Raw genomic sequence first — 144,179 nt, 5'->3', positions numbered from 1 at the left:
ACACTGGAATCTCCCAATGAGAAACAAAGAAGGATCTGACCCATTCTCCCACACTGAAGGTTCCTCTTCTGTCCAGGATCTGCCACCTCCCTTTCTGTTTTATTTTGTTTCATTCTGCTGTTGTATTATTGACTTGCAGCAACTGAAGGGAAAGGAAGTGAACCCAGAAAGGGTGCAGACTCTAACCAAGGATGGGAAGTGGTGGCATAGACCTGTTTATCAACAACTCCATGAGAATGGGGAGGGTGTACATTAGGGGGTAGGAGAGTCAGATTGGTGGGAGAGAGTAAGTGGGCTGGAGGGTTACAGCTTAGGGGGAAGAAAGGGGTAAACGATATTCCAGAGAAACTAGAATTGTCTGCTCTGAATTTCTAATCTGTACATATTCCTTTATACAGGGTGCTAGATGAAGATTTGCAGACTGAAATCTCAACATCATTTGCCAATCATGATAAAGTTAACCAGAATTTGAAGAACCAAAGATGGAGAATCATTCGGCCAAAATCCTGCAACACTCTCCCTCCCATCATTGTCGGTCTATCTGTGCCAAATGGACTGTGAATGGTTCAAGACAGCAGCTCACGACCATCTTCTCAAGGGTAACGAGAGATGGGGAATAAATGCTGGCTGAGACCGTGATGCCCATATCCTGGAAATGGTTTCTAACTCTCGTTGCTGAAACCCGGTTGATGTTACTGCAGGATGATGAGGGATGCTGAGTGCATCCTCCAGGAGGCAGCACCATCACATTACCCCTGCCTACACCCACACAGTAACACCGCGACGTCACTGGAACAAAAGGCAGTGAAGCCAAAGGAGGACTTAGATATAGTTCTTCGAGGTAAAGTCATGAAAGTGGATTGGAACACAGCAGGAACAGGAGACTGAGCTGGATGGTCAGCTGTTTCCCATTGAATGGTGGAGCAGGATTGAAAGGCTGAATGGCCTCCTGCTGCTATCTACCGGGTAGGAAGAAGTGGGCAGGGATTCTCCAGGAGATTGCATTTCCACAACAGTTTTCAGTTAGAGATGGTTTGATGGATTTTATTTAACATTTGTCTTTAACACAAGGTTTATGAATTTGGTTTTAAAATATTGTAGCTATTTATTCCACAATAAATAAAACTAAAAGAAATGAAGCTATCTGAATATAACAGTTTTTAAAAATATGAAACACCTTGTAAAACAAAATCCTGTCTATTCCCAGACACCATCACTTTCCAGTTACTCAAATTCCAGGGAAATATTCCCTCCCTCTGAAACCTTTGGTTTGATTTAACTGCTTTTCAGTTCTCCTTCTATGAGCTGTGAAGTGTTCTTTTTCCCCCCATTTCTCCTACCCAGACATGTTATCTCACACAGCTGAGCAACCTTCCCACGTTCATCATTACACCATTTTGGGTTTTGTTAATACATAATCACCAGCAGTAAACCACCCGTGTAAACAATTGAATATTTACAAACAAAGTCCATGACAGGCAAAGCAAACTATTACAAATGACAGATTGGGAAGGGACCAAATCAAAGTAGAGTTAGGGGTGAGGGGGCAGCAATGGAGATAAAGCACTGTATCCCCTGCGATGCCCACCTCTATCTAAAGGCATCGAGAGCATTGATACATACCACATGCTCCTTCTCCAAGGACACCCTGCTTTATCCTCAATCCTAGAATAGAATCCCGACATTGTGGCATGAGAGAATTGGCCCATCAAACCCCACCAACCATCCAAAGAGCATCCCACATGGAGCACTCCATCCCTGTAACACTGCATTTCCCATGGCTGATCCACTGAGTCTGCACAATCCTGGACACTCTGGACAATTTCGCACAACTGCTCCACCTAACCCACAAATATTTGAACTGTGCGAGGAAACCAGAGCACCTGGAGGGGGCCCACACAATCATAGGGGAATGTGCAAACTCCAAACAGACTGTTGACCAAGGCTGGACTCCAATCTTGTACCTGGTGCTGTGAAGCAGCAGTGCTATAATCACATTTTAAATCAAAACAGATGATCCCTGCTCATTGTCACGTTGCTGTTTGTGGAGACTTATTGCCCAGAGAGACATCCTGAGATGCAGAAAGAGACAATATAAATTTAGTCAACTCCAGCCGAGTTAATGTGATTAACAATAACATCAATACTCCACAGTGCCATCCGACCTCGTACCTACTCTATCATTTACGATTTTTAACCCATGGGAAGTTTGTTACCAGCTTCGATGACAGCCATAATGCTCTGACCACTTTGACAGAGCCAGTGCAAGTCAGTTCTAATAGTTATCAATAGATTGAATCTAAACAGGATGCCCCACAACAGGAAGTGCTCTGACACTCAATGCCTGTAAGCCAAGGTCATTTTCCTAAAACCACTCACGTCTGGTAATACCATTGAAGATATTTTATACCGTAACCTTTCAGTCTCAATTGCCAGTTCCAGTCCATGAAGCAGCCAGTAACATTCACCAGTGAATTGAATTCTAACAGCAGCATTGTCCTGGCAGGAGAGATTGAGGAGCTTGAAGCTGTCTTCTCTGGAGTATCTAAACATGAAACACTTCAAATGAACAAAAATCTTCAAGAGCTCGAGAGGATAGATACAGGAAGGATGTGCTCCTAGGCTGGTGGGCCTGGAATAAAATAAACACTAACTACGGTATCTTTACCCAGCATCCCCTTTAGCTGGATAAATGTTTAGGATTTATTTGCTGCTCTAATTACACTCCCAGTTTTAACTGCTGTAATGTTGATGACTTTGCAAATGTATAAAATATAATTTATTCCATCCCAAAACCTCTCTGTACCTGTGTCTCACTTGTGTTCACCGAGACCCTCATTCAATCTGACCTCTTTATAAACCCTTCCCTGATATTTCCTTAGAGGGCTCAGAATGAAATATTCACAGAATTGTTACTGCACAATAGGGGGCTGATTGGCTCATCAGCTCTCCAAAGGATCACCTCACTGAATGCTATTCTTCTCCCTTTACCCCATAAACCTTCCCATTCATCCTCTTCCAATAACACCGGCGAGTTCACAAGTAACCACAGCGATTGGATTTGTTTTGTTTGTTCATGGGATCATGGCATCACTTGCTGGGGCAGCATTTGTCATCCATTCTAACGGCCCAAGAGATGGTTCAGAGTCAACCACGTTATTCAGTGTCTAGATTCACATGTAGGCTGGACCAGGTCAGAATTAACAGTTTCTCAGACCCAATGACATGAAGAGTTGACTTCTGGCCTATTATCTTATTTCTGAAATGATAATGAATAATTTTTGCAGTTGAATTAAAAGTGAAAGACCAAAATGTGTTTTATTCTGATTGAGCACGTCCTCCTGTTTTCTTAGTTGTTATTGACCGTCTCATTCCCCTCGCACCAGAACCTGTTCCAGAGAGTGTTACAGAAAAGGCAGAATGGTCAGCTGCAGGTGCTCACCTGACCGGTCACTGGACACGAACGGTTCACTCTCCATAGATGCTGCCAGATCTGCTGATTTTTTTCCAGAAATTTCTGCTTTTGTTCCTGATTTCCCAGCATTTGCAGATGTTTCGTTTTTGAATATTGATCTTGTCTGTTACAGAGGAGTTTATTGATGAGTACAGAGAGTTTTGAACATTGCAACTTAGGCCACAAATCAGCCATGATCTATTGAATGGCAGAGCAGGGTTGAAGGGCTGAATGGCTTCCTCCTGTTCCAATGAAAGTGATCCATCTGCAGCTTGTGGTAACATTTCCCCTCAATGCTCCCTTCACCTTCATGTCTAACACACTGTTACTGACTGAACAAACCTCCTGTGTTTGAACTAAACCTGCTCATGTTCAGTGGCTCCCTCTACTGCCACCCGGATTTAACTCTCATCATGGAATGCTGTCTCGTATTACTGCAGGAATGCCCAGAAGGACTAATCCTGGAGTCTGTATCCCCTGGGATCCAAAAATCCTGTTTATTTCCTTCTTCCTATTTCATTCTGGCATTGAACTCTCGGTTTCAATCCATTCTCCTGTCATGCTCTTCAACATGCCCATGTGGGTGGGCTGGAGGCAGCTGGCACCTGAGATTGTGGGGGGAGGCAGATTCAATCAGGGATTTGGGAAAACACTCAGACAATGACATATCCATCTGATTGTTGACTCAGACAGATAGGCAGAAAGAAAGATGCACATTTAGATAGTACCTTAATGACCTGGGGCAATGAAACATGCTTCCAACCCAATGATTTCAACCTCAAATCTCTGAAAACACAGACACAAATCTTCCTCCTTGTACCAGGTTGTCTCTCAGCCTCCTCTTAAGAAAAGAGTTTTTAGCTATTAAGCTTTTCCTGGTGATTATAACCACTGTGTTTCTGTCAGATTTGTGACTGAACCTTTATTTTCCTGTTGTGAGTGATGCTAGTAGCAGAAACAGTTCCAGAACTGTGCGGGTTTTGGTTGGAGTATTTATATTTACACATTCATTCCCTGCCTCACATACAGTGTGAAATTGATGTAAAGCAGAAGGAAAGGATTGAGTCAGCACCCACAGAAACACAAAAGGCAGCATGTGTACCTGAGTTGAATGAACCTGGACTTAGGAAAATATGACAACAATCACGACTAGTTAGAATTACAGAATCCCTTAGGCGCACAAAGAGACTATTCAGTCCATCGAGTCTGCAATGACTTGCTGTCCCACCCTACCTCCATAACCCCACATTTAGCATGGCTAACCCAACCCACCTTACCTACACACTACAGGCCATGTTAGCACGGCCAATCCATCAAACCTGCACATCTGTGGGAGGGTCACATATTATGTCTAAGTGCTCAGGATTGTAGATGAAGGCTCGTGTTACAAATACTTGACTGACACAAATTCTCTTTTTTTTTTCAAAATAAAATCTGGGGGAAATTTCAGCCAGAAAGATTTCGAATTAGCTCATGAGGAAGAGAATTCAAAACTCGTGCCACTGACCCAGGGTGCGCAGTGAAGTCACAGAGGTCTGGGAACCATCAGAAATGTAACAAGTTGTGAGCAAGGTGGGAGTGAGACAAGGACAAAAAGACAATCTGTCACACGGGGGAAGGCAGGAGAGATTAAATTGCAGAAATGGTAGTCCGTCAAGGCCATGGGGAATGGAGTTAGGGCTGGGAAAGAAACCAGGAAACAAGGTGAGCAGCTGTCAAAGAAATACATTGAAAAAACAGATTATAACAACATAGAGGGCAGAGTACACAGTCTGAAATTGTTGCTCTCATTGGTGAGTACAGAACGCTGTAAAGCCTGGGTCATTCTATTACAGCCAACACATACAGGATAGGCCAAGTGGCCTCGATCTGTGCTGTAATTTTCTGATAAATTTATTCTGACATTTGGAATTCAGGTCGGATGATGTTCATAACTTCTCAAATTGGACTTGAGTTTAATATTCTGGAGAAATGTTAAATAAATCACAATGATCCCATTCTGCAGACTTTAGTCCACAGCCCTGCATGTTCCAGCATCTCAGTTACATCCTTTTATTCTAATGTGATGCTGGTTACTGCCTCTGTCACCCCATCAATGAGTTCCTGCTCCCCACCATCTCTGAGTGAAATGAATTCTCTCCTCCCCTTCTTTCTGGGAATTAGTTTCAATCTAAATCCTCCAGTTTCTGACCTCTCAGTTAATGAATAGCTCCTTCCTATCCACTCGATCTGGATTCCTCAGCATTTTATCACTTCAATTAAATCTCAGCACATCCTCCTCGGAAATCATCCCCAGACTATCCAACCTTTCCTCAGAGCAGAAATTTTCCAATTGTAGAAACATTCTGATCAATCTCCTCTGTACCTTCTCTGGTGTGATCACATCAATCCTGGAATAAGGGGATCAGAACTGTGTGCAGTACTTTAACCGCAGTCAAACGAGTGTTCCTGACATTTCCTTTGTCATCTCCGTGTTCTTGTGGTTGTCACTCACACAAGAAGTGTCCTGGTTTTCCCACATGGAACTGGATGTGCACTCCATGGGGCTGGGATTCCCTACCATGTGTTTATTTGTTAACTAATCCTAAATTAACTTCAGTTTAAAACAAGATTATCAGCTACCCACCAATCAACTTCTTCCATTATATTCAAGTCACCTTACTTTTTAAAATCTCTTTAAAATTATTACTATCTAAACACAACAGGCTTTAATTTGCTGATCAAGTATTCAGATGTCTCCACTGTTACAATCACTTGAAGATTATCTTTACCTTCGGCTACATTTGGTGAATTGAACACTGATTGTAAATATATGAATGACAAACGGACTTGAGTTTTATGATAATTAATCCAGTCTGACATTCTTGTTGGTTAATATCTTGAAGAGAACTGTCCTCAGAACTCCAGCTGTGCTCTGACTTCATTCACAACTGGATGTGGCTGGACTGCAGATCTTAGATCTGTTCTGTTGTTTCCCAGATTGCTTCACTCTGTCTATCAATTGCTGCTTATGCTGTTTGGAACACAAGTAATCCTCTTTGGGAACTTCATCAGGTTAACACCTCATTTTTTGGTATTCATGCTGCTGTTACTGGCATGCCGTCCTGAACTCTCTCATTTGAACGAGGATTGATACTCTGGTTTGATGGTAAGAGGTAAGTTGGGGAAAATGCTTGGCCGTGATTCTGTAAGTTTTGTTGGAGTACATTTCTACTGCTGTTGGTGGAAGGAAAGAGCTAAACTCTTGCACTGTAAGCCGTATATACAAGAAGCTACATGCCGTATCATGAACACTGATCGGCCAAGAAATGAAATGAAGGAGCATCACTGTACAACGATGCAGGATCACAACTGCAGCAAGGGGAGACTAAGAGCCAACATGACATAGGAGTAGGGAAAGAAGCAGCTGATCAGATTGTCTCATTCATAGTCACAAAGAGACTCTGTGAGATTATTGTTGGAGTGTGGATGGAGGAGGTTTGGGAGATGGAGAGCCCTTCAAAAGAAACTAATCTGCCTGAGAGTTATGGGATTGACTTGATTGCCATGCATTTAACAGAAAGCTCATTGAAACTGTTTTTATCCCCAAAAGATAACAAGACAATAGAAACAAACCCCAGAATACATGGTTCAGAGATGGATGTCAATAGCCCAGCAACATCCAACTCCTGCAATTATTCAGCAAACGTATGTGTGATTACCCTGTTCTGATGAACCAGAAAATCACTGTTCACTCTGTGCAGATGGACAGCGATGTGGGGAAGTATTGGCCGAGTTGTATTGTCGTGAGGATAGTTTATCTAAAACCCCAGATAGTGTTCTGGAGACCTGGGTTCAAAGTCTGCTGCAGCAGATGGGGGGGATTTAAAGTAAAAAAAAAATTGGAATTTAAGAATCTAATGATGGCCATTAATCGATTGTCAGAAAAACCCATCTGGTTCAGTAATGCCCTTTCAGGAAGGAAGCTGCCATCCTTCCCTGGTCTGGCCAACATTGTGACTTCAGACCCACAGCAATGTGGTGGACTCTTACCTGCCCTCTGGGCAATTAGGGATGGGCAGTAAATGCTGCCGGGCCAGCGACACCCTCATCCTGTGAATGAATAAAGGAAAATAAAAGTCTCTACCCAGTGTGAATCTGTACATGTTCAACGATGTTGTGAACATTTCCAAAAGTAAGTTCTCTATGTGCAAAACGTTATGAGCTGCCAAAGCCATTGTTCATTACTTGGTGACTTGGTGTGAACAAGAGAAAACAAATCCTTCAACTTGTGGTTATGAGTAAATTCACTGGTGTCTCAGCAGAATGGATGCCTGAGTGAATCCCTCCCCCCCACCCCCCACCCCCCCACCACACACACACACACACACACACACACACACAGTATGTGAACAGCTTCTCCCCAGTCTGACTGGTTTGGCCAGTTTCCAGATGGGATAGGTAAAGAATTCCCTTCTGGCATTCCCCACATTTCCAGAGTCGATCCCTAGTCTGGCTGCACTGGTGTTTTGCCATTTCAGATAAATGCTGGCAGACTGTTACACACACCATTACACCTCCCCCACCCCTATCCCCCACCACCCCCAGAATCCAGTATAACGCAGTAAACATTATCTCTTGCTGTGGAGGGATAGCCTGTATTGATCTGATTTACCTCAATGACAATTTAATCGGTGATCAGAGCAAGTTAAGCAAGTCCAACTAAAATGCATTATAGCACAGAAAGAAGCCCATCAAATCCAAACTGGCTCTCTGTAGCAGAATCCAACATTCTCATTCCCCATCTGTCCCCCAAACTCTGCGATTTTATTTCCCTCAGATCTGATATAATTGTTTTTATCAATCATTCATCTTCTTTGCTTGCACCACTGTAATAGGCAGCATATTCTGCATATTTCCAGCCAATACAGTCAGCAGAAACACTTACTCATCTCCCACTGTCTCAAAATCTCATATCTGATCTTAATTCTTGTGCTATCACCTATCGAATACAGATATTTTTGTCTGCTATATCTAGGTCTGTTATAATCTTATACAGCTTTATCAAAAATATATTGACCTTGTTTATTTCAAAGAAAATAGCAATCTCTTCAAATCAATCCAGTGACTGCATTTTCTTCATCAGTGAACCACTCCAGTAAGTCTGTACTCCACACCCTGAAGATCACTCATATCATTCCTTGTTAATGTCTGTTTTGTTCCACAAATCCAGATGACACAAGTTTTCTGTACAACAGCAGTAGCTTTATTATCGGACAGCTGGCAAGAATTTCAAAGCATCTCTAAAGTAGCCGAGTGTCTATTTGTACAGACTCTTCTTCATGAATCTCTACCTTACCCACAGAGACAGTATATTTAATAAGAATTAGACAAAAGCATATCAGTCACATGGGCGATTGCCATTACCCAGTTTAAAGATGGTAATTATGAATTTAAAAAGCTTGATGAATGCCAATGTCCTGTGATAATGTGTGATGGATGACAGAAACTGATTATCGTATTGTCCATGATTGTGTGTTGATGGGAAGAGATTAAGGCAGAAGGGTTCTTCCTTCAGTAAATGGGGGATTCACTTACCTATGCTCATATGGAGGGGAGGTAAGACAATGGGAGCAGGAGGCAGTTTAACAGGGTTGTGCCCAGGGCTCTCAGTCTTGTCTGGAAAGGGCAAATTGCTCTATCTGGGGTTATGGTGGAATCACATGTGTGGCTCCAAGAGGTTCTGTTTCGAAGATACAGTCTGCCTCACCCCTACTGAGGTGTTCAGTCTGTATTGGAAGAGTACAGGCCTTGTACTCTTACAATACGGCAGGAAGACCTTTGGCAGGAGAATGTTTAACCCTTGAGTCGCCAATGCATCCTGAAAGAGAAGCAAAGTATGGAACAGGGCCCTCTGTGCTATTTTAACTTCCTCATCCTGAACCAGGAATCTGTTGACCACAATTGGATGCAATGATTGACTGTGACCTAACTAGAACTTTGTCAATGGTCAGCATCTTTTCCATGAGTATGTTATCATTCCCTCTATTAATGAAGCCCAGCATCCCATACGTTTACTCAAAACACTTTATGTTCTCTCTCCTTTAAGGATTTGTACACATTGTCCCGCATTCCTGATGTCCTGCTCTCTATGTCTGTGCCATTCAAATATATATTCCCTTTCTACACTGCTTCTCTCAAAATGCATCAACTTACAGTGTGTTCTAAAGAAGAGACATATTATACTCAAAATGTTATCTCTCGCACCACACATTCTCCCCCCTGGAAAACAGAACAGTACAGCACTGGAATAATCGATGTTTCGGGCAAAAGCCCTTCATCAGGAATAAAAGCTTGTAGGGCAGAGTAAATGACTTGGGAGTTGCAGTGGGAGAGGGACTCCCTGAGGTTCTTGTAGAGAGAGGAAGAAAACTTCTTCAAGGCAGGCATCCTTGCAAGAGGATTCGCAGTAGGGTTAAAATCAACGAGGTTAAAACAATGACTGTAGATGCTGGAGACCAGATTCTGGATTAGTGGTGATGGAAGAGCACAGCAGTTCAGACAGCAGCCAAGGAGCTTCGAAATTGACGTTTCGGGCAAAAGCCCTTCTTTTATTCCTGATGAAGGGCTTTTGCCCGAAATGTCGATTTCGAAGCTCCTTGGATGCTGCCTGAACTGCTGTGCTCTTCCAGCACCACTAATTCAGAATCTGGTTTCCACCATCTGCAGTCATTGTTTTTACCACTGGAATAATCGGCCCACCATGTCTGTGTGGATCATGATGCAATTCCAAACTGATTCCATCTGCCTGTATATGATCCATATCCCTGCCAACCCATACCTGCTTATCTGTCTGTCCAAATGCCTCTTAAACATTGTGATTGTTTCTGCTTTTACCATCTCTCGGGCAAGTACATTCTAGTCACTGACCACCTCCTGCATAAGAAACTTGTCTGACACAACTCCCTTTAAACTTACACAGATGTTGTTGGAAATGCTCAGCAGGTCATGCAGCATCTGTGAAGAAAAATCAGTTAATGTTTCGGGTCCGGTCCCCCTTCCTCAGAAATGTTAACTAATTTCTCTTCACAGATACTGCGAGAACTGCTGAGCTTTTTCAGAAACTTCTGTTTTTCTTTCTGGTTTACAACATCTGCTGTTCTTTCGGTTTTCATTTCCTTTAAACTTGCCCCCTCTCCCCTTAAATCTATGGCCTGTGGAATTGGTAATTTCCACTTGGAAAAAGATTCAGATTATTCACTCTGTCTGTGCCTCTCGGATCACTCCACAGCCACTGACTTTCCAAAGACAACAATCCGAGATTTTCCAACCTCTCCCAATCCAGGCAACATCCTGGTAAACCCATTTCCACCCTCTCCAAAGCCTCCACATCCTCCTTATAATGCGGTGCTCAACACAGCCCACAAAACACCAAAGGTGGCCTAATGACAGTTTTATATTCACTCCCCTGACAGAAGAAGGCAAGCCTGCCATCCACCTCCTTCACCACATTCAGGGAGCTGTGAACTTGCACCTGAAGCTCCCTCTGTATATCAATGCTGCTCAGGGCACTTCCTTTTAGTGTATACATTTCTCTTACAATGAGCCGCCCAAAACGCATCACATCACACTTGTCTGAGTTAAAATCTATCTGCAATTTCTCCGCATAACCTTCCAACTGATCTTGTCCTTGATGTTTCCTTTGACAACATTCTTCACGATTCACAACTTCTTCACTTTGTGCCATCTACAAACTTGCTAATTAAATCGTTTACATTTTCAGGCTAATCATTTATATGTATTACAAAGGACAGATGTCCCAGCTCTGACCCTTGTGGAACAGAGGCACTGGTCACAGACCTCCAGCCAGCAACATCCCCCTGCACAACTGTTACTGGGAGAAATATCAAAGAGGAGCCTTGAGTTCTGTGCTGAGCAGCAGGACCAACGTTTATTCAGAGCTCCTTACTAATGCAGGATGGAAGAGTTCCCTCTCTGGAATTCTGTGGCTCCCCCAGCCATGTCCATCATTTGGATGTGTTTCTTTCATATGTTCCACTAATATCTCCCCCCTGACCCGATCTCCTGGGTTCGGGATGTCAGCTCGGATGTTTATGAGCTCCCTTTCCCAGTCTCTGATTCTCTGTCCATCTGCAACTTCCCCTCTCAGCTCATGCAGTTGCTTTGTCAGTTCTTTCACAAATTGTTTCCCCCTATCCTTGCCATTGTACATCTCCTGCCCTCCCACTACCATACCCTCTGGCAGCTGCATAGTCCAAATTCAAAGGGGGATTGCTCAGTTCCCTTTGCTGGGGTTGATGTCAGTTTCATTAGGATTGTGGGGAGTACACTAACCCATCCCGGCCTGTCTCTGTCAGGGCCTTAGTCAGACTAGCTTTCAGTGTCTGCTTCATTCCTTCTACTGTCCCTGAGCTCTGGGGGTGGTATGTAAGATGGGATTTCTGCTCAGTACCAAACAGGCCACAGAGCTGCTTAACTTCATTTCCTGGAACATGTGTCCCTTGGTCAGAATCTGCAGGGGAATGTTTCCACCCACTGAGTAAACCTGTTTATTAAGACCCAGCAGGATTTCCTTCCCTGGGATTGGGATGGGGGTGTATGTAAAATCCATCTGTAATTGTTCCCGTGGGCCCCTGGGTCCCTGCTACTGCCTCCATTTTATCCTGATTGTTTTCCCTGGCTCACACTGTGTACAGACTACACCCCTTCGACAAAACCTTCTTGTTCCAGAACACCCCTGTAGTTGATCATCCGATATTGCATTTTATCCTGCTCAATATGGGCCAGCCCATGATATGTTTTTAATAATGTTTGTCTTATACAGTGGCACTGCTGGATCATCCTATGTCCTATTACTGCCCCACCCTTTTCCCATTCCTGTTTCTCCTGCTATGGGACTGTTTCTGGAAATGTCTTTAAACTTTCCTTTCTCACTTCTGTAGCTACTGCCACTGCATCCTCCTCAAATGTCTGCACTGTTTCAGTAAGTATGCTCACCCATGCTCACCAATTACCCCATTGGTGTGGGGTTTCTACTTTCCTGTGAGCTCTAATCTTCATTATTGCTGCTTCACTGGGAAAGTTAGCTGCTTCCACTAACTCTCTGACCTGTTCTTCATGCTCAATGTGGCCCACAGACAGGGTGATATACCTTCACCAAGCCCAGTCATGAACTATACCAAAGGCATGCTGACTGTGTGCATTTTGCCTCCCTCACCCCTGGTTAATGTCCGCGTTTCTGCCAGGGCTCCTGATGGTTCTCTAATTCTGGATAATTCCTCACAAAATTCCCACAATAATTAAACAATCCTAAAGTTTGCCTGATCCCTTTACGGTGTGTGGGTAGATAGTTTTATAATCATAGTTTTTGTTCCCGCTGGGTCTGTTCCCTCTCCCTTCCTGATTTGATCTCCCCAATATGATGTCCCAGTTCCGTCTCTCCCTACCTTCCCAGTTGCACTCTCTGTGCATTAATTTTCAGCCTGGCCTGGCTAACCTGATCCAATACTCTGTCTAATATCTGGATATGTTCTTTCTCACCACTTCAGGTGATGAGGTGTTGTGGTTCGATCAGTGTGACGAAATCCATCAAACACACATCGGTGTGTAATACTGGAATATTGTGGGATCCCTGAGGTAATAGTATCCTGGTGGACTGTTCTCCTCGGTCAGTAAACACCACTCTCTTCTGCAATTCAATGTCCACAGGTATTGACCCAGACTATTTCCAGCTTCTGTCAATCTATCACTGTCACAATTACTGCCTCTTCAGCCCCAGCTTTGATGAGATCCCGTTTGTGTGGGGAGTGAGAGGGCCCTCGATCTCTACAGAGTCGATAGATAACAACCCACTTTCCTGTTTGAGTTACGCACACCGCTGAGTGGGTCCGAGCTATAACCCACCAGATTCTCTGACTGTCCCATTCTCCCTACAATATAGCTACTCTGGAGAGGTTGCCTCTCCTTTTCTTTCTGTCCCAGTCCTGGCCGGAGCATCCCCATGTTTAAATTCGGGTGTTGATGTCAATAGTTGCCATTTTAGAATAAATAGGAGCAACTCCCAGAATGGTCCCTTCTTGAGTGTCACACCTCCATATCTGAATACGTTTTGTCATACTCCCGGTCTACATCCGGGCAGGTTTGCTTCATCCAGCTTCCTAGGTTCCCTCTCCGACTGCTCTCATTTTAGTAATTGAGGGGGTGAGGGGTAAATCCTTATCGGTAACTGACAAAGATGCTCCGGTGTTAGAATCATGCAAGTGTTGGCCCCTTAACAGCACGTCATGAATATTCATGGGCTATGCATATACCTACATGAACAGAGGCCACTCACAATATGAACACCAATCTCCCACTCTTTGCCTATGTTCCTTGTCTATGTGCCCTTTCCTGCTTCCCTTGTAACATTGTGGGTCTGAATACCCTCCCTGTACTGCAGCTATTCCCCTGTGTTTCTGTGTTTGCCTCAGCTCTCATGGCCCAATTCAGAGTGTGGTTAGAATTATCTCCCACTGAGAGTCCCATGTTTATAATTACAGTTAAATAGGGTCCCATGTCATCTTTTAAATACATCAAACCGATTTCATCATCACAGGTTGGGGTTTGGTAAACCCCCGTGGCCCTTACACACCTCAGGCTTCCTCTCTGTATGATCCCCGATATTACCCTTTTGTCCCTGAGACACCAAGGTTATTTTAGCCTATTCAGCCTGTCCCGTCCCCAGTGTGTCCCTGCAATATCTGTAAATGCCTGGCGCCATAGATCAGCTGTACTCTGGGGGGGATCCGGCTCGCACCCCATCCTCTCATTGCAGGGACAGTTTCTGCTGTACACTTCAGGGCATCTTGGGCCGAGGGAGGGTCCGTACATCATCTTCGGTGAGACTGTGTACCTCTACTAATTCATCCATATTGTCCCAATAAGGCCCATTATTGCCATTTCTCTATCAGGCTGGTGTTCATTCACCAACATCTGTCATTCAGCGGGTGAACGGTTCAAGTTTGGTTTTGTCAGTTCCCTTTGTTGCTCCCTATTGTCTAAGACGAGCTTTGATGCCCAGTGGTGCCATAGACACGGCCTTCTGGACCTTATAGGGCGGTGGGTCATCCCACCCATTGCCGTCCCTCTGTCCATACGTGGGTGCTTTGTCATCTAACCCGTTCCAGTCAGTGTCACCATCTTCACTGCCTTCTGAGGAGAGCGGGGCACTAGGTACCTCCCCCACTGTAACTACCACCTGGCCCTTTGGCTTTAAGGCCTCACGTCAGAGAGCCACCACCTTCACTTGTTCCTGTTTCCCATAATAATTCAACACATCCTGTCATTCCTGGAATAAAACAGAGCAAAATGTAAATTTGGTTTTAATTAAAATAAGAATAATTTGACATTCACTTTACATATCTATAGAGGTGAAAATTCCAGTTTGATTATTTAAGTGAATTTAACGTGATCATACAATGAAAATAACAGATAATCAACGACAATGAATGAACTGAATAATATGTGATATTTTCTACAAGTTCTTGCAATGAAAATTCAATTTTATTTAATGTTTGTCACCCATTACACCATGGGCATTCTTATTAGGGAATAAAGTAATGGAAGGATATCAGAGAAAATAAATAGACTTTAATTTTAGCTTCACTGCAATAATGAACCAAAACAATATTTGGAAATATGGTTGAACTACATAACAAAGTTTCCAGTGTCATTATTGACATGAAAACTAATTTAGTTTGCAAGTTGTTTTGCTCTAAGAATAATTGGAAATGAATTGTGATTTGGAATACACCATTTAAATATATTTTGAAGAGAATAATCAGATACATTTTTTGGAGGAAATTAGGAATGGAAATAAATATATATTCATTGATATTAATAGTTTTAAAATGTTGAGAAGTTGACTGGGATTATTTTAATTGAGAGAGGCTGCATGATTATAAAGACTAATTCACCATTTTCATTGCACTGTTGGTTTCACTAGAATCTGTTGTGGTCTAAGCTCTTGTTGTGTGCAACGGACTGTCACTAATCGCTTAATTAACCTGCGAGTTCCTGATCAGGTTTCCTTTGTCTGTAAGTCAGTCTGTAAGTGAGCAACACACCTCCTTTTGTGAGGAGAAATAAGTGACAGTTCACCCTGAGAATTGTTTCTAGCACACACCATCAGCAGGGAAGGATTTTTTTCTAAAGATTTCCAATCTCTATCTACAAATCTGATTTATCAGTTTGTGGAGGATTCAGCCCCTTTGTTCTGAGCTGTTTTTATACAAGCAGTTGGTTCATTCTGTCTTTGCCAAGAATGTTGTTTACTTTTCCCTTTTACTGTGATTCTGCAGGTTAGAATATTCTGTGAGTCAATGATGGTCAGTAACTGAACATTGAATGGTTTTGTCTCTAACAGAGCAGTGGCCTTGTTTTCAGCTAATTATTCACTTTCCATTTCCTGGTTGTATTGAATGTTCCAGAACCAGACTCTGAGCAATGTTTCCATTCACTTGTGTTGGATTCACTGCCAGCCACATGGTCAGTCAGTTTCAGCAGTTTGAATTCAATAATCATCTAGAATTATGAGTCTATTGATGAAATTATTCTCGATTGTCAGGAAACATCCAACTCGGTCACTGATGTCCTTTAGGGTATGAAGCTGCCATCCTTACCTGATCTAGTCTGCATGTGACCCCTGACCCACAGCAATGTGGTTGACTCTTACCTGCCCTCTGGGTAAGAAATGCTGCCCATAGCCAGTGGCACCTACATCCAGTGAATGAATTTTCCACAAAGCTCTTAGTCCTTTGTCATGTGAGAAAGAAGCAGAAGGTGAAGTTTCAGCCCCTCAAGTCCACTCCATCATTCAATAAGGCCAGGCCTGATCTGTTAGTGATTTGTGTTCCATCTTCCCCCAACGTCCCTTAACAAGAACCTATCAACCTGTATCTTAAAATACTCAGTGAGCCCACCTTCTGGGGCAGAGAGGTCCAAAGTTGCACAGCCCTCTGAGAGGAAATAAATCTCCTCATCTCTGTCCTGAAAGGGTGAATCTAATTTTAAAGCAGTTCTCTCGAGTTTACGTATGATCCACAAGAGGAAACATCCTTTCCACATCCTCCTTAATAAACCATTCAGGATCTTAGACACTTCAGTCATGTCACCCCTCACTCTCCCAAACTCTGGCTGTAACAAATCCAGCCTGTCCAACCGATCCACATTTTATTACTGTCACACCGGGTTGAAATGTTGTGTTGTGTTTATTATGCAGTGAATGTGTTGTTCCACTGTGTGGGGTCTAAGAGTCAACGTGAGCCATACTAGCTTTCCTGTCTCACTGTGTTACATATATCTTACATCACTGTGGTGATCCAATCCCTCCCTACCTCCATATAACCAAAAAGAATGGCAGAGAGAGATCAAGAAAAGTTGTTCGAAAATTTGTTGTCGCCTAAAAGGTACTTGGTCTGTTTGTAGAGATTGCATTGTAATTGAAGTAACCAGTTAATGAAAAGTTACTGACAAAATATTTGAAGCGGAGTTGCTGCTGGTGATGGAAATGCTGCTGGTTGGTATAAGAGAGGGCTGGGGGGAATACTGTACTGAGGAGAAAGTGGAGCAAGGTAACCTTTTATCATTGTCAATAAGAAGAGGCAGAGATTGCAGCTAGGACAGCGTTGGAGCTGTTTTGATCTTGCAGACATTATTTTAATGTTTATTTGATGTGATGTGGGTGTCACTGGCTGGGCCCAGCATTTATTGCCCTCCCTAGTTACCCTTGAGAAATTGGTGCTGAGCTGTCTTCTTGAACCACTGCAGTCTACCTGCTGTGGGTTGCCCCACAATACCATGGGCGTGGGGATTTCCAGGACATTCACCCACCGACAGTGAAGGAATGGCAATATATTCCAAAGTCAGGGTGGGTTAGTACCTTGGAGGGGAACTTGAAGGTAGTTGTATTTCCATCTAGTTGCTGCCTTTGTCCTTCGAGATGGAAGTGGCCATGGGTTCCTTGAGTGTTGTTAGGGCGGCACTAATCCAGGCAAGTGGGGAGTATTCCATCACACTCCTGACTTGTGCCTGGTAGCTATTGGGCAGGCTTTCAGGAGCCAGGAGTTGAATTACTCTTGTAGCCACTGTGTTTATGTGGTGAGACCAATTCAGTTTCTGATCAATGCTTATTCCCAGGATAATGTTGATAGTGGGTGTTCAGTGATGGTAACAGCATTGAATGTCAAGTGATGGTGGTTAGGTCATTTCTTATACGTGATGGTCGCAGCCTGCATTTGTGTGGGATGTATGTTACTTGCCCCTTGTCAGCCCAAACCTGGAGATTGTCCAGATCTTGTTCTTGGGGTTGGACTGCTTCAGTACCTGAGGAGTTAATTGGTTATCAATGTTCAATAATTACAAAATTATGCAAATTCCTTTTTCTATCAAATGTCATGGACTGTATCTTGTGGCCACTCTGATATTAAATTTCGTTATCTCCTTATTTTCTTCCTAATTCAGACACAAACATTTGAACATCGATCAGGATAAAATTAAATAATTTAAAAACATACGTTTCTACATGTAAACTAATTGAATGAAATACATTCCTTCTGTATTGTCTGCATTTTGAGCAAAAGTCATTTCTTTTCAATAATTACCGAATGACTCATTTATTGTCCTCAATCCATCAATCCAGCTGTTAGATATTAGTCTTTAATTTACCGAGCTTACTGATGTCTAATCAACATCAGAGCAAAGTGCTTTTAAAATGTTGAGTCAACTTATTTGTTCTGATTACAACATTTATTATGAATTCATTATCTTTATAATAATTACAGAATAATTTGTTTGTCTTTCTAACATGTATAGTCAGATCCATATTTTAATTTAATGCATTGTAACAATACTGTTGTTTTCAGGTCAAGTATCCCACAATGGAACCAATGATTTTGCACCCAACATGCTTTGAAAACTGACTTTTGCTCGTTTGAATAATCACAGTAATCTCAGCCTTATAAATTCAGAGAACTGTAATTACTTTTCACTGCAATGATTGCTGTTCATGTCTACACATTGCACAGTCACATAGCAACATTAAATATCTCCTTCTTTGAAGTGCACTGATATATTTTCAAAAATCTATGTGTTGCTAATGTGTAACTATTGTTCAGTTCAGTAAGGGGTATAAATGTGTAATAATAGCTCAGTACATGAACTGATGTGAATATATTGCAGTGTACAAACTCACAATCATTGTGAAAATCAATTTTTATTTTAACCATGGAAACACAGTTGAATTAATTCAATTCTATTTCACTTTAATGCTCGCATTCATTGTATTTCTAATCACAATAAGAGTGAACTATTTCATGTGACACAATTATTTAAAATTCATGTCACTTTTTTATGGAGACAAAACAGAATTAATACCCGTTTTTGCTTTCCTTTACCTATCACAGTCAAGTTTGAATTGTAGAAAGTTAGACTGATACAGCACAGAAACAGGCCATTCAGCCCAACTTGGCATTCCGGCCAGGTTTCTGAAACTAAACTAGTCCCATTTTCCTGTGTTTGTCCCATATCCCTCTGGATGTTTTCTATCCATGTAACTGTCCAAAAGTCTTTTAGATGTTGTAATCGTACCAGCCGCTGCCTTTCCTGTCACATCTCATCTCAGTATGCCAAACACGCATTGTGAAAAGAGTTGCCCCTCAGATGCCTTTTAAAACTTTCCCCCTTACCTTAATAACATTCATACTTTAATCAGTGACCTGAAGCAAATAAATTCAATATATTGTGAGCATTATAATCAACAACAGATACAAGTTGAGAAAATGTTGGATTGAAAAGTAATTCAATTGACACTTAGATATTTTCTAATCAACTCTGAGGTGCTTTGACACATCTCTGTTTAAGGTAGGAATTGAATGCCTACCTCATGGTCTATTAGTACAGACTTTACCAGAACCCTCCATAATGTTCCCATGCAGAAAGGGCAGGACTATAATCATATACTTACTGTGGTTACTCACAGGGAAAACTGCTCAGATATTTATCGTGATAATTGGACTAGGATTGTATTAGACAGCTCCAGTGTGTAATGGATAAAAAGAATTCCTAATTTCTAATAATGATGGAACGAAGCGGCAATGATCTTAAATAAATATAATTCTCATGATAATCAAATAATTCAATGTGTTTGAAGCAGTTATTCATATACATAAATTAACATTGACCTGCTTTGTAACGCACATGAATTGGAAATAAAGCATTCGCCATTCAACGTGACTACTCAGCGAAAGACAACTTTCCTCAGTTTCACAAAATTGTGATTTCTAAGAATTCAAGATTTATTGTAAAAGAATAGATCAAACATTTGTTAATCAGGTTTGTGTACACAAGAAACATGAAATTTAAATAATGTTTAATGTGAAAAATAGTTAGCTCTTTTGTATTAATCAGAAATATAGAAATGTTAGCATTGAAGTGAAATACAATCAGTACAAGAACGCAAAAAACTGTGGATGCTGGAACTCAGAAACAAAATCAGTAATTGCTGGAAAACAACACAACAGGTCTGGCAGCATCTGTGGGAAGCATTCAGTGTTTATACTTTGGGTCCAGTGACCTTTCTTCAGAATGTATTTTTGCTCACAGCCAATTCAATCCAACTAAGCTTCCATACTGAAAATTATTTTGCAAAGATTAAGAGATTGTAGAGTGCAATATTGTTTGTCAGTTGATGTATTGAGCCATTGTTCCACATCGACAGCTGGATATATTGCATTTAAACAATGATTACCAGTTAGACATTAGCAATAATTAGTTTTAAAGTGGCTGAAACCAAATTTAAGGTTGATAAGAAAATCCTTATTGCAATGTAATTGTGCAGTATATCTGAAAAAAAATGAAATATTGAAGTGAAAAATAATTAGCCATCTCTTAATTGATAAGGCTGATTAATAATCCTTCCATTAATATGAGAATTCAAATGTAAGAGAATGAGATAGTTACTATGAGTGTTGGGTGAGAAAACTCTGGTTGATTGCAGGTGCGTTGACCTGAAAAGAATGTTAACATTTCATTGTGATACTGAAATAATGGATTCAACTAAAATGTGAATCTCATGATGGTGTGAGAATTGAAATGACAATCAAATAATAATTAATGTTAGAACTCAACACTTCAAATGATTCAATATATTAAAAGCAGTTTGTACTGGATATTCATTAAGATCAGTAAACTGAGAATTAAAATATTGGGTTAATTTAAAACAAAAATCACAACTTCAGAGATTATTCATCAGAATTGTTTTGTCATTGAAAAAAACACATTTATTCAAGAAATTTCCCTCATTTTCTGTCTTTTTTCCACAGGGATCTGTACTGGAACCCTTCTGGTTACGATACAAATATATAGAAGTGACATGAATTAAAACCTAATTGGGTGAGTTAATAAGCTTGCAGATGATACAAAGTTCAGTGCAGTTGTGAATAATGTAGAAGGTTGTCAAAGAATGCAGCAGGAAAAAGATAAACTGCAGCTATGGCCAGAGAAATAAAGGTAAAGCTTAATCCATACAAGTATGAGGTGTCACACTTTGGAAGCTCAAATGTTAAGGGAAAGTAGATAGTTAATGGCAGGACCCTGAACAGCTTTGTTGTTCAAAGGGATGTTGGCGTTCAAGACCATGGCTCCCTGAAAGTGTCCATGCAAGTAGATAGGGTGGTAAGGAAGGCAAATAGCATGCTTGCCTTTATTCGTCAGGGAACTGGTTACAAGAGTCAGGATATCATTTTGCAACTTTGTAAGACTTTGGTTAAGGCATACTTAAAGTATTGTATTCACTTCTGTTCGCCACATTTCAGGAAGGGTATGGAGGCTTTGGAGATGGCACAGAGGGCGTTTACCAGGATGTTGCCTGGATTTGGAGAGGCTGCTTTTTTGTGGAGTGGCGGTGGCTGAGGGGAAGAATTGATTGAAGTCTATACAATCATGAGATACATAGGTAGGGTTGGCAGTCAGGACGTTTCTTCCCAGAGTTGAAACGTCAAAACTATGAGGCACGCATTTAAGGTTGGGGGGGTAGGGAGGGGAAGTTCAAGGGGCATGTGAGGGGCATTTACTTTTTACACAGGAAGTGGTAGGTCTCTGGAATGAACTTCAAGGGTTTGTGGTGGAGGCAGATACATTAAGGCTATTTAATGTTCATTTAGATAATTTGGACGGATATGGACCAAGGATAGGCAGAAGGGATGAGTTTCTTTTGGATTATATTCAGCACAACGTTACGGGCCAAACGACCCATTCCTGTGCTGCACACATCTTTCAGAGAAAACTAATACCTCACTCATATGACATTTAATCTAATCAATATTTAGCCACTGGTGTCAGAAATAGGAAGAAAATAAGTAGAGAACAAACTTGACTATAATCTAAAGATAGAGTCAATGACATTTACAGAGGTAATTTTTTGATTTTTTAAAAATTATAAGATTAATAACTTTGGAGATGTGTTGAAAATGTTTGCAGTTACTGATGTGCTGAGCCAAAATTACCCTTTTTAAATTGAAGATTGGACTAGAAACCTGTTAGAAAACTTGAAAATATTCAGTAAGGTGTGATGCACATCATACTTTAATCCATTGATTATTACTGCCAATACTACAATAAAAAAAATTCAGCTCTACACCAAAAAGTATCAATTTTCCATCCAATGCTCATTGGAAATATTGGAATACTACTCATTTCATCAATCAAAGTAATCACAGCCTCATCGATTAAGAGATATCTAATGATATTTCACCAATAATTGCTGTTTATTTTGACACATTGCTCGTTCAAACAGCAATGTGAAGTTTCTCATTAATATTCAGTTCACTGACAGCATATTAATAATTTACTTATTGCTCATATCTAACCATTGACCAATCCAGTCAGGGATAGAAAAGTGGAAATATGGCTCAGTACATCAACTAATGGAAAGATATTGCAGTGTTCACTCTGCCAATTATTGTGAATATCGATGTATATTTTGATTTGATTTGATTATATTTTTCTTCAACACAAAGATTTATTGTAATTCTGATCACAGTAAGATTATTTAAATTTGTGACTTTTTCGTAACCAAAAAAATAGAATTTACAGGTGTTTGCTCTTTCCTTTATCAATTAGAATACATTTGGAATTGTTGCAAGTTATACATTTGTGGAAGGAAGAGAAGATGTCTGCAGCTGAATAGTCACAGTGAATGACCTTTTCTGCTGATTCCGTCCGACTGCTAAACATTCTCATTATCTTTTTCTTTATAAGAAAAACTGCTTTAAACGTATTCAGCAGTTGTATTTTTTATGAATTTACAATAAGCTCATGATATGTCGATTTATCTTTCTTCCAATTAATCTGATGTTAATTTGTAAGTAAGAGCATATGTGCTTAGTACCATTATTATAGTGAAATACTATTTCATTCTCAGTCCATTACACAGAAACAGTCTAATTAATTCTCAGCCCAATTATTGGAATGAACACTGGTTAGTTTTCATTTGAGTAATCCCAACCTTCCTTGTTGGGACGATAATGAAAGGCACTTGTGTATCTCTAGTAGTGTCTCTCCTAAGAGACCAGATCACCTGATACAGAGCCATAGCCTTGAAAGCTCGTGCTTATAAATAAACCTGTTGGACTATAACCTGGTGTCATGTGATTTTTAACTTTGTCCACCCTAGTCCAATACCGAGATCTCCAAATTATTGTTGCACAAAGGAATTCTCGTAATTTTTAAAAGAAAATATGACTTTAATTAAGATCTTTAACACACGATTATTAATCCCTTCCTATATTCTTAAAATATAGTTGTAATTGAAAAAAAATGCTCACTGAACACGGCACACACAACCACACAATTATCTTCCTGGTCATCTAATTACTGCTCAGAGAAAAACCTGAGTAAGTATCTTATTGTTTCTGAGAACAAGAACCACAATAAACATTTGGTGAGCTGTTCCATCCAATAAATGCACTTGATTTCTTACATTTCACTTCAGTAATTGCACACGAAATATTTCGCTAAAACCAATAACAATGCTTTATTACAAATGAGCGAGGATGCTAACGTCACCATACATAGCAGATTTCCAATCCAGTTGAAGTATCGCAAAATAAAATGATGTATTTTGGTTTAGTACAACCAGTAGGTGAAAACACTTTGAGCTTGCACCTTAAAAATCTTTGCAAGAACGACATGAAGATGTTCAAGGTCCTCGAATTCCTGTTGAGTCGAATCCCCTTCATAAGGGTCTTATTGTCTCGCGCTGATGTTTTTTTGTGACTGGTGACTGATGCGTTTTCAAATCATGTGCACTGCAGAAGGATTTTTTTAATTTTCAATTTGTTATGAGCAAAAAAACTGCTTTGAACATGTTGATTTACTTTTTTTTACTCCAAAGTTATTTATAATGTACAATCATCACAAAATTATGGAAGTTCCCTGTATCTTACGTTCACTGTCATACGCACTTTCACTATCTACTTATTAACTTCCTACTTCTGACAGGAATGTCGAAACATTGGTCATGATCAAAAGTATATAAATTAAAAGTACGTCTCAAGAAGCAAACCAATGGATGGTAACATGTCATTCTTGTAATTCTGCATGTTTGACCCGAAAACAATTCTGCTGAATAATAACTGGCTCATTTTTGTGAATCCATAAAGCTAGCCATTATATTGTATTCCTCAGTTTATCGACCTTAATGAATATCCAATAATCATCACAGCAAAGTGCTTTTAGAATATTAAATCAATTTATTTTTTCAGATTATAATGTTATTTTTCCAGTCACTGCCATTACAATAATTGCACAATTATTGGAGTTAATCTTTCTAACAAATATAGTGAGAATCGCATTTTAATTGCATCAATTGTTTCTGAGTACGAACCCTACAATATAAAAATCAATTTACTGTTCAGGTGAATGATCCCATAATGGAACCAATGACTTCCCATTCAATGCCTCATTGTAAATATTTGATGATTGCTCATTTGAATGATCACGCTAATCTCAGCCTGAAGCGTTCAGAGAACTGTAATTACTTTTCATTTGAATAATTCCTGGGCATTTCTCCAAATTGTTCAGTGAAATAATCAACTAAGATTTCTCCGTATTCTTAAATTAACTGATAGAATTTGGACAATCCAATTGCTGCTATTATCTAATCATTGTTCAATATAGTTCAGGGTATATCTGTGGAATTATGGCTCATGCATGAAATATTGTAAAGATTTGCTGTGTGTGTTGTAAATATCATTTTTTATTTTAACCCTAGCAAAAGTTGAATTGATTTAATTATGTTTCGCTTACATGCTAACATTTACTGTATTTATAAACACTATAAAGTTAATAATTTTTCATGGAACAAAATCATTTAAAATTCTTGTGACGTTTTGAAGTACAACAAAAGGAACTAACATCTCTATTGTTACATGAAATAGTCACAGTACATTTTGAACTTTGGGAATTTGAACATTTTGGGTAAGAAGGGAAGATGTCTTCAGATGAATAGTCATATTGTTTGACTAATTCATTTATTTTCCTATTCATTTATGTTGCAAAAGCATTTTAATTTTCTTTTTATTCTGTGAAAACTTGCTTTGAACATATGGAACTATTTTATTGATTTTTGTTCATCAGTGTACAATGATCAAATGATTAGGCTTTTTTTCCTATCATGGATTATCATGAGATTCATATTTAATTAAAGTCATTATTGCTTTGTTACAACTTTACTGTAAATTACTAATTCATTTTGTCAGTTCATTACACACAGAAAATATGTAATTAATTCCCATACAAATTATTACAATAAGCATCTGATTCATTTTCATTTGTGTTGCCACAGTTAGCATGTGACTATGGTCCTACCCTTCTGGGGTGGGGACATTATGAAGGGTCCGTGTGGAGCTCTGACAGTGTCTCTACGACAAGATCAGGAGGAATAATTTCAATTCCCACCTTCAGCAGAGATGTGTCAGAGCAGCTCAAAATATTCATGACAAAATACCTGGCATAGATTGAACTGCTTTTCAAAACAACATGAAATATACTTCAATCTGCTGTGCATTTCAATCATCACCATATCTACTACTTATTTTCTTCAGGTCACTAATAAAACGGATCATATCTGCTAGTTCAACATTCCTTGAAAAAGTAATTGAGAATGTTGCAATCTTAAAGTTGGAAGAGTCTAAGAAATGATACTCATTGATTTTTTTTCTCTGTTTGAAAGAACCTAGTTCAGACATTTCAAGCACATAAATCCTTTTCCTCCAGTATTATAAAGATGAAAAACTAAACAGTCAAAATTCCTCTTCAGCAAAATAACCAAATGCAACTTCATATTATTCATTGGTCAGTTGATCACCTACAATTGTAACTAAATATTGCAATTCATCCAAATATTGTTATGTGCTTTGAACAAATTAAATTTCTTATTACTATTCATTCTTGAATTGTCAGGAATTTGTTTTTATTTTCCATCCACCAATACATAATTCATAAGATTGATATGCTTTCAAAATATCGACGTGTTCATTTGAACATTTAATTTGTCTCTCTCTCTCACTTATCTCACTTCATGCATGACAGCTTCAATGCATTTTGCTCATTAACTCTACGAAACTTAAAAATGTTGTTGACTTTACTTCTTTTGTACGCAAGAAAACAATTTAGGTGCACCCATCTGTTCTTTAGCTCAAATAACACTAAATTTTAAATTATTGAAAAGACTACACTGGGGGAAAAAGAACGATTCTTCATCTCAAATATCATATTAAATGACACTTTTTCAAATCAATACAAAATGATTTGTATTTTAATTTCATTATAAGAAAAAAAAACCTGCTTTGGAAATGTTAAAATCTGCTTCTTTTACTTTCAGCATGAGTTGTCAATGAACAATAATCACATAATTATCAGTCATTTTGTGCAAAATAATTTTCTGTACCAAATGTCATTTATTTGACCTTTTGTTCACAATAGTACTCACTTTCCTGGTCTAATTATTTTCTTCCTTATTCTGACATAGATGTCTAAACATTTATCACGATAAAAATTTAAAAAATAAACACGACTCAACAAAAAAACCCAATGTTGAACGGTGTCAATTGTTGCTGAGTATTTTTTAGAATTATTAAAACGACTTTTTATATATTAATTTTCTGTTTATCAATCTTAATTATGACGCAATCGATGTCAGAGCAAAGTGCTTTCAAAATATTAAGTTAATTTATCTATCAATATTCTAGAAACAATGAACAATTACAATAATTACACAGCACTTTGTGCTTGTTACGAAGTCTAAGTTAATGTGTTATTAATATTTTCTATATTTCTTATTGTGAATGCTACAATATAAAAACCTGTTTGGTCGGGCCAATACACCCAGAAAAGACCAATAACTACCCTTGCGACATCCTTTGTAAATATCTGACTTTTGCTCATTTGAAAGATCACAGTCATCACAGTCATTGATATTCAGAGAACACCAGTTACTTTACACTGCAATATTTCTCTTCATTTCTGCACATTACTCAGTGGAATAGTAAGATGAGATAAATCATTATTCTTAAATTCATTAATAGTAGTTTTAAAATCAATTTGTTGCTCATATCAAATAATTGTTCAATTTGGCAAAGGATGTAAGTGTGGAATTATGGTTCCATGTAATAACTACTGCAAGAACTTAGCAATGTAGAATCTTTCAATCATTGTGAATATTGCTTTTCATTTTAAACTTGGAAACACTCCTGAAATGATTTGGTTTTAATTCACTTCAATGTTAACATTTATTGTGCTTCTAATCACAATAATAGTTGAATATTTTTCTTGTGCAAAATTATTTAAATTCCGATGAATTTTTTTGAAGTACACAAAAAAAGGATTGACATCTTTCTTGTTTCATTAAACACTCACGGGAAATGGTGACTTCTTAGAAACCAGACATTTTCAGAATCAATGAAAGTTGTCTTCAGCTGAATAGTAACATTGACTGACCAAGTCATCATTTTGTTCCAATTTACGTGTAGAACAAACAAAATTTATGTTGCATTTTATAAAATGAGAAACTATTATGAACATGTAGAATGATTGTATTCATTTTTATTTATCAATTTACAGTAATCACACATCTGTCAAGTTGTTATTCCACAAATTATCATAAAAATCATATTTAATTAAGACATCTGTTAACTCCCATCATTATTGTAAATTACTATTTAATTTTAAGTACATTACACACAGGATCCATCCATTTAATTACAATCCAATTATCACAATAAACATCTGATTATTTTTCACTTGAGTAACCACAGTGAGCATGTTATTATAGACCTGCCCAGCCTAGTTGGGAACATTATGAAGGAATGTTGTGCAGCTCTGATAGTGTCTCTGTTACCAGACCAGGAGGTACAGTTTCAATTCCCACCTTGCACAGAGTTGTGCCAGAGCAGCTCTGAATGTTGGTTAGAAAATATCTAAGAATCAAATGAATTGCCTTTCAATTTAATACTAGATATGCTTCCATCTGTTGTTCATTCCAATATTTGCTATTAATTTTCTTCAGGTCACTAATAACAGAATGTATCTAATTCCACTCAATCAATATTCGTTGGAAAATATTTGAGAATGTTGCAGTCATACAGATGAAATATACAAAGTAATGATATTAATTTATTTTCTTTTGTTCTGAAGAGCTGAGTTCAAACAGTACATAGAACTTGATGCTCCAGTGCTATAAAAATGAGGAGAAAAAATACATTTCTTGTTCAGTCAAATAAACAAATGCCAATTCTTTTTATTTATCAATTTTTAATTATTGATGTTTATGAATTGTGTGAAATTTGTTTTTCATTTTCCACTCACCTATTTATATTGAATGTGAGATTGAACTGCTGTGAAAATATCCAAGTGCATTCATTTGAAATTTGACTTTGCATATTTATCACTGTGGGATATATGTAAAGCAGTGTTACTTCTGCAATCATAATTGTGTATTCAAGGTAAATGAACTCGCACCAGTGTATAATTGTTTCAGCCAAGAGCTGAGTTAACAAGAATGAAAACTATGTGAAGGAAATATATTATTGCTTTTGTATTAGCTAAAATGTGCATACAAGATTGAAATGTGTCTGCACATAATAGGAGATGTTATAGACAAATAGTTAAGGTGCTGTGAGGGGAGGGGTGTAGGTTAAGCTAGATATGCCTGTACAAACAGTTACAAGCATCTGTTTCCCGCTTCAGCAGGAACAAAATAACACCATCAAAAGGTCATAAGGCTCGGTGTAAATAAAGAATAAAAAGAAATTATGCTTTGGTTAGCATGGAAATAGATGGCAGTGAAGAAGGATAAATAACAATAAGACCACAGAGGGAGGTGGTCAAACGGCCTTGTGAGGCCAGAGATAAACATTTTGTCAGGGACCAGGCTGGATGAATTCAGAGATAAACAGCCAGTTTAGATTAGAAATAGTTGTAAACAGGGGAGGAGCAATAGGAGGAGGGAAGAGAAACGAATTACATAAATATTGTGTACTCGTTAAATTCAGTGTGTGCGTGTGCCTTGTGGACAGTGGACACCACACCCCTCGTGCAACAGCGTAATAAACGATACTACTGATTCAGGTCTTGTTCCGGACTGAAGTTATTGAAGTGACTGAAATTCGTTTCTCACAATCACTTATCTCATTTATTGCATGATGTCTGAAGTGTGTTTTGCTCAGCAATTCTATCAACTATTTAAAAAGTCTAATCTTAAATAAGATCCTTAACACCCAATTACCAATCTATTCCTAATTCATGTAAATATCTCAATTTTCTTGAAGTCAATGTTCACACAAAACAGTGCACATAAAGCGACACAAAGATATTCATCATCAGCTGATTACTGTTCAGTGGAATAACCTGAGTATCTTATTGTTCCTGAGACTAATGACAACAGTAAGCATTTGTTTACTCGTCCATGCAGTAAGTGCATTTGATATCTTATATTTCAGTTCAGTTGTTAACGACGATTTATGTTGTTTAAAACAATTATTCTAATTTATCATGGATATTGACTGTAATACAAGAACACTGGAAACATTTTTTTAACTATTCTAACAATCTTTAAGCTCCTCTTCTGTTGTGTGTGTGCAAGAGACAATTCAAATTATAACCATTTTTGTTGCAAATTCAACAAACGCTACATTTTGAATTTATGAACTTCTTACAATTTTGCAAAAAGGTTAGTCTTCACTGTATGTCATATTAAAAGACTGCTTTTTCCAAACATGCATGCCAAAAAATGATTATTGCTTTCATTGCATTGTAAGAAAAGAAGTGTTGATTTTTTTTGTTGTTTCAATTCCAACATTATTCATCATTGTACAATAATGACACAATTATTACAATCGCTTTATATACCACCCAGCAGTGACTTCATTGTTTGTTTAGTTTCATGCTCATTTTCATGATCTATTAATTCTCTTCCTAATTCTGACACTTTGATTATAATATTAATCAACGTACCATCTCTACAAGGAATCCAGTGGAAAGAAATTCACAATTTGTATATTGCATATATTTTGGAGTTCAGAAAAGAATTTTGTTCAATAATCACTGAATGTCTCATTTTTTCTTTAATACGTAAAGCTAGCTACTATGTTTTATTCCTTAGTTTACTGATCTTAGTAAATATACAATCGACATCACAGCAATGTGCTTTTGAAATATTGAATCATGTTAATTCTTCATATGTATTGCAGTGTACAATAACTCATTCATTGTAACAACTAATTTTTATTTTACCTGTTGAAACATAGTTGTATTAATGTAAATATATTTCACTTCAATGCTAACACTTAAGACTTAAGCATTTTTCATGCAACAAAATCCAATGAAAAAGCATCAGCATCTCTTTATTGTTTCATTCAACAATGACAATAAATTTTGAATTTTTGGAAGTTGAACATATTTTGAAAGAAGGAATATTGTCTTCAGTTGAATGTTCGCATTGAATGACTTTTTCACAGTATGTGCTGTTTATTCTCTTCTTCGGGTTCCCAAGAAAAGAAATTAAATAGTTCTGCTGGTTCTAAATTCCTGAAAAAATATTTGAGAATGTTGCGGTCTTAAAAGTGAAAAGCTAAGTGATCGTAAGTGATCAGTATTTTGTTCGAAAGAGCTTGATTCAAACATTTCGGACATTCACATTGTTATTCTGCTGTGTTACAAGGGGGGAAACCAAGTCACTTTCTTCGTCTGTAAAGTAAACATATGCCACTTCCAATTATTCATTAGTCAGCTAATTACCTACATTTGTTATTAAAAATTGCAATTCATCTAAATATTGGAATGACCTTTGATCAAATTAAATATCTAATTATTTTTCATTCATGAATTGTTGGAGTTTTTTTGTTTTCCATTCATCTATTCGTATTGAATGTAAATTTTACATGCTTTGACAATAGCGGAGGGTGTTTATTTGAAATTTGTCTTTGCATATACACTGCTGCCTCACAGTGCCAGGGATCTCGGTTTGATCCCATCCTCGGTGACTGTCTTTGTGTACTTTATCCATTCTCTCCAAGTCTATGTGACTTTGCTGTGGTTTCCTGCAACAATCCAAATATGTGCAGGTTAGGTGAGCTGGCCATGTTAAATTGCACATTGTGTTCAGGGATGTGCATGTTAGTCAGCAGTAAATGTAGAGGAATATGGTTGGGAAAGTGTTTGGCTGGGTTACTCTTTGGAGGGTCATTTTTTTCAACGAAATGACCTGTTACCACACTGTGCTAACAGGGATTCTACAATAGTTTAATTGTGTTTCTCTAAGCAATTCTAACTTTTTTAAAGTTGACTTTAGTTAATACCTTGAACACTTGATTATCAGTGTTCCTAAATCTTGTAAAATATCTCAATGTTTTTTTAAATCATTGCTCACACAAAACACTAAACATGAGGCCACACAAAGGTCTTCATGACCATCTAATTACTGTTCAGTGGAATAATGAGAATAACTATCTGATTGTTCCTGAGATCAATCTCCACTGCCACAGTAAGGATCTGGTTATCATTCCCTCCAATAAATGCAGAAGTTGTCCTCTGGTATTTCAGTTCAGTAATTACACACGATACTGGTTGTTCAAAGCAGTGGTTATTCTTTATTATAAATGGCAAAGGATTCTAACAGAAGAGGTGTTCATATGTCCTAATGTGTTGCATGATCACAAACAATTTTCAGTCCAAATATTGCACAAAAAAGTGTAAATTTGGTTTTGTTCAACTGCCGAGGCGATCATTTTCAGTTCATGTCCATTACAAATATTTGGAGAAAGTGAGGAAAGTAGATGCTGGAGATCAGAGTCAAGAATGTGGTGCCGGAATAGCACAGAATGTCAGGCAGCATCTGAGGAGCAGGAGGAACCATATTTCAGGAATAAGCCTTCATCGGGAATCTCCGGCTCCATGGATGCTGCCTGGTCTGCTGTGCTTTTCCACCACCACACTTTCGACATAAAAAATATTTGCTTATTTGAAACAAATACTCTCTGTTTCCTCTGCAATTTAAATTTACTGTGCTTTCTATTCACTCAAGTTCTCATTTTAATAGCTCCTCGTTTTCTTCTTAATCTGATACAAATCTCAAAACTCCGGGCACAATAAAAGCAATATGAATTATAAACTAGCATCTGGACAAGAGAACCAATGAACAGCTACATAGACCTCTTGAACAACAAAGATATTAGAATGAAAAAGCAATGCCTTCCAAAAAAATCTCTGTACGTCTGTATCCTTTTTCAATTCAATAATCCTGCAAATAGCTTATAATTGTCAGTTGATCTCTCTTAATGACTATCTAATCAATGTCATTGTAAACCACTGATAAAATTGAAACATTTTATTTATTAAAATGCAAAGATTCATTCTCAATTCGTTATTACAACAGTAAGTGAACCATATTTTATCTGTCCGCTAAGGTCAAGTGACCAGTGGCCCATAATTGAACATTCTAAATATTCCTACAGCTGGGAAAAGCAGAGCTAAAAAAAAAGGTCAAACTAAAGGAAACAGTAGACAAAGTAACCAGCTCCAGAAAACAGTGGAAAGCCCGGTCAAAGAGCTCACAAAGGTTCGGGAGATGCTGTTACAACCAGCCCAAGAGCTGTGTTTTGGAGAGGTTGAAGCAGACTTCCTGGCACCTTGACTTCCAGCCAGTGCCTGAGCATCAGACACCTCACTTGAGAATGACGACAAGTGAAGGGTGTTTGCACGAAACCCATTGAATGCTTAGAATCCAGAATTTTGGTAAATGTTGTGAAACATTTCCCAGATCATGGAAATCAGCTCAACATTATTGAAATCAAAGTACTTGTAATGGTCTTCAAGACCACCTAATTACTGTTCGGTGAAAAACACTTTGTACGTACCTTATTGTTCTCAGGATGAATAATCATAGCAAACATCACAGTCTCACCAGATCCAAACATATGTAAGAGACACCTTATTATAATTTACACACTACGTCTTTCCCAGATTATTGATAACACCTTATTACTTATGCCTGAGGATACTACGTGCAACATGTATCGAGATGAAGCAAGTCCTGAATATAGGATTTTTTTTCTGATAGATTTCCAATCCAAAAATTATGATAAAAATGATATTGTGGTTGATTACATTGTCAACAGATCCCCATTAAACGTATTTAACTGTTTATTCAGAGACAATATTGAAACAAATACGTTGATAAATGCTGTTGACTGTATGTTTCTGTGAAAATAAATCTTCCTTATTGACTTATTTTCATTATAATTCTGACTCAAATGTCTAAATATTGATGATATGAAAAATTGCATGAATTAAATACAATGCAGAATTTGTTCTTATTATATATTATATTTCTCCAGAAGAAAAGTAGAGAAACCAAGGATAGAAATCTTGAAGATCTGAGAATTGTGAATGACAAACCATTTCTGATCAACGTTCACTGAATGTCTAATGTCTTTCCATGTCATCATGCCAGAATGAAGAAATATCTAGTCAACATCAGAGCAAATCCATTTGGAAATATTGAATCATTTACTTTGCCAAAGTTCTAAAATTAATTATCAATTCATTGCCATTCCAAAAATCACATAGTAATTCAGTTTAGGTTTTGTAACAAACTTCGTCAAATTCACATGTTAATTTTATCCATTATTTCTTAGTGTCAATATTAAAAGAATAATAATAGTTCTCTTATTCCAGGATAACACAAACACAAACTAATTAATGATTCCTTATCCAACACTCACAGATAATATCTGTTCCCTTCTCATTTGAATGTTCACAGAAATCATTGGATTAATATTCGGCCTTACATATTAAGAGACGTCTGATTATTTTACATCCAATAAATGCTGCTCATTTTTACACATGAAGGGCAGCTATATGAGATTTCTAACCATTTTTAAGTGTTGCTATGAAATGTTTTTAAGATTAATTGTTACTTATATCTAATATTTAAGAATTGATCAAATCCAGTATATCTAGCTTTAAGTGTGAAAATAAGGCTCAGTAACGTAAACGTATTGCATTGTACAGAAACCAATGGTAGCGAATGGTGATTTTTATTTCAATACTTGAATCTTAGTTGATTTACTGTTCTGGGCATGGCCTGCCCCACCTGGAATAGAATGGTCCAAATTGGCTCGTACAAAATGCCTGACAATCAAAAACAGGCAGCCTACCTTAGAACTAAAACACAAGGTGTCAGGGGGTGATAAACTAGATTAACATTCTGTTCCAGCCTTAAATTAAAAGAAAGCACACTACCAATGGACCTACTCCAACGCCAGGACGACAGCATTCCTGACATTTCTTGATAAGAGCATGCCGACATACAGACAAATGACCAATCCTGATCTTCATAAATGAAAGGATAATTGTCCCAGTAAATGACTAAACAGCAGCTGTAGGGTGCAGCACAGTTAACTCACTAAGCAGCTATCATGACAACAGAAAAGTTCATTTGTCAGAAATAGTTATTATTTTACAGTTACTCAGAATATTAAACATAGGTTCTAATTACAGATTCTTGAGTATAATAGGGGAAATTTGCAATGTAAGTTTGATATATGTAACCAATGCCGACTAAAAACATTATAGAAAAGCATTTAGAACGAGATTTGAAGTTAGCTAGTTTTAGGAATTAACTTCACGGTATGATGTTGACTGCTCATTAATTATAAAGTCCTGAAAGAACGAGTAGCTGTATAATTTTACACAATATAACGAACTTTATAACACAAGTCATATTGCTAATATTATAGCAAGTAGGCTAAAATTAACTGTCTTTTCGATTTCTTTGTACATATATAACTAAGACAGTGAACAATATGAGGAGTAATTGGTTTTGATAAAATAAAATATAATGAATAGCAGAACTCAAAATGTCCCAGCTGATAAGGTATCCTGAGAGGCCCGAGGGAGTTCAGGAATAGCTTTGGAATCTAAGTCAATAAGATACATGGAAAGATCCCAATAGGAATCTGGGGATGTCCATTAGAATGCCCATCTGCGATTATGTGTTTCAATTGGGTGGCTGGATGAGGAGGGAAGGGCTGTAACCACATTGCATGTGGCCATTGTGATGCAGAAAGTCCATAAAAATGCTGCTTTTTACTGTGCATGTTACAGTGTGTTATGGATCTCCCTTCCGAGATGGGCTTCCGGGGATGATCCCTTCATTAACTGGTTGCTGCATGAGTAAACATCTTCCACATGGCTGAGCTCAGATTGCCTCCTGAGTCCTCATTCCCTGCCAGTGAAAACAATTCTACAGCTATGATGACATTTCAATTCAACACATACATTTATTGTGTTTGAAATGATTACATTCAGAGCGATATAATTTTCATGATAAAATTGCTTTACATTTACTATTTTTTGGTGTACAACAAAACATTTCAATTATATCCGTTTGTTCTTTTGTTCAACCAACACTAAGCTTTAAATTATTGTGAAGACTCCAATGGGGGGAAACGTGAACGAGTCTTCAGCTCAAATTTCATATGAAATGACTGTTTCCTTTTTTCAAACAAATTGCCCTACAAAATTATTTTTATTTTCATTTCATAATAAGAAAAAAATTGCTTGGAAATGTTGACAATTCTCCTTTTCCTCCCATATTAGATGTCAGTGAACAATAATCACACAATTATGAGAATTCCTTTCTGTATCAAATGTCAGTGACCCCTGTGTTTTGTTCACAATAATAGTCACTTTCATGGCCTAATTCTTTTCCTCCTAATTCTGAAATAAATATCAGAACATTTATTGTGGTAAAAATTACACCAACAAAATTGACATGACTCTTCAATAAAACTATTGGAACCATATAAATCTTGCATTGCCTGCATTTTTAAACAAAATCATTTTTTTCAATTGCTGCTGAATGATTTTTTCACACCATCCAGCTAAGTTTTATGCTTTAATTTTCAGTTCCTTAATCTTAATGAATATCCAATCAACTTCAGAGCAAAGTGTTTTCAAAATATTAAGTCAATTTATCTGTCAGGATTCTAAAAGCAATTATCAATTACAATAATTGCACAGCAATTTAACATAGACTTGGTAAAAATGCAGTGTTTTTTTGAAAATGTCATTCATTCTTTCTTATTGTCAATGCTACTATGTTAATACCTATTTGTTCAGGCCCATGCACATACCAAACGATCAATAATATCCCTTGCAAAATTCTTTGTAAATGTCTGATTTTTGCTCAGGTGAAATATAACAATTATCTCAGCCTTTGAAATTCAGAGAACTCCAATTACTTTTCCCTGCGATATTACTCTTCATTTCTACATATTACTCAGTCTAATATCACGATGAGATATCTCATTATTCTCAAATTCACGAATATATATTTTTAAAATCCATTTGTTGCTAATATATCTTATATCTAATAATTGTGCAATCTAGTAAGGGCTAAAAATGTGGAATTATGCTTCTGTACAATAAATACTGCAAGGACATTACAGTGTACAATCTCTCAATCATTGTGAATGTTGTATTTATTTTAAACTTGGAAACATTTTTGAATTGATTTGATTATAATTTACTTTGATTCTGACACTTACTGTATATCCAATCACAATATCAGTAGATTATTTGGAGGTATCATCGTCCATTTCAATAATCACAGTATCTGCTATATACTTTCTTCTAGTCACTCACAGCAAAATGTATCTAATTCCACTCAATCAAGATTCCTGAGAAAATATTTGAGAATGTTGCAGTCATAAAGCTGAAATATGCAGTCATGATAATCATTAACTTTCTCTTGTTCTGTAGATCTTAGTTAAAACAACACAGAATTTTATGCTCCACTGCTATAAATATGAGAAAAGATCAATTACTTCTCAGTAAAATAAACAAATGTCACTTGCTATTATTTATCAATTTTTGGTCAGTTTATGAATTGTGTGAGATTTGTTTTTAGCTTTCCAGTCATCTATTTATACTGAATGTGACATTGAAATGGTGTGAAAATATCAGGGTGTGTTCATTTGAAAGTTAAATTTGCATATCTGTCACTTATCCCATTGATTGCATGATGGTTTAAGAACGTTTCGTTCAGCAATCCTCGTAAATATCAAAAACTGTCTGATTTTAAATCAGATCATTCGCACCCAATTATCACTCTGTTCCTAATTCATGTAAATATCTCAATTTTATCGAACAAATGTTCATACTAAACAATACCCATAAAACAACACAAAGACTTTCATCACCATCTGATTATTGTTCAGTAGATTAACCTGAGTAAGTACCTTATTGCTCCTGAAACCAATGACAACAGTAAGCATTTGTTTACTATTCTATGCAACAAGTGCAACTGTTATCTTCTATTTCAGTTCAGTAGTTAAAGATGATTTATGTTGCTTAAAACAATGCTTCCAATTTATCACGATATTGACTGTAATACAATCATGCAAACAACAAACGTTTTGTGATTCTAAAAATCTTTAAGATGGCTTATTTTAAATTTGTGTGCAAGAGATATTTCAAATTACAACCGTTTTTGTTGTATAATTCAGCAAACCTAAGTTTTGAATTTGGGAAAGTCTCCATTTTTGCAAAATGGAAGTAGTTTTCAGTTTATATAACACAGTAAATGACTGTTTTTTTTTTCCAAATCATGTGCTTTGCAAAATGATTATTGGTTTCATTTAATTGTAAGAAAATAACTGTTTTGAACATGTTAATTCTTTTTGTCTTTTCTATTCCAACATCACTGTACAATAATGAACAATTATTATAATTCTTTTATGTACCAAATGTCACTGACTGTATCATTTGTTCACTTTCATGCTCACTTTCATTATCGATTAACTTTCTTCCAAATTCTGACACAAATGTCTGAACTCTGACCATAATATTAATCATCTCAATTAAAATAACATGTCTCTATGATGAAACCATTTGATAGAAATTCATATTTCTTGTGTTACCTTCATTTTTTAGTAAAGAAAGAAAAAAAATTTCTATAATCACTGAATGGCTCATTTTTTCTTCAATTCACAAAGCTAGTTACTATATTTTATTCCACAATTTACCAATTTTAATAAATATCCAATCAACATAACAGCAAATATTTTGAAATATTGAATCATTTTAATTGCTCGTATAGCAACATTATCAAGTCATTGTCATGATAATAATTGTGCAATTATTTAAGAAAGTCTTTTGAACAAGTAAAGTGAGATTCACATTTTAATTTAACCAATTGTTTCTGAGTACCAACACTGCAATATGAAACTTTATTTTCAGGTCAAGTTTCCCACAATGGATCCAAGGACTTCCCATCCAACATTAATTGTGAATGTCTGATGTTTGCTTATTTGAATGATCTCTGTAATCACAGAATTTAAATTCACAGACCTGCAATTACTTTTCATTGCAATAATTCCTGTTTGTTTGCACATATTCCTCAGTCAAATAGCAAAACGAGATTTCTCATTATTTCTAAATTCATTGATCGAATTTTATAATTCAGTTGTTGCTCATACCTAATAATTATTCAATCCAGTACGTGCTGTGAACATGGAATTACGGCTCTTTACACGAATAACTAATATAGTGTGCAATCTCTCAATCATTGTTAATATTAATTCTTATTTTACCGGCAGAAACATAATTGAATTCATTTAAATATATTTCACTTTGATGCGAACATTTACTGTATTTCTAATCATCATAAGATTTAAGTATTTTTCATGACACAAAATCATGTAAAATTCCTGCGTTTTGTTAAGTCAAATGAAAAAGAATTAACATTTCTGTATTGTTTCATTAAACAATGAGAATGCATTTTGAATTTTTCGAAGTTGAGCATTTTTGCAAAGAAGGGATGTTGTCTTCAGCTGAATAATCACATTGAATGACTAATTCACAGAATCTGCTGTTTATTCTCTTCGAGTTCCCAAGCAACCAAATTAACTAATTCTGCTGGTTCTAAATTCCTGGAAAGTATTTGATGTTGTTGCAGTCTTAAAGATGAAGAAGTCAATGTGATTTTACTGATTTTTTTTTATTGGGAAGAGCTTAATTCAAACATTTCAGGCACATAAATTGCAATTCTGCAGTGTTACAAAGATGAAAAGCAAGTCAATTTCTTCATCAGTGAAGAAAACAAATTTCACTTCCCAAGTTAGCCCTTTCCCAATTTTGTAATTAAACAATGCAATTCATCCGAATATTGTTGTGCCCTTTGATCATATTAATTTTCTAATTATTGTTCATTCATGATTTGCCAGGGATTTCTATTTTTCGTTTTCAATTCACCTATTCGTATTGAATGTAAGATTGATATGCTTTGGCAACATCAGAGAGTGTTCATTTGAAATTTGACTTTGCACGTCTCTCACTTATCTCATTTCTTGCATGGGGGCTGGGCATTGAGAACAGAGGATCAGTGGTTAGCACTCGTGTCTTACAGTGTTATGCACTTGGGTTTGATTCCATCCTCGGCCACATGTTTGCGCGGAGTTTGCATGTTCTGGTTTTCTCCCACAATCCAAAGATATGCAGGTTAGGTAAATTGGCCATGCTAAGCTGCACGTTCTGTTCAGGGATGTATAGGTTAGGTACATTAGTCAGTGATAAATGTCCAGTAATCTGAGAGCAGAATGGTGCTGAGTGGACTATTCTTTGGAACGTCAGTGTAGACTTGTTGGGCCAAATGGCCTGTTTCCATACAGTAGGGATTCCATAAACTTAGAATTGTGTTTTGCTAAACAAAACTGACATTTTTTTTAAATGTTGCATTTAAAACTTATCTTTAACTGTTAATTGTCAATCTTGTAAAATATTTAAATGTCACTGAAATCAATGTTCACACAAAACCCTGCACATTAAGCCACACAAATATCTTCATGACCATCTAATTACTGTTCAGTGGAATAATCACAGTAAAATTTTATTGTTTCTGAGATCAATCACCATTATCACATAAAGGATCTGGTTATCATTCCCTCCAATAAATGCAATCGTTGTCCCTCTGATATTTCAGTTCAGTAGTTATACACCATACTGGTTGTTCAAAGCATGGTTATACTTTATTATGGATGGCCAAGGGTTCTAATGGCAAGAGATGTTGTTTGATCTGATTTGTTGCATGTTCTCAAACAGGTTTTCACTATAGATATTGCAAAGAAATGTGTTAATTTGGTCTTGTTCAACTGCTGATGCGAACATATTCAGTTCGTGTTCATTAAACATATTTGGAGAAAGTGAGGAAAGCTGTAGCATTGGAAAAGGGCAGGCACATCCAAAGAGCAGGTGTATCAACCTGTCGGGCATTAGGCCATCATCAGAAAAGATTCCTGATGAAGGGCTCATGCCCAAAACGTCGATTCTGCTTCTCCTGGAATGCTGCCTGACCTGCTGTGCTTTTCCAGCACCACTCTCTTTTGACATTAGAAATATTTGACTGAATGTTCAGAGATAATATTAAAAGTTGCCTCGATCAATTTAATTTACGGTGCTTTCTATTCACTGAAGATTCCATGTTAATTCTTCCTCTTTTTCTTCTTAAATCTGATGCAAATTTCAAAATACGAACACATTAGAATTCACATGAATTATAAATTTGATTTCTCGACAAGAAAACCAGTGAAAGGCGATATAGAATTCTTGAAAAGCCTACACATTTGAATGAAAAAGCAATTCCTTCCAAAAAATGTTTGCACGTCTGAATCTTTCTTTCAATTCAATAATCCTGCAAATAGTTTATAATTGTCAGTTGATCTCTCTGAATGAGTACCTAATCAATGTCAATGTAACCAGCTGAAACATTAACATCAGATTGATAACTGGGTGTTAAAGACCTTATTTGAAGTGAACAAATGTTTGGAATTTACTTGAATTCCACCAAAAAACATTCTTGAATCATAATACAAGAAATGAGATATGTGAGAGATGTGCAAACCTTATTTTTAAATGAACGAACTCCAATATTTTCAAAGCATTTCAATCTTATGGTCAAAATGAACAGGTGAATGGAAAAATAAAAACAAGTATCTGACAATTCATAAACTGAACAACAATTACAAATTCACTTTGATCAAAGGACAGAGTAATATTTAGATGAATCAACAACATTTAGTTACAAAGTAAGCAATCAGCTGACTGACAAGTAATAGATGGTAGAGTTTGTTAGTTTACTGAAGAAGGTATCAACTTTATTTCAAATTTATAGCATGAGAGAATAATGTTTAATGTGTTTCAATTGTTTGGACTTGCCCCTTTGCAACAAAAAAAAGATCAATCTAATTACTTAGACATCGTAATCTTGAATTCTGCAACATTTTCAAATATTCTCCAGGAACTTATAAGCGACAGAATTAGATACAGGTATCCCCACTATCCGAAAGTAAAGTGTTATTATGAAACCTTACATAATCTGAAAAGGCCTTAGTCGAAGAAGCATTAATTTATATGGGAAACATGTTCTCTTTTTTCGTAAAAGTGAAAATCCTCTTCATATTTCTTTCAGTTAGAGAAAACAGGGACAGATGAAAGTCTTTTGTAAAAGCAAAGTGGCTGAAGCGAATTTTCCAACACATATTTCTTGGTAACCTGGTAATCTGATAAGTATCAGATTTTGTGATGATTGATATAATAGATAAAAGCAGATCTAATGTTATATTGAATAGCAATTCAGTCTGTGCTTAGGTACTCTCTAATCAACATTCAGATAGCTCTTGCTATATTTCTGTTGAAGGTGTGATTTGAAACCTTCCCTCGGGTCTAGTAATAGAGACACTGCCACAGCTCCACAGGCTCCTTTCATAATGTTCCCACTCAGGACGGCAGGACTGCAATATTGTGTTTCATGTGGTTTCTCAAATGAAAACTAATCAGCCGTTTATTGTTGTAATTTGAATGGGAATTAATTAGGTAGTTTCTGTGTGTAATGGACTGGAAATTGAACAATATTTTACAATAACAATAGAATAAATGAATGATACTCTTAAATAAACAGGAATCTCATGACAATTCTTTGAAAGACAAATTGACAAAACTGCGTGATCATTGTACTTTGATTTAAAAATGCATCATTCAATGTGAATATTCAGTTGAAGACAATTTCCCTTCCATTCAACAACGTACAACTTCCACAAATTCAAAACGAACAGTCATTGAAAAAGGAAGGAACAAGCAGATGGTAATTCTATTTTCTGTATATAAACGTGCGATGAATTTTAAGTTTTATATATGTAAAAATGAAACTCTTATTGTGGTTTGAAATACAATAAACATTAGCATGATGTGAAATATAATCAAATCAATTCAACTGTGTTTTCTCAGTTAAAATACAGTTCAATATTCAAAGTAATCGAGTGATTACACTGCAATATCTTTACATTAATTCAGTACTGAGGCGTAATTCCACATTTATATCCCTTATAGTGAAGCAAGCTTGTGCCAGGAGTCTGAGAGGGTAGGGGAGGTCCTTAATGAGTACTTTGCTTCAGTATTTACGAGTGAGTGGGACGTTGTTCTTTGTGAGGACAGCGTGAAACAGGCTGATATGGTCGAACAGGTCGATGTTAAGTCTGAGAATGTGCTGAAAATATTGAAAAGTCATGGGGATAGATCAGTCCCCTGGTCCAGAAAGGATATAACTTAGGTTGTTATGGGAAGGGAGGCAAGAGATTACTGTACTTTGGCAATGATCTTTGCATCCTCACTGTCCACCGGAGTCAGACCAGATGATTGGAGGGTGGCAAACGTTATTCCCTTATTCAAGAAAGGCAATTGAGATAATCCTGGGAATCATCGATGAGTCAGTCTTACATCAATTGTGGGCAAATTATTGGAGAGGATTCTTAGAGATAGGATTCATGATTATTTGAAAAAGCATTGATTGATTAGAGATGGTCAGCATGGCTTTGTGAGCGGCAGGTTATGCCTCACAAGCCTCATTGAAATATATGAGGATGTGACAAGCACATTGGTGAGGACAGAGTAGTGGATGTGGTGTATATGGATTTTAGCAAGGTGTTTGATAAGGTTCCCCATGGTCGGCTCATTTAGAAAGTAATGAGGCATGGGATACAGGGAAACCTGCCGGGTTAGATAATAAATTTGCTGGCCCATAGAAGACAGGGTGAGATTACATCGATAGTTTTCAGCTTGGAGCACGGTGACCAATGGTGTTCTGAAGGGATTATTTCTGGGATCTCTGCTCTTTGTGATTTTTACAAATGACTTGGATGATGAAGTGGAAGGGTGAGCTAGGAGGTTTGCCAATGACATGAGGGTTGGTGGAGTTGTGGGTCGTGTGGAGGGCATTGGTAGGTTGCTAGAGGACATTGACAGTATGCAGAGCTGGGCTGAGAAGTGGCAGATGGAGTTCAACCGGGGAAAAAGTGAAGTTATTCATTTTTGAATTTCAAATTTGAATGCATATTTTCAGATTAAATGCAGGATTCTTGGCAATGTGGAGGAACAGTGGGATTGTGGGGTCCACGTCCATAGATCCCTCATACCTGACATCCAAGATGATAGGGTTATTAAAACGGTGCATGGTGTGTTGGTTTTCATTAGCAGGGAGATTGAGTTTAAGAGTGACGAGGTTATGCTGCAGCTCTATGGATCCCTGGTGAGACTACTCTTGGAATATAGTGGTCGGTTCTGATCAACTCATTACACTTTGGATGCGGATGCTTTAGAGAAGGTGTAGATGAGATTTATCAAGATGTTGCCTGGACTGGAAGGCATGTCTTATGAAGAAAGGTTGAGGGAGCTGGGGCTTTGATCATTGCAGTGAAAGAGGATGAGAGTTTACTTGATAGCTTTGAGTAAGATGATGAGAGGCATAGATGGAATGGATAATGAAAGACGTTTCCCCACAAAATGCATAATTTTAAGGTGAATGGGGGAAGTTGTGGGGAGATGTCAGAGATGTTTTCTTTATAGATAGTGGTGGGTGCGTGGAATGCACTGCCAGTGGTGGTAGTAGATTCAGATCCATCAGGGACATCTAAGCAATTCTTGGATAGGCACATGAATGATAGTAAATGAAGGGCATGTTGGTTAGTTTGATCTTAGAGGAGGATAAAAGGTCGGAACAACATCGTGGCCAAAGGGCCTGTACTGTGCTGTACTGTTCGATATTCTATGGACGGAAATGAACATTTATATATTAGCAACATATAGATTGTCAAAATTGTATTAGCATACTTAAGAATAATGATAAATTTCATCTTGCTATTTGACTGTGCTATATGCAAAAATAAACAAGAATTGTTGCAGGGAAAAGTAATTAGGTTTTTCTAAATTTATAAGGCTGGGATTACACAGATCATTCAAATGAGCAAAAGTCATATTTTTAACAGTGCATGTTGCATCAGAAATAATGGATTCTTTAGTAGGTGTGTTGATTGGAAATAAAATGGATTTTTATATTACTTTATAGGTATGAGGGAAGATTGGATTAAATTCAAATATAAACTTCACTGTAGTTGTTAGCAAGATAAACTAAACCATATAATAATTATTGTCATGCAAATTCTTTAATAATTACTGTTAGAATCCTGAAAAAATGATATACTGTACCATTTTTCAAACAGTCAATAAATTAAATTGTGAACCTCAGTATACTTATTACCCAGACCAATTATTATGCAATTATTGTAATGGCAATGACTTAATAACTAATGCTAAAACCTAAACAGATACATTGGTTCAATACTTTGTAAGCATGTTGCTCTGAAATTGATTGGATATTTATTAAGATCGGTAAACTGAGGGATCAAATAGCTCGCTTGATAGAATTGAAGGGAAAAAAAAAGAGTGTTTATTGAACAGGATTGTTTTTGTTTAAAAATGCAGTTGATGCAAGAATAATATATTTTCCTCCATTGGTTTTCTTGTAGAGACATGTCCTTTTAAAAAAAAATGTCATGAGTCAATGTTGACACTTGTGTCAGAGTCTGCAAAGTGGAGAGTAAGAGAGAAAGGATTTTTTTAAAAGGAGAAAAGAAAGGAACTGGTGAGAAGAGGAGTTCCAACTGTAGTGTCTCACTCTGCTAACATCTTATTGGGTGAACTGGAACGCAGACTAGTCAAGCAACAAGCTGACACAATCATATGCACAGAATCATAGCTTACAATGACTTAGACACCATCGTCACCATCCTTGTATGTCCTGTCCCACCGGCAGGACATGGATGTAACTGAAATGCTGGAACATGCAGGGTAATGGACTGAGATCTGCAGAATGTGATCAATGTGATTTATTTGACACGTCTCCAGAATATTAAACTCCAGTCCAATTTGAAAAGTTACGAGCGTCATCAGACTTTAACGACAAATGTCAGAAAAAGAAATTATCAGAAAGGTACAGCACAGTTTGAGCCCATTTGGCCAATCCTGAGTATGTGTTGGCTGTAAACACCCCAGGCTTTACAGCTTTTTGTACTCACCATTGAGAGCAACAATTTCAGACTGTACTCTGCCCTCTATGCTTTTATAATCTGTTTTTAACATATTTCTTTGACAGCTGCACACCTTGTTTCCTTGTTTCTTTCCCAGCCCTAATTCTATCCCCCATGACCTTGGGGGGGGGGGGTCGACCATTTCTGCTGTTTAATCTCTCCTGCCTTCGGCGGTGTGACAGAGTGTCTTGATGTCCTTGTCTCACCCCCACCTTGCTCACAACCTGTTACATTTCTGATGGTTCCTAGACCTCTGTAACTATCACTGCGCCCCCTGGGTCAATGGCACGAGTTTTGAATTCTCTTCCTCCTGAGATAAATCAGAAATCTTTCCGGTTGCAGTTTCCCCCTGATTTTATTTTGAAAAGCAGAGCATTTGTGTCAGAGTCATTTGTGACCCTCCCACAGATGTGTAACGTTACTGGATTGGCTATGCTAACATGGTCGCAGTGTGCAATTTAGGTGGGTTGGGCTAGCCATGGTTAATGTGGGGATATGGGGGTAGGGTGGGTGAGCAGGTCATTGCAGACACGATGGGCAGAATAGACTCTTTCTGCACCCACTAGATTCTGTGATTCTAACTAGTTGCGAGTGTTGTCCCATTTTCCTCATGCCAGGTTCATTCAACTCACACATATGATTCTGTGGGTGCTCACTCACTCCTTCCCTTCAGTTTTACATCAATTTCACACTGTATGTGAGGGTGGGAATGGATTTGTAAATATAAATACTCCAACCGAAACCCGTCACAGGTCAGGAGCTGTTTCTGCTCCTTTCATCACTCACAAGGAACAGGAAAGTAAAGGTTCAGTCACAAATCCTAAAGGAACATAGCGGTTATAATCACCAGGAAAGGCTGAACAGCTCAAAACGCTTTTCTCAAGAAAAGAGGAGGCTCAGAGACAGCCTGGTACAAGTAGAAAGCTTTGTGTTTGTGTTTTCAGAGATTTGTGGTTGAAGTCATTGGGTTGGAAGCATGCTTCATTGCACTAGATCATCAAAGGTGCTATCTAAATGTGCATCTTTCTATCTATCTATCTGAGTTAACAATCAGATGGACAGGTCATTGTCTGAGTATCTTACCAAATCCCTGATTGAATCTGCCTCCCCCCACAATCTCAGGTGCCTCACCACTCACTGTGTCACGGAGAAACTCTGCCGTTACAATGAGAACTGTCTTTGCTGTCACCTCTCCTCGTGTTTCCGCCTCATCCCCACTTCCCTTCATTAAATCCCAGCTGTCTCGCGTCCACCCACACGGACATGTTGAAGAGCATGACAGGAGAAAGGATTGAAACCGAGAGTTCAATAGCCCGAATGAAAGTGGAAGAAGGAAATAAACGGGGATTGTGGATCCCAGGGGATACAGACTCAGTGATTCATCCTGCCCCCGAGACTCCAGCGGGTTCACGCTGGGTAGGAGCTGTTCACCCCTCTGTGTGACAAGGGATTTGCGGCGTCTTCAACACGATTGAGAGCCCAGTGAGTGCTCACAGGGAAGTGGTCAACCCCCTGATCCGTGTGGACTGCAGGATTCTGATTCTGATGTTACTGTCCATCAGAGTCAGGAGTGGACCTTGTACATGATGACACTGCTGGAGGATTGATGGTGTTGTTGTTAATCACATTAACTGGGCTGGAGGTGACTGAACTTACATTGCCACTTTCTGAACCTCAGGATGTCTCTCTGGGCAGTAAGTCTCCACAAACAGCAAAGTGACAATGAGCAGGGATCATCTGTTTTGATTTAAATTGTGATTGTAGCACGGCTGCTTCACAGCACCAGGCACAAGGTTGGATTCCAGCCTTGTCCAACGGCTTGTGTGAAGTTCCCACATTCTCTCCAGGTGCTCTGGCTTCCTCCCACAGTCCAAAGATGTGCAGGTTAGGTGGATCAGTTGTGCTAAATTGTTCACAGGATCCAGGATTGTGCAGACGAGGTGGATCAGCCATAGGAAATGCAGGGTTACAGTGAGAGTGTGCTCTGGACGTGATGTTCTTTTGATGGTCGCTGGGGTCTGATGGGCCAATGCTCTCCTTCCACACTGTAGGGATTTTATTCTATGATTGAGGATAAAGGCTACACAGCAGGGTGTCCTTGGAGAAGGAGCATGTGGTGTGGATCAATGCCCTCAATGCCTTTAGATAGAGGTGGGCACCGCAGGGGATACAGTACTTTATCTCCACCCCTGCCCCCTCCCCACAACTCTACTTTGATTTAGTCCCTTCTCACTCTGTCACTTGTAATGGTTTGCTTGGCGCGTAATGGAGTTTGAGTAGCTGGAAAGTGACGGTGTCTGGGAATAGACAGGATTTTGTTTTACAGGAGGTTGAAAGCTTTAAAACTGTTATATTCAAACAGTTCAATTTATTTTCTTTAATTTTGCTTGCTGTGCAAAAAGCTCTTACAACGTTTTAAAACCAAAATTTACAAACCTTGTGTTAAAGATAAATGTTAAATAAAATCCATCAAACCATCCCTCACTGAAATCTGTTGTGGAAGTGCAATCTCCTGGAGAATTCCTGCCCCCTTCTTCCTACCCGGGCTCCATGGCTATATACATACCTGGGAGATAGCAGCAGGAGGAGACCATTCAGCCTTTCAATCCTGCTCCACCATTCAATGGGAAACAGCTGACCATCCTGCTCAGTCTCCTGTTCCTGCTGCGTTCCAATCCCTTTTCATGACTTTACCTTGAAGAACTGTATCTAAGTCCTCCTTTGGCTTCACTGCCTTTTGTTCCAGTGACGTTGCTGTGTGGGTGTAGGCAGGGGTAATATGATGGTGCTCTTCCTGGAGGATGCACTCAGCATCCCTCATCATCCTGCAGTAACATCAACTGGGTTTCAGCAATGAGAGATAGAACCCATTTCCAGGATATGGGCATCACTGGCTCAGTCAGCCTGTATTCCCCATCTCTAGTTACCCTTCAGAAGATGGGAACCTCTGCTGTCTTGAACCATTCACAGTCCATTTGGCGCAGATAGACCGACAATGCTGGGAGAGAGTGTTGCAGGATTTTGGCCGAGTGATTCTCCATCTTTGGTTCTTCAAATGCTGGTTAACTTTATCACAATCTGCACATGATTTTGAGATTTCAGTCTGCAAATCTTCACTATCTAGCACCCTGAATAAAGGAATATGTACAGATTAGAAATTCAGAACAGACAATTCTAGTTTCTGTGGAATATCTATTTCCCCTTTCTTCCCCCAAAGCTGTAACCCTCCAGCCCACTTACTCTCTCCCACCATTCTGACTCTGCTACCCCCTAATGTACACCCTCTACATTCTCATGGAGTAACTGATAAACAGATCCACGGCACCACTTCCCGTCCCTAGTTAGACTCTGCACCCTTTCTGGGTTCACTTCCTTTCCCTTCAGTTGCTGCAAGTCAATAATGCAACAGCAGAATGAAACAAAATAAAACAGAAAGGGAGGTGGCAGATCCTGGACAGAAGAGGAACCTTCAGACTGGGAGAATGGGTCAGATTCTTCTTTGTTTCCCATTGGTCAATTCCCAGTGTTATGACAAGTTGCGAATGGAACTTGGTCCCATCTGGGTGTAGTGACACTTTGCACCCCCCCCCCCCCCCCAACTGATCAATACCATCGGCAGATGCATCCCTTCTCCAGCCAATCACAGTGTGAAATGCTTTCCACTAGTTAACCCAAAAAACATGCTCCAAAACCCACCCACATTCTGTACATATACAGAATATACATATATTTCCCCACACACATGTGGTCCCTGCCTCAGGGACTGTGGGAGTTGTAGTCCCCATGAAGCCTCTAGAGACCTGTCTCTGGAAAGTGAAAGAAAGTGTGGGCTGGAGGGTGTTGCGTGTAGGATATCCATTCAGACACACAGGACATGTGGGCTGTCACTGGGATTTACTGAGACATCTGCTTAGACACCCGGACTTCTGACGTAAGGAATATACATTCAGCCAATTGTGGGGTGGGGAGGTTAATAATGGGCAGCAGATTTTAAGCAGAGGTGGCTCAGTGACTAGCACTGCTGCCTCACAGCGTTAGGGACCCGGGTTTGAATCCAGCGTGAGGCAACTGTGTGGAGTATACACATTCTCCCCATGTCTGCATGGTTTTGTTCGATGCTCCAGTTTCCTTCCACAGTCCAAAGATGTGCAGGTTAGGTGGATTGGTCAGGCCAAATTGCTCATAGGGTCCATGCATGTGCTGGTTAGGCAATTAGCCACAGGAGATGCAGGGTTACAGGGAATGAGTGGGTCTGAATGGGATGCTCATCATAGGGTTGGTGTGGACTCGATGGATGAATACCCTGTTTCTGCACTATAGGGATTCTATTCTATTCTCATGAAGAAGAATGTACCTATCTCAATGTGTTGTGAATCTGTGGAATTCCCTATTCAAAATGCGGTGGATGCCAAGACGTGAGCCAATTTAATGAAGAGATACAGATTTTTAATTTGCAATGGGTTGAAGTGTGAGAGAGAGCAGGCGGGAAAATCCAGCTGAGACCGATGTGAGCTCAATCATCACCGAATTAAATGGTGGAGCTGGTTCGAAGGGCTGCATTGCCTCTCCTGTGCCCAGGGCTTATCTTCATACGGTAATAACCAGAAAGATGAATCCAAAACTCACCACCTTCACCAAAGGAGATTTTCAGAAACAGCAGGATAGTCAGGTGGATTAGCGTTCCAAACTTAGGTAGTGAGGAAGTGTGTAGGAGATAATGGTTTTGCAATTTTAAACTGAGGGGAGACAGTGATTTATGGTTTTAGACTGTGTAGTACATTCACACCGTCCAGAATACTCTGTTGTGAATATCTATCCTGGACTTTTTTTACAAAGCCAAGGTCACTGACAATGAAACCAAAACACCCAGGAAACATCACCTCCCCTCGTAATCTGATAAAGACTTGTCATTAATCTGGTTGAATTTAGAACACAGATGGAAAGCGGAAGATTAAATCTAATCCCAAGATCCTGTGCTTAAACAAAGGAGACTACAATAGGATGAGGCAGGAGTTGGCTAATGCAGACTGGAAGCAAAGACTTTACTGTGGGACAGTTCTCAGACAGTGGAGGAATATCAAAGTAATTTTTCAAATTTCTCCGCAAAAATATATATCAGTGAAAAGGAAGGACCAGGAAAAGGAGTAATCTGCCATGTCGAAGGAAATAAGGGAGTCTATGAAATTGAAGTCGAAGGCATACAAATTGGCAAAGACCAAGGATAAATTTGGAGATTGGAAAAACTTCCAAGCTCAACAGAAAAAGTGTGATGGAATTGGGGATAAAAAGTGATGAGTAGCTATCCCCAGGGACAGAATAGCAGTTTACCCTGCTAGAGGGAAACCTATTGTGTGGGGAACATATGGCCTCTGTAATTGTTGAAGCACGTAACTGTTACCATAGAGATAATCCTGATCAAGTTAAAAATCACAGCACACCCCAAAAGCTTGTACTTCCAAATAATCCTGTTGGACTATAACCTGGTGATGTGTGGTTTTTAACTTTGTCCACCCCACCCCAACCCCGGCTCCTCCACATCAGAATCCTGATAGATACCCCACTGAAACTGAAGCGCCTGTCAGGTACTTGAGGGAGCCACGGGGGTGTGGGGGAGGGGTGTGTGGTTTAACCACAGAGTCCTGAACTGAATTAGACTTTTGAACTGCCGTTGCCATGGAGATAATATTGAGAGACAGTCTGTATTCAAAGTCACAAACCACAAAAGGTATAAGAAGGGGAGCTGTACATCGGACAGGCGGGGAGTTACCTGATGCTGCCTGAAGGCATTTTGCATGTACACTATCCATGTACCTGCCATGTTTCATCAATAAAAGACTCAAAGAAGACCTCTCAGATTTCTGTGCCTAGTTATTCCTAGCCAGCAGGGTTCAGGAATATGAGCACACAGCAGTCAGTCTTCACAGTGGAGAACACGAAGAGCATGCCAGTAATTGATAAGGAGACTGAGGAATGTGAAGACCAAGAAACAACCATTATCACGAAAGAGTGAGAGCTGGGCAAGCTAATGGAGATAAAGATAAACAAGTCTCATTGCCCTGATGGAATACATCCCAGGATACCAACAGAGTTAGGGGGAAAATTAGCAAATGCACTTAGAGTTATAACGTCCTGCAGCAGAGACAGGCCCTTTGGCCCAAACTGGCCCATGCCAATCAGATTGTCCATCCACACTAACCCCATTTCCCTGCACTTGGCCCATCTGCTTCTGAAACTTTCCTATCCATGTATTTGTCCAAATGTCTTTTACATGTTGTTAATATACCCACCTCAACCACTTCCACTGGCAGCTCATTCCATATACATACCACCTTTGTGTAGAACAGTTGCCCCTCAGGTTCTCTTGTATTCTTTCTCCTCTACCTTTAACCTGATGCCCTCCAATCCTTGAGTCCCTGTGAAAAAGACCGAGTGCATTCACCTTACCCATGCCTCTCATGGTCTTATACACTTCTATAAAATATTCCCCCGCAGTTTCCTCTGCTAAATAAAAATGTCCTCACTTGTCCAACCTCTCCCTTTTAATCAGACCCCTGAGACCTGGCATCATCCTTGTAAATTTCTTCTTCACCTTTCCAGTTGAATAACTGAAACCTACACTGCACTCATCACATTTCCCGTGTTTCCCCACGGCGCTGGAACCGATGTGACAACGCCAATGGATTACAATCAATGATCGATAATTCACTCCATTACAACAATCCCATTTTCATAGCTTTTTCCATGATGCAGGAATCCTTTTGTCTTTCTGGTTTCATGGCTAATTGTCCTCATACAAAACCAATCTGTGGCTTACCTGTTCCAGGGAAATGTGCCATGATTGTTTAGACTTTCAAAAACCAATGAAATCTCTCTCCATAGTCCCCACACTTACATGGACTTCGCTGTCTCAGTACTTTTTCCAGTCACTCAGACATTTGAAATATTCACCCACGGACAGAATACACCACCTTTCCATCCAGATGAAAAGGTCAATGATATTCAGATCGGCATGGATCCAGTAACATGAAGTTCAATTTGAATTTCTCAACTGCAGATCCCCCCTTTCAATACTCTATAACAGAGAAAACAGAAAGTGCTGGAGATCCTCAGCAGGTCTGGCAGCATCTGAAATTGTGACAGATGCAGGAAACATTGCAGCCTTGAAGAAGTGTTTAGATGATCACACCAGGCACGTGCGCTTGATGACCATTATGGAGAAGATGGGGACAGGGATCCCTTTCTGGAAGGGCCTTGGTGAGACCACACCTGGAGTACTGTATACACCTTTGTTCCCCTTTTCCAAGGAAGGCTCTCCTGCTTATTGAGAGAGTGTAAAGGAGGATAACCAGATGAGTCCTGGGATGTGAAGATAGTTAAGGACTGCAGATGCTGGAAGTCAGAGTCTGTACAATATGGACCTGGGGAGGTGCAGGTCAGGCAACATCAGAGGAGCAGGAAGGTTGATGTTTTGGGTCGGGACCCTTTGTCAGTCTTGATAAATAGCCCTGACTGAAACGTCAACTTTCCAGCCCCATCGTATTCATGCTAGTCCCACGTTCTGGCACTCAGCGTGTAATCGATATTGTCCTGCTTGGTGTGATCATCTAAACACTTCTTCAAGGCTGCAATGTTTCCTGCATCTGTCACCATTTCAGATGCTGACAGATTTGCTGAGGATCTCCAGCACTTTTTGTTTTTATTGCAGATTTCCCCCATTTTGCTGAAGCACAGAGTCATAGACATGTAAACAGCTCCAGATTTTGTTGACTCACCTTCCTGGGATGTCAGGACTGATGGATGAAGAGGGACTCAATCTTCGTTTAATCCTCCTTTCCTTTGGCTTTCTGAGCCGCTAACTACATCACTAATATTCTACCTCCCATTCCCTGTCCTGAATCTGACCCATAAGCCTACACTTTCGTTCCCATCTCCCTGCCAGACTAGTTACAAACTCACCAATCGAACTGGCAAAATCCCCTACCAGATTTGTCTCAGCTCTGCCCAGGGGTAACCGGTCAGGCTGGTACAGGTCCCACCCAGAAACAGTCCCAGTGCCTGAAGAATCATAACCCTTCTGCGGTACACCATTTCCCCAGTCACACATCCAGCAGATCTACCTTCTCATTCCTGCTCTCATTAGCACATGGCACTGGGAGTAAGTCTGACATTATTACATTTCAGGAGCTACATTTTAATGCATCTCTGCTCTCCCTATGTCCAGCTTTCAGGCCCTCAGCCCTCTGTTTAGCAATGTCCTTGGTATCTGTGTGTTGCACCACCATAGACTGTTTACCCTCCAGCTCCAGAATGTCCTGCAGCCACTCCATGATATCATGGATCTTGGCACCAGGGAGATTACATCCCATCCTGGATTCTTGTCTGTGGGCACAGAAGTGCCTGGCTGTACCCCTGATTATTGAATCCCCTGTCACTATAGCCCTGCCACTCTCATTCCTCTTGTTCTGATCAGCAGAGCTCTCTGTGGTGTCATGAACCTGGCTGATGCTGATTTCCCGGGAAGCCACCCCACCCATTCCCGCCCTTACAGAATCCCAAGCGGTATACAGTATCTGTATGAGGAGGGGATAATAACGGGGGACTCCTGTACTCACTTCCTGAGCCTTTTACTTGATCTGATGTTCACCCATTCCCTTTCTGCCTGTGTAACCCTCACCTGCAGTGTGACTAACTCACTAAACGTGCTGTCCATAACATTCTCAGTATTGCAGATGCTCCACAGTGAGTCCACTCTCAGCTCCAGCTCTGAAAGGCAGTTTCCCAGTAGCTGCAGATGGGAACCCTTCCTGCACAAATAGCCGTCAGGGACACTGGAAGCTGCCCTTATTTCCCACATTGTGCAAGAGGAACACACCACGGGTCTGAGGGCTCCTGTCACAACGTCTCTCTACATTCATCTAGTTACTCCCATTAAGAGAATTTAAATGAGTGAGTAACCTTCCTTCACTTCAAACATGTCCATTATAATAACAAAAAAAATCTTTACTTAAGCTGATATGTCATACTTTAAAAACTTAAATACTCCACAGGTATCACTGACAAATTGGCTGTTCCCATTGGGACTGAATTTCTGAAAGGCCTGAATTAAAACTGAGTTTCAGCTTCACCTTCTCCCTGTCTCACCTCACTATTTACACCCAACTCCAAAACACTCTCATTGAGCCAAGCAGCCCTCACAGTGCAGCCCTGTCATTTTCATTATCTGCTCACACCTACACTTCCCTCAGCCTCCTGTACTGTTCTAATGCATCTCAATGGGAGCTCAGACCAGCATTGCATCTTTCAATTCATCCCTTTGTAACCCCAGAGTCAAAATGGACTTTAGCAGTTTCTGAATGAACAGACAGTTGTCAGAATCTGGAACGTTCCACCTGAAATGGTGCTGGAATTTGATTCCACGAGAAATTTGCAGAGAATTGGAAGTAGGGTGTTTACAGATTAACATTATAAAGTGGATGATTGAGACTAAATCTGACAGTTCCTGCAAAAAGGCGAGGTGGAATTTGGTTAAATCTGTGCTCTCTCTCTCACGCCAATACCTCCTTCCACAGCTAGGGGGCCAAGAATTGAACACATACCCCAAGGGTGATCCAACCATGGACTTGAACATCTTTCTGCTTTTGGCTTGACAAAAATATTGAAGATATTTTCCCACAGACAGAACAGACAAACCTTTCTCATTCCACAGTTAAATGCCAATGATATTCAGATCCTGAGGACTCCGCTGACTGTAGAACCTTGTTTTTTTGAGATCCCAGTCTCAATTATTCTCAATTAATATAAAATGAATTCACAAAACAAAGCTCACAGTCAGTGCAAGATGAATAGTGAAGACAAACACTTCTCTCGGTATGTGTTTGATGTGTAAATGCTCCTCTTCAAATCGCCCCGCCCCCACCCAGGAAGAGGACACGTGCATGCTCCTTGCTGTACCTTGCCCCAAATAACGATGGCGGCTATAACCCAGGACCTCTCACTACCTGAGGCCCAAGCCATCTTCCCCTTTGCTGCAAACGTGGGACCAAGAGTTTCTAATTCAGACTAACGACTTGCAGAGTGTAAATAAACCCACCCAGTCTACAATGATAAATTTCATCTGGTTTCTGCTGCCACTCTCCCCTTTCCTCCTCCTGCACACACCATGGGTCATCACGGGTCCAGTGACCCTTCCTCAGAACCGATGACAGCTGGGAAAATTAGAATCCCTTCAGGAAACAGACCCTTTGGCCCAACAATTCCACACCCACCCTCCGAAGTTTATCCCACCCAGACCCATTCTCCTATTCTATTACTCTCCATTTCCCCCGAACTAATGCACATCCCTGAACCCTACAGGAACCTTAGCTGGGCCAATTCACCGAACCTACAGATCTTTGGGCTACAGGAGATAGGGGTTAAAGAGTAAATAATAGGTGGGGACAGAGCCCAAAGAGAGACAGGAACATTTGGAAAGATAAAGGAGTGGGAAGGTGGACAGCTGTTAATGGAGGAGATAGGAACCTTCTCGCATCTCAGTGGCGGTGGTGGAAATGGTGGCTGATGATCTACATTGTGCCTGCAAAAAAGACCCTGAGCTTCCAGTTGCCTGCTCATTAACACACAAGACTGTTCCCTGTCCAACATCTCTGTCTCATGCTTACTGCAGTGTTCCAGTGAAGTTTGATACAAGCTGGAAGAACACTTCAGAACATACCAAATGGCTTCCTATTTCAAGGACTGCAATTTCCCCTCACATGTGGTCAACAATGCCCTCCAGTGTATCGCCTCCACTTCCCACACCACTGCCTTTGAACCCCACCCCTCCAAATGCAACAAAGATGGAATCCCACCATCCTCACCTTCCACCCAGATACAATGCATCATCCTCTGCTATTTCCACCATCAGATCCAACCCCCTGAGATATATTTCCCCTCCCCACCCCTTTCAGCATTCCACAGAGACCATACCTTCTGTGACTTCCACGTTAGATCCACGGTCCCCACCAACCCACCCTCCACTCCAAGCACCTTCGCTTGCCACTGCAAGAGGTGGAAAACCTGTGCCCACACCTTCCCTTTAACTCCATCCAAGGCACCACTGGATCCTCCCACATCCAGCAGAGATTTCCCTGCCCACCCAAACACCTCACCTTTTGTGTCCCTTACTCTCAGGATGCCAAATTGTGGAATATTTCAGGGAACATTTCTGGGACACATGCACCAACCAACCCCACCGCCCTGTGATCGACCATTTCGCCAACCTCCCCCACCCCATCCGCCACCACGCTGACAAGGACATGCAAGTCCTCCATCCCCAAATCCGAGCCACCCGACACCTGGAGGAAGAACACCTCATCTTCCACTTTGGGAACTTTCAAACACATGGCATCAAGGTTTCCTCATCTCCCACTCCGCAACTTATCTCAGATTAAACCCTCCAACTCGGCACTGGCCTCTTGAACAGTCCTACCTGCCCATCTTCCTTCCCAATTATTTATTCCACCCTCTCACCACTACCCTCCATCTACAACCACCTATTGCCTCCGAGCTCGCTTCCCCCCAACCCCAAACACCCCTCCCTATTTATCTCTCAGCCGTATTCCACCACCCACATTTCTGATGAAGTGCTGACATTCCCAATACGTCAATTCTCCTGCTCCTTGGATGCTGCCTGACCTGCTGTGCTTTTCCAGCAGCACACTTTAACACAAGCTGGAAGAACGACACCTCATCTTCCACTTGGGGACCCTGCAACCCTCTGGCTTCAACATCAAATTCAATAATTTTAGGTCCTGAACTCTCCCATGTCCTAGTGTCTTTGCCCCCCTACCCCACATACCAGGCCTTGTTATTACGTAGCCCGCCATTACACACTACCTATGGTTAGCCACTAACAGTCCCCATAAACAGCTATTCACTCTCCCCCCATCAGATCGTTATTCACTCCTTTGTCCAACTGCTCCTATCTCTCTCTTTGGACTCTATCCCCACCTATCATTTACTCCTTAACCCCAACCTTCTGCATAAAAACAGACTTTTTTTCTCAGTAACATCAGTTCCTGAGGAAGTGTCACTGGATCGAAAATGTGAACTGATTTCTTTTCACAGATGCTGCCAGATCTGCTGAGCTTTTCCAGCACCTTCTGGTTGTTGTGTGATTTACAGCATCCGAAGTTCTTTTGATTCTAATTTACCCGGAGTATCTAATTCAGGTCCAGCAGACTGAAACAGTGTTTATCAACCTTCCCAGTCCACACTAACTCCATCTCTCTCCCAGTATCTGCTGTCCCTCCCACTCCTTCACATTCAGTCCCCCCTCACAGTGACACTGCGCCTGCAAAGCTGATTGTCATGTGTTGGCCTGCTGGACCCACCCCTCATTCACTCCCATTGGCTGGAGGATCACACCAACTCTCCTATTGGTCTGAAGCTGTGTCAATCAGCCAAGCCCCATTGTGACCTGAGTGGTGGGATCCTCCCAGGTGCATCAGAGGCTGAGGGGTGACCTCATAGAGGTTTATAAAACCATGAGGGGCCTGGGTAGGATAAATAGACAAGGTCATTTCCCTGGGGTCGGGGAGTCAAGAATGAGAGGGCATAGGTTTAAGATGAGAGGGGAAGAATTTAAAATGGATCTGAGGGGCAATTTTCTTTCCTCACTGAGGTTGGTGCGTGTATGGAATCTTCTGTCAGGAAGTGGAGGATGTTGGTACAATTAAACCATTTGGCATCTGGATGGGTATATGAATAGGAAGGGTGTAGAGTGATATGTGCCAAGTGTTGGCAAATGGGACTAGATTAGGTTGGGATATCTGGTCAGCATGGACCAGTTTAACCAAAGGGTTTATTTTCATGCTGTACATCTCTACGGCTCTGCCCTGTGATGAGCTTCATAATTCACAGTGAATGGGTCAGTATCACAGAACATAGGGGCTGGGGGCTATTCAGCCCATTGGGGCTGTACTCTCTCCCTCTGGAGATGGTGCCAGTCAGTCCCAACTCACCTCCCATTTGGACATACCTCTCAAAATCCTTCCTTAAAAAAGTTAAATTTCAAATTTGTTTTGACAATAACTACCGTGTCTGCATCCAGCTGTCTTTTAAACTGTTCCAGATGCTCAGAACTTAGTGAGTAAAATAATCTTCACATTTTTCCTCGGCATTATTTGCCAGTTACCTGAAAATAGTTACTAAAAATTGTGACGTGAAAAATTTCTCACTCTGTCTCTCTGTAAATGAAATACCCTGGAAACAAATCAACTCCTGGTCGAAATCACTGCTTAACCTTCTCAGCTCCAAGGAGAATTGTCTGGCCTTCTGCTAACTCTCCATAAAAGAGAAACCTATCTTAATTTTAATTTATTAGTGTCATAGAGATGTTACAGCACAGAAACACACCCTTCAGTTCAACTTGTCCATGCCGACCAGATATCCTAAATTAATCTCGTCCCATATGCCAGCCCTTGGCCCATAGCCTTCGAAACCTTTCCCAATCACATATCCAATGAGATGCATTTTAAATGTTGTAACTGTACCAGCCTCCACACTTTCTCTGGCAGCTCATTCCATACACGTGCCACGTTCAGCTTCAAACTTTGCCCCTAATATCCCTTTTTTATCTTTTCCCTCACGCCTGTGCTTTCTAGTTTTGGACTCACCTAAACAGGAATAAGACCCTGGCTGTTTACCCTCTCCATGCCCCTCACGATTTTATCAACCTCTATGGTCACCTCTCAGCATCCGATTCTCCAGTGAAAACAGCCTCAGTCTATTCAGCCTCTCCCTATAGCTCAATCCCTCAAACCTGGCAACATCTTTGCAGCTTTTCTGAATCTTTTCAAGTTTCACAATATCATTCCAATAGCGGGGAGACCAGGACTGAAAGCAGAATTCCAGAAGTGGCTGAATGAGTGTCCTGTACAGCCGCAAAATGATGTCACAACTCCTGTACTCAATGCACAGACCAATAAAGGCAAGTACACCAAACACTTTCTTCACTACCCTGCCTATCTATGATTCCACTTTCAAGGAATTATGAACCTGCACTCCAAGATCTCTTTGTTCAGCAATACTCCCCAGGACCTTCCCATTAAGTGTAGAAGTCCTGCCCTGATTTGCTTTTCCAAAATGCAGAACCTCACATTTATCTAAATTAAACTGCATCTGCCACTCCTCAGCCCATTTGATTGGAGTCTCATTGTACGCTCGGGTAACTTTGCTGTCCATTGCACCTCCAATGTTGGTGTCTATTGTAAACCTACTAACCATAGCTCCTATATTCACATAGAAATCATTTATATAAATGGCCAAAAGCAGTGGACCCAGCACCCAATCTGACAGCATATTGCTCATCACAGGCTTCCAGTACAAAAAGCATCCTGCACTATGACACTGACTGCTCAGCAAGGTTAGAGCTTATGGCATACAGGGAGATCCAACCATTTGGATACAGAACTGGCTCAAAGGCAGAAGACAGAGGGTGGTGATGGAGGGTTGCTTTTCAGACTGGAGGCCTGTGACTAGTGGAGTGTTACAAGGATCACTGCTGGATCCACTACCTTTCGTCATTTATATCAGTGACTTAGATGTGAACATAGGAGGTATAGTTAGTGAGATGACACCAAAACTGGAGGTGTAGTGGACAGTGAAAAAGATTACCTCAGAGTACAATGGGATCTTGATCAGATGGGTGAATGGGCTGAGGAGTGGTATTTTGGGAAAGCAAATCTTAGCAGTACTTACACACTTAATGGTAAGGTCCTAAGGAGTGTAACTGAACAAAGAGACCTTGTAGTGCAGATAGATAGGATAGTGAACGTGGCATCTGGTATGCTTGCCTTTATCAGACAAAGTATTGAGTACAGGAGTTATGAGATCATGTTGCTGCTGTACAGGACATTGGTTAGGCCACTTTTGGAACGTTGCATACAAATCTGGTCTCCCTCCTATTGGAAGGATGTTGTGAAACCTGAAAGGGTTCAGAAAAGATTTACAAGAACGTTGCCAGGGTTGGAGGATTTGAGCTAGGCTGGGGGTTGAATAGATTGGGGCTGTTTTCCCTGCAGCGCCGGAGGCTGAGAGGTGATCTTATCTATGTATATAAAAACCTGAGGTGCATGGATAGGATAAATAGAAAGTCTTTTCCCTGGCGTGGGGGATCCCAGCACAAGAGGGCATAGGTTTATGGTATGAGGGGAAAGACTTTAAAGAGACTTGAGAAGCAACATTTTCATACAGAGGGGGTACGTGTATGGAATGAGCTGCCAGAGGAAGTGGTGGAGGCCATTATGATTGCAACATTTAAAAGGCATCTTCATGTGTATATGAATAGGAAGGATATGGGCCGGGTGCTGACAGGTGGGACTAGATTGCATTGGGATATCTGATCAGCATGTCCTGGTTGGACCGATGGGTCTCTGTTTCTGTGCTGTCCATCTATGACTATTTGACCTTCCAGCCAATTCCGTATCCAAACAGCGAGTTCCACCAGAATTCTATGGTATTGAACCTGCTAACCAGTGTGTTATGTGAAACTTTGTGTCTTTCTCAAGTCCAAGTTACTGATTTCAATGCACAAAGCCATGCTGACTCTCCCGAATCATTTCTTGCTTTTCCAATGACTTGTAAATCCTGTCCCGGAGAATCCCTTCCAACAACTTCTCTGCCACTGACTTCAGGCTCACCTGTTTATAGTTCCCTGGCTTTTCCTGACCACCTTTCTCAAATAATGGCACCAATCCTCCAGCACCTCACCTGAGCGATCGATGACACAAATATCGCAGCGAGAGGCCCAGCAAAAGCTTCCCTAATTACCCACAAAGTTCTGGGATACACCTGATCAGATTCCAGGGATTTATCCACCTTTATGCGTTTTAAGACATCCAGTACCTCCTCCTCTGTAATATGTACACTTGCCAAGTTATCATTATTTATTTCTCCAACTTCTCTAACTTCCATATCCCCTTTCAGTAAAAACTGACATGAAATACTTACAGAATCTCTCCCACCTCCTGCTGTTCCATAGACAGTCTTGTTGATCTTTGAGGGTCGCTATTCTCTGCCTAGTTATTCTTTTGTCTTTAGTGTATTTGTAGAATCTCTTTGGATTCTCCTTAAACCTATTTCCCAAAGCTATTCTCATGTCCCCCTTTCTGCCTCCTGGTTTCCCGCGAGTATACTCCTACTGCCGTTATAGTCCCCTAGGGACTCACTCAAACCCAGGTTCTGTACCTGTCATATTCTCCCTTCATTTTCTTGACCAGAGCCTCAATTTCTCAGGTCATGCAGCATTCTCGACCCCTCCCAGCCTTGGCCTTAACAGGAACATACTGTCTGTGTACTCTCATTGTCGCAGGCCTATGGAGGCAATGGCAGATGAGGACAGAGAAACAATCATCATCAGTAAAGAGGTCGTGTTGGGAAAGGGAACAACTCATCGTTATCTCTATAATTCCTCTCTAGCCTCAGAACTATCACTATCTCTGCATCAAAAACATCTCAATCTCTGCAACATCCTCCAATGTAACCTCTGTCACATTTTCCTCCAAAAAAAACATTAATCAATCATGTACCACCTATTCTAATATCACCTTCTCTGACCTGGTTTCTATTGTGGCTTGTCATATTCCTATATTACGCGTCTGTGGTCTACATGACGGAAAACGGTTTTGTGGTCCATTGGGTTTATGCTGTAAAGAAATCTCCCAGCTAACTATTTTAATCCCATTTTCCAGCACTGAGCCCATAGACCTGTCAGCCTTGGCCTTGCAAGTGTGATCCTAAATAGATTTTAAATGCCTTCGGGATTTCTGTCTCTCACTCTCTTCCATACAGTAAGGTTTAGTGCATCTGTTGCTCTATGCTATCACCCACAGGGTTCAGAGCAGCTGGGTCTGTGCGAACCACAGATCGCCCACACATTAAGAAGGATGGCAGGGTCCCTGAGACGGGGCACAGCAGATTTACCAGGATGGTTCAAGGAATGGGGGATGTTAGTTGCAGAATTTGTGGGGCTTTTTTTAACATTAATTGTTCACGTGACATGTGTGTTGCTAATACACATCAAGAATAACCATCCACAATTAATGGACTCTCCTTTTCAACCTCTCCCCTTGCCTGTGCTGTGGTAATATTCAGGTTAACCACTACCAGATATCTCTCTATAATGAGAGAGCAGTCCTATGGTCGGGTAGGACAATGCTGACTTGATCTTTTACACAGTGATGCCACTGTACCTCGAGGGTCGGGAGAGGGAATGCTGAAGGCGGTGGATGGGAAACCATTCGGGTACAGTACATTACCCTGGAGGATGCTCACTTTCTTTAATATTGTTGGGGGGGGGGGGGGGGGGTGCACTGATGCAGGCAAGTGGAGGATGTTCCAACACAACCCTGATGTGTATCTTACAGGGAGCAAACAGACATTGGGAATCAGCGGTTTGGAAAGAACTGAGATTGTTCTCCTTGTACCAAAGGAAACTTGGGGAGCTGTAACAAAGCGGTTTACAAAAGTTATACGTTATAATAATAAACCTTACACCCATCAGCTCATTATACAAGGGTTACAGGACACATGCTGAAGATTTGGGAAGAACTATTGAGAGGATGGTTTGATTCAAAGGAGAACTTTTATTCAGCAAATGGTATTGATCTGGAACACAATACTCACACAATATGAATATCCAGGTCCTGATGAATGGAGTAATTCTGTCAGAGTTTGGCGTTACAATGACTGAGATTACCATCTGAATATCTGCCTGTAATACAAGTTTATAAAATCCGTCACTGTCAGTTCAAGTTTGAAACTCATACAATCCCTTCCTCCCGGCCTAGGATGACTGTACACATTACCCCTGGTGGAGGTTAGCAGGCACTTCAAGGGCAAATCTATGTGGGTTTCTATGAGTTTCCACCTTGGGACTTCATGTGACTGAACATGGGACAGAATGTTCCAAAATTCAGTGAGATATGGAGAGCAGGATTTGCTTCCTTTTCTTTCCTTCCGTTCTGCCGCTGTGCCTCCACAATAAGACATGGGGTGTGAAAGGCTCATGCAGCTCAATGGGGAAGATGTCTCCATTCTGACCAATGGGCAGCAAGCTCCTCCCAGTCATGAAACAGAGTATCCCTGAAAGATAGCAACTGAGCATGCTTCCCACTGCCCAGTGCTCACAGGACATGTTTAGAATAATTAGGGGGGAAATCTCCTAGAAAAGGCATAACAGGAAAGTTCCAAAAGGATTATAAACAGTTAACAGAGAGATATTCACAGGAAACCTGGGCAACAAGTTGGCAAATAGAGTATAACTTGGGATAAACTGTAGAAAGCTGCACCACAAAGGGACTGGGGGAAAATGAGCAGGAAACACAGAAAGCGAGCACACAGTTACAACATGGAATCAGGAAGGGGAATGGAATGCTGTCCCTTATTTCAAAGAGTTTGCAATATAAGAGTTTGGAATATATACCTTAGGGCAACTAAACAAATGGCAAGTGAGACCACATCTGGAGTAACGTGAACAGATTTGGTCACTTTAGTTCATGAAATAGAGCAGTTTATTGGAGGCATTTCAGAGAAGATCCTTTGGGATGATCCCTGTTTTGAAAGGATTATCCTGTAAGCAAAGGCTGAATAAATTGGGAATCTACTCACTGGACTTTGGAAGAATGAGAGGTGATCTCTTTGAAACATACAGGATTCTGTCAAGATTTGACAGGGTAAATATGGAGAGGATGTGTCCCATTACGGGTGAGTCTTGAACCAGATTCTGGGTCAGTCGCGGAATCAAGGGTTCTGTTTCAGATTTCTCAAGTTAAAGGCAACACCAACACAGGTTAGGGTTTCAGTAGCAATGGAGCTGGGGTGAGAAGGAGACAAGCAACATTTTAGAGATTGGAATTCGTGGTGTTTGTGATTGTGTAGATGTCTGATCAGGAGGTCACCTTGGGGTCAGATATGAGAGTAATATTGTGAATAATGTAGCTCTGCCTCAGACACTTCCCAGTGAGAGGGAGGGACACAGCAGTAAGGGAAATTAATTTGGAATAGCAACTGAAGGCAATGGGTTTAACAATTGCAGTGTTTCATTGGAGTGAATTGCAGCTAATCGAAGCGTGGTAAGCAGTTTGATAACTGAGTAATAGTGGAGTAATGGAGAGGGATGATGGGGAGGGAGAGCTGGACATTGCCAGTGTACATGTGAAACCTAACACTGTGCTTCTGGGCGATGTCACCTCCTGGCAGTATGTAGGTGAGAAACAGGACGGACCAAGGATAGATCCTGGAGGTACACCAAATACAAGGAATTCAGAAAGGAAAGGGAGAGTGGAGACGGAGCAGGATTTTCCAATGATTGTGAGGTCAAATGTTAGGTTTTAGCAGAATGGGAGAGAAGGACATAACCAGAAAAGACAGACAGACAGATCATGGAACAATATCTGTGAATTGGCAATGGTGGGGGGAGGGGGGAAGAGCGGTGACAAGCAGGAGAATGAGACAGAGATTTGGAATGTCCATGATTTAGCTACACTAGAGTAAATGGTCAAGATGACCTTTAATAAGGCTTGACAAGAGACTCGAGGAAATGCAAGTTTAGGACTAAAATGAGGAGCACTCTTGTGAGGCAGTGTGGCTCGGTGGGCTCATGGAGAGGGAGGGAAGAAGCAGAGGCAACTGATCGGATTGTCTCAATGTTATGGACAGAGAAACTCCATGTGCTCCTCACTCTTGTTGTTGGAAGGGAGGATGGAGGAGACAGGATAATGGACAGTGTTTTTATCTCCAAAAAAATAAACAAAACCTGTGATAGTGATTCTAAAAATAAGTGAACAAACCTGTCGTATTTATCATTTATCAAGAATATTAAAATATACAACTGAAGTTCAGGTTTGAATCCCAAATCGGTAGAGGGTGGCTCTGAAGTCAAGAAAAAAATAACTGGAATGAAGAATCTACTGTTTGCCATGGAACCATTGGGGATGTTTTTCTGCCATTGACAATGTCCTTGAGGGAAAGAAACCCGACAGTGGCCCATCAAGTCACTCATTGTATGAATCACTGCACAGTCTCAACAAAGGAATGAAACTGGATGGACCACATTACATCTACCAATGCACTGGAAAATACAACAACACAATCAGCCCTCTTGAACCTGCAACCTCTGTCTCACTGTGGGCCAACAACAGCAGCAGAACTGTACTCCAGCCCAATCTGAAATCTCATGGCCTGATATCCCCCACTCAACCATTAACATCAAGCCAGGGGAATCAACCCTGGTTCAATGGAGAATGCAGGAGGGCATGTCAGGAACAGTACAAGGCATACCTAAAAATGAGGGGCCAACCTGGTGCAGCTACCAAACCTGCATGCCAAACAGCACAAGCAACACTAAATAGAACTAAGTGATCCCATAGCCAATAGATTAGATGTGAGTTCTGCAGTTCTGCCACACCTAGTCAAGAATAGTGATGGACAATTAAACAACTTACTGGAGGAAGCATCACAGATATCCCCACCCTTACCGATGGAGGGGTCTCACACATTCATGCAACAGATAAGAGGACAGCATTAGCAGTGATTTTCAGCCAGTAGTGCCAAGTGGATGAGCCTTCTCCATTGGTCCCTCACATCACAGATATCAATCGACTTGGTTGAAAACTCATTTCAAATCAGATCAAGAAATGGATAAGCAGTGTAAAGGTATGGGCCCTGCCAATATTCTGGCAATTATACTGTTGGCTGTGCTCCAGAACCTGCTGCCCACCAAGGCAAGTACTGTTCCAGCACTGGCACCTACTGACTTTGTGGAACATTGCTCAGGGATGTTCCAACACAAATACACAGGGCAGATCCAACTCAGCCAATTGTCCTCCATCAGTCCACACTCACTCAGCAGTGAAGTGGTGGAAGGTGTCATCAACAGTGCTGTCAAGCACTTGCTCAGCAATAACCTGCTCAGCGATGCCCAGTTTGGGTTCTGCCAGGGCCACTCAGTTCCTGAGCTTGTAACAGACTTGATTCACAAACTGACAAACAGCTAAATGAGGTGAGGATGACAGGCCAAACCCCCTCCAAGACCACTATTTCGACTTCAGTGATATCACCTGACCTCACCACAGTCTCAGCTCATTTGCTGAAACTCTCATTCATTCCTTTTGTTAACTCTAGATTTCATTGTCTAAACCAGCATCCCACATTCACCTTCCCGATAATCTCAAGAATATTGAAAACTCTACTGCCGAAGTGCTCACTTGTACCAGAACTTGCCGATCAATCAAAAGACTCCCATTTATGTTACTTGTATAAAGTAACTAAGTAATTAATTAATTAAGCAGAGATGGCTGGGCAGGTGATGTGCTGTTGCTGTATGATATGGGAGCTGGCTGATCCCATTGTGAATGGCAGTGACCACATCTGCAGCAAGTGTTGGTTGCTGGAAGAACTCCGGATCAGAGTTGATGATCTGGAATCTGAGCTTCAAACACTGCGGCACATCCGGGAGGGGGAAGAGTTACCTGGACACTTTGTTTCAGGAGGCAGTCACACCTGGGAGATTAAGTAATTCACATTCAGCTCGTGATCAGGCTCATCAGAGTGTGACTGTAAGTGAGGCAGGTAGGGGGAACCTGAGTTCAGGAGCCTCAGCCCTTGACACTGTCCAACAGGTACGAGATTCTTGCTCCCTGTTCGGATGAGGAAAAGGGCTCTGGACAGGATGAACCAACTGATCAAGGCACCATGGTGCAGAAGGCCATTCAAGAGGGGGGAGTTAATAGACAAGTAGTGGTTATAGGGGATTCTATAATTCGGGGGGCAGATAGTATCCTTTGCAAGCTGGATCAGGAGTCTCGCATGGTGTTGCCTGCCCGGTGCCAGGGTGCGGGACATCTCCGACCGGCTTGAAAGGATATTGGAGCGGTAGGGGGAGGATCCAGTTGTTGTGGTCCACGTTGGGACTAACAACATAGGCAAGACTAGGGTGGAGTACCTATTTGGGGATTACGAGGCACTAGGCAGGAAATTGAAGCACAGGTCCTCAAGGGTCACAATCTCCGGATTACTGCCCGAGCCACGTGCCAATTGGCATAGGGGCAAGAAAATTAGGCAAGTAAACACGTGGCTAAGGGATTGGTGTGGGAAAGAGGGATTCGACTTCATGGGGCATTGGCATCAGTTTTGGAACGGGGGGGGATCTGTACTGTTGGGACGGTCTCCACCTGAACCGATCAGGTACCAATGTTCTAGCGAAGAGGATAAATAGGGTGGTCAGTAGGACTTTAAACTTCTGAGTTGGGGGGGGGGGGGGGGGGGGGGAGAGAGAGAAGGGAAAGTGAAAGCAACAGGGAGTATGGCGTTAAATGGAAAGACAAGCAGCAGGATAGCATGTCCCCAGGCGGATTTAAAATTGAGGCAGACTTGGAATGCAGAAAAAAGCAAGGATAACTTAGGACATCATATGACTTCCAATATCTCTTATGATAAGAAAGTTAGCATTAAGGTGCTTTACCTGAATGCGTGTAGCATTCATAACAAAGCAAATGAACTAATGGCACAGATAATAGTGAATGATTATGATTTGGTAGGCATCACAGAGACTTGGTTACACGGGGGTCGGGACTGGCAGTTAAACCTCCAAGGATTTTCAACTTATCGAAAAGACAGGGAGGTCGGCAGAGGGGGTGGCGTTGCCTTGTTAGTGAAGAACAATATTAAATGTATGATACTGAATGACATATCGTCAGATGATGTGGAGTCTGTGTGGGTGGAATTGAGGAACCACAAAGGCAAAAAAACCATAATTGGAGTTGTGTACAGACCTCCTCACAGTGGTCAGGAGCAGGCACGCAACATGTACCGGGAAATAGAGAAGGCATGTCAGAAAGGCAAGGTCACGGTCATCATGGGAGACTTCAATATGCAGGTGGACTGGGTAAATAATGTTGCCGGTGGATCCAAAGAAAGGGAATTCATGGAATGCTTACAGGATGGCTTTTTGGAACAGCTTGTCATGGAGCCCACAAGGGAGCAGGCTATTCTGGACCTAGTGCTTTGCAATGAACCAGACTTTATAAAAGATCTTAAAGTAAGGGAACCCTGATGAAGCAGCGATCATAATATGGTAGAGTTCAGTCTGGAGTTTGAAAGAGAAGGCAAAATCGGATGTAATGGTGTTACAGTTAAATAAAGGTAATTATGAGGGCATGAAAGAGGAACTGACAAAAATAGACTGGAAGCAGAGGCTTGCGGGGAAGACAGTAGAGCAAAAATGGCAGGAGTTTGTGGGTATAATTAAGGACACTGTACAGAGGTTCATCCCCAAGAAAAGAAAGATTATCCAGGGAGGGATTAGACAGCCATGGCTGACAAAGGAAGTCAGGAAATGTATTAAAGAAAAAGAGAGATCCTATAAAGTGGCCAAGAGCAGTGGGAAATCGGACGATTGGGAAGGCTACAAGAACAAACAGAGGATAACAAAGAGAGTAATAAGAAAGGAGAGGATCAATTATGAAGGTAGGCTAGCCAGTAATATTAGAAACGACAGTAAAAGTTTCTTTCAATACATAAGAAACAAACGACAGACAAAAGTAGACATTGGGCCACTTCAAACTGATGCTGGAAGCCTAGTGATGGGAGATAAGGAAACAGCAGGAGAACTTAACAAGTACTTTGCGTCAGTTTTCACAGTGGAAGACAGGAGTAGTATCCCAACAATTAAAGGGAGTCAGGAGGCTGAGTTGAGTATGGTTGTCATTACAAAAGAGATAGTGCTAGAAAAGCTAAAAAGTCTTAAAATTGATAAATCTCCTGGCCCCGAAGGGATACATCCTCGAGTTCTGAGAGAGGTGGCTGAGGAAATAGCGGAGGCATTGGTTGAGATCTTTCAAGAGTCAGGGAAAGTCCCGGATGATTGGAAGATGGCGGTTGTAACCCCATTGTTCAAGAAAGGATCAAGACAAAAGATGGAAAATTATAGGCCAATTAGCCTAACCTCGGTTGTTGGTAAAATTCTAGAATCCATCATTAAGGTTGAGGTTTCTAAATTCTTAGAAGAGCAGAGTCTGATTAGAACAAGTCAACATGGATTTACTAAGGGGAGGTCATGCCTGACAAACCTGATGGTATTCTTTGAAGAGGTGACAAGCAGGTTAGGCCAGGGAAACCCAGTGGATGTGGTCTATCTGGACTTCCAAATGGCCTTTGATAAGGTGCCACACGGGAGGCTGCTGAGCAAGGTGAGGGGGCATGGTGTTCGAGGTGAGCTACTGGGATGGATTGAGGATTGGCTGTCTGACAGAAGGCAGAGAGTTGGGATAAAAGGTTCTTTTTCAGAATGGCAGCCGGTGACGAGCGGTGTCCCACAGGGTTCGGTGCTGGGGCCACAGCTGTTCGCATTATACATTAATGATTTGGATGAGGGAACCGGAGGCATTCTAGCGAAGTTTGCCGATGATACGAAGTTAGGTGGACAGGCAGGTAGTACTGAGGAAGTGGGGAGGCTGCAGAAGGATCTAGACAGTTTGGGAGAATGGTCCAGGAAATGGCTGATGGAATTCAACGTGAACAAATGCGAGGTCTTGCACTTTGGCAAAAAGAATAAAAGCACAGACTACTTTCTAAACGGTGAGAGAATTCGTAAAGCCAAAGTACAAAGGGATCTGGGAGTGCTAGTCGAGGATTCTCTAAAGGTCAACATGCAGGTTGAGTCTGTGATTAAGAAAGCGAATGCGATGTTGTCACTTATCTCAAGAGGGTTAGAATATAAAAACACCATTGTGCTACTGAGACTTTATAAAGCTCTGGTTAGGCCCCATTTGGAGTACTGTGTTCAGGTTTGGTCCCCACACCTCAGGAAGGACATACTGGCACTGGAACGTGTCCAGCGGAGATTCACACGGATGATCCCTGGAATGGTAGGTCTAACATATGAGGAACGGCAGAGGATCTTGGGATTGTATTCATTGGAGTTTAGAAGATTAATGGGAGACTTAATAGAGACGTACAAGATAATACATGGCTTGGAAAGGGTGGATGCTAGGAAATTGTTTCCGTTAGGTGAGGAGACTAGGATCCGTGGACACAGCCTTAGAATTAGAGGGGGTCATTTCAGAACAGAAATGCGGAGACATTTCTTCAGCCAGATAGTGGTGGGCCTGTGGAATTCATTGCCGCAGAGTGCAGTGGAGGCCGGGACGCTAAATGTCTTCAAGGCAGAGATTGATAGATTCTTGTTGTCTCGGGGAATTAAGGGCTACGGGGAGAATGCGGGTAAGTGGAGTTGAAGTGCCCAGCAGCCATGATTGAATGGCGGAGTGGACTCGATGGGCCGAATGGCCTTACTTCCACTCCTATGTCTTATGGTCTCAGGACTTTTGCAGTCACATTGAGATTTGAAATATTCGCCCACGGACAGAATACACACCTTTCCTTCCACATGAAAAGGCCAATGATATTCAGATCGGCACGGATCAAGTAACGATCAGATCGGAACATGAAGTTCAATTTGAATTTCTCATCCGCAACTCCACCCTTTCAGTACCATACAACAGAGCACACAAGTTACCACTGTTAACACAGGATGGAAATTCATAAGACAATTGTAGTATTAAACTGTAGTTTTCTTGTTTCCCCCAAAGCTTTAAACCTCAGTCTCACAATTTCTCTCTTCTGTGAACTGAAATCCAAACCAATCCCCCCACTCCTTTCCTCCACACCCAGTTCTCACACACTCTCTCTTCGAATTCAGTTTCCTAGCTCCTGATGAGAACCATCCTGCATACACTGCTTCCTGCACACTCTGGCCAAGACCCATCTGACTAAAATGAGCCAAATTAGAATTCTAATTGCAGGCCCATCCTTGTCCCTTTCCATAACAACCGTGAATCTTCACAAAAGAGTTCTGATAACTTTCTGAAAAACACTGCACCACCGATAGTCTGATCACATGTCAGGGTAGCAAGAGAAGGGCCATTCCTCTGGGTCCTGCTCCCAGAGGGATGAAGCTGCTAATGACAGATTAATCCCTCACACCCACAGCCTCCTTCCCAGGCACTGACCTATACTGCACATACTCCCACAATTAGCCAGCACTGCACCCATGCACTGGTCTCCCCTCCTGCAGCACGAGCTCCCGATCATACAGGAGTCTGGGTGATTGACAGCAGCTGCTGCCCAATATATCAGAATCCCTACAGTATGGAAACAGGCCCTTTGGCCAAACAAGTCCATACTGACCCTCCAAACAGTAACTTACCCAGACCCATTCCCCCTAACTAATGTAACTAATACTATGGGCAATTTAGCATGGCCAATTCACCTGCCCTGCACATCTTTGGATTGTGGGAGGAAACCGGAGCACCCGGAGGAAACCCCCTCAGACACGGGGAGAATGCACAAACTCCACACAGTCGCCCGTGGCCGAAATCGAACCCGGGTACCTGGTGCTGTGAGGCAGCAGTGCTAACCACTGAGCCGTCTCTATAGAGTGGAGGAGGCGGGGCGGGAGGACTGGGACAACGGGATTGTAAACGACAGATGAATGTGGAGGACACTGGGGGATGAACAGGTCAGTGAGAGACAGGAACAGTGCAGCAGCAGGAGGGGATCCTGGACAAACTGAGCAATGGGAGAGAAACTACAGGAAGGTTCTGTTTGGAGACTCAGGCAGGGACAGCTGGGAGACAGTATGGCCTGGTGGCTTGGGCAGGTTTACTAATCAGCCTCTTCAAAGATGCTGTTTCTCAACTCTGTCATTACCTCTGGACTAGGAGGATCAGGCTCACTTACACTATTTCCTGATGGGCAAGGGTATAGGGACTGCCTTTCAAAAGGAACTCCCCTTTGTTGGTGACATGAACAAGACTCAATACAGACTCACTGACAAAATGCTGGTATACTTGAACTTCATCCAGAATATTAACACCTATAACTGGACAACGCAGACCCCAATGTACAGAGTTAAATCCTGGATACTAATAACAGCTTTGTGCATGGGAAATCATATCTCATGAATTTGACTCAGTTTTTTTGAAGAAGTAACAAAGAGGATTGCTGAGGTCAGAGCATGGACATGATCTACATGGACTTCAGTAACATGTTTGACAAGGTTCCTCATGGGAGACTGGTCAGCAAGGTTAGATCGCATGGAGTACAGAACTGGCCCGAAGGTAGAAGGCAGAGGGTGCTTTTCAGACTGGAGGCCTGTGACCAGTGGAGTCTCACAAGGATCGGTGCTGGATCCACTACTTTTCGTCATTTATATCCATGATTTGGATGTGAACAGAAGAGGTATTTGTAAGTAAGTTAGCAGATGACACCAAAATTTGAGGTGGAGTAGACAGTGAAAAAGATTACCTCAGAGTACAAAAGGATCTGGATCAGATGGGTGAATGAGCTGAGGAGTTCAGTTTAGAAAAATGCGAGCTGGTGCATTTTGGAAAAGCAAACTTGAGCAGGACTTATACAGTTAATAGTAAGTTCCTGGGGAGTGCTGCTAAACAAAGAATCCTTGGAGTGCAGGTTCATATTTCCTTGACAGTAGAGTAGCAAGTAGATAGGATAGTGAAGGCAGCAGTTGGTCTGCTTGTCTTTATTGGTCAGAGCATTGAGTATAGGGGTTGGGAGGTCTTAGTGCGGCTGTACAGGACATTGCAAAAGTTGCCGAATCTATATTCCATAGAATTCTGTTCTCCTTCCTATCAGATGGATGTTCTTAAACTTTAAAGAGATCAAAAAGAATTATAGCATGTTGCCAGGGTTGGATAGGCTGTTTTCCCTGGAGCGTCAGAGGCTGAATGGTGACCTGAAACAGATTTTTAAATTCAGGTTGGGCATCGATACGGTAAATAGACAAGATATTTGCCCTGCAGTGGGGGAGTACAGAACTAGGGGACTGGGAGGGAGGGTAGGCAGACAGGGCGTGGGTGGATCGAGGTGGGTGGGACAGAAATGGGTGGGGAAAGAGAGTGGGGGACAGAGAGGGGTGGCACAGAGATGGGTGGGGACAGAAAGTGGGATTAGAGAGGAGGGGAACGTGGGGGGTGTGACTGACAGAAAGGGGGAACAGACCTGGTGGGTAGGGGAGGCAACCAACAAAGGGGGGAAGAGACAGGGGGGGTGAATGGGGGAACAGATGACAGGGGGGGAGGAGGAGGGGAACAGGCTGATGGGGGGGGGGGGGGGGGGGGAGGAGGGACAGACAGAGTGGGGGGAGCAGACAGTGTGGGGGGAGACGGGGAAACAGAGTGGGAAGATGGAGAGCTATTTTATAGATCTACAACTCCATCCTGTTCCTGTTTTCTCCTCCTCACCTTTATCCCCTCTGAAGGGCTCAGAACAACTGCATAGTTCTTGGAAAGTAGAGTTTCACGGAGATCAGGTGCTGAACGTGGCATTTGGGACACTAACATTGAATGCAATGCGCTGATTCGATTCGATTCCACTGTCTGTGTGGTGCTTGCACATTCTCCCTGTCTGTCTGCGTGGGCTTCCTCTGGGTGCTCTTAATTTCCTCCCACAAATCCAAAGACATGCAGGTTAGCTGGATGAGCTTTGGGTAATGGTAGGTTACAGAGTTAGGGTGGAATGCTGTTCCGATGGTTGGTATGGTCTCATGGGCCGAAAGGCCTGCTTCCACACTGTAGGGATTCTGTCACTGAGTATAGGGATTAGGAGGGCACGTTGTGGCTGAGCAGGGCATTGGTGAGGTCAATTTTAGAATACTGTATTCAATTCTGGTCTCCCTGATTTCAGAAAGATGTTACCAGAATAGGACTTAACCTCTTAATGACAAGTTCCTGGGAAGTGTTGACAGACAAACAGACTGTGCAGTGTGGGTTGATAGGTCATTGAAAGTGTGGTTGAAGGGAGACAGGTCGGTGAAGGTGGTGTGCGGTATGCTAGCTGTTATTGGGCAGTGCATTGAGGATAGGAGTTGGGAGATCATGGTTCGGTTGTACGGTTTATTGGCTCGGCCACTTTTGGAAACCCCAGCCTGCTTTCAATTCCAGTCTCCCTGCTACACGAAAGATGTTGGAAAACTTGCAAGAGTTCAGAAAAGTTTTACTAGGGTGTTTCCAGTATTGGAACATTTGAACCATAGGGAGAGGCTGAATAGGCTGAGGCTATTTCCCTGCAGCACTGGACACTTTAGGTGGCTTTATTGAACTTTATAAAATTATGAGGAGCAATGATAGGGTGACTAGTCATGGTTTCTTTTTTTCCTCAGGGTAGGGGAGTCCAAACAAATGTGAATCTTTTTTCCAAGGAGGAAATGACAAATTCTAGAAGAGAGATGGGAAGTTTAAAGGATATGAAAACCGAACCAACTGAAGATGCTGTAAACCAGGAAGAGAATCAGAAGTTTCTGGTAAAGCTCAGCAGGTCTAGCAGCATCTGTGAAAAGAAATTAGAGTTAACGTATCTGAGGAAGGGTGACCAGACCCGAAACTTTAACTGATTTTTCTTCACAGATGCTGCATGACCGACTGAGCATTTCCAACAACATCTGTGCAAGTTTACGGGGAGTTGTTTGGAGTATATACCCGAGAGGAACTTTATAAAGTGCGAGTCAGACCACATCTGGAGTAATGACAGAAGTTTTGGTCCCTTTATTTAAGGAAATACATCATTCCATCAGAGGCATTTCACAGAACAGTGACTGGGATGATCCCTGGTTTACAGGGATTATCTTTTAAGAAAAGGCTGAAGAAGTTGGGACTTTACTCATTGGATTTGGGAAGAATGAGAGGGGATCTCATTGTAACATGTAGGATTCTTAAAGAGTTTGACAGGGTAAATACGGAGAGGATGTTTCCCATCATGAGGGAGTCTGGAACCAGATTCTGGGATAGTCGCGGAATCACGGGTTCTGTTTTTGATTCGTCAAGTTTAAGGCAACACCGACACGGGTCAGGGGTTTCAGTAGCAATGGAGCTGGGGTGAGGTGGAGACAAGCAACATTTAAGAGATTGGAATTCCTGGTGTTTGGGATTGTGTAGATGTCTGATCAGAAGGTCACCTTGGGGTCAGATATGAGAGCAATATTGTGAAGAGTGTGGTTCTGCCTCAGACAGTTCCCAGGGAGAGGGAGGGGCTCAGCAGTAAGGGAAAGTAATTTGTAATAGCAACTGAGGGCAATGGGTTTAACCATTGCAACGTTCCGTTGCAGGAAATTGCAGCCAATCGCTTGGTGGGAGTGTGATGAGCAGTTTGATAACTGAGTAATGGAGAGGGATGATGGGGAGGGGGAGCTGGGCATTGACAGTGTACATGTGAAACCGAACACGGTGCTTTTGGACAATGTCACCTCCTGGCAGTATGTAGGTGAGAAACAGGAGGGACCAAGGAGAGATCCTTAAGGGACACCAAATACAAGGAATTCAGAAAGGAAAGGGAGAGTCAGGATGGAGTAGGTTTTTGCAACGACGGTTGGGTTAAATATTAGTTTGTAGCAGAATGGGAGAGAAGGACATAACCAGCAAAGACAGACAGGTCGAACAAGGAACAATATCTGTGAATTGGGGAGGGGGAGTGATGAGGAGGAGGAGCAGCCCAACTCCAAAAGCACTATTCCTACATCAGTGACATCACCCAACTCCACCCTAGTCTCAGCTCATTTACTGAAATACTCGTCCATCCCTGTGTTATCTCCAGACTTCATTATCCAAACACACTCCTGGCCAGCCTCCCACATTCAACTTACATGTAATCTCAAGAGTATCTAAAACCCTCCTGCCCGAGTGCTCACTTGTACCAAAACTTGTTGATTCATCAAAAGGCTCCTATTAACAAGCAACAATTTAAAATTCTCACCCTTGATATAATTCCTGGCTGTGAACATCCCTGTCTCCCTGCACCACACAACCTGCGAGACCCCGACAACTCATTTTCTTTCAGACTCCCAACGATGAGTTTATTCATTGCTTCACTGGTCTGGCTGTTTCTACTGTTGCCAAGGCAACGCGGTCTGGAATTCCCACCTGAACCCCCTCAGACCTGCTTTCCTCCTTTAAGGTATTCCTGAAAACCTGCTTATTTGGCAATTCTTTTGATCACCTGACCTAATATCCCCATCTATGGCCTTATGTCAGAAGTTCTCAATAGTATTTCTGTGGAATTAAGAACATGATAAAAAAAAACTGCTGTTGATTTGCACATATATTGTCAACTCTTCAATGTTACTGAGTGAATAATCTATAACAGCTCTTACCCAAACACATTGTGGGAGCACCTTCACCACACGAACTGCAGCTGTACAAGGAAGTCAAACATCACCTTCTCCACAGGCAGTGGGGCTTTGGCACTGATCACTGGTATCTGTGAAGGGAGAAACACACAGTTGATATTTCAGGGAGAGCAAAATGGATTATAGGGAGGGAAAACGGTGCAGAATTTGGGATTTTTAAATTTGTGTTTTACAACGCGCACTAAGTTCTGTAAAACCTCTCATCCCATACCATGAAAATTTCCTTCTCTTCCTGGTCAATATGTCTTTCCTTTCCCCTGCCCTTCACCTTCACACATTTCCAATGCCTTGGCCACAACAAAACTGTGCTGCCAATGAAGTTTATGACATGTTTGAGTATTGCCCTGCCCCTCATTCACTCCGATTGGTTGAAGGACCAACTAGCACCTCTAGCCCCGTTCCCCAACTCTTAATGGTCCTGCGCTGACATCAATAATCCGAGGCCCATTGTGGGCTGGAGCATGCTCAGTGCTTCCTGCTTTTGCTGTTGTTCATCAGGGAAAAGAGAGAGAGAGAGAGGGCTCATATCTGTTTCTCCTGATATCAGACAATAACAACAACTACCTGCATTGTATGGAGCCTTTCACATTGACAAATCTCCTAAAATGCTTCACGAATGATGGAAACGTTGATTAAAGAGAACGATTTTTAGGTACATCTTTAAGGCGGACAGAGGGAGTAAGGGAGGATATTCCAAAGGGTTGTGTCCTCGGCAGCTCCAATTGTGGAGTGATACAGAACATAGAAAAATACAGCACAGTACAGGCCCTTTGGCCCTTGATGTTGTGCCAATCCAAGCCCACCTAACCTACACTAGCCCACTATCCTCCATATGCCTATCCAATGCTCGTTTAAATGCCCATAAAGAGGGAGAGTCCACCACTGCTACTGGCAGGGCATTCCATGAACTCACGACTCGCTGAGTAAAGAATCTACCCCTAACATCTGTCTTATACCTACCACCCTTTAATTTAAAGCTATGCCCCCTCATAATAGCTGACTCCATACGTGGAAAAAGGTTCTCATGGTCAACCCTATCTAAACCCCTAATCATCTTGTAAAAGGTGGGCAACAGCTTACAATGGAGACAGTTAGTGGCTAACCATAAGTTAACAACCTCATGTCGTAGCCCCCCTACCCCACACACCAGGCCTCGTTCTCACAGCCTGCCATTACACACTACCTATGGTTAGCCACTAACACCTAATGACCCTCCTCCAGCCAGATCTTTATCCCCTCCTTTATCCAACCGTTCTTCTCACTCTATCCCCACCTATCCTTTACTCCTTTTATTCTCCCCCCACACTAACTTCTGCACATAAACTGACTTTTTTTCTCAGGAACATCTGTCCTGAGGAAGGGACACTGAGTCTGAAACTTTAACTCGGATTTCTCTTCACAGATGCTGCCAGACCTGCTGAACTTTTCCAGAACCTCCTGGTTGTTGTTTCTGATTTACATCTTCCACAGTTCTTTTGGTTTTAATTTAACGGGAGTTTGTAATTCAGGTCCAACAGCCTCTGTCCCAGTCTCTGCTGTCTCTCCCAACACCAAACAGTGACACTGCACCTGCACAGCTCATCGACAGGTGTTGTCTTGCTGGCCACACCCCTCATTCAATTGCTTTGGCTGCAGGACCACACAGCCTCTCCTCCCATTGGTCTGGAGCTGCCATCAATCAGCCGGACCCCATTGTGATGAGAGTGGAGGGCTAATCCCTCTCTCTGCCCTGTGATGAGCTTCATCATTCACAGTGAATGGGACAGTATCACAGAGCACAGGGCCTGGGGACTATTCAGCCCATTGGGGCTGTACTCACTCCCTCTGGAGATGCTGCAAGTCTGTCCCAAGTTCCCTCCCATGTGCCCATAGCCCCCCAAATCTTTCCTGAAAAAGTAAAACTCTAAGTCTGTTTCAGAACACCTGCTGAATCTGTGTCATTCAGATTGTTCCAGATGCTCAGAACTTACTGATTTCACATTTTCACTTTATATTATTTGCCAATTACTTGAAAGTAGTTACTAAAAATTGTGACAGTGTTAACAATTCCTCTCTCTCTCTGTAAATTCAAGACCTTGGAACCAAATCTGCACCAGATCGAAATCACTGATTCACCTTCTCAGCTCCAAGGATAATTATCTGTGCTTCAGCGAGCTCTCCACAAAATAGAGGAATGCATCTTTTTTTATTAATATCAAAGAAACAGACCTTCAGTCCAATTCGTCCGTGCCAACAAGGAATCCTAATCTAATGGATTCCCATTTACCAGCTATTGGCCTGTATCCATCAAAACCCTTCCTATTCATGTACCCAATTGGAAGCCTTTTAGATGTTGTGATTTTTCAGCCTCCACTACTTCATCTGGTAGCCCCTCCCATACACACACCACACTCAGCTTGAAAACGTTGCCATTTAGATCCCTATTAAATGTTTCCCCTCTCAACTTAAACCCAGGTGCTCTAGTTTTGGACCCACCTAACCTGAGGAAATAGGACCCCCGCTGCTCACCTTACCCACGCCCCTTGTGATTTTATAAATCTCCATGAAGTCGCCTCTCAGTCTTTTACTCTCCAGAGAAAATAGCCACAGCCTATTCAGCCTCTCCCTGTAGCCCAAATCCTCCAATCCTGGCAACGTTTTTGTAAATCTTGTCCAAACAAGTTTCACAACATCCTTCCCAGAACAGAGTAATTCAAACTGAAAACAGAATTCCAGAAGTGGCTTAATCAACGTCCTGTCCAGCTTCTGTATTCAATGCATTGACCAATAACGGAGAGCATTAATGGAATCCCATTTGCCAGCGGTTCACCCTTATCCCTCTAAAACCATTTCTCTTCATGTACCCAATCAAATGCCTTTTAAATGCTGCAATTGTACTAGCCTCCACCCCTTCTCTGGCAATTCATTCCATAAATGCAATGCCCTCAACATGAACAAGATGCCCCTTAGATCCCTTTTCAATCTTTTCCCTCTCACCTTATGCCTGTACCCTCTAGTTCTGGACCCACCGAACTTGGGAAAAAGTCCCTGACTGCTCACTTTATCCATGCCCTTCATGATTTTATGAGATCACCTCTCAGCCTCCAACTCTCCAGGGAAAATAGTCCCAGCCTATTGAGCCTTTCCCAATAGCTCAAACCATCCAACCCTGGCAAAATCCTTGCAAATATTTTCTGAACCCTTTCAAGTTTCTCAAAGTTATTCCGAGAACAGGGAGATTGGAACTGAAAACAGAATTCCAGAAGAGCTGTAATCAGTGCCCTGTCCAGCCACAATATGACATCACAACAGCTGCATTCAGTGCATTGACCAATAACGGGGAGCGTACCAAATGCTGCATTCACTACCCTGCCTACCTGTGACTCTACTTTCAAGGAACTAGGAACCTGCACTCCAAGGTCCCTTTGTTCAGCAATGTTCCCCAGGACTTTACCATTAAGTGTATAAGTCCTGCCCTGATTTGCCTTTCCAAAATACAACAGCTCGCATTTATCTAAATTGAACTCCGTCTGCCATTCCTTGCTCCAATGGCTCATCTGATCAAGATCCTGTTGTATTCTGAACTAACCTTCTTCATTCTAAAACTCCAATTTTGGTGTCTTCTGTAAACCTACTGACCATAACTCATATATTCACATCCAAGTCATTTATTTAAGGGCCCAATATCCATCCTTGCAGCACATTGCTGCTCACAGGCCTCCAGTCCGCAAAGCAACCCTCCATCATCATCCTCTGTCTCCTACCTTCAAGGCAGTTTTGTAATGGCTTGCTCTCCCTGCATTCCATGTCATCTAACCCTGCTAACCAGTCTGCTTTGTGGAACCTTGTTGAATGTCCATATAAACAATGTTCACCGCCTGGCTTAATCAATTTTCTTTGTCATTTCAAAACACTCACTCAAGTTAGTGAGACACAATTGTGCACGTACAAAGCCACATTGACTCTCCCTGATCATTCCTTACCTTTCCAAATAGATGGATATCCTGTCTCTCAGAATCCCTTCCAACAACTTGCCTGCCACTGACTTCAGACTCACTATTCTCTTGTTCCATGGCCTCTCCTTACCACCTTTTAAAAATAATGGCACCTCACCTGTCGCTATCAATGATACAAATACCTCAGGAGAGCCCCAACAATCACTTCCCTAGATTTCCAGAAAGTTCCAGGATACACCTGATCAGGTTCCAGGGCTTTATCCACCTTGATGCGATTTAAGACATCCAGTCCCACCTCCTCTGTAACATGGACACTTTTCAATTTATCACTGTTTATTTCTCCAAACTCTCGAGCTTCCATATACTTCTCCAGTAAAAATGACGTGAAATATTTGCATATCTTTCGCACCCCCTGTGGTTCCATAGACAGCCTTGTTGACCTTTAAGGGGTCCTATTCTCTGGTCCAGTTAATCTTTTGTCTGTGATATATTTGTTTAATCTCTTTGGATCCTACTCCAGGACATCCCAGAAAGGCCTACTTCAAGGACCATAATTTTCCTCTGACTTGATCAACAATGCCCTCCAACACATACCCTCCACTTCCCTCACCTCCGCCTTTACCCCACCCCTCCAGCCACAATAAAGAATATAATCCTGCGGTCTTCACCTTCCACCCCACTAATCTCCAGAAACAGCCCATTAACCTCTGTTATTTCTGCTACCTAAAGCCAGACCCCACCACCAGACACATATTTCCCTCTCCACCCCTATCTGTGTTCCGCAGAGACCATTCCCGCTGCGCCTCCCTTGTTTGGTCCACACCCTCCCACCAACCCACGCTCCACACCCTTGACCCTCCCCTTGCCGCCGTGGGAGATGTAAAAAGTACAGCCACACCTCCCTCTGACCTCTGTCCAAGACCACAAAAGGATCTTTTCACATCAGGCAGAGATTTGCCTGCACATCCCAATACTTCATCTACTGCATCTGGATACTATAGGAAATTTAACATGGTTCATCCAACTAACCTACACATCTTTGGACTGTGGGAGCAAACTGGAACATCCAAAGGAAACCCTCACAGATACTGGGGAGAATGTGCGAACTTGAACACAGGCAGTCACCTGAGGCTGGAATCAAACCCAGGTCCCTGGTGCTGAGGCAGCAGAGCTCACCACTGAGCCACAATACTGTGGGATCTTTGGTGCTGATGTGATGCCCCACTGATACCTCAGTCACTCACCCTGCCTCATGTCCTGATGACGGAGTGAAATTATCCTTAGACAGTTAATCCAGAGACCCAGATAACGATCTGGGTTTGAATCCCATCACGGCAGATGGTGGAACGTGAATTCAATAAATATCTGGAAAAAATAATTTAGTGACAACAAGGAATCCATTGTCAATTGTTGGAAAACTCATCTGGTTCACTCATGACGTTTAGGGAAGGAAAATGCCATCCTTACTTGGTCTGGTCTGCATGGGACTCCAGATCTACAGCAATGTGGTTGTCTCTTAACTGCCCTCTGGGTAAACGCAGCAATAAATGCTGGCCGAGCCAGTGACAGCCTGTGAATCCTGTGAATGAAAGAAGAAAACAGGTCAGGTTTTGTTCCTTCTCTAGTAGGTACATCCTACAAGCTGAATCTGAAATGTTCTCGTACACACTGAACAAATACCTTTCCATCCAAGCCCTTAACACTACAGCACTCCGAGGCCATGTTGGTAAAGTTAAAACCCATTATCATTGCAACTACATTATTCTTACAGATAACTGAGATCTCTCGGTAAAATTTTGTCTCAATTCCCTGCTGACTATTGGGAGAGGGTCTATAATACAATCCCAATAAGATGATCATCCCTTTCTTATTTCTCAGTACCACCCAAACAACTGCCTGGATGTACTCCAAGGAATATCCTCCGGAAGCCCAGCCGTAACATTATCCCTAAACAAAGATGCCACTACCCCTGCTCGGTTGCCCCCTTCTAACCTTGCTATAGCATCTATACCCTGGAAAATTAAGCTGTTAGTCCTATCCATCTCTGAGTATTGCCTCTGTAATTGCTGTAATATTCCAGTGCCATGTTGTTCAAAACCATACCCTGAGCCCACCTGCCTGACCTGTCAGGTCTCTTGCACTGAAATAAATGCAGTGTAACTGGTCCGTCCCACCTCATTCTGTGACTTGCTCTTGCCTGCCTTGACAGTCTGACTGGTGAACAGTACCAGTCTCAGACTCACCTCTTTTCTCACTATCTCTTTAGGATTACCCCGACTCCCTCACTGGTTTAATGCCTGCCGAGTGGCACTAGCAAATCTCCCTGCTCGTCAGGACCCCATGCTTTCCCCTTCCTATGCCACTGGTACCAATGTACAATGTCTTCCCACTGGTTATCCTCCCCTTTGAGAAGATTCTGAACCATCTCGGAGTCATCCTTGACCCAGGCACCACCCCATTCTGATGTCTCACTGTCAGCTGCAGAAACAGCAGACTGTGCCCCTGACTAGAGAGTCCCCTATCACCATTGATCACGTGGAACTGGATATATCTCACATTACAGTCGAGCCAGTCTCAGTCACAGTAACTTGACTGTCAGTGTTACATTCCCCTGAAAGTCTATTACCAACTACATTTTCCAAAACAGTATACTTGTCTGAGAGGGGGGATAGCCATAGAAGACTGCTGTACTACCTGCCTACCCCCTCCTACCTTTCCTGGAGGCAAACCATCTACCTGACTGTATCTGCAGTATCCTGCAATCCTGAGACTGCCCCTTAATCACACCCCCAGGCTCCTGTCAATTCCTCACTGCCTTTAATCACTCTTCCACCAATACATGCGATCCAATAGGATTTACAATCACACTTCCTGCAGACATAATCACAGGATCATGGAGACTCTCCCTAATCTCCAACATCCGACATGAACAGCACGCCACTCTACAACAGGCCATCTCTCCGCCTTAAGAATCTACAGACCAAGAAAAAGGCACAGTCTTACTGCTGGAAAAATACTGCCCGAGAATAACAATGCTTATGTTTTATATTTTAAACATTTAATCAAGAGACTGTAAGACATTAAAAAGAAACCCTCACCTTACTCACTATTGTAGATTTAATAAAATAGAACAGACTAAGATTGATGTTTGAAGAGACTGAAACCCACTGAGCTGATCCCCCGGCTCTGAGTACTTCCAAGGGTGAGGACTCTCGGAGGGCAGCTGTGAAATGTCACTGTTTCTCTTCTCTGTCCACTCCATTTCCAGAGATGTTTATAACTTCACAGCCAGTCAGCTCAGAGAGGGCACTGCTTGGTTTTATTCACTGGAGGTTGACTTTGCTGCCCAGACCAGTATTGATTGGCCACCTTTGTGTTGGAGAAAGTGGTGGTAGACTGTCTTCCTGAAATACTGCAGTCCATGTACACCACAGTGATGTTTGGACAACAATCACCCTCTAGCCCCACAACCCTCCCTGTCTCGGTAATCCCCCTCCAGCCTCACCACCCTCCCTGTCTCGGTAATCCCCCTCCAGCCTCACCACCCTCCCTGTCTCGGTAATCCCCCTCCAGCCTCACCACCCTCCCTGTCTCTGTAATCCCCCTCCAGCCTCACCACCCTCCCTGTCTCTGTAATCCCCCTCCAGCCTCACTGCCCTCCCTGTCTCGGTAATCCCCCTCCAGCCTCACCGCCCTCCCTGTCTCGGTAATCCCCCTCCAGCCTCACCACCCTCCCTGTCTCTGTAATCCCCCTCCAGCCTCACCACCCTCCCTGTCTCTGTAATCCCCCTCCAGCCTCACCACCCTCCCTGTCTCTGTAATCCCCCTCCAGCCTCACTGCCCTCCCGGTCTCTGTAATCCCCCTCCAGCCTCACCACCCTCAGCGTCTCTGTAATCCCCCTCCAGCTTCAGAAATTACATGTCCGTGATGTAAGATTTTTATTTGGATTCATTTTTGTTTCTTTTACCTCAAAAATGAAAAATAAAAAACCCCAAAAAAAAGAGTGAAGTATTTTCCCCCCAAACAGATTTCTGTTGAGTGAACTTTTGGAGAGGCCGACACATGGACATTTGAGTATTTTATCACAAATTGTATATGTAGAATGAGGGAACATTTTTTAAAAAACTCTGCTAAAAAGGGAGGTAATGGCCAGATGGTATTCTTGATAGACGAGTAATATATGTAATGTTCCGAGGATTAGGGTTAGAATCCCAACATGGCTGATGGTGGCATCGGAATTCAATACAATCGCGAATGAAAAGGCGAATGATGACCATGAAACTATTGTCGATTGTTAGAAAACCCCCATCTGGTTCATTAATGTCCTTTTGGGAAAGAAACTGTCATCCTCACCTGGTCTGGCCGACAAGTGACTCCAGACCCACAGCAATGGAGTTAACTCTCAACTGCCCTCAGGGTAAACACCCACATCAACTGAGTGAATAAACAAAAAGAGATGTATTTTCAAATCGCGGAGGAGAGCTTTTTAAAAATAAAATTGTGTTTTCAAAATTTAAAAAATGATCACCTTGGTCGGATGGCACTATAGACGCCGCAATAATCAGAGTGAACTAAAGGAACATACAGAGGGATCTCAGATATAAAGTCAGAATAATAAGGTGGTAATAGTAGATGATTTAATTTTGCAAACATTGACTGGGACTACCATAGTGTGAGTGGTTTGGTTGGGAAAGAATTTGTTAAACGAGTCCAAGAAAATGTTCTTTATCAATTTGTAAATGTTCCTATCAGAAAGCAAGCAACACCTGAGCTTTTCTTGGCTGATCAGACAGGGCAAGTGACTGAAGTGATCGGATGGGAACAGTTTGGGTGGGAGGAAATTGTGGGCACCATGGAGAAATATTTGGATAATCGATAACTACGGGTGAGCTACCTGATGACTGGAGAGTGGCTAATGTTGTACCTTTGTTTGTGAAGGGATAGAAGGAGAAGCCTAGGAACTGTAGACCTCGGAGTCTGACTTCAGTGGTGGGTGACCTGTAGGAGCTCATTCAGAAGGATAGGGTTTACATGTATTTGGAGAGTTAAGGAATGATTAGGAACAGTCAACATGGTTACACAAGAGGGTGTCTCACAGACTTGATTGAGCTTTTTAAGGTAGTAACCAAGAAGATCGACGAGGGCAGAGCGTTAGACATTGTTTATTTGGACTTTAGTAAAGCCTTTCACAAGGTTCTGCATGGGAGACTAATTTGTAAAGTTTGATCACATGGGATTCAGGAAGAGCTTGCCAATTGGATACAAAACGAGCTTAACGGTAGGAAACAGAGTGTAGTAGTGGAGGGTTGCTTTTCAGACTGGAGGCCCGTGACCAGTAGTGTTCTACAGGAATCGGTGCTGGGTCCATTTTTGCTTGCCATGCGTGTAGATGTTTTGGGTAAGAATATACAAAGTATGGTTTGTTTGTGGGTGACATCAAAACTGTTAAAGTGGACAGTAACAAAGGTTATTTATGATTACAAAGGGATCTTGATCAATTGGGTGAATGGGCTGAAGAGGGGCAGACGGAGTTTAATTTGAATAAATGTAAGCTATTACATTTTGATAAAACAGACATCCCCTTTAGCCTCATTAATTAATTTCACTAATTAAAAGTAAGGACTTGAGTCGTGACATAGAACAAACAGACCGAGGGGTTCAGGTCTTGTGTCATATGTAGACAGGGTGGTTCAGAAGGTGTTTAGCACACCTACCTTCATTGCTCAGACCTTTAGGTAGAGGAGTTGGGACGTAATGTTGAGGCTGTACAGGATGCTGGTGAGGCCTTTTCTGCAATACTGCATCTAGTTCTGGTTCCCTGTTATAGGAAGGATGTTATTAGAGAAGGTTCAGAAGATATTTCCCAGGATGTTGCCATGAATGGAGGGGTGGTGTTGAAGGAGTGGCTGGATAGGCTGAGATTTCTGTCACTGGAGTATAGGAGGTTGAGGGGTGAACGTATTAGAGGTTTATAAAATCACGGAGAGTGTAGATAAGATGAATGCCCGGGGGGTCGCAGGGGGATTGAAGACTCGGGTGCACACATTTTGAAGAGAGAGATGAGAAAGGTTTTAAATAGATTTTAGGATGTTTTATCGATATTTTATAGATATCCTATCAGATATGAGGATATTTTTACATTTGTGGAATGAACTGCATGGGGAAATGGGAGCTGTGAATACAATTACAATCTTTAAAAGACATCGGCTAAAGTTCATCAATAGGAAATATTTGGAGGCAGGTGCAGTCAGTTTCGCTTGGAATTATAGTCGACATGGATTGGTTAGACCACAGGGTCTGTTTCCATGCTGAATAACTTTAAGACTCTAACTCTCGGTGTCTCTGTAAATTGCTCCATGCTCACAACTCTCTATCACTGTCACTTCATCAGCTTCACAACTCTTCCTTATCTCTGTAATTCCTCTCCAGCCTCAGAACCCTCACTATCTCTGGTATCACAAAACATCTGTCTCTGTAACATCATCCATTCTCACAATCCTCCTTGTATTTGTAATCTCCTCGAGCCCCACAAATCTCTGTGCTAAGTGCTTTTCTCTAATTCCAGCCTTGAGGATAGCCCATTTTTAATTCAGATTCATGCACCCTGAGCTTCAGAAATTACTACTAAACCTCTCTGCTCATTTTCCTCATCAAAACATTAACTAATCATGTATCATCTATTCTAATATCAAAAAGGTATTAGATGATCACACCGGGTATGTGTGCTTGATGACCAATATGGATAAGATGGGGGCACTGTGTTAAACAGTTTTATACCAGAGACTCTGACCCCATTTTATTCCGTGTTTCTCTGTGATTCTCTCTTTTCGAAGCAAATAGGAGTGGGAAGCAGTGGAGTATGTAAATGATCCATGGTCTTCATAGTGAGAAGATTCCACCACCATGGGCTGTTTACCCACCAGCTCCACAATGTCCGATAGCCTATCCAAGCTATTGCGGATCCTGGCACCAGGGAGGTAACATACCATCCTGGATTCATGTCTGTGGCCATAGAAGTGCCTGTCTGTGTACCGACTATTGAATCCCCTGTCACTTTAGCCCTGCCACTCTCTTTCCTCCCGCTCTGTACAGCAGACCTTTCTGTGGTGTGTCATGAACCTGACTGTTGCTGATTTCCCGAGAGGCTACCCCACCCGTAACCTCCCAACAGAATCCCAAGTGGTATATCTGGACCTGTTTGAGAAGGGGATAACCACTGGGGATTCCTGCACTCCCTTCCTGTCTATTTTCTTGATCTGATGGTCACCCATTCCCTTTGTGCCTGTGTAACCCTCACCTGCAGTGTGACTAACTCACTAAACGTGCTGTCCATAACATTCTCAGTATTGCAGATGCTCCACTCACAGCTCCAGGTCTGAAAAACAGTTTCCCAGTAGCTGCAGGTGGGTCCACTTCCTGCATACATAGCCGTCAGGGATACTGGAAGCTTCCCTTATTTCCCACATTCTGCAAGAGTAGCACACCACGGGTCTGAGGGCTCCTATCTCAATATCTCTCTTTATTCATTTAGTTACTCCCATTAAGAGAATTTAAATGAACTAGCAACCTTCCTTCACACAAACAGTTCTATTAAAATCACAAGCACCAATCTTTACTTAACCTGTTATGTTATACTTTAAAAACTGTTAAGAAATACTCCGCAGGTACCACATAAAAACTGACTGTTCCCATTGGGATCATGTGCGTTTCTGAAAGGCCTGAACCAAAACTGAGTTTCAGCTTCACCGTCTCCCTGTCTCACCTCACTCTGTTTACACCCAACTCCAGAACACTCTCATTGAGCCAAGCAGCCCTCACAGTGCAGCCCTGTCATTTTCATTGTCTGCTCACACCTACACTGCCCTCAGTCTCCTGTACTGTTCCAATGTATCTCAATGGGAGCTCAGGGACAGCACCTCATCTTTCAATTCAGCCCTTTGTAACCCCAGAGTCAACATGGACCTCAGCAGTTTCGGAATGAACAGACAGTTGTCAGAAGCTGGAACATTCCAAATGAAAGGTACTGGAATTTGAGTCCAAAAGGACTTTTAATGGGAAGTTTGCAAGTAATTGAAAATAAAAAAGTTTACAGGTTAACATCATGAAGTGGGTGATTGGGTCTAAATCTGAGAGTTCTTACAAAGAGACGAGGTGTAATCTGGATGAATCTGTGCTCCCTCTCAGGCCAATATCTCCTTCCTCTGCTGCAGGGCCCAGAAGGCAGCACATACCCAAAGGGTGATCCAACCACGAATTTGTACATCTTTCTGCTTAACAAAAATATTGGAGATATCTTCCCACAAACAGATCAGACAAACCTTTCTCCTTCCACAGTTAAATGCCAATGATATTCAGATCCTGATGACTCCATTGACTGTAAAAACTTGCTTTTGAGATCCCAGCCTCAATTATTCTGATTTAATATCCTATGAAATGAATTCACAAAACAAAACTCACAGTCAGTGCAGGAAGAATACAAAGACATACTTTTCTCTTGGTATGTGCTTGATGTGTAAATGCCTCTTTTCAAACCTTCTCCCCCCACAATCCTAGGAAGGGGACATGCACATGTGCCTCACTGTACCTTGCTCCCAATAAAGATGGCAGCCATATCCCAGGAACTGTCAATGCCTGATGTCCGCAGCCATCTTCCCATCTGCTGCAAATGCGGGATTAAGAGTTTCTAATTCAGACTAACGACCCGCACAGAGTGTAATTAAAACTTCCCAGTCTAAAGTGACTCATTATCTCCCTGTCTCTGAAGCCACTCTCCCCTTCCCTGTTTGCGTCTCCCACATTCACCAACGGCCAACTCACGTGGCACTGCATTGGCTGAGTTACTGGTGACGCGTCATCCCACTGGCCACGCCCCTCATTCACTCCCATTGTTTGGATGACCAGCTGGTTCCACTTGGTCCACTAGTCCCACCACCTTTTCCTATTGGTCCGAAGCTTCCACCAATCAGCTGGACCCCATTGTGAGGTCAGTGGTGGGATCCTCCCCCTGTCTGAATCAAACCCAGAAGGTGTATGGATGGTGTCAATCAGGAACAACAAGCAGATGGTGCTGGGAAAGCTCAGCAGGTCTGGCAGCATCTGGGAACAAAAATCTGTCCAGTGGCCCTTCCTCAGATCCGATGGGAGCTGGGAAAATTAGAATCCTGACAGTGTGGAAACAGGCCATTCAGCCCAAAAGGTCCACAGCATCCCTCCGAAGGGTATCCCAACAGACCCATTCCCCTACCCTATTACTGTATATTTCTCCTGACTAATGCACCTAACCTATACATCCCTGAGCATTATGGGAAATTTAGCTTGGCCAATTCAACTAATCTGCAGATCTTTGTACTGCAGGAGATAGGGGTTAAAGAGTAAATAATAGGCAGGGACAGAACCAAAGAGAGACCAGAACATTTGGAAAGACAAAGGAGTGGATTACCATCTGGCTGGGAGGGTGCATAGCTGTTAATGGAGGGGACAGGAACCTGTGTCTGGCAGCATCTCAGTGGAGGTGGCAGAAATGGCGACTGATGATCTACATTCTGCTGCAAAAACAGACACCGAGCTTCCAGCTGCCTGCCACTTTAACACACGAGCCTGTTCCCTGGCCAACATCTCTGTCTCATGCTTACTGCAGTGTTCCAGTGAAGCCAGAACATACCAAATGGCACCATATTTCAAGGACTGCAATTTCCCCTCCCATGTGGTCAATACAATCCACTATATCTCCTCCACTTCCCACACCTCTGCCTTTGAAACCCACACCTCCAACTTCAACAAGGATAGAACACACCCCTAAGTCCTTACCTTCCACCCAGATACAACACATCATCCTCTGTCATTTCCATCATCTACAATCAGACCGCACCACCAGATTCTTAAGGGGTTTGACAGAATAAATACTGATGTGTCTGAAGGTAATTACTGAGGAGGGAGTTTGAAACCAGATTCTGAATCAGTCACAGAATCAAGGGTTCTGTTTCGGATTCGTCACATTTAAGGCAACACAGACACGGGTAAGGGGTTTCAGTAGCAATGGAGCTGGGGTGAGGAGGAGATAAGCAAAGTTTAAGAGATTGGAATTCTTGGTGTTTGGGATTGTGTAGATGTCTGATCAGAAGGTCAGCTTCGCATCAGATATAACTGCAATACTGTGAAGAGTGTAGTTCTGCTGCATAGTTCCCAGTGAGAGGGAGAGGCTCGGCAGTTAGGGAAAGGAATTTGTGAGGCAATGAGTTTACCCACTACAATGCTTCATTGGAGGAAACGGCACCTGATCGAGTAGTGGGAATGTGGTAAGCAGTTTGATAACTGAGTAACAGTGGAGTAATGGAGAGGGATGATGGGGAGGGAGAGCTGGGCATCGTCAGTGTACATGTGCTTTTGTACAATGTCACCTCCTGGCAGTATGTACGTGAGATACAGAAGGGACCAAGGACACCAAATGCAAGGAATTCAGAAAGGAAAGGGAGAGTGGAGATGGAGCAGGATTTTGAGAGAGAAGGACATAAGCAGAAAAGACAGAACAAGGAACAATGTCTGTGAATCGGTGAGGGGGACTGATGAGGAGGAGGAGGAAAGAGAGTTGGAAAGTCTGTAGTTTAGTGAGATTAGGGGAAAGGGTCAAGATGAGCTCTGATAAGGCTTGACAAGAGACTGGAGGAAGATGTAAGTTTAGGACAAAACCGGGAACACCACGTGAGGCAGTTTGGCTCGGCGGGCGAGTGGGAGGGAGTGAAGCTACAGATCATATTATCTCAGTCTTAGTGACAGAGAAACTCCATGTGCTCCAAACTCTTGTTGTTGAAGGGGAGGATGGAGGAGACAGGACGATGAACAGTGTTTCACAAAGAAACAAAACCTGGGTAAGTGATATTTAAAGTGAGTGAACAAACATAATGTATTTAACTTTTTCCAAAATATTACAACAAATGACTGAAGTCCTGGTTCGAATCCCATCTTGGCAGATGGTGGAATCGGAATTCAAGAAAAAATAACTGGAATTAGGAATCTCCTGATCTCCATGAAACCATTGTCAATGGCGAAAAAAATCCTGCCAACCTGACAGCGGCCCAGCCAGCTACTCACTGTATTAATCACTGCAAAGTCTCAACACAGGAATGAAACTGGATGGACCACTTGGCATTTAAGAAGGCACCAGAAATTACAACCACAGAATCAGCCCTCTCGATGGTGCAATGTCCTCCTCACTAACATCTGGATTTTGGTGCCAAAATGTGCCGAGCAGTCTCACAGACCAATCAAGGAACAGCCTGACAGAGTCATACTCATGAAATCAACCCTTACAGACAATGACCAGACACCACCATCACCATCCCAAGATATTGAGATTGTGGTGATGGAAAAGCACAACAGGTCAGGCAGCATCCGAGGAGAAGGAGAATCGACGTTTTGAGCCTAAGCCCTTCATCAGCCTGACCTGCTGTGCTTTTCCAGCACCAGACTCTTGACTCTGATCTCCAGTCTTCACTTTCTCCTGAAATCTCTGGATATGTCCTGCCCCACCAGCAGGACAGACCAGGCAGAGGTGGTGGCACAGTGGTGTACAGACAGGGAGGATTTGCCCTGGGAGTACACAGCATTGACTCCGGAGACCAGTAGGTCTCATGGCTCCTGCTGATTACCACGTCCCGTCCTCCCTTGGCTGACGGATCAGTTCTCCTTCATGTTGAACAACATTTGGAGGAAGCACTGAGGCAATAAAATGGTGTCAAATGTACTCTGGACACAGGATTTCAATGTCCACAATCGAGACTAGCTCTGCAACAGAATTACTGACGGAGCTGGCCAGGTCCTAAAGGATATAGCTGCTCAACTGAGTCTGCAGCGGGTGGTGAGGGAACCAACAAGTGTGTAAAACATACTTGATCTCATTGTTATGAATTGACTAGCTGCAGATACATCTGGCCATGACAGTATCGGTAAGAGCGACCATCACACATTCCTTTTGGCGACACAAGACTTGCCTTAAAGTTGAGAAAAACCTCCATTGTGTTGAGTGACACTATCACCGTTCTAATTGGGACAGACTTTGAAAGATGTAGGATCTCAAACTGGGTATCTCTGAGGCACTGTGGGACATCAACAGCAGCAGACTGTACTCCAGCACAATCTGTAATCTCATGGGTTTGTAAATCCTGATCTCACCCATCACAATGGACAGGAAAGGAGGGCATGCCATGAGCAGCACCAGGCAGACTTAAAAATGATGTTCCAACCTGGTGAAGCTACCAAACAGGACCATCTGCATTTCAAACAGCATCAGCAGCAAGCAACAGAGCTAAACAATCCCACAACCAATGGAACAGATCGGAGCTCTGCAGTTCTGCCACACCCAGTTGTGAACGGTGATGGACAATTAAACAACTCACTGGAGGAAGTATCACAGATATCCCCACCCTTACTGATTGAGGGGCCTCACACACCCATGCACCAGATAAGAGAACAGCATTTACAGCAATCTTCAGCCAGAAGGGCAAAGTGGGATGATCCATCTTAGTCTTCTCCAGTGGTTTCTAACATCACAGATGTGAGTTTTAAGCCAGTTCAATTCAGTTTGAATAACATCAAGAAATGGTTAAGTAGTGCAAAGGCTATGGGCTCTGCCAACATTCTGGCAATAATACTGATGGTTTGTGCTCCAGAACTTGCCACCCACCAAGTCACGTACCGCTCCAGCACTGGCATCTACCGACAATGTGAAACATTGCCCAGGGATGTTCAACACAAAAAAACAGGGCAATCCAACCCAGCCAATTTCCATCTATCAGTCCACACTCGACCAGCAGTAAAGTGATGGAAGATGTCATCAACAGGACTACCAAGCAGCAGCTGCTCAGCAACAGCCAGCTGAGTGACACTCATTTTAGGCACCACCAGGGCCACTCAGCTCCCGATTGTGTTACCGCCCTGATTCACAACCTGACAACCAGCTGAATCCCAGAGGTGAGGTGAGTGTGACAGCCCAGTCCCACTCCAAGACCACTAATTCTAGCTGATTCCACCCTTGTCTCAGCTCATATACTCTCATCCATCTTGTGTTATCTCCAGACTTCAGTATCCAAACACACTCCTGGCCAGCTTCCCACATTCAACCTGTAATCTCAAGAAAAACTAAATCTCTAGAAAAACTAAATCTCTGCTGCCCAAGTACTCCCTCTACCAAAACTTGTTGATCCATCAAAAGGCCCCGATTCATAATCAACAACAGAGCCACAGAGATGTACAGCATGGAAAAAGACCCTTCAATCTAACCCGTCCATGCCGACCAGATATCCAATCTAGTCTCACCTGCCAGCATCTGGCCCACATCCCTCAATTTAAAATTCTCACTCTTGATTTAATTCCTGGTTGTGATCATCCCTAGCTCACTGCGTCACACACCCTTTCAGACCTCGACAACCCATTCTGTTTGAGACTCCCAATGACTTGTTAATTCATTACTTCACCTATGAGACTGCTTTTACAGTTGCCAAAGCAACAAGGGCTGAAATTTGCAGCCAAAACCTCACAGGTCTGCATTCCCCCTTTAAGACATTTCTCAAAACCTGCTTATTTGGCAATGGTTTTGGTCATTCTTCTCTGGCCTTATGTCTGAAGTTCCCAATAATATTTTTGTGAAATTATAAGCAGAATAATAAAACTACAAACTGTTCTTGATTTGGACATTACCTTCAAATCATCACTGTTGCTGAATGAATACTCTGTAATGTCTCTTACCCAACCACATTGTGGGAGCACCTTCACCACACAAACTGCAGCTGTACAAGAAAGTCAAACATCACCCTCTCCACAGGCAACAGGGCTTTGGCATTAATCACTGGTTTCTGTGGAAGGAGAAACACAGTTGATGTTTCAGGGAGTGCAAAATGGATTACAGGGAATGAAAATGGTGCATTATTTGATAGTTAGAAATGGAAGGAAAATGCACTTCCTTATTGGGGAAAAAAAATTCTTGACGGTCAAAGATTTTCCAGAAAAAATTTAATAAGCAGCACATGGTCAGGGGCTGGCGGCAGTGAAAAATTACCTTACAAAAATGTCTGTAAAAGTAATAGTAAAATACTAAACAGACCAAATATACACCCATTGTTCGAGACTGAGGAAGCTAGATATTGACAGTGGTCATGAGGGAGCCCAGGGATGAAGCAGAACAGTATAAGCTGTTATGATCCCACAGTCATAGAGATGTACAGCACCGACACAGACCCTTCAGTCTAACTCATCCTTGCCAACCAGGGATCCAAACCTAGTCTATTCCCATTTGCCAGCACTTGGCCCATATCCCCGTAGATGATTCCTAATCATATCATGTGTCTATATAGATGCCTTTAACATGTTTTAATTGTACTAGCCTCCATCACTTCCTCTGGCAGCTCATCCCACCTACTGCCTGAAAGAGTTGTCCTTTAGGCCCCTTTGAAATTTTATCCGTTCACCCGAAAGCAATGCCCTCTACTTCTGGACACCACTACTCCAGGGAAAACACCTTGTTCATCTACCCTATCCATGCCCCTCATGATTGTATAAACCTCCATAACATCACCACTCAGCCTATGGCACTCCAGGCAAAACAGCCCCAGCCTTTTATGCCTCACCCTGTAGCTCAAATCCTCCAACCCTAACAACATCCTTGAAAGTCTTTTTTGAAACCTTTCAAGTTTCACAGCACCCTTCTGATAGGAGGCAGGCTAAAAGTGGCCTAACGAATGTCCTGTACAGCAACATCACCTCCCACATCCTATACTCAATGCTCGAACCAATAAAGGAAAATATACTGAACACCTTCTTCATCATCCTATCTGCCTGCAACTTGACTTGCAAGGACTATGAACCTGCAGTCCAAGGTCACTTTGTTCTGCAAGACTCTCCAGAGACTTGCCATTCAGTGTACAAGTTCTGCCCTGATTTGCTTTTCCAAAATGCAGCACCTCACATTTATCTAAATTAAACCCCATCTGATCAATATCTCATTGTAATCTGAGGTCACCTTCTTCATTATCCACAACACCTCCAATTTTGTATGACCTGCAAACTCATTTACGATACCAAATCATTTAAATAAATGATAAAACAAATCCCGAAATAAACATCCATTTCTCGGAGTTTGAATGTGCTCTGTGTAAATCCTGTCCAATGACTCTGTACTAGAGAAAGGCTGCACATGCGCCTGGCTGCACCTTGCCCCCTACAAACCTGGCGGCTCCACACGTGTCCAGTGAATTCTTGCCCCGAATAAAGATGGCGGCGCGCACCCATTCCTGCAGCCACACTGAGGCAATTCCCCGTTTACTGAAAACACAAGACTGGGACGTTCAAATTTGTGTTTTCCGACGTGCACATTTTGTTTGTAAAACCTCTCCGCTCATACAGAATCTCTCTCACCTCCTGCGGTTCCACAGACAGCCTTGATGATTTTTGCAGGTACCTATTCTCTGCCTGGTTACTCATTTCTCCTTAGTGTATTTGTACAATCACTTTGGATTCTCCTTAAACCTATTTCCTGAAGCAATCTCATGTCCCCTTTTTGCCCTCCTGGTTTACCTCGAGTATACTCCTACTGTCCCTATACTCCTATGGGATTCACACAAACACAGCTCTCTATACCTGCCATATACCGCCTTCATTTTCTTGACCAGGCCCACAATATCTTTCGTCAGGCAGCATTCTTTACACCTCCCAGCCTTGCCCTTAACAGGAACATACTGTCCATATACTCTCATTGTCGCAGGCCTATGGAGGCAATGGCAGATGAGGATACAGAAGCAATCATTCTCAGTAAAGAGGTAATGTTGGGAAAGATAACAGCCTAAAGGTAGATGGGTCTCCTGGCTCTGATGGAATGCATCCCAGGGACTAAAAGAGATGGTGGGGAGGTGGGGAGGGAAATAACAAACAGACCTCGTGATAATTCAATAAAATTTGTTGGATTCTGGGATGGTATTAACAGACTGGAAGCTGCAAATGTGGTGCCACTATTTTTCAAGAAGGACCAGTTAGCTTAACTTCTGTAGTGGGGAAAATGCTTGAACCTCTCAAGGAAGTAGTGGTGAGATATCTGGGTAGAAATGGTCTCACTGAGCAGACAAAGCATGGATTTATGAAAGGCAGGTCAAGTTTAACGCATTTACTGGAATTATTTGAGGATACGACGAGTGCGTTGGACAAGGTGGACTCGGTGGATGTGGTGTACCTGGATTTCCAGAAGGCATTCGATAAGTTGCCACATAAAAGGCTGCTGTATGAGGTAAAGATGCATAGCACTATGGGTAATTATCATTGATACAGGATTGGTTAACCAACAAAAAATAAAGAATGGGGATAAAGGGGTGTTTGGATTAGTGTTGGCACTACAACTGTTTGCAATTTACACAAATGTTTTGGAGTTGAGGACCAAGTGTACAGTGTCAGAGTTCACATTTGATACAAAGATGAGGTAGAGCAATGTGTGCAGAGACCACTAAGTCTGCACAGGGATACAGATCAGTTACGTGAGTGGATCAGGGTCTGGCAGATGGAGTTCAATGTTGGGAAATGTGAGGTCATCTATTTTGGTCGGACTAACAGCAAACTGGATGATGAAATGGTGAAAATGTGCACCATGCTGCTGTGCAGAGGGAGCTGGGTGTCCTTGTGCATGATTCACAGGAAGTTGGTTTGCAGGTGCAGCAGGTAATTAAGGCAGTGAAGGGAATATTGTCCTTCCTTGCTAGAGGGATGGTTATGCTGCAGCTGTACAGGGTGCTGGGGAGGCCACACCTGGAGTACTGTGTACAGGTTCGGTCTCCTTACTTCAGGAAGGATGTACTGGCACTGGAAGGAGTACAGAGGAGGGTCACTAGTTTGAGTTGGGAGTTGAGAGGGTTTGCGTATGTGGAGAGATTGAAAAAATTGGTTCTATAGTCATTGTAATTCAGAAGAATGGGAAGTTGGATAGGAAACAATAAAATTATGAAGGGAGTAGATAAGACAGAAGCAGGGAGGCTATTTCCACTGAGGGCAGGTCAAACTACAGAGCATTACCTCAAAATAAGGGGGAGCAGATTTAGGACTGAGTCCAGGAGGAGCTTCTTCAGCTAAAGGGTTGTGAATCTGTAGAATTCCCTGCCGAGTGCAGCAGTTGATGTTATCAACTTGAATACCTTTAAGGCAAAAGGTAGATTTGTGAACAGGAAAGGAATTAAGGGTTATGGTGAGAGAGCAGGAATGTGGAGCTGAGGCCATGGAAAGCTCAGCCCTGATCTTATTGAATGGCAGAGCAGGCTTGATGGGCCAGATGAAAGTTCTTGCCTTGGGCCATCAAAATTGGCCTTTGTCCAATTCAGAACCTTAACTTTTAGATCTGGTATATTATTTTCTGTAACTATTTTAAAACTAGTAGAATTATCAGAGACTCCCAACAGTGTGGAAGCAGGTCATTCGGCCCATCACATTGATACTGACCTGGAGAGCCTCCTAACCTCCCCCTGTAACATTGCATTTCCCAGGGCCAGCCAACCTGTACATCCCTGAACACTGTGGGCAATTCAGCCTGGACAATCCACCCAACCTGCACATCTTTGGACTGTGGGAGGAAACCAGAGCCCCAGGATGAAATCCATGCAGAAAACCCCAATAAGGTGATCATCCCTGAGTGATGCCTCTGTAATTGCTATAATATCCCAGTGCCATGTTCAAAACCATACCCTGAGCTCATCTGCCTTCCCTGTCAGGCCTCTTCTATTGAAGTAAATGCAGTGCAACTGCTCAGTCCGACTTCATTCTGTGCCTTGCCCTTGCCTGCCTTGACTATTTGACTTCTGAACTGTACCAGCCTCAGACATATCTCTTTCCTCACTATCTTCTTGGGTTTACACCCACTCCCTCACTGGTTTAATGTCTCCCGAGTATCACTAGCAAGTCTCCCTGCCTAGGTATTAGATATCTTCCAATTCAGTTGCAATCCATCCTTCTTATGCAGGTCAACTCTACTCCAGAGGAGATCACAATGATCCAAAAAACGTGAATCCTTTTCCCCTGCACCAGCTCCTTAGCCACTCATTGAGCACTTTCTCCTCCTCTGTAACAAGGACATTTTTCAAGATGACACCATTTATTTCCCTACATTCTATATCTCCCATGTACTTCTTCACAGTAAACACTAATGCAAAATACTTGTTTCCTATCTCGCCCATCGCCTGCAGCTCCACACAATGGCTGCCTTGCTGATCTTTGAGGGTCTCTATTTTCTCCCTAGTTAGCCTTTTGTTCCTCATGTATTTACAAAAGCCCTTTGGATTATCCTTAACCCTATTTGCCAAAGCTATCTCACGCCCCTTTTTTGCCTCCTGATTTCCCTCTTAATTATACTCCTACTGCCTTTATACTCAAAAATTTTTTGGATTGGAATAAATGCAAAATATAACATCCTGACAAAACAAACGAGGGCAGGACTGACACTCAATAAAAGTAGGGCCTTGAGTAGTGATATGGGAACAAAGAGACCGAGGGCTTCACATCTTTGAAGTGTGTGTTCCATGTGGACAGGGTGGTTAAGGAGGAGCTTAGCACAATTACCTTCATTGTTCAGACCTTTGAGTCCAGGAGTTGGGACGTTATGTTGAGGATGTACAGGGCGTTGGGGAGGCCTCTTCTGGAATACTCTGTCCATTTCAGGTTGTGCTGTTATAGGAAGGATGTTATTAAATTGGAGCAGGTTCAGAAGAGATTTACCAGCATGTTTCCATGAATGGAGGGATTGTGTTCTAAGGAGAGGCTGGATAGGCTGGGAATTTTTTTCACTGGCGTGCACGAGGTTGAGGGGTGACTTTATTAAGTGTAGATAAGGTGAATAGCCGGGGGTGGGGGGTGGGGGGTGGGGGTGGGGGGAACGAGGGGGATTCAAAACTGGGGTTCATTCATTTTGAGAAAAAATTAGAAAGATTTGAGAAAAGACATTAGGGTTTTAAAAAAAAAATTATACGTGTGAAATGAACTTCCAGAGGAAGTGGTAGCTGTGAATACAATTACAATATTTAAAAGACCTTCAGATAAGTACATAAATAGGAAATATTTGGATGGATGTGGACCAAGCAGAGGCAGGTACAATTAGGTCAGTTTGGAATTATGGTCGGCATGGACTGGTTGGACCACAGGGTCTGTTTCCTTGCTGTATAACATTAGGACTCTAATCCTCACTAACTCTAAATTCCTCCATCCTCAACTCTCCCGATCACTGTCACTTCATCCAGCCTCACAACTCTTCTTTATTTATATAATTCCTCACCAGCCACAGAACGCTCCCTATCTCATGTCCTCCAGTTTCTCAGATCTCTGCGATATGTGCCTTTCTTTAGTTCCAGCCTTGAGGATGCCCTCATTCACTCCGATTGGTTAGAGGACAAACTGGTACAACCTGGTCCTCCAGTACTGCCCTCTGCCCCCTATTGGCCTGTGCTGACATCAATCATCGGGGCCCATTGTGAGGTGAGTGGTGGGATCCTCCCTCTCTCTGCCCTGGGATGAGCTTCAGCATTCACAGTCAATGGGGCAGTATCACAGAGCACAGGGGCTGGGGCTATTCAGTCCATTTGGGATGTACCCTCTCCCTCTGGAGATGCTGCAAATCTGTTTATGAATAACTGCTGAGTCTGTTTCCAGCTGCGATTCAGACTGTTCCAGATACTCAGAACTTACTGAATAAAAAAATGTTCACATATTCACATTATTTGCCAATTACCTGAAAACAGTTACTAAAATTGTGACATTGTTAACAATTCCCCTCTCTCTGCAGATTAGATATCCTAGAAACAAATTTGCACCTGGTCAAAATCACTGCTTAACCTTCTCAGCTCCAAGGACAATTATCTGTGCTTCTACTGGCTCTCCACAAAAGAGGAACATATCTTATTTTCATTTATTAGTGTCCTAGGGATGTACAGCACAGAAACAGACTTTTGGTCCAATTTATCCATGACAACTAGGAATCCTCAACAAATGGAGCCCCATTTGCCAGCTATTGGTCCGTATCATTAGAATTCTTCCTATTCATGTACCCAATCGGATGCCTTTCAAATGTTGTAATTGTATCAGCCTCCACTACTTTATCTGGCAGCTCATTCCACACATACACCACACCCAGCATGAAAACTTTGCCCCTTAGATCCATTTTTAATCTTTGCCCTCTCAACTTTAGCCCATGTGATCTTGTTTTGAACCCACCTAACTGGGGGGAAAAGATCCTGGCTGTTCACCTTATCCATGCCCTTCATGACTTTATAAATCTCCATGAAGTCACCTCTCAGTCTTTGACTCTCCAGGGAAATTAACCCTGGCCTATTCACCCTCTCCCTGTGGCCCAAATCCTCCAACCCTAGCAAAGTCTTTGTAAATCTTGTCTGAACTCTTTCAAGATTCACAACATCCTTTCCAGAACAGGGAATTTCGAACTTAAAACATAATTCCTGAAATGGCTTAATCAATGTCCTGTCCAGCCACAATTTGATGTCCCAGCTTCTGTACTCAATGCATTGACCAATAAATATAAGCATACCAAACACCACCTTCACTAGTCTGCCTACCTGCGACTCTACTTTCAAGGAACAATGAACCTGCACTCCATGGTCTCTATGTTCAGCAACATTCCCAAGGACTTTACCATTAAGTGTACAAGTCCTGCTCTGATTTGCCTTTCCAAAATCCAACAGCTTACATTTGTCTAGATTGAGCCCAGTCTGCCATTCCTCACTCCAATGGCCCATCTGGTCAAGATACTGTTGTATTCTGAACTAACCTTCTTCATTGTCCACGACACCTCCAATTTTGGTGTCTTCTGTAAACCCACTGACCATATCTCATATATTCACATCCAACTCATTTATTTAAGGACCCAATATCTATTCCTGCAGGACAATGCTGCTCACAGGCCTCCAGTCCACAAAGAACCCTCCATCACCACCCTCTGTCTCCTACCTTCAAGCCAGTTTTGTATCCAAATGGCTAGTTCTCCCAACATTTCATGTTATCTAACCTTGCTAACGAGTCTGCTTTGTGGAACATCGTTCAGTGTCCATAAAGACAACGCCCACAGTCTGCCTTCATCAATCATCTTTGTCACATCTTCAAAAAAACTCAATCAAGTTAGAGAGAGAGAATTTCCCACACACAAAACCATGTTAACTAGCCCTAATCAATCCTCGTCTTTCCAAATACATGTAAATCCAGTCCCTCAGAATCCCTTCCAACAACTTACCTACCACTGACGTTAGGTTGACTGTTCTCTTGTTCCCTGGCCTTTCCTTACCACCTTTTTTAAATAATGGCACCCATCTTCCAGCACCTCACCTGTCAAAACAATGATATAAATACCTCAGGGAGGGGCACTGCCAACACCTTCCTAGCTTTCCACAAATTTCTGGGATAACCTGATCAGGTCCCAAGGATTTATCCATTTTGCTACTGTTTAAGACATCCAGTACTTCCTCGTCTGTAATATAGACACTTTTCAAATTATCACTATTTATTTCTCCAAACTCTCTCGAATAGAATAGCATAGTATTTCTCCCACCTCCTGTTGTTCCATAGATGGCCTTGTTGATCTTTAAGGGGTCCTATTCTCTGTCTGGTTATTATTTTATCCTTAATGTATTTGTAGAATCTCTTTGGATTCTCGTTAAACTATTTCCTAGAGATATTTCAAGTCCCCCTTTTGCTCTCCTGATTACTCTCGAGGATATTCCTGTAAAAACGTGATCCTGTACTCCCAATTCCTCCACCTCTGCCATATCTGCTCCCAGGAGAAGCAATTCCACTCCAGGACATCCCAGAAAGGTTTCCTCTTTCAAGGACCGGATTTCCCTCTTACTTGATCAACAATGCACTCCAACGCATATCCTCCACTTCCTGTACCTCCCCCTTCCCCCCACCCCTCCAACCACAATAAGAATATAATCCCCCGGTCCTCACCTGCCACCCACTAATCTCCAATAACCTCTGCTATGTCCGCTACCTACAGTCAGACCCCACCACCAGGGATATATCTCCCTCCCCAGCCCTTTCTATCTTCCGCAGAAACCATGGGATCTTTGGTGCTGATGTGCTGCCCCACGGATACCTCAGTCACTCACCCTGCCAAATGGCCCAGTGAGATTATCACTAGATGGATAACCCAGACACCCAGATAACGTTCTGGGGCCCAGGGTTTGGATCCCGTCACGGCACACAGCGGAATGAGAATTCAATAAAAATTTGGAATTAAGAATCTATTAAAGACCACGAATCAATTGTTGATTATTGCGAAAAAAAAAACCTCATCAGATTCGCTAATATCCTTCAGGGAAGGAATCTGCCATCCTTACCTGGTCTGGCCTACATGTGACTCCAGACCCACAGCAATGTAGTGGACTCTTTACTGCCCTTTGGGCTCAGCCAGTGACACCCTCATCCTGTGAATGAATAACAAAGAAGGTCAAGTCTTGTACACAACCATACTATTCTTACAGATAAGCGATCTCTTAGTAAATTTGCTTCTCAACTCCCTGCTGACTATTGGGGAAGTGGGGGGCGGTCAATAGTACCATCCCAATAAGGAGATCATCCCTTTCTTATTTCTCAGTTCCACCTGTATAACCTGCCTGGATGTACTCCCAGGAATACCCTCTTGAAGCCCAGCTGTAATGTTATCCCTAATCAAAAATACCTCTCCCCCTGCTCTGTTGCCCCCTTTCTATCTTTGCTATAGCATCTATACACTGGAACATTAAGCTGCTGGTCCTATCCATCATTAAGTCATGCCTCTGTAATTGCTATAATATCCCAGTGCGATGTTCAAAACCATACCCTGAGCTCCTCTGCCCGACCTATCGGGCCTCCTGCATTGAAATAAATGCAGTGTAACTGCTCATTCTGTGCCTTGCCCTTGTCTGCCTTGACTGTTTGACGTCTGAACTGTACCAGCGTCAGACTTAGCACTTCCCTCACTCTCTCTCTGTGTTTACCCACATTCCTTCACTGGTTTAATGCCTCCTGAATAGCACTAGCAACTGTTCCCTTCCAGTGCCAGTACAATCCATCCTTCTGATGGAGGTCAATTCTACTCCACAAGAGATTCCAATGATCCAATAATGTGAACTCTTCTATTCCTATGTCATTGATACCAATAAAAACAGCCTCCCCTCAAAATGGTTATTCTCCCCTTTAAGAATATTCTGCTTCCTCTCTGAGGTATTCTTATACAAAAATTACACATTCGAATAATAAAACTTACACTCTTCAGGTCAGCATAAAAGGATTAGATGACACACTGAAGGTTTGGGGAGACCTTTTGAGAGAAGGCGATGATTCAAAGGAGAATTTTTAAGCAGCAAATGGGATTGGTCTGGAACACAATACTCACACACACAATGCGAATATCCAGATCCTGATATACCGAGTAATTCAACCAGAGTTTAGCAGAATATTTACTGAGATCACCATCTGAACGTCCACCTGTAATACAAGTTTATAAAATCTGTCACTATCAGTTCAAGTTAGAAACTCACACCATCCCCTCCTCGTGGCCCAGGATTACTGTACATATTACCTTTGAGGACATCAGGAGTCAACTCAGAGGGAAATCTGTGGGTTTCTAGGAGATTCCAACTTGAGATCTTATGTGACTGAACACATTGGAGAAAATGATCCAAGGGTCAGTGAGTTATGGGGAACAAGAATTACTTTCTTTTCTTTCATTCCATGCTGCCGCTCTGCCTCATCAATAAGGCATGGGTGTGAAAGGCTAATGCCTAACGATGGGCAAGTTGTCTCCATCCTGACCAATGGGTAGGAAGATCCTCCCAATCACTCCAAAGCGTATCCCTAAAAAGATAGCAACTCTGCCTGCTTCCCACTGCCCAGTGCTCCCAATAAATGTTTGGAAGAATGGGAAGGGGGGATATCTCCTAGAAAAGGCATAACTGTAAAGGTCTAAGAGGATTATGAAAAGAGAGAGATGCACAGGAGAAGGGGGCAACAAGTTGCCAGATGGGGTGTAACTTGGGAAAATGGGAAGTTGCTCATTTTGGAGGAGATAATAAAAGAACAAAGTACTATTTAAATGGTGGAAACTGTAGAAAGCTGCACAACAAAGGGACCAGGGGTAATTGCTCAGGAAACACAGAAAGCTACCACACAGTTACAAGAGGGAATCAGGAAGGGGAATTGAATTTTTTTGTTTCAAAAGTTTTCAGTATTAGAGTTTGGAGTATATACCTGAGAGCACCGTGTGGCAGTGCTGGTGAGACCACCATATCTACAGTAATGAAAGCAGTTTTGGTCCCTTTAGATAAGGAAATGTGTCACTTTATTGGAGGCATTTCAGGGAAGATTCAATGAGATGATCCCTGGTTTGGAGGGATGATCTTTTAAAGAAAGGGTTAAAAGGTTGGGACTCTACTCACTGGATTTTGGAGAAAGAGAGGTGATCTCATTGAGACAGATGGGATTCTTAAGGGGTTTGACAGGATAAATACAGAGAGGATGTGTCTGAGGGTAAATACTGAGAGGGGAGTCTGAAACCAGATTCTGAGTCACGGAATCAAGGGTTCTGTTTTGGATTCAAGTTTAAGGTGACACAGACGTGGGTAAGGGGTTTCAGTAGCAATGGAGTTGGGGTGAGCAACATTTAAGAGATTGGAGTTCCCGGTGTTGTGATTGTGTGGATGTCTGATCAGAAGGTCACCTTGGGGTCAGATAGAACAGCAATATTGTGAAGAGTGTCGTTCTGCCTCAGAGTTCCCAGTGGGAGGGAGGGGCTCAGCAGAAAGGTAAAGGTAAGGCAATGGGTTTAAACGTGACAATGTTTCATTGGAGGAAATTGCAGCTAATAGAGTAGTGGGAATGTGATAAGCAGTTTGATAACTGAGTAACAGTGGAGTAATGGAGAGGGATGATGGGGAGGGAGAGCTGGGCATCGTCAGTGTACATGTGAAACCTAACACAGTGGTTTTGGATGATATCACCTCCTGGCACTATGTACGTGAGATACAGGAGAGACCAAGGATAGATCGTTGAGGGACACCAAATGCAAGGAATTCAGAAAGGAAAAGGAGAGTGGAGATGGAGCAGGATTTTCAAACAACGGTGAGGTCAAATATTAGTTTTTCACAGAATGGGAGAGAAAGACATAACCAAAAAAGACCAACAGACAGAACAAGGAACAATATCCATGAATTGGCGAAGGGGAGTGATGAGGCGGCAGCGGAGGAAAGAGAGTTGGAAAGTGAGTTTAGCGAGATTAGGGTAAAGGGTCAAGGTGAGCTCTGATAAGGCTTGACAAGAGACTGGAGAAAGATGTAGGTTTAGGACAAAAACCAGGAACACCACGTGAGGCAGTTTGGCTCAGTGGGCTAGTGGGAGGGAGAGAAGGAGCAGATCAGACTATCTCAGTCTTAGTGACAGAGAAACTCCATGTGCTCCTCACTCGTTGCTGGAGGGGAGGATGGAGGAGACAGGACGATGGACAGTGTTTTACAAAGAAACAGAACCAGGGTTTTATCCAGAATATTAAAACAAATGTCTGAAGTCCTGGTTCGAATCCCATCTTGACAGATGGTGGAATCTGAATTCAAGAAAAAAAAAAGTATTAGGAATCTCCTGATCTCCATGAAACCATTGTCATTGGCGAAAAAAAATCCTGCCAACCCGACAGCGGCCCAGCCAGCAACTCACTGTATTAATCACTGCAAAGTCTCAACACAGGAATGAAACTGGATGGACCAGTTGGCAACTAACAAGGCACCAGAAATTACAATCACAGAATCAGCCCTCTCGATGGTGCAACATCCTCCAGACTAACACATGGTTTTTGGTGCCAAAATGTGGAGAACTGTCTCAGACTAGTCAAGGAACAGCCTGACATAGTCATACTCACGGAATCATCCCTTACAAACAATGACCAGAAACCACCATCACCATCCCTAGATAGAGTGTGTGGTGCTGGAAAAGCACAACAGTCAGTCAGCATCCGAGGAGCAGGAGAATCGACGTTTCGAGACTAAGCCCTTCATCACCCTGACCTGTTGTGCTTTTCCAGCACCAGACTCTTGACTCTGATCTCCAGTCTTCACTTTCTCCTGAAATCTCTGGATATGTCCTGTCCCACCGGCAGGACAGACCAGGCAGAGGTGGTGGCACAGTGGTGTACAGACAGGGAGGATTTGCCCTGGGAGTACACAGCAATGGCTCCGGAGACCAGGAAGTCTCATGGCTCCTGCTGATTACCACGTCCCGCCCTCTCTTGGCTGATCAATCACTTCTCCTTCATGTTGAACAACATTTGGAGGAAGCACTGAGGCAATAAAATGGTGTCAAACGTACTCTAGGTACAGGATTTCAATGTCCACAATCGAGACTAGCTCTGCAACAGAATTACTGACTGAGCTGGCCAGGTCCTAAAGGATATAGCTGCTCAACTGAGTCTGCAGCGGGTGGTGAGGGAACCAACAAGTGTGTAAAACATACTTGATCTCATTGTTATGAATTGACTAGCTGCAGATACATCTGGCCATGACAGTATCGGTAAGAGCGACCATCACACATTCCTTTTGGCGACACAAGACTTGCCTTAGAGTTGAGAAAAACCTCCATTGTGTTGAGTGACACTATCACCGTTCTAATTGGGACAGACTTTGAAAAGATGTAGGATCTCAAACTGGGTATCTCTGAGGCACTGTGGGACATCAACAGCAGCAGAACTGTACTCCAGCACAATCCGTAATCTCATGGGTTTGTAAATCCTGATCTCACCCATCACAATGGACAGGAAAGGAGGGCATGCCATGAGCAGCACCAGGCAGACTTAAAACTGAAGAGCCAACCTGGTGAAATTATCAAACAGTACTACCTGCATATCAAACAGCATCAGCAGCAAGCAACAGAGCTAAGTGATCCTACATCCAATGGAACAGATCGGAGCTCTGCAGTTCTGCCGCACCCAGTTGTGAACGGTGATGGACAATTAAACAACTCACTGGAGGAAGTATCACAGATATCCCCACCCTTACTGATGGAGGGGCCTCACACATCCATGCACCAGATAAGAGAACAGCATTTGCAGCAATCTTCAGCCAGAAGTGCAAAGTGGGATGATCCATCTCAGCCTTCTCCAGTGGTTTCCAACATCACAGATGCGAGTTTTAAGCCAGTTCAATTCAGTTTGAATAACATCAAGAAACGGTTAAGTCGTGCAAAGGCTCCGGGCCCTGCAAATATTCTGGCAATAATACTGATGGCTTGTGCTCCAGAACTTGCCACCCACCAAGCCAAGTACCGCTCCAGCACTGGTATCTACCGACAATGTGGAACATTGCCCAGGGATGTTCAACACAAAACACAGGGCAATCCAACCCAGCCAATTTCCCTCTTTCAGTCTCCACACTCGATCAGCAGTAAAGTGATGGAAGATGTCATCAACAGGGCTACCAAGCAGCAGCTGCTCAGCAACAGCCAGCTGAGTGACACTCATTTTAGGCACCACCAGGGCCACTCAGCTCCACATTGCGTTACTGCCCTGATTCACAATCTGGCAACAAGCTGAACCCTAGAGGTGAGGTGAGGTGAGACAGCCCAGTCCCACTCCAAGACCACTATTTCTAGCTGATTCCACCCTTGTCTCAGCTCATATACTTTCATCCACCTTGTGTTATCTCCAGACTTCATTTTCCAAACACACTCAGGGCCAGCTTCACACATTGAACCTCCCTGTAATCGCAAGAAAGTCTAAATCTCTGCTTGTTGATTCATCAAAAGGCTCCTAATTTTAATCAACAGCATACAGCCATAGAGATGTACAGCAAGGAAACAGACCCTTCGGTCCAACCCGTCCATGCCGACCAGATACCCCAACCCAATTTAGTGTCACCTGCCAGCACCTGGCCAATATCCCTCAATTTAAAATTCTCACACTTGATTTAATTACTGGCTGTGATAATCCCTAGCTCCCTGCACCACACACACTTTGAGACCTCGATAACCTACTTTCTTCGAGACTCCCAACCATTTGTTAATTCATTACTTCACCTGTGTGGCTGTTTCTACAGTTGCTGGAGCAGCATGGTCTGAAATTCGCAGCCAAAACCTCACAGGTCTGCTTTCCACCTTTAAGACATCCCTCAAAACCTGCTTTTTGGCAATGCTTTTGGTCACCTGACCTAATATCTCCATCTCTGGCCTTATATCTAAAGTTCTCAATAGTATTTTTGTGAAATTATAAGCATGATAATAAAAATAAAAACTGTTGTTGATTTGGACATTATCTTCAAATCATCACTGTTGCTGAATGAATAATCTATAATGCCACTTACCCAACCACATTGTGGGAGCACCTTCACTACACAAACTGCAGCTGTACAAGAAAGTCAAACATCACCCTCTCCATAAACAACAGGGCTTTGGAAGGAGAAACACAGTTGATGTTTCAGGGAATGCAAAATGGATTACAGGGAATGAAAATGGTGCAGAATTTGATAGTCAGAAATAGAAGGAAAATACACTTGCTTATTGGAAAAAAATAATTCTTGACTATCAAAAACATTCAAGAAAAAAGTAATCTGATAATAGAGCAGTACATGGTCAGGGGCTGGGCCGCAGTGAAAAACTCATTAGCAAAGGGTCTATAAAAGTAATAATACAGTAGTAAACAGACCAAAACTACACCCATGGTTCGAGACTGAGGGAGCTGGATCTTGACAAAGTGGTCATGCGGGAGCCCAGAGGTGAATCAGAGCAGTCTTGGCTGCTATGATCCCAATGACTCTATACTAGAGAAAGGCTGCACATGCGCCTGGCTGCACCTTGCCCCCTACAAAGATGGCGGCAGTGCACGTGTCCAGTGAATCGTTGTCCCGAATAAAGATGGCGGCGCTCACTCAGGCCCGCAGCCGCGCTAAGGCAATTCCCCGTTTACTGTAAACACGGAACTGGGACGTTCAAATTTGTGTTTTCCGACGTGCACAATTTGTTTGTAAAACCTCTCCGCTCATAGCAACACAGTTTTTCTTCCGTTTCCCTGTTTATTTCTTTCCTTACCGTATCCTTTCTCTCCATAACTTCCCGAGCATTCATTACAGCGACTCCGCTCCGCGCGCGAGGGTGATCACATGGTTTAGTTTAGCTCCGCCCTTCATTCACTTTGATTGGTTGGAGGACCAACCTCCGGCCAGGTCATCCAGCTCCGCCCACCGTCCTTTCATTGGTCCGGTGCTGACATCAATCTCCCGGGGTCGTTTCGTTAGCTAGAGCATGCGCAGTGCGTCCTGCTTTAGCTGATATATTGGGTAATGTGATGGGAGATTCTGGATTAGTGGTGCTGGAAGAGCACAGTAGTTCAGGCAGCATTCCTGGTGAAGGGTTTTTGCCCGAAACGTCGATTTCGAAGCTACTTGGATGCTGCCTGAACTGCTGTGGTCTTCCAGCATCTGCAGTTATTGTTTTTACCGATGTGATGGGAGAGTTTACTGAAGATAAGAATTTCCTTATTGTGAGCTCTGCAGTAGATTTCCTTTATTCATGGAGGGAATTGCATTCCTACTCATGTCTGTATAGCTGTGATTGATGAATCAATGCCATCTGAACTAGAACATCTGAGATCTTTAGCACATTGTATCACGCTCTTCTTTGGAAATAAAAAAAAACATGAAATGGAGCCTCAAGGAATCGGAGTAGGCGTAGGGCATTCATTCCCTTCAGCTTGTTCCCCCATTCCATAAGATCATGGCTAGGCCAACCCAGACCTCAACACCTCTTTTATGCTTGATCTGCATAGCCCTCAACTGCTCAATATTTCAAAAATTGATCTGCCCTCTTTTAAAATAATTTGAGATAGAATCACAGATTCCCTACTATGTAGAAACAGGCCCTTCAGCCCAACAAGCCAGAACAACCATGTTACTCCGAAGAGTAACCCAACCATTGCCCTCCCACATTTAACTTTCACAAAAGTTTGGGTGAGAAAATTCTAGCCATTCACAGAGAAAAAAATCTTTACTTTTTCTAAAATGAATGTTCCCTTATGTAATGTCCCCTGGTTTGAGACTTCACTGGTGTGGTCAACATCCACCCTGTCAAGCTCCTCAGAATCTTGTTTCCATAAGATCACCTCTGCTTATCTATTCTTTACACGTCAACCCTTTTGTCCTCGAAGCAGCTAAGTTTCTTTTTTATGGTCTCCGATGTTGGTTTATCCTTTATTAAATATGGGAGCTATCATTGTATACAGCACTGCAAGTGAGGACTCGGCAACAGCCAGTGTGGTTAACCAATCTATGCTAATATATTACCCCGATACCATGACCTCCTAAATTGTGCAATTAACTTTTATGTAGCATCTTATCATTTGCATTTTTAAAATCCAAACACAGGACATCATTGGATTGCCCTTTATCAGCCCTGCTTGTTATCTCCTCAATGAACTGTTGCAAATTTGTCAAATATAGTTTCTCTTTCACAAAACCCAGTCTACCATGTTTAATGATAAGCTTTTTTAAATGTCCTGCAATTTCTTACTTTAATATTCGACTCTGTAGGTTCTTTCAGTAGATTTGCTTAGTATGATTCCCCTCTCTTAAATCCATGCAGACTCTGTCCAATCCTGTCACTATTCAGTAAGAAACTTGATTGTACTCCAATATAGTTAGTAAATGTATCTGTATTTATTTTTAAAAATCGATTACTTATAAATGCTGGATCATGTAATAATCAATGAATTTGTGACTCTGAATTTGGGTTATAATTTTTTTTTGTTAATTCCTTTTCATACTGTGTTATGCAGACAGCACCAAGTGATCACTCTTAATTGTGAGTAACTTTGAAAATAATATATTTTAAAAATGACATCTCAAAATGCTGCCTCATTATTGTGCAAGGAGGATTTTGCATTCAATAATTTGCAGATAAAATTGAACAGCTTTTTGCTGCAATTTGCCCAGACTGAAGATTACACCAAAGTGGCAACTCTGCTCTCAAATTCTTACTTGACACTGCCCAAGGCGATACTGATGGGACCTCACTTTGCCATTCTTGTTCACCAGCTTTATTTCCAGGTTTAATCCTATAATCATTCTAGAGCTTGTAGTTTTAGACAACTTCTCTTTTCGGTACATATGTAAATATCATACTGAAATGTTGCACTGAATGGTACCAAATCTGAAATTAGTCTCTAATCTGATAGTAACATGCTCTGACCCTTCTACATATGTATTGGCATAAGTCTACGCCAGTTATTTTTCTGAAGCCTGTGATTCCTGATGAAGGGCTTATGCCCGAAACATCAACTCTCCTGCTTCTCGGATGCTGCCTGACTTGCTGTGCTTTTCCAGCATGACACTTTTCGACTCTGATATCCAGCTTCTTTGGTCGTCACTTTCTCCTTTGAGTAGATTAAACCAAGAATAATTTTTGTTGATCAAAGTGCAATAGGAACCAATTCATGAAATTCAGATATCTCACATTTACCTTAACTATGTGAAGGCTAAGACATTACTAAATTATTGTCAGTAATTGAAACCGTGCTGACAAACTTGTGCAGTATCAGTGCCTCACCTTTAGAGTGTTTCCAGATATCGCGGAACTGCAGTATTTTGTGTTGCACTCAGGTATATGTTGTTTCTTTGTGAAAGATTACAAAACTAACTTGGGTGAATGATTTCTTTCACCAATGTTGGGAGAGAAAAAATGTCAGTATTTCAAGTGCTGATAAAGTAAAATAAACTGATAATCAGTAGAAAGTGTTTAAGATGGATATGGAGCAAATGCTGGCAAATGGGACTAGATTAATTTTGGATATCTGGTCAGCATGGGCAAGTTGGACTGAAGGGTCTGATTTTGTGTTGTACAACTGTGACTTCATTCTCTCAATTATTCAAGAAGTTGAATACTTCGAGGAGGAAAAGGAGAATTTATGCAGAGAATGCACTTGAAATGATGATTGAGGTATATCAAACTCACATTATTTCATGACCTTTTCCTCTGGGTTCTTCAATGAACAAACTTGTTTTGTTATCTGAATAACTGTATCATGTGATTTGTTTCGCACAAAATATTTTGTTAGGATCTAGTGATCTATTAAGAAGTGTTCATTTTTAAAATTTAGGCAGCTTGATTATTAAGCAAGAAAAGGTTAGCGTTTTACTCCCACTGAATCATTGCTCGAAAAAAGGTAACAAGCTTTTTATCTGTTCTGGGCACTGAATATATGGAAGTCAATGCTGAAGGAAAAAATCCTCATCGGTAATGTTCCCACATATGTGGAGTAATTGCTTCTAGTCACTCTTCAGGCTTTTGAGGCTAGGAAAGAAATTAGTTGGCCAAAGTTAGCAACTTCATTTGGATGGACTATGCTCATTGGGGAAATTTGCAGGATCTGTAGAAGGAACACGTGTTTCAGAGTGTATGTAATAAACCTGACCGTTGTTATTTTTTTTCACAGAGCTTGGGACCCGACTGGAGCAGCAATGAAACTCATATTGTTTTTTAAATTTCCGAGCTTGCCAAATTATTGTTGGTAAATGCAGGTGACTTTATCAAAGCACATTTCACACTTCCCAGCTAGGATTTTGGTCCCAATTCTGCCAGTCCATCCATTCCTATGGATAACGGGTATTTTAAATGTGAGCACTCCATTTAACTAATTGAATAGAATACTTCAGTGGTTACGTCGTCTTGGATTCTTAATTTCAAATTACTCAAATGTGATTTTTTTGTCCCCCCTGAATTTGCCAAGCACTGGGAAGTTCTGGAATATTCCAAATATTTACAATAAATGCATTCACACTATTGAAGGCAACCTGGCAGATTTGAATACCATTCAGGTAGTCAACAACAATACATAAAGTTACTTATGAATTGCTTACTGGACACCAACGCAAGCCAAGTACTATTGAAACCACAGATTGTCTCCCAAGGATTCCCAAAGGTAAACAGTGCATTCCAGATATGCTCACTATCACCATCTGGGAGCAGTCTCCCAAAGTGCTCCAAGAATTTAGAAAGCACACACACTGCCCTCCAAAGCTAAATCTGCTGTCACAGGCTTCACTCGTGTTGCATACAGTGGCATTTACTGTCCAGTTCTTTAACGTGACATGATTTTACAAACAATTTGTAGAAGTGAATGGAAAGTGTGATGTTTGCTTGACCTATGTATCAGACTGAAATGAACCTTTAGCAAGATGTGGGAACTTTCCCACAAACTTTGTTTAAAAAAGCAAAGAATATGCTCTGAGATTTAAATGTTCAATCAGGTTTAATAAAAATCCTTCCAAAAAAATTGAGAGTTTGACTTCAGTTCCTTTAAAGAGACATGCTCTTGGCCTTCAATTTTGTGACATGTGATCATTCTTTGGTAAAGGTGGCTGTGTACAACACTGCACGATGTTGTGCTGAAGTGCCAAATTTGGTGGATGAGATTTATTCCTGGTGTAACTCAGCTAATTTTGAGATGGAATGTTACTTTGAGTTAAATCTTGTTTTTAAACTGAGGCGTGCTTCTGTAACTCAAGTGTGGACACCATGCTCATGTTTACAATGCACTTTTGCAGATTAGTATTTTCCAATCTGTTTTATAAATAAAGTTCAAAATAAAAAGCACAACGTCGGAGAACCGCAGGTCCAGCAGCATCTCTGAGGGGAATAAAATATTGTAAGCTCCAAGTCTCATGACCTTTTGTCCGTTCAGACGAAGAGTCAATGAATTTGAAATGTAACATGTTTTTCACTTCACCAATGCCCTCAGAACTGCTGAGTTTCTCCAGCACTTTGTTTCTGGGGTTTCGATCTCCAGCACCTGCAGTTTATTGTTTTGTTACAGATCCTATGATTTGACTTGAGGAGCGAGAGGCAGCAACTGTGATCAACGAGGATATAACTCCCCAACCATGATAAAAAACACAGTTCTTTATACTTTGCAAAACACTACTGTAAATAAGAAATGCAGTTAAGCTAAGTGCATGATGGCATACCACCTGCCTTGTCTCAAACTTGCTACTCATCTTTGAGGACTACTCTGTCGGAATTGTGTTTGCTCGCTTCCTTTGAGATCACAGTCTACAAATGTCCCAGTTCCAATTCCCGGGCCAGGCCCAGTTACCACATTGCAGTGGGGTGGAGAGCTTTGTGTCAGCCTGAGGTTTTTGTTAAGAGCAACATTGCAGGTTGAAGTCGACTGTTTTGACTAATATTGCGTCATCAAACTTGGAAGAAATCCTTCCGAATGTATTGATTAACTGGACTGAGCCTGTTTACATGCAGTCCTGTTAGTAGTGCTGTAATATTCTAAAGTTAAGAATCACACAACACCAGGTTATAGTCCACCAGGTTTATTTGGAAGCACACTAGCTTTTGGAGCACCGCTCCTTCATCAGGTGATTGTGGAGGGCACAATTCTAAGGTACAGAATTTATAGCAACAATTTACAGTGTGATGTAGCTGAAATTATCCATTGAAAAATACCTTGATTGTCTGTTGAGTCTTTCATCTGTTTGAATACCATGATAGTTTCATTTCTTTCATGTGTAAATCACAAAACCTGCTTTTAAAAGTTGCATTCCTGACAGTGGCCCACCAAATCACTCATTGTATTAATCACTGCACAGTCTCAAGAAAGAAATGAAACTGGATGGACCACATTACATCTACCAATGCACTGGAAAATACAACCACACAATCAGCCCTCTTGACCCTGCAACTTCTGCCTCACTGTGGGCCAACAGCAGTAGCAGAACTGTACTCCAGCCCAATCTGAAATCTCATGGCCTGGTATATCCCCCACTCAACCATTAACATCAAGCCAGGGGAATCAACCCGAGTTCAATGGAGAGTTCCCCAGGGCATGCCAGGAGCAATACCAGGCATACCTAAAAATGTGCCAACCTGGTGAAGCTACCCAACCTGCATGCCAAACAGTGCAAGCAACTCCAAATAGAACTATGTGATCCAACAATCAATGGATCAGATCTGAGCTCTGCAGTTCTGCCACACCTAGTCAGGAATGGTGATGGACAATTAAACTCACTGCAGGAAGCATCACAGATATCCCCACCCTTACTGATGGAGGGTCTCACACATCCATGCAACAGACAAGGCAACAGCATTTGCAGCAATCTTCAGCCAGCAATGCCAAGTGGATGAGCCTTCTACATTGGTCCCTGACATCATAGATGTGAATCAAATTGGTTGAAAACTTATTTCAAATCAGATCAAGAAATGGAGAAGTAGTGTAAAGGCTGTCAGCCCTACCAACATTGTGGCAATACTGATGGTTGTGTTCCAGAAATTGCTGCCCACCAAGACAAGTACTGTTCCAGCACTGGCACCTACTGACATTGTGGAACATTTCCTAGGGATGTCCAACACAAAAACGAAGGACAGAGCCAACCCAGCCAATTCCCCTCCATCAGTCGACACTCGCTCAGCAGTGAAGTGATAGAAGGTGTCATCAACAGTGCTGTCACGCAGCTGCTCAGCAATAACCTTCTGTGAAACCCAGTTTGGGTTCTGCCAGGGCCACTCAGTTCCTGAGCTTGTTACAGACTTGATTCACAAACTGACAAACAGCTAAATTCCAGAGGTGAGGTGAGGGTGACAGCCCAGTCCCACTCCAAGACCACTATTTCGACTTCAGTGATATCAACTGACCTCACCACAGTCTCAACTCATTTACTGAAACTCTCATTCATTTTGTTAACTCTAGATTTCATGACCTAAACCCACTCCTGGCCAACATCCCACAATCCCCCTCCTTATAATCTCCAGAATATTGAAAGCTCTACCGCCCAAGTGTTCACTTGTACCAGAACTTGCTGATCCATCAAAAGGCTCCCATTTATAAGCAACAGCAATTTACTTTCACACCCTTGACTTAATTCCTGGCTGCAATCATTCCTATCTTCCTGCACCACACACCCTTTCACATCTCAATAACTCATTTTAGTTTAGACTCCCAATGATGTGTTTATTTTTGAGTTCAGCTGTGTGACTGTTTCTATAGATTTCAATGGAGAGTTCCCCAGGGCATGCCAGGAGCAATACCAGGCATACCTAAAAATGTGCCAACCTGGTGAAGCTACCCAACCTGCATGCCAAACAGTGCAAGCAACTCCAAATAGAACTATGTGATCCAACAATCAATGGATCAGATCTGAGCTCTGCAGTTCTGCCACACCTAGTCAGGAATGGTGATGGACAATTAAACTCACTTCAAGGCAACACGGTCTGGAATTCCCACCCTCTAAGATCTGCTTTCTTCCTTTAAGTCATTCCTGAAAAATTGCTTATTTCACAAAGGTTTGGTCACCGGACGTAATATTCTCCATCTGTGGCCTTATGTCAAAAGTTCTAAATTTTATTGTGAAATTAAAAATGTGTTGATTTGTACAGATATCTTCTACTCTTCACTATCTCTGAGTCAGCAATCTGTAATGTCTCCTACCCAACCACGTTGTGGGAGCACCTTCACCATACCAACTGCAGCAGTACAAGGAAATCAAACATCACCTTCTCAACAGGTAACAGAGCTTTGGCCTTGATCACTGGTATCTGTGGAAGGAGAAATACACATGATGTTTCAGGGATTGCAATATGATTTATCGGGAATGAAAATGGTGCAGAATTTGACTGTCAGAAATGGAAGGAAAATCCACTCACTTATTGGGAAAAAAGAACTCTTGACTGTCAAAGATATTGTGGAAAAAATAACCTGATAATGGGGCATATGGTCAGGAGCCGGGCAGCAGTGGACAATTCATTTACAAAGAGGTCTGTGAACATAATAGTAAAATACTACACAGAACAAAAATACACACGAGAGACTGAGAAAGCTAGATAACAAACAAGTGGACATCAAGGAGCCCAGAGGTGAATCAGAGCAACGTTCACTTTTATGGTCCCACAGTTCGAGATGTCTAGCACAGAAACAGACTCTTCGGTCCAACCCATCTATGCCAACCAGATATTCTAACCTAATCTATTCCCATTTGCCAGCACTTGTCCAACATCCGTCTGAACCCTTCCTATTCAAATGCCTTTGAAATGTTACAATTTTAGTTGCCCTTTAGGCTCCTTTTGAATCCCCCCCCCCCACCTCCCACCCTAAACCTATATCCTCTAGTTCTGGGCTCCACCAACCCTTGTCTATTTATGCTATCCATGTCCCTCACGATTTTATAAGCCTCTATAACATCACACCTCAGCCTATGACACTCCAGGGAAAATTACCCCAGCCTATTATGCCTCTCTTTACAACTCAAATCCTCCAACACTGGCAACATCCTTGAAAATCAATTCTCAAACCTTTCAAGTTTCAGTACCTCCTTCTGATAGGAGGGAGACCAGAACTGCACATAATATTTCAAAAGTGACCTAACCAATGTCCTGTCCAGCTCCTTTACTCAATGCTCTGACCAATAAAGGAGCGTTGCTCCGAAAGCTAGTGTGCTTCCAATTAAACCTGTTGGACTATAACCTGGTGTTGTGTGATTTTTAACTCTGATCAATAAAGGGAAGCATACGAAATGCCTTTTTCACTGTCCTATCGACCTGCAACTCTACTTTCAAGGAACTATGAACCTGCATTCCAATGTCTCCTTGTTCAGCAAGACTCTCCAAGATCTTACAATTCAGTGTGTGAGTCCTGCTCTGATTTGCTTTTCTAAAGTGCAGCACCTCACATTTATCTAAATTAAACCCTATCTGCCACTCCCCAGCACATTGTCCCATCTGATCAATATTCCATTGTACCCTGAGACAACCTTTATCACTGTCCACAATACCTCCAATTTTGGTGTTACCTACAAACTTACCATCTGTACCACCTCTCTTCACATCGAAATCATTTAAAATGAATGACAAAACAAATCCAGAGAAAAAAAAAATCCATTTCTCTGTGTGTGAATATGCTCTGTGTAAATCCTTTCCTTTGTCTCTCTACCAGAGAAGGCTGCACATGCCTCCCACTGAACTTTGCCCCCTACAAAGCTGGCGGCTGCACGTGTCCAGTGAATCATTGCCCCGAATAAAATGGTGGTGCTTACTCGAGTCAATCGCTGGATGAGGCATTTTCCCGTTTACTGCAAAAACGGGACTAAGTTTCAAATTTGTATTTTCGGATGTCTATAAACCCTCTCAAACCTATACCAACACCATTTCCCTCCCGCTTCCTGCTGTTTATTTCTATCCTCACCAACAGCTCTCCTTTCGCACATTCTGAAACGACTGTGAGGATGATCACGTGGAATAGTCTAGTCCCGCCCCTCATTCACCCTGATTGGTCGGAGGACCAACTGCCTCGCCCGGTCCTCCAGCTCGGTAACTGCCTTTCCATTGGTCCGCCGCTGACATCAATCACCCGGGGCCTATTGTTGGCTGGAGCATGCGGATTGCTTCGTGGCATGTTGCTGTTCATGAGTTACAAGAGTTAAAAATGACATCATCTCAAAACCACCTGATGAAGAAACAGCAAACCTAGTGCTTCCAAATAATCCTGTTGACCAATAATCTGGTGTTCTGTGAATTTTACTTTTGTCCATCCCAATCCAACACCAACACCTCCAAGTCACGAATGAGGGAGGGATGTATAACAGAAGAACTAGGAACAGGAGAAGGCCGTCCTGCCCTTCGAGCCTGCTCTGCCATTCAATAAGATCATGGCTGATCATTTCGTGGACACAACCATTTACCCACGTTCTCACTGTGTCCATTAATTAATTACATTTTTAAAAATCTAACCTAGCTTTAAAAACATTTTCTGAACTAGCATCAACTACTTCCCTGGGCAATGAATTCCATAGAAGTCAAGGAGTTCCTTCTCAATTCAGTCTGAAATTTGCTGCCTCTAGTCTTGTGGTGATGCCCTCTTGTCCTAGCTTCACCTGCCAGTGGAAACACCTTCTCTACTTCTATTTTGTCCATTCCATTCATTATTTTATCTGTTTCCATTCTTCTGATTTCCAATGAATATAATCCCAATCTACTCAGTCTCTGTTAAGACAACCCCCTCAACTCTGGAATCAACCTAGTTAACCTCCTCTGTACCTCCTCTCGTGCCAGTACATCCTTTCTCAACTAAGGTGATAAAAACTACATGCAGTACTCCAGGTGTGGCCTCGCCAACACCCAAATACAGCTGGAACGTTACGTCTGCTTTTAAACACAATCCCTTCAGCAATGAAGAACAAAATTCCATTTGCTTTCTGAACTGATTGTTGTACCTGGTGACCAACCTTCATGCAGAAGGATGCTCAGGTCACTCTGCAGAGCAAATTATGCAACTTTTTAACATTCAAGTTTTTTTTTAAATGTTAGTACAACCAAAGAGTATAAACTTGATATTTACAAACATTCTATTTCATTTGACAGCCCATTGCCCACTCACTCAATGTATCTCTGTTCCTCTGCAAAGTTTCCCAGTCCTCCGCTCACTTTGTTCCGCTAATCATCTTAGTGTCACATGCAAACTTTGACATCCTACATTTGGTTCCAACTCCAAATCATCTGTATTAATTGTAAATAATTGCAGTCCCAGTACCGATGCCGGAGGCACACTACTTATCAATGATTGCCAGCCAGAATAATACTTATTTATCCCCACACTTTGCTTCCTATTAGTCAACCAATCTTCTACCCATTACACCATGCACCCTTATATTATGCAACAGCCTATTGCACAGCATCTTGTTGATGGTCTTTTGGAAATCCAGGTACACCACATCCACTGGATCCCCACTGTCCACCTTTCTTGAAATGTCTTCATAGAATTCCAAAAGATTGGTCAAACATGACCTGCCCTTCATGAACCCATGCTGTGTCTGTACAATGGGACAATTTCTATTGAGATTCCCTGCTATTTCTTCCTTGATAATAGACCCAAGCATCTTTCCCACTACAGAGAATAAACTAACTGGTATATGATTCCCCACTTTTTGTCCACCTCCTTTTTCAAACAGTGGCATCACCTTTGCTGTTTTCCAATCTGCTGGGACTGGCACAGATTCCAGTGAATTTTGGAAAATTACTGCCAGTGCATTTGCTATTTTTCCTGGCATCTCTTTTAGTACCCTGGGAGGCATTCCATCAGGGTCAGGAGACTTTTCTATCATTAGCTCAATTACCTCCAAACAGTCTAAAACTAGCTGTTCCGTAATAATGATAGTTTCCAAATCCTCACCTACTATTGTCTCTTTGCTAGCTACTGGAAAGATATTAGTATCCTCCACTGTGATTTCCCATAACTAAATGCTTCTACTTATTTTCCAAAGGACCAACATTTACTTTAGCCATTCTTTTCTTGTTATATATATTTATACAAACTTTTGCTCTCTGTCTTTATAGTCTGTGCTAGTTTATTTTTCTCATGTTCTATATTACTTTTCTTTATAGCTCTTTTGTGGCTTTCGGTTGACCTTTAACGTTTTCCCAGTTCTAGTTTCATGCTGTTTTTGGCCACTTTGTACACCTTCTCTTTCAATTTGATTTTCCAGAATAGCAACCCAATTCTCCAAGCATTTCACATACTCTTTCATCTTGCAACGGCACTCTCGAGCTGTTTCCCTGTTTTTCATGAGGCAGATCTCACCTTTACGAGTGGTTTCTTCAGCATTCTGGGGCTGGCTTTGCAGGACTGGGGAAGATGCCATAACCATTCCCTGGTCAGCAGTGGAGTTAGGAGTTGTATGAATCTGATAGGTTTGGACATCTCCAGCAGCACCTTGTACAACCACTTGGCTGCCCGGCACAAAGATTTGCAGTCCATCAGGGCTCTGTGCATACTGTATAATGGCTGCTCCAACCTTGGCTGTAGCTACGTTGGTCATTGTTAGTGTCTGGAGCCCTTGCACTTCATCTGTACCATTGTTGCCCAGCTGAATTGCTCCCCCCTGTGTAATAGCAATGTATTGTCCGCTGCTAGTCTGATAGATCGGTGTCTGCATCGTCGTTGTAGTAATGGTTGAGACAGTCTCTGCTTCTGATTTCTCCTCATCGATTTCTTGGCACACTGGGGGATCAGAAGAAAGTTCATTCAGGATTTTCTTGTATGAAGGCCATCTCGATAGAATTTCTCTACATTTCTGAGAGTTAGTCATTCTATCCACAGATTCCTGGGAGTCCTTATTTTCAAGTATAGTAGAAATCTGAATAGTCTGAACTTGAAGGGACTGCGTGACTGAGGAATGAGCTGCTTGGACCTGAACAGTCTTCCCATTCGGCAATTGCACTAAAGTTACTGCTGGACATGTTGTTGATTGGATCCCAGGCATGGTTACCTGCATGGTCACATTATATATTAATGATCAGGATGAAGGGACTGGGGGTATTCCAATGAAGCTTGCTGATCATACGAAGCTAGGTGGACAGGCAAGTAGTACTGAGGAAGTAGGGTGGCTGCAGAAGGATCTAGACAGTTTGGGAGAGTGGTCCAGGAAATGGCTGATGGAATTCAATGTGAGCAAACACGAGGTCTTGCACTTTGGAAAAATGAATACAAGCATGGACTACTTTCTAAACGGTGAGAAAATTCATAAAGCCAAAGTACAAAGGGATCTGGGAGTGCTAGTCGAGGATTCTGTAAAGGTAAACATGCAGGTTGAGTCCGTGATTAAGAAAGCGAATGTGATGTTGTCACTTATCTCAAGAGGGTTGGAATATAAAAGCAGAGATGTGCTACTGAGACTTAAAAAAGCTCTGGTTAGGCCCCATTTGGAGTACTGTGTCCAGTTTTGATCCCCACACCTCAGGAAGGGCATACTGGCACTGGAGTGTGTCCAGCGGAGATTCACACGGATGATCCCTGGAATGGTAGGTCTAACATATGAGGATTGGCTGAGGATCCTTGGATTGTATTCATTGGAGTTTAGAAGGTTAAGGGAGATCTAATAGAAACTTACAAGATAATACATGGCTTGGAAAGAGTGAACTCTAAGAAATTGTTTCCATTAGGTGAGGAGACTAGGACCAGTGGGCACAGCCTTAGAATTAGAGGGGATCAATTCAGAACAGAAATGCGGAAACATTTCTTCAGCCAGAGAGTGGGGCCTGTGGAATTCATTGCCACGGAGTGCAGTGGAGTCTGGGACGCTAAATGTCTTCAAGGCAGAGATTGATAAATTCTTGATGTGACAAGGAATTTTGGGCTACGGGGAGAATGCGGGTAAGTGAAGTTCAAATGCCCATCAGCTATGATTAAATGGCAGAGTGGACTCAATGGGCTGAATGGCCTTACTTCTACTGCCTATGTATTGTGGTCTTATGGTCTAAATTGATCACTTTCCTCAGATACCCATTGCTGAGTATGCCTTTTCATACAGTCCTTCCTTTTCACTGGAATAGACCTTTGTAAAATGTCTTTGAAAATCTTCCACTGCTCATCAACTTCCTACCATAAAATTTTTGTTTCCGGTCTACTTTATCCAGATTCTCTCTCATTCTATTTTAGTTCCCAGTGTTCAAGCACAGGACCCAGTTATTAGATTGTATCTTCACACTCTCCATATGTATTCTAATTCAACCATACGGTGATCGCTTCTTCCCAGGGGATCCCTAACTCTGAAGTCATTAATTATTCCTGCCTCATTGCACAGGGCCAGATCTTGGATAGCTTACTCCGTTGTCAGTTCCATTTCATACTGTTCAAGAAAACTATCATGGATACACTTAATGAACACCTCAAGGCTACCTTGAAAAAGCTGGTTTGACCAATCTACATGTAGATTAAAATCACCCAGGATAACAGCTGTACCATTTTTAGAGGCATTAATTATTTATTTGTTTATTGGCCATCCCAATGTGATGTTATTATTTGGTGGCCTATACACTACGCCTATCAGTGACTTTCTTGTTAGAATTTTTACTGCAGCATTCCTGTTTCTCCTAATATATGGCAAGAACAACAACCACTTGTATTGTATGGAACTTTCACAATGGCACATCTCCTAAGATGCAATGAGGCAGGAATAATTAATGACTTCAGAGTTAGGGATCCCCTGGGAAGAAGCGATCACTGTATGGTTGAATTAGAATACATATGGATGATCAAAACATTGATTAAAGAGAATGATTTTAAAGTACATCTTAAAAGGAGGATAGAGAAGGTTAGGGAGGGTATTCCACAGACTTCTGCCCTTGACAGCTCCAACTGTGGAGTGATGCAGGTGGAGTGGGTTGGAAAGGGAATGTGCAAAAGGAAAATGGAAGAGCGCAAGCAGTGCATAAAGTTTTAAGGACAGAGGAGGTTCCAAACTCAGTCTGTCTGTCATAGAGAGTACGGCTGCCTCAAGGATTTTGAAGTACTGTCACAGATTTATGCATGTCATGACTATAGTGCTAAAAGAGATTTCTGCTGTCTTAAACATAGTGACGGATCTTATATTGTGGGCTTATGAAACATCACTGATCTCTACCAAACATGTCCGAGGTAGAGTCAGGGCAATAATAAGATGCTGCAACAGGAGGGGAACAGGTAACTCCATACAAAACCCTACTCCTTCTCACTTATTTTCACCTCCAAAACTGAGGGATTTCCAGAAAAGCACCTTTATATCCCACCAAAACATTTTACCCCACAATCGTGGTATATGGCTGTGCACAAGGAAGAGTGGAACACACCATGTTGGGACCCTGAAACACTTGGTAAAGACTAAAATCATGTGAGTATTGAGATTGTATTGTATGCGTTTTCTATTGTTTTTACTCGGTTCCTGACTTCCCTTGTTTTCCCTCATGAACCTGTTCAAAGTTGTTTTTACATTCACCTACATCACCTGTGAATTGAACGCCCGCCTCTCGGTCGAGGATTTGGGATATTTTCACCGCATCACAAGCCATCGACTCCGACTTCCCTTGTCCCTAAATGTTTCTGTTGCTTAGCTGCTGAGTCGCGCCTCAATCAACACTGCAATTGGGAGGAAGGGGCGGAACTACAGGACAGAGCAGCGTCCGGACCTCCAACCAGAGTGAGTGAGGAGCGGGGCCAATGCATTCTCGGGAGTGAACGCTTCAGGATTGGTCAGAAAGTAAACTGTTTTGCAGGTGTTCAAAGTTTGGGAGAAGATTTGTAGCTCGGGTGCTCGTTGTTATGGTTCTGTTCGCTGAGCTGGGAATTTGTCTTGCAAACGTTTCATTCCCTGTCTAGGTGACATCCTCAGTGCTTGGGAGCCTCCTGTGAAGCGCTTCTGTGATGTTTCCTCTGGCATTTATAGTGGCCTGTCTCTGCCGCTTCCGGTTGTCAGTTCCAGCTGTCCGCTGGAGTGACCAGTATATTGGGTCCAGGTCGATGTGTTTGTTGATAGAGTCTGTGGATGAGTGCCATGCCTCTAGGAATTCCCTGGCTGTTCTCTGTTTGGCTTGTCCTATAATAGCAGTGTTGTCCCAGTCGAACTCATGTTGCTTGTCGTCTGCGTGTGTGGCTACTAAGGATAGCTGGTCGTGTTGTTTCGTGCCTAGTCGGTGTTCATGGATACGGATCACAACATAGTGGAGCACGAAACTCCTCATAAAACAATGTGAGATTTTAAAGAAATCGTTAAGATGTAAATCTGACAATATACATATTTCCAATCGATTTACATAACTCGAGTAGCAAACTTATTTTCAAACTCCCGGAACGATTGGTAATTTACATATCTGACCGGTATGGTTAAAATGGACGAAAAAATCTATATGCATATTAACCATCTCAATGGTTGTAATTCGACAGAGCCATTATTAATGTCTAATATTTCGCCCATAATTCTGTGCAGTTATGACCATTCTCTATAAACTCATTGATAACCTCCGACGCACGCGTAGTTTGGTTTGTATGCAGAGCATGCGCAGTGTCTCATTAACCAGGACACAGCGAGTCATGGAGCAGCTTTCTCCGGATGCGACGACGATCGGCTTCAGAGAGCGGCGTGTGGGAGATTCACTGGGAGAAAGACTTCATAAGACGCGGATATAGGTGAAAAAACCCGAAAAAGACTATCCAGGCTCGGATAAGGAGATGGTGGTCTCCGTCGGGAAAGCGGCCCAGGGCCACGGCCGCCATTTGTTTGAGGGAAGAGGGAGCGAAGGCCTCAGAGCCGCCATCTTGAGAAGGTCAATGAGCAGGAGGGCGGGGCTATCGGGGTCGAGGACAATCGGAGGAAAGACCCACCTGAGATCACTTCACTCAAGACATGAATGCACACGGTGGATTTTTCTTAACATCAGCAATTGTTTAATACTTATTCACAGGTTTTTAATTAAATCTTTTTTGAAGTATTTAATTCATATCAATCATTTGCAATGGTGGGATTTGAACCTGTGTCAGCGCACATTTGCTGATTTTCTGGATAAATTGTCTCACAATAATGCCCCTCGGCTATCTCTTCGCCTGCTCACATTCTGCGCATTCGAGTGCAACATAAATCAAAACCCTTTCTTCCTGCACAATTGTTTGATCTTGCACTCTGGTGATATCACTTCGTATCTCTCCATGTGGTATCCCTCATTGTGTGGGTCTAATCGCTGCCTCTGTCAATGTCCCTCGCTCTTGCAGCTTCTCCAGATCCTGAGCAAACAGAATTCTCCACTCCAGATAGACGATGGAGACTGGGATGTTCCAGATTTCTGTTGGACTCAGTGCCATTTGACATGTGTAGCCCTCACTGCATCAGTCTAATTTCCCATTCTGTCTATCTGTCTGTAGGTACTTAGGAAGGTCCTGATCTAATAGACTTCCCAGCTGCTGGATGTCTCATCCATCCCTCATTGAAGGTGGTTTGTCAGCCAGAGAGACACAGGGCAGGGAGATCTGGAGCCTTCAATAAATCCTGCAGTGAGGTAAGATCACTCTCAGTGCACAGAGCAGAGAGCAATGAGAGGATTCCAAACATCAGCTAACAGGACATGTCAAGCTATAGTGCTGGAGGGGAGCACAGTACAGACACACCCCAGGTTCAGTCACCGCCTTTACTGCAAGTTTTCTTGTACTAAGACAACATCGGGAGTGTCACAGTTATCAATCCAAGCCTGTGCTGTCTTAATGAGCATCAATACAAAAGCGGAGAAAGCAGACCTTCCACAAGAGGGTGGGAATGTTCCGTTCTGTGTTCCCCCTCCCGCTTGTCTTGTGGATCAGTGTCTTCAATCATTCTAACGCCAAAAACAGTTCCTATCTCTGTTCTTTCCTCCCCTCTTACCAATCACTTCACACATTTGAAACCTGCTCCCATCCAGACGACCATCCATATCTCTCTAACTTACTTCAGTCTCGACAACATGCCTTGTCACGATAGTCCACTCCCCCAATAACCCAAGACTTAGGGTCTGTTTCTGTGCTGCATGACTCTCTGGCTGAAGTCATCAATGCTGACCAGGTTTCCTGAACTGAGTGTGTTGCATTTCCCTGCATTTGGACCATGGCCCTTCAAACCTTCTCCCCTCCATGTTCCTGCCCAAATGTCTTTTCCATGTTGTAATTGTTCTTGTTTCTCCCATGTGCCCCTGGCAGTCCATTCCCTATATGAACCGTCCTCTGTGGAAAATGTTGCCCCTCAGCTCCCGAAGTCAATCTTTGCTCTCGGTCACTCCTCATGCCTTACCCATTCTGCCGGGGGTACACAACCCCTCCCCGGTACAGATTTCCCTCAGGCTTACCTATCCCGCTGTGGGAAACAATACCGCTCCAGTACTGAATCTTTCGGGCCTTATCCATCCTGAAGTGGGACACAACACCTCCCTGGTACAGACTCCCCTTGGGACATACCCATCCTGCTGTGGGACACAACCCCTCCCTGGTGCAGACTGCCCTTTAGGCCTTAACCATCCTGAAGTGGGACACAATCCCTCACCGGTACAGATGGCCCTCGGGCCTTGCCCATTCTGCTGTGGGACTGAACTCCTCCCTGGTAAAGTCTAATCTTGAGCCTTGCCCACCCTGCAGTTGGACACAACCCCACTTGGGTACAGTTTTCCCTCTGGCCTTACCCATCCTGCTGTGGAACACATTCCATCCCCAATACAGACTGTCCTCAGGCCTTGCCCATCTTGCTGTGGGACCGAACTCCTCCACGGTACAGTCTATTCTTGAGCCTTACCCATCCTACTTTGGGATGCATACTCTCCCCGGTACAGATTACCCTCTGGCCTGAACCATCCTGCAGTGGGACATGACCCATCCCCGATACAGACTCCTCTCGGGCCTTCCACATCCTGCTGTGGGACACAACCCTCCCAGGAACAGACTCCCCTCTGGCCTAACCCATCTTGCTGTGGGACACATCCCCTCCCCAGTACAGAGTCCCCTTGGGCCTTACCCATCCTGCTGTGGGACACAACCCCTCCCCAGTACAGAGTCCTCTCGGGCATTACCCATCCTGCTGTGGGACAGGTTGACAATTTTATTGAATAGAATCCCTCCAGTGTGGAAACAGGCCCTTGGTCCAGCAAGTCCACACTGACCCAAATACTTAGAAACAGTGATCGCTGAATTGGTTAAAAACTCTGCAGTTACATTGGGCAGTTTAAAAGTTTCGCTGTATTGGTAATATATTCCTTTTCTTCAAACAGGTAACATTTTTATTAAAGCAGCAGATGTTCATTGCGAGAGTGTCTCTGTTAAACTAAAATCTGTTCTGTTCTCTGTGTAACAGGCTGTTATTGTGTGCGATGGACTGTCACTAACAGTGTAATTGACCCATGAGTCCTTGATCAGGTTTCCTTTGTCTGTAAATCTAGTGATCAGTGAACTATGCATCTGCTCTTCTTAGCGAAAACAAAGAATCATTTCTCAATGAAAAAACAGCACATCACAAGGCTACTTCATGAATTTTTGGCACACACCACCGACCAGTGTATCTTTTAAGTCTTTTTTTCTGAAGAATTCTGAACTCGATCTGTAACTCTGACAGTATCTGTATTGCTTGTCAGTTGGTGGAGAATTCCGCCTCTTTGTTCTGAGCAGTTGTGATGCAGGCGGTGGCTTCATTCTGTCTCTGCCAAGCTTGTTTTCTCCTTCTGCTGTGATTCTGGGAGAATCCTTTCTGCAGGTTAGAATATTCAATAAGTGAACATTGAATGATTTTGACTCTAACAGAGTAATGGCCTTGTTTTCATCTAATTATTCACTTTCCATTTCCTGGTTGTGTTGAATGTTACAGAAACAGGCTCTGAGCAATGTTTCCATTCACTTGTGTTGGAGTCACTGACAGCCACATGGTCAGTCAGTTTCAGGCTGATGGATCAGTTTCTCTGTCCTATTAGATGTTGGTCACTTGCTCAGTTTCCGATGGCTCACCTCAGTGTCAGTCCATCAGCTGCTGAAACTCTCCATCCAGCATTTGTTCCCTCTCACCATGACTACTCCAATACAGTCCCAGCTTGTCTCCCACATTCACCTCCACACACTCATGATCACCTCAGATTCTCCTGTCTGTGTCCTTACAGCGAGTCACGTAGGTCATCCACCTCCATTTCACACTGCTCTACATTACATTACATTACAAATGTAATTTCAGAATTCCATTCATTGCATTTAAATACACCCCTGATCTTGTCCTGTCCAAACATCCAGGTTCCATCAGGTAGGTGGGTGCCCGCGTGGTTGGGTTGGAGCAACAGCAGGACACGCTGAGGATCGTACAGGGGGCAAAGATGGGGTAGGATGCAGAATGTTTAAGGAGCGAGCGCTGGTGTATTGTTGGGGATAGCTTCTCAGGGGAGTAGCACAGCGGTAGCCAGGTCTATAACACCACGACTCAATGGCCTGAGTTATCGGGAGAGGTTGGACAGGCTGGGACATTTTTCTTCAGAGCATAGGAGACATAAGGGAGATCTTATAGAAATGTATATGATCATGAGAGGCATGGATAGGGTGAATGCATTCAGTCTTTTTCCCAGGTTTGAAGAATTGAGGACTAGAGGGCATCAGTTTACGGTTAGAGGGGAAAGAAGAAAAGGGAACGTTAGCAGCAACTTTCTTACACAGATGCTAATTCTCATACGGAATGAGCTGTCAGTGGAAGTGGCTGAGGCAGGTACATTAACAACATTTAAAAGGCATTTGGACAAATACATGGATAGGAAAGGATTAGAAGGATACGGGGTATGTGCAGGGAAATGGGGTTGCCATGGATGGACATTATGGTTGCCAGGGATCAGTCTGGCCCCTAGGGCCTCTCCCTGTGCTGTCGGGCTCTATGACTCTATAACTGACTCTGCTGTAGAACAAGGTCGGGCAAAATCCAAGAGAGCAAAAATAGGAGGAGAACCACTAGTTGGGTGTATAGACAGGTGTTACTGTGGCTGCGTCCGAGACTCCAGGATGGAATGTTGTATCCCTGGTGCCTGGGTCAAGGATATCTCTGAGCATTTGCTTGAAATTCTGAACTGGGAGAATGGGAGGCCAGAGGTCATGGTGCACATTGCTAACAATGACACGGGTAGAAAGAGAGACGAGATCCTGAGGAGTAAGCACAGGAAGTAGGGTGACTGAAAAGCAGGACCTTGAGGGTAGTAATCACTGCGTTACCACCAGTACCATGTGCTTGTGAGACAAGGAATTGAAAGATAGCAGAGATGAATGAATGGCTGAAGAGCTGGTACAGGGGGAGAATTTCAGGATCTTGAATCATTGGGATCTCTTCTGGAGCAGGGGTGACCTGAACAAGAGGGGAACTGATATCCTCACAAGGAGGGTTGCTCCTGCTACAAGGGAAGGGTTTAGCCGAGAATGGCAACGTACTGGGAATCACATCAGCAGGGCAGCAGGTGGGGGGAAGGAAGGTCAAAAGATGTAAACGAGTCAATCAGAAAGGAAATACAGAGAAATGAACACCATAGTACGAATGGGCTGATTGTGTTAATTTCAACATAAGGCGCAACATAACTAAGGTAGATAAGCTCAGATCCGATATTGTGGGCATTCCAGAGATTTGGTTCGGAGAAGGACAGGACTGGCTGCTCAAGATTCCAGGGTTTCATTCTTTCAGACGAGATGGAAAGGAGGGTAAAAGAGGTGGAGGAGTTGCATTACCAATCGGGTGAATGTTACGTCTGCACTCAGGACATACTGGAGGGGCTCGTCCACTGAGGCAACATGGATAAGAAGGAGGCAGTTGATGGGATTATACTATAGGACCCTCAATCTGCCAACGATACCTTGAGATACAAATATCTTGGCAGATTATGGAAAGAGGCAATAACAACAGAGTTCTCAAAATGACTTTATCTTCCCCACCATTTGCTGGCAGTACTTTAGAGCAAGAGGCTGAGACGGTGCAGAGTTTATTAAGTGTAACCAAGAGGGTTTTTTGAAATAGGAATGTAAAGGAGGGGGAGGGGCCATAGTGAACCTTATATTGCTGAAAGAGCCTGGCCAGGTGACTGACCTTTCAGTGGGAGACCATTTTGGAAACAGTGATCACAACTTAAGTTTTTTTTTAAGGCAGCTACGAGTAAATGGGATGTTTCTAAATTGTGGGATTGAAAATGATGTCAGTATTAGGAAGGAGCTAGGCAGTGTTAATTGGGAGGAGCTGTCATCAGACAATGCCACATTGGGCACATGGGAGTTAGATAAAGGCTTGCTGATCGGAGTTCATGACCAGCATGTTCCAGTAAGGAGGAGGGATAAGGCTGGCAAAGTAAGGACCCCTTGGATAACAAGGGAGGCTGGGACTTTAGTCAAACGGGGAAAAAAACAAGCCTATGCAAGATTTGGGAAGCTAGAATTGGACATGGCATGTGAGGAATGTTTTAAAAAAAAAACAAAAGCCGGAAGGAACCTGAACAGGGAATGAGCAGAGCAAGGAGGGGCCATGCCCTTCACAAGTAGGGTTAAAGTGAATCCCAAATCGGTCTGGAGATAATTACCCACAAGAGGATATGAACATGGATCATTACAACACAGTACCGGCCTTTTGGCCCTCAATGTTGCACCGACCTTTGAAAAAATCTGATGCCTATCTAACCTACATCTTTCCAATATTACCCATATGTATGTCCAATGCCCATTTAAATGCCCTTTGCGTCAGCGATTCTACTACTGTTGCCGGCAATTAAGTCACCTCTCGACCTTCTTCTCTCCAACTAAAACAGCCTCCATTCCCTCAGCCTTTCCTTGTAAGACCTTCCTTTCATACCAGGCCATATCCCAGTAAATCTCCTCTGAACTCTTTCCACAGCTTCCACATAACTAGGAAAGAGGTCGGGCCAGTCAAGACGAAAGGAAGGAACTTTTGCTTGAAGTCAATGGCAGTGGACGAGATCCTAAATAATTACTTTGCGTCAGCATTCACCCAGGAAAAGCATATAGAGGATAATGAGATTTGTGTGGAGCATGCTAATGTGCTCGGACATTTTTGAGGTCGAGAAAGAAGCGTTAAATTTCTTGAAGAGCATGAAAGTGGATTAATCCTGAGGACCCGATGTTAGCTACCCCAGGTTATTTGAGAAAGGCAAGAGAGGAGATGTTTGGGGTCTTGGCCATGATTTTTGAGTCCTCGCTAGCCACTGGAAAGGTCGCAGAGGACTTGTGAGTAAGCTTATGGTTTTCCTCTCTTCAAGAAGGGAAACAGGGACAATCCAGGAAATTATAGCCTGGTGAGTCTCACCTCAGTGGTTGGGAAGCTTTGGACAGAATTCTTATGGATAGGATTTATGTGCATTTGGTAAAGAATGAACTAATTAGGGACAGTCAGCGCAGCGTCATGAGATGCACAGGGTTGACGGTCAAAATGTTTTACCCAGAGTTGAAAGATCTTTACTAGAGAATGTGCATTTAAGGTGAGAGGGGGAGAGCTCAAAGCAAATGTGAGGGGTAATATGTTTTCCACAGAGAGTAGTCGGAATCTTGAACATGCTGCCAGGGATGGTATAGGACGCAGATATGAGAGGGGTGTTTAAGGGAATTTTGGGTAAGCATGTGAATATGCAAGGATATGGAACAAAGATAGGCAGAAAGGATGAGTTTAATTTGGTGTCACATTCAGCATAACATTATGGGCTGAAGGGCCCGTTCCTGTGCTGTACTCTTCTTTGTTGTGTTTCTTTTGTTACAACATGACGGTGAACCCCTCTGTTAATTAAACCAAACACCCAGAAAAGTTCACCTCACCAAATAATCTGTTAAAGACTGAGTGACAGAAAACTCACAAATTCCAGTATTTAAAGAAAATAGCATCAATTTATTTTTAACTTGAAATGTGAATATTAAACAACTATTCATAAATCTAAGCTCTCCCTTTCTCTTCACTACTTATTATCTGCCTCCAGCTCTATAACTATACGTTCTTTCAATAAGACACTTATTAAAATTACATCAATTTAATTTCAAACCCACACAGTGACTCGTGTCTTTTGTGTCTTTCTGCTTATGGCGGAGGATCTCCCTGGGTCATCGTTGTCTTCATTTACTCTGAGTATGTTTCATTTGAAAAGGTACCCTTTGATTGAGAGACTTTCCTAATTTATTGGCGAGCAAGATGTTAACTCTCCCAGAGAGCAGTTACTCTTTGACCAGTTTTTAAAATGTCAGCATTTTAATTGCCCCCATTAGATCATCTCATTGGCTTGTGGCTGGCAAAACAATTAATTCAAACTCGATTGGGTTTTGGAATCTTGAGGTATAATTTAAACTGATAAGTTAAATTTGAATTATTATCAAAACAGCAACCAACTCAGGTCTATATTTCACAGCCAAATGTTACATTTGTTTGCTTTCCCAGTACACTCTGGGATTGCTGGCCAGTCATATACACAGGTAATTGTAAGCCCTCATTTCAGCAGAGCGTTCTCTCTCTCGCTCTCTCTCACCTTCACCTTTATAAAACTTTGAGCATTATCTTATCAGCAAGTTCATTTATTAAAGTGACAAGCAGCAGATGGTTTACATAACCTTTTTGGCTTAATATTTCAATTTCAACATAAAACAATGGCTTGTGTTTGTGAGAGGATCATGTTGCTGTGTGCAACAGACTGTCACTAATAAGATTATGCTCCCAATAACGCAGATTTCCTTTGTCTGTAAATTCTGCACGAAGTGATTTAAACACCTGGAAAGGGGTTTGGTTTTACAGTGTGATTTCCATTAATGCACTTAGTGGTCATCAGGCAGACAGATGGACACAGATAGGTGCAAATTTGTTTTCTTCCCTGAAGGAAGCACACGCTGCCATCAGAGTGTTTGTATCAGAAGGGCACTGACTCATTCCTGGGACTGGAGGTTGTTTATAAAGTGGGACTAAATGGGTGAGTACTGCATGTGAATAAGAGGTGTTTTCATTGAACTGGATATTATGACCAAAGAGATTGGCAGGGTTGATGTTGGCAGCTGTCTCTGCTGATAGGAATCTACAATGGGTCACAGTCTCCGGACTGGAGAGCAGCCTGAGTGACTGAGATAAGGAGAAATGACCTCACTTAAACACCTGGGAATCTGTGATCATTTCCACCTCAAGAATGGAATCACTGACTACATTCCAGAGAATAATTTGCAATGTTTGCGATACAAAGTGGATCAAAAGATGTTGCAGAAACTGGGTGAGTTCGGAAAAGTTAACGATGATGTTACTAAAATGAACACAAATGCTGTGGCTGCTGGAAATTTGAAACAGGCTGGCCGCAACTGTAGAGAGAGAGAAGTAGAGTTAATGTTTTACATTTGATGTAACTTTTAAGCGGAACAAAGAATGTTATTAAGCTGTGGTCAGACTGCTGGGGCCAAATGGTATCGTTCTGTCTGTGGTTGAAGTTTTTGTTGGAGAAACAATCCCCTCATTTGCTTGACTGTGGCACTGTGATTGCGCTATTGAAACAGCAAGGACTCTTTCTGGGTCTCATTGATGTCTGGATGTAAATTAGGGTCCATTGTTCATCGCTGACTCTGTAGGCAGTTCTGATGGGAATATTCAATTTAAAATGTTGATCTTGCAAAACAGGAAGATTTTCTCCCAGACAGGGACTCAGACGTCCATTACTGATCCTCACTGACCATCACAGGACTCAAACTGAGAGATTTATTTTTGTGACTGACACAGTCAGATGTGGTATACAGTAGCTCACACAGTCCTGTCCTTCCACACATCCCGGATTCTGGACTCTGAATCAGAGGATCTTGACGGAGAAATCCTTCCAACAGATGGGACAATCCAAGAGAAACCCAATATCCACATTTTCCCTCAGGGGGAGTCCCTGCAAAGTTGTCGGTCAGGATCAGAACAGATATTTCTTTAATACTTACTCAGTTACTTGCTAGGACAGAGAGATTCACTGGAGGCCCAGATTGTCAGCTTGAAGAGTAGTCACTGCTTTGATGTGGGAAATGGAAGGGTATCATTTGGATTGTTCATTTCACCCATTTGTAGAGGGGGCTATAGATTTCATTGTGAGTGGGAGCTTGAGAGAAGCAGATTTATCGTGGTTGTGGGGATGTTTATACAAACTTTCAGGAAAGGTTTAATACACCGGAGGAATGTGTCAGTGTTTACAGGGGGCTCCGAGAGGGGTGGGCAGGGGGAATGTGTCAATATTTAGAGGGGCTCCAAGGTGGGGTGGGGGGGAAATGTGTCAGTGTTTACAAGGGTCTCCGAGAGGGGTTGGCATGGGGAATGTGTCAGTACTTAGAGGGGGCTCCGATGGGGGTGGGCAGGGGGAATGTGTCAATGTTTACAGGGGGCTCCGATAGGGGTGGGCAGCGGGAATGTGTCAGTGTTTACAGGGGTCTCCAAGGCGCTGGGTGTGAGTATACCTCTATTTACAGGTGGCTCCCGTCCCCTCACCCACCCTGAACACCGTCAAAACCCGCTACCATCAACCCCATCCGAAACCGACCCCCCCCCACCCCGACCAACGCCGTTGCCCCCAACTCCGTGCAATGCCATTCTCCCCAACCCCATCCCCCCAACGCCGTGCAACGCCGTTCCCCCCAATCCTGTGCATCACCGTTACCCCCCAACCCCAACCAACCCCTTTGCCCCAAACCCGTTGCAACAACACTGTTGCTACCAATCCCAGAGTGTCTCAGGGTATCCTCAGAGTGTGTGAGGGAGTCCCCAGAGTGTGACAGGGAGGCTCCCAGGGAGTCCCAGATTGTGTGAGAGAGTCTCATGGTGTGTAAGGGAATACCCAAGTGTAAGAGAGAATCACAGAATGTCCCAGAGTGTGTGTGCGTGAGAGAATGTCACGTGAGAGAGCGTTTGACTGAGTCAGTCCCAGGCTGTGTGCGTATATCTCCGTCACAGTGAACCCCTCACATTCACTTCATCACCGTCACACTTACACCCTCACACTCACTCCATCACTGTCACCCTGACCCCCTCACACTCACCCCATCTCTGACACCCTGACACCCTCACAATCAATCCATCACTGTCACCCTGACCCTCTCACACTCACTCCATCACCGTCACCCTGACCCCCACACCCACACTTCTTCACCGTTGTACTGTCCGACTCACACTCACTCCATCACACTCACACTGAACTCATAACACTCACTCCATCACCGTGACCCTGACCCCCTCACACTCACTCCATCACCGTGACCCTGACCCCCTCACACTCACTCCATCACCGTGACCCTGACCCCCTCACACTCACTCCATCACCGTCACCCTGACCCCCTCACACTCACTCCATCGCCAACAAACAGACCCACTCAACTCACTCCATCACCATCAGCCCGACATCCTCACACCAACTCCATCGCCCTCACCCTGACGCCTCAAACTCATTTCCTCACAGTCATCCTGAACCACTCATACTCACTCCATCACCATCACCCTAACTCTTTCACCCTCACTCCATCACTGTCACCCTGACCCCCTCACACTCACTCCACCACGGTCACCATGATCCCCTCACACTCACTCCATCAGTCACACTGACCCTCTCACGCTCACTACATCACCCTAACCCTGGCCTCCTCATACTCACTGTATCACCGTCACCCTGACCCTCTCAAACTTACTCCATCCCCCTCTCCCAGACCCCCTCACACTCACTCCATCACTGTCACCCTTATCCCCTCAAACTAACTCCATCACTGTCACCTTGACCCCCTCACACTCACTCCATCACCCTCACCCTGACCCCCTCACACTCACACCATCACTGTCACCCTGACCCCCTCACACTCACTCCATCACCCTCACCCTGACCCTCTCAAACTTACTCCATCCCCCTCTCCCAGACCCCCTCACACTCACTCCATCACTGTCACCCTTATCCCCTCAAACTAACTCCATCACTGTCACCTTGACCCTTCACACTCACACCATCACCCTCACCCTGACACTCTCACACTCACTCCATCACCATCACACTGACCCTTTCACACTCACTCCATCACCATCACACTGACCCTTTCACACTCACTCCATCACTGTCACCCTTACACCCTCACACTCCATCACCATCACACTGACCCTTTCACACTCACTCTATCAGTGTCACCCTGACCCCCTCACACTTACGCCATCACTGTCACCTTGGCCGCCTCACACTCACTCCATCACCGCCACGCTGACCCCCACATACATGCTCCATCACTGTTGCCCTGGCCCCCTCACACTCACTCTATCACCGTCACTCTGACCCTTTCACACAACTCCGACCCCTCAAACTGACTTCCGCCATGTCACCCTGATCCCCTCACACTCACTCCATCATCCTCACCCTGACCCTTTCACATTCACTCCATCACCGTCACCTCAACCCTCTCACACTCACTCCATCACTGTCACCCTGACTCCCTCACTATCATTCCAAACTGGTTAATCTGACCCCCTCACACTCACTCCATCACTGTCATCCTAACCCCCTCACACTCTCTCCATCACCGTCGCCCGGACCCCATCTCACACGCTCCATCACTGTCACCCTGACGCCCACACACTCGCTCCATCACCCTCACTCTGGCCACCTCATACTCACTCTATCACTGACCATACTCCGTGAAATTTTCCCAGATTCTCAGTTGAGGATTTTTGCTGCTGGAAGTTACCTCAGAAACCCTGTTGATTCATAATGCGTTGAGCGAATCGCAAAACAGAAAGCATTTAACACGGAACACAAACAAAACTGGCAAACCTAATGCATTTTCAGACACAGCGAGCATGAATGCTAAATGTGAGACAGTCCGGGGGCATGAGCCATAAAGTCATCACACAACTAACAACAGGGCAATTCAAAAATACTCTTTCAAACATACTGGAGACTGAGTGCACCACCACTTCCCAGACAATGCTGAAAAGAGAGAAAGAAAGAACATAATAAGAACGGGCCATAAAAAGTGAACAGATGCAAAGTCACATGAAAATGGTTCCATGATCCCTCTCCGACTCACAGCTGCTGGGATGTGCCCAGCTACAATGTCAATTTTCGCAGCAGATAATGATAGCCCATCAATCCAGACAAATTTCAATGGTAAGCTGAGTCTATCTTCTCAGACTCTTGTCAGCTACAAATGTATCTGTGAGTGCGTGAGAATATATGTTCGCTTATGATTTGGTCAAATAGCCATGAACTGCTTGACATTAGTGCAATTTCGATTCTTGCTTTGCTAAATGATTTCACACATTGCTCGAAACAGGACAACTTTCACGTCTACACAGAACACGAAACACACCGGACTACAGGGAAAATGCACAAAGCTGAGCAGGCCGTGTCCCAAATCATACCGTGCAGCGTAATTTCAGTCACTGTGTCTGTTTTGCAGAATTAGAGCCCCAAAGAAAGTTCCACCCTAAAACCGGAGGTAGCATTACAATCCGAGAACGACAGATTACATTGTGAGGATGCTCTGACCTCGGAGCCGGTTCGAGACGCCACTTTCCGTGCCTTTTACTTTAACCGTGCAATCTGCTGTAGAGATGTTCACTCCTGGACATGAGCCACGTGGATACCAACTGAGTCGGAAACCTGTGCGGGAATCGATTAGAAGCGACTCAATAAATTTTGCTAAATTCCATGGTGCTTATTAGAAATGGAGTTTCTGTTCACCTCAATCCAAAAGGCAGTTTCTGAACATAGTAACAGAAGTCAAAAGGTAATTACCTCACCCCACCCCCACTCCGGAAGAGGTGCTAACTGCCCTTGAGTGCTTTTTGTTCTCGATGTGAAGAGCTCTCACGCCTGAGTCACCTTCACGTCTCTGGTTGCTGAGTGAATCACAAAGGAATTTCACCAGAGCTGCAACTGCTTCACTTCCCCACTCGCCCTCCGCGTTTACATTTTGCTGCTCGTCAGTGATTTAAAGGAAACCAAATGGATGCGATGTCATTCTGTAGCCTCTCTGTCGATTCCTCTGTTTCAGTTCCAACGTGGCTTAGATCTCGGGGCGCACCTTGATACTAGCGACGCTATGGAAGCACAGGTCCAGAGGTTCCTCTGAGAGTGTAATTTCTTTCATTGCTGTTGCTGATTGAATGAGCCACTAACGTGCGAACTGCTCCAAAACATGATTCAGGACCTCTGGTGCCAATTCTCGCACGTTGCACAACGACAACCAGCTTCCAAATGAGGCCTTTCAGAATGGTGTACATTTAACAGACAGACTAGTTGAGGAATCCGTGGTGCACTGTGACACCAGCACATCAGCTTCTTCCCTGTCTTTGAACCGAGCCGCCTGCGCAAGGAATACAAATGCGGTACTGCTTTTCTTGGAAGGATCAGAACGCGGTAACTACACTCTCAAACAGAATGGCATATGATCGGAACCAGGTTGGAGAAAAACTTTACAATGCTTTGCACAGTCATTAAATGGAATTGCATTACATTTCACTACGCGAGCAGATTTGTTGAAGCAAACTCGAAGGCAGGTTTGCAGATGGGAAAGCAAGCAAGAAAGCTCCGTTCTTGTCCATGTCAAAGGCTGCAGTTGAAGAACAAAGTAGTTTCTGCCCAGTTTCGAACTGGGGACCTTTCGACTGTTAGGTGAATGTGATGACCGCTACACTACAGAAACCAGCCTGAGGCATCGGCCCTGCGGCTCACTGGCTTCCAGCACTGTAAGTTGAAGCGAGTCTACATTTCACCTTCCTGTTTCCAATAGCTCGTTGTTGTCCAGCGTAATTGACATCTTGAAAACGTAAAAGAAATGACGCGTGAAATTGATGACAAAATATAGACAAGAATGTCGTCAATATTCGGACCGTAGGACGGGGTGGAATAGTCTGTTACGTACCCAGGATTTCGTACCCAATTTGTTAAAACCTCAACTTGCCTGGAATGTGAAGCAGCTTGAGCCCGCGATTTACCATGTGGGAGGCGACCAAAATCATGACAAGATGGACACTGACCCCTGTCTCCACAAAGCAACTCCCGGTTCTGCATTTTATTTGAACACGCCGCAGCCACAGAAATTTCAGTTGGGGGGACTCGGGCCTAAGCTTCTTTCGTAACTGAGTTCTGAAAGAGGAGCCTCCAGCTCCTTGGCTCCCCATCATATTCGGTTGTGGTAGTGAAATTTGCTGTGTCTGATCCGCAGGACATCCTGCAGGAATTTCAGACAGCGCCATCCTCCCTGTGACATGTACGTGCTGGATAACATTATGTTGTGTCATGTGTGCCGGCTTTGCCAATATCACCGTTGTTTAACTCCCTACATCCTGCTGGTCGAACTGTGATTCCAGTCAGAATCACAAACGTGTAACAAAACACCTTAGCTGTGCTGGCTCTCTACAGAGATAAATGTTCTGCCTGTAACTCTACACATTTTTACTTTCAACATGAACATTGAATTAGTTTTTCAACAACTCGATTGAACCTGCGGCATTGTCAATGTCAGACCCTAACCACTCCTTATTTGAAAACCTTTCTTCTCATGTACATTTTTCTTCTTTTACTAATGTCTTTAAAACTCTGCCGAATCGTTCTCGATCCTTTCAGGCGTAGGGAGCATTCCCTCTTCATTATTCCCTTTCTCTAACCCACTTGGAAAGGTTTAACAAGGCCAGCTTTGGCCTTCTGCTCTCCAAGGAGACCTGTCCCAACTTTCCAAATGACCTTTATTGTTGACATTCCTCGTACACCACACCATTCCCATCAACCTGTTCAGCGCTGTTTTCAATCATTTCACGTCCCCACTTCCTCATGTTTCACCCGCAGAACTGTGCAAACATCGAGATGGTGGATTTACTCAGAGTGGGACTCTGTGGGTGAACATCCTCTAACACTTGTTTGACTTTCACCATCTGTGGTACTGTGCCATGCCCACAACAATGACACTTCTGACCCCAAAACTCAAAGGTATTTCAAAGGGTGCAACTTAATGATTTACATCCTTTTATCAAACAGTTGATAGGACTACCGAGCAAAAGTGAAATCAAACAACCAAAGCTCGATGGTGACTTGAAGTAAGACATTCTCCCATGCCAGTATTAACACAAGCTGCTAAATTAAGATCGTGCCCGAGACACTCTTACATTGCCAACACCAAACCAGCTGAGATTCGGTCAGGTCCAACTACATCACAATTTGTTCTCAGATTTCTAAGCATCAAAGTGTTTTAAGAATATCGCCTTCTCATTCCATCTCCTTGTTCACGGGACAGTGCTGTTTATCCCTTCCGTTTGCACTAAGTTGTCTCCATTGGCAGAGTATTCAGCTATTTCCCTCCACCAGCAAGCTGTGTGAGGGGAGGCAAGCGCGGACACACTCGAAACCTCGCTCTCATCGGCACAGCCAGTTCCATCAAGTGCTGGGAATCAGCAAGTTTGATTGGGAGCTTCCTGCAAATATCATTTATCTGAGAAGCGATAAAGATGTTGAGCTGATGGGTCAGACACACGTCTACTCCGGACTCTCTACCCTCAGGTAAAGTCATGTGAGCGGATTTTTGTGCAGCCTGTTTGCTGTTCAGAATCCATCTTCACACAGCAATCCTGCAGAAAGGCTTTTGTAACACTAACATCAGCTTCTTTGCTGCAATCGGGCAGCAGTTCACATCTGAGCCTCAACTTTCCCAGATAAAGACAATCCGAGTGAAAGTCTCACTCACTGAGAGCCATCCCCACGTGCCTGAGCTGCGGGGCTGCAGACAATCTAACGCAGAAGGATGGGTGAACAATGAGACTTTGTTTCACCATCAGCCACTCTGTCCCAGAGACTGGAAGAGGGCCAGCATCAATGTGTGGCGTCATTCACGCGCCTTCAGCCCATCGAGACCATAGCGACTCTCTAACGCTTGTGTATCCCTGTGCTTATTCATAGTTGGTGATGTATGTCCTAATCATGTGGAGCTATCCCTGTATCGCAATTCTGTCTCCAACAAATTGATCCAATTGTAATTCACAGCTTTTCATTTCACAGGGAGAACACTGCTATGTGAAACGGCGTGGGGAATAACTGCAGGGCGTCATGCGCATAGAGCACTCTACAACTGATGTGTCTCACCTTCACCAGTTTATTCTTAGCTCTGGCAAGAGATTTTGCGAATCAGACCAGAGCACACCGACAGAGAACAGGTAAATAGCTTCCAGAACTTCACAAGTGTGTTTCCTCATTTGTGTAAATTTCCCGCGTGTATCGGTATGAAATATTCATTTCAGATACATTGAATGAAAGGAAGCAGAAAGTGAAACAACATTTAATGCGTAGAATGGAGATGTATTATAGAGAAACACTGGAGGGGGCAGTACACACACTGAAACAAGGAATTGTCAACGAGTAGAGGATGTTTTCAATCCATTAATTTCATGGTTATGAGTCCAATACGCTCCCGCTGGGCCGCTCTGTTAGCGCTGACCATAGCAGTTTCACACAGTGTTCAGCATTTCGTCTGGCGTGTGGCATGTACCTCAGAGGATGATTTCTAAAGGTCTTCACTATTATTGTGTGACACTCTGTGGCGCAGATGTATCCCGGCAGTGTCAATATAACCTTTGAGTATCTGCCACATTCTGTTGGTTTAACTGTGATTTCACTCAGAATCACAAAATATGTCACAGTGCAAAGTGAGGCTATGCAGCCCCCAGACATTAAGGAAATGTCTATGTCGGTCAATTGATTGACTTTATTTGATTGATTGATTGTCACGTGAACCTGAGTACAGTTAAAACTTTTGTTTGCGATTGCTTAAGGCAGATCATACGAATCAAGGACATGCAGATCATAGTATGCTAACTGCCGAGCCACAATTATCTCTCATCAACGCGTGTAATTCAACTTAAACTCCCAGCATCCTACTCCGTTGTGAACCAAGAGAGGTGGACAGCGAAACCTGGGGTCAGGCTGCGGACAGGGTAAGCCAAATACTGGTGTTTCAGATTGGAAGCATTCATTTCATAAGAGGTATTAAGCACGGGAGCTAAATGTGTTGTCGGGGCCGAGTGGGAAAGGTGCTGGGTTCGAAATCCATTGGGATTTCCCTAAGCAGTTTCGAATTCTGCCGACTACGTTTTCAATGATTTCGGAAAGGACAATTTCGTGCTCAAATTTGAAAGAAGAACAATCCCAACAAACCATGCCAGTTGTTCGATTTGATTGTGTAACCTTGAGTTCTTAATCAGAACTGTGCCACTATCAAAACCTTGACCATTTCTCTTCCCACGGACACTGCTGGACGCATCGACTTCCTGCAGTATTCTCTGAATGTACTGTGCAAAAATGCAACTTTACATTCGATTCCATTAATCACAGTCCTCTATGTACTGACCCTGGACGGTGGAAAGTTTTCTTCCTGTTCGTCAAAGCGCCCATCCCCGCCGCTTCCTCCCACATCAGTATAAACTGTCTCAGGAAATCTCTGGTTCACCTTCTTCGCTCCAAAGTGAAACTTACCAGCCTCTGGACTCTCTCCTCATAAAGGGAATTCTCATCCCCGGACATGGTGAAAGACAGAGGAGAGTGAAGAGATTTTGGGGAAATATTGACATTTGCCAGCGGAACAATGTTAAGGAGTAAAAACATGGAAACGAGTCTCCAGCTTTGTGCATCTTCAGAAACATTTTGGGAAGTAGAATCGGAGGGGAATGAGCAAGAGTGAACTGTCTGACAGAGCGGAAACAGTCAAGACAGCTTCCCCCTCTTTAAGGGGACGGAACATTAACTCTGGTGTTCTTGGGACACGAACTGATCTGAGACATTGAACGATTTCACGTTTTTCTATATGAGGACTCCAGGGCACTGAAAAAGCTTGGGCCAGACAAAAACTGAGTGGCTGGAACCCAGACTGTCCCAGTTGTGGGAGAGAGGCTTCCAGTGACATGGGTTCGCCTGCAGTGAATGGGATAAGACTGTTCCTATGTCTCCATAATGAGCATCCCTGGCTTTATTTTGGAAAAGTACATCTGATAGAGGACAGTTGTCATTCTGTGTAGGGCAGACTGAAGTTGAGATTCAGTAACAGTGTACTTTGGAGGATCGTGCAATGTGCTGGATTGCATGTGTCAGCGCATTAATCTGCTGAATGAAAGATATCTTATTCAAGAGCTCCCAGGGCGACAGTGATTGCTGCCCTTAATACATCTGTTTGCTTTGCTGCACTGTTTCGATTTCTAATGATTTCAAAAAGATATTCTCCAAATGGAAACACTATCGTGTGACTAACCACAATGACATTTCC

The 144,179-nt window shown here is 42.6% G+C and overlaps 1 protein-coding gene and 1 long non-coding RNA gene across 15 annotated transcripts; both read right to left on the bottom strand.

Moving 5' to 3' along the window:
- Window positions 1-27,644: 27,644 nt before the first annotated feature.
- LOC140469989 (uncharacterized) lies at window positions 27,645-109,835 on the bottom strand. 14 transcript variants are annotated; one of them, XR_011956272.1, is made up of 14 exons: window positions 109,700-109,835; window positions 104,031-104,122; window positions 102,994-103,080; window positions 94,379-94,485; window positions 88,957-89,064; window positions 84,992-85,072; window positions 82,105-82,216; window positions 81,882-82,002; window positions 76,667-76,773; window positions 63,130-63,217; window positions 61,693-61,818; window positions 51,792-51,878; window positions 48,032-48,593; window positions 27,645-31,086 (listed from the first exon to the last, which is right to left on the bottom strand). It is a non-coding gene; the product is annotated as an uncharacterized lncRNA (long non-coding RNA). The 14 variants fall into 14 exon arrangements; XR_011956270.1 differs by lacking the exon at window positions 27,645-31,086 and adding an exon at window positions 35,304-36,729; XR_011956271.1 differs by lacking the exon at window positions 27,645-31,086 and adding an exon at window positions 36,747-40,558.
- An 11,065-nt stretch (window positions 109,836-120,900) lies between these two features.
- Window positions 120,901-125,417, bottom strand: LOC140469983 (cyclic AMP-responsive element-binding protein 1-like). The gene is made up of 2 exons (XM_072566462.1): window positions 124,417-125,417; window positions 120,901-121,655 (listed from the first exon to the last, which is right to left on the bottom strand). Exons 1-2 carry the CDS (start codon window positions 124,478-124,480, stop codon window positions 121,024-121,026), a joined length of 696 nt encoding a protein of 231 aa, XP_072422563.1. The 5' UTR covers window positions 124,481-125,417; the 3' UTR covers window positions 120,901-121,023.
- Window positions 125,418-144,179: the final 18,762 nt, after the last annotated feature.

Source organism: Chiloscyllium punctatum, chromosome 50 (genome assembly GCF_047496795.1).
Source record: "Chiloscyllium punctatum isolate Juve2018m chromosome 50, sChiPun1.3, whole genome shotgun sequence".
NCBI classification, from domain to species: domain Eukaryota; kingdom Metazoa; phylum Chordata; class Chondrichthyes; order Orectolobiformes; family Hemiscylliidae; genus Chiloscyllium; species Chiloscyllium punctatum.
This window is presented reverse-complemented; position numbering and strand designations above follow the sequence as displayed.

Bases quoted from the DNA above. Each gene is read 5' to 3' on its own strand.
- LOC140469983 (XM_072566462.1), bottom strand. From the start codon at position 124,480: ATGGCTTGTGATGCGGTGAAAATATCCCAAATCCTCGACCGAGAGGCG. The intron at 121,656-124,416 runs GTGATGTAGGTG...CTGATCCCCCAG, and splicing joins GGCGGGCGTTCAATTCACAG to TGTGCCAAGAAATCGATGAG.